The 144,179-nt window shown below is 38.6% G+C and overlaps 1 protein-coding gene and 1 pseudogene across 3 annotated transcripts; one reads left to right on the plus strand and one right to left on the minus strand.

Moving 5' to 3' along the window:
* Nucleotides 1–25,515: 25,515 nt before the first annotated feature.
* EIF2AK3 (eukaryotic translation initiation factor 2 alpha kinase 3) lies at nt 25,516–118,277 on the minus strand. Of its 3 annotated transcripts, XR_005064103.1 has the most exons (18): nt 117,803–118,277; nt 102,909–103,038; nt 78,161–78,355; nt 76,435–76,565; nt 74,607–74,838; nt 73,246–73,408; nt 72,113–72,253; nt 71,125–71,247; nt 69,440–69,669; nt 68,968–69,080; nt 64,644–64,766; nt 59,446–59,595; nt 50,388–51,165; nt 42,607–42,774; nt 36,479–36,580; nt 28,777–28,900; nt 28,337–28,399; nt 26,241–26,379 (listed from the first exon to the last, which is right to left on the minus strand). XR_005064103.1 is itself a non-coding variant. In XM_037029641.1 (17 exons), the coding sequence occupies exons 1-17, from the start codon at nt 118,105–118,107 to the stop codon at nt 26,209–26,211; spliced, it is 3,318 nt and encodes a 1,105-aa protein (XP_036885536.1). In that variant the 5' UTR covers nt 118,108–118,277; the 3' UTR covers nt 25,516–26,208. The 3 variants fall into 3 exon arrangements, 2 of the variants coding, with proteins under 2 accessions (XP_036885536.1, XP_036885537.1); XM_037029641.1 differs by lacking the exon at nt 28,777–28,900 and having other exon boundaries at nt 25,516–26,379; XM_037029642.1 differs by lacking the exons at nt 28,777–28,900; nt 36,479–36,580 and having other exon boundaries at nt 25,516–26,379.
* Nucleotides 118,278–143,079: 24,802 nt separating this feature from the next.
* The window catches only part of LOC118975614 (ethanolaminephosphotransferase 1-like), a 2,102-nt pseudogene continuing 1,002 nt past the window's right edge, over nt 143,080–144,179 (plus strand).

Raw genomic sequence — 144,179 nt, forward strand, 5'->3', positions numbered from 1 at the left:
CACAGATATACAAAGGATTGTAAGAAATTACTAAAAGAGGAGGCCTGGAGGATGGCGACAGAGTAGGATGGAGTAGATTCCAGCTCCTGTACACATGGGAGAAAATCCTGGGAGATCTACTGAGGAACAGCGCAATCAACCAATGGTTCCCCAGCATTCATGAAATTAAGAGACCAGAGATTGTAACCAATGCTGAGGGACCAGACAGTGGCAGGTCAGTGGGGTCTCGGAGACCTAAGTAAAGACAAGAGCAACTGCGAGGCTGGCACCGCAGTCAGGGTCAAGAGGCATAGGTCTGGGACTAGCACGGGAGGGCGTCTACCACGGGAGCCCCCCTCCCCACCCCAGTGGCCTCAGTAGGCGACCAGCATGCTCATCAGCTCCCTCCCTCCCCATCTAAGCAAGGCTGAGCAACGCAGGGAAGAGACCCGTCTGCTTGAGTTTACAGAGAGGGTAACAAGGACAAAGGGCTGTGTTTAACTGCAGACTTCCTTGTCCCCAGCCCAGGAGAATTGAGAGGCACATTGTCATCACCAGTCTGTCTGGGGATTGTGCTGGGCTGAGAGGCAGGCTTTCTGGAGAAGTTTTTTTGGGAAAGTGGACTGAGGTGTTGTTCTGCCACAGCGGCTTGGCTTGCTTCCCACCCAGCCTGGCAGCAATCCAGAAGAGGGGCAGAAACATTTGAGTCCTGCCACAGGAGTGGGAAGGACCATGCCAGATCCAGCGGGACCCAGGTAGCTTGGGAGGTGCGTGGGTGCTCACACCCCAGTCTGGTAGCCAGGCTGGTGCGTGCCTGCACCCCAGCCCAGAGAGAGGTCCTGCTGCAACCAAAAAAAAAAAAAAAAAACCGGTTTGGAGATTGAAACCAACAATGCAAGGGTTTTTTTTGTTGTTGTTGTTTCTTTAGTAACTGTTTTTTAGTAATCTTATATTCTTTTAATTTTATTATTGCTTTATCTTTCAATACTTTGTTCCTCTCCTTTCTTTTTTCCTGTTTTAGTCCTTCTTCCTTTCTTCCCAAACTTATTGCTTTTTCCTCCCTTCTCCTGACTTTCATTGTTTGTTTGTTTGTTGCTTTGTTTTCTTTTACCCACAAGAGATACAAACAACTAGGAACTGTGAAAAGACCAGAGTGGGACCCAAAGATGGGGCATCTCAACAGTAGAGACAGAGAGACAAATTTCACTTTGCTATAGCAAAGAAGCCACAAGTTGTTGCATATTTGTATTTTTTCATTATTCACACTTCTTTTATATTTTAATAGTATCTTTGTATTCCTCCTCTTTCTGTATAAGCTTCTTAATAGAAGCCTATACAGAAAGTGATATTGGTTATATTGTATTATTTGACAGATTCTCCCTGTTCTTTTCTCTACAGTGTATTGCTAATTTTCTATAGTTCATGCCATTTGTTTTCCTTTACCACACTACCCAAATCTTCATATTCTCTATTCAGAGAGATCACATAGAGTCTCTCATATGATTGTTGCTCTAATATTATTGTAAACAATAGTTGTTCTACACAACTGTAAATACTTCACAACATGTCTCCCGGATCTTAGCAAACTTTACAGGTTCCTGAATTGTATTACTGTAGTGATTAACTCTATTTGCTCACACACTACACCTATTTACTATTCCTTACTCTCTCACCTTACCTCAAAATTGGACCACCTGCCACCTCACTGCTTTCTAGATCCAACTCACAAGCCTTCCCTCCCCAACAAGAGACTTATCTTTTGTACATCCTTTCTTAAAAGTGGCAAGTTGGGTTGAAGATTATGGTTAACATTGTATATATCCTAGAGATCTTCTATCACTTCTCTACTGGCTGTGACTGTAAATGTCATAAAATACTCATCTGCTGTCATAAACCATTTAGCCTCCACCTCCAACTGATCATACACACACAAAGAAAGGAGTAGGTGGAAGTGGAGAACATCAAGATACCTGCAGGAGACTGCACCACTGAATCTTACAGGAATTCTACCACAGAAGTTCACACCATAAACCCAGGGAGACAGAACAGATCAATTTAAGAAGTTGAGGCTAACGAGAAGAGTCTCACAAACAATGGGAACACAAAGAAACAATCCCCAAATGAAAGGAAAGGAGGAAACTTCAAAAAGAATGTTAGATGTAATACAGGCAACTCAATTATCAGATATTGAATTCAAAGCACTGGTTATCAGGAAATTCAATGAGCTACCATAAACAACAGGGGAGCTACAATGAACTCACCACAAACTATATCAACATAAAAAATAAAATAGAAACTATCAGCAAAGGCCAAGAGGAAATGAAGAATAAAATTTCTGAAATGAAGAACACAGTAGAAGAAATTAAAAGCAGAACTGATGAAGCAGATGATCAGATCAGCGACTTGGAGGACAAAGTAGAAAAAAAACTCCCAGAAAGAGCAAGAAAAGGTAAACAGGCTTAGAAAGAATGAAGAGAGATTAAGAGAAATGCAAGACAATGTGAATGGTAATAATATCCAAATAATAGGAATACCAAAAGGAGAAGAAGAAGAACAAGGGATAGAAAACCTATTTGAAAGAGTAATGATGGAAAATTTCTTTAATTTGAAGACAGAAAAAGTCACACGAATAAAGGAATCATAGAGAGTCCCAATCAAGAGGAACCCAAAGAGGCGCACTTCAAGACACATCATCATTAAAATGGCAAAATTCAAGACAAAGAGAGAATCTAGGGAGAAAGAGGAAGTGATATACAAGGGAGCCCCAATAAGGTTAGCTACTGAATTCTCAATGGAAACACTCCAAGAAAGAAGAGAATGCCAAGAAATATTCCAAGTCATGAGAACCAGAGGCCTACAACCAAGGCTCCTTTACACAGCAAGACTCTCAATCAAGATAGAAGGCCAAATAAAGAGCTTCCAAGACAAAAGAACTCTAAAAAAATATGCCTCCACCAAACCAGCTCCATAACAAATACTAAAAGGACTGCTTTAAGGAAAGGAAAGAAAAGAGAGAAACAGAGAGGAACACAGGTGCAAAAATGGCAAAGAATAAGTGTCTATCAATAATAACCTGAATCGTAAATGGATTAAATGCTCCGATCAAAACACATAGAATAGCTGAATGGATAAGAAAGCATGACCCACACATATGCTGCCAATAAGAGACCCACCTCAGGACAAAAGACCATCACAGACTAAAAAGGAAAGGATAGAAACAAATTTTCCACGCAAACGAACAAGAAAAAAAGCGTGGGTAGCAGTACTCATATCAGACAAAAGAGACTTCAGAAAAAGAGCCATAAAGAGAGACCCAGAAGGTCACTTCATAATACTCACAAAAAAATCCACCAAGAAGACATAAACATTGTAAATATATGCAACCAACATAAGAGCACTCAAATATATAAGGAAAACCTTAGAGGACTTCAAGAAAGATATTGACAGCAACACAATTATAGTAGGGGACTTTAACACCCCACTGTCAAAAATGGACAGATCTTCCAAACAAAATATCAACAAAGATATAGTGGCATTAAACAACACCCTAGATGAAATGGACTTAACTAATATATATATATAAAAGTATAGTATATACTATATTACTATACTATATACTATATTAGTATATATATATACAGCCCTTCATCCCAAAGCTAAATACACATTCTTTTCTAATGCACATGGAACACTTTCAAAGATAGACCTCATGATAGGACATAAAACAAGCCTCAACAAATTCAAGAAAATTGAAGTCATACCAAGTATTTTCTCTGACAACAAGGGACTGAAACTGGAAACCAACTCCAAAGGAAAAAACTCAAAACACCCAAAATCATGGAGACTGAATGCTATGTTATTAAACAATGAATGGGTCAAAAATGAAATTAGGGTCCCTTTTTCTTCACAACCTCTCCAACATTTGTTGTTTGTTGCTTTGTTTATGAGAGCCATTCTTACCAATATAAAGTGGTATCTCATTGTAGTTTTAATTTATATCTCTCTGATAGTGATATTAAGAATCTTTTCATGTGTTTTTGCTTCCTCTGTATGTCCTCCTTGGAGAAGTGTCTGTTCAAGTCCTCTTCCCATTTTTTAATTGACTGAGTTGTCTTCTCAGAGTGAAGTTGTGTGACTTCTGTGTATATTTTGGAGATTAAACCTTTCTCAGAGGTATAATTGGCAAATATGTTTTCCCATACAGTTAGTTGTCTTTTTATTTTAATACTGTTTTCCTTAGCCACACAGAGGCTAGTTCACTGTCAGTGGGATTGCAGACTGGTACAACCATTATGGAAACAGTATGGAATTTTCTCAGAAAACTAAAAATGGACATGCCTTTTGATTCAGCAATTCTATTTTGGGGACTGTATCCTAAGAACCATAAAATACCAATCCAAAAGAACCTATGCATCACAATGTTCATAGAAGCACAATTTACAATAGCCAAGAGCTGGAAGCAACCTAGGTGCCCATCAGTAAGTGAATGGATCAAAAAATTATGGTACATATACACAATGTAACTTTGTGCAGCAGAAAGAAAGAAGGAGCTCCTACCTTTTGCAACTGCATGGTTGGAACTGGAAAGCATTATGCTGAGTGAAATAAGCTAGGTATTGAAAGTCAAATACCATATGATCTCACGTTTAACAGGAAGCTAAACAACAAAACAAACAAGCAAGCAAAATAAAAACAAAGACACTGAAATAGAGAACAGCAGGGACAGCAACAAGAGGGAAGAGGGGAGGGAGTTTCAAGGGGAAAAGGGGACAGATTTAAAGGAAGTAGTATAAAGGACACATGGACAACAACTAAGGGGCGTGGAAATGGAAGGAAGGTGGGGAGCATGGGAGGGTGGGGTGAGGTGGGAGTAAAAGACAAAAAACTGTACTTGACAAATAATTTTTAAAAAATGAAATTAGAGAAGAAATCAAAAAGTTTCTGGAAACAAATAAAAAGGAGCTCACAACAACCCAAAACTTATGGAACACAGTGAAGGCAGTCCTACGAGGGAAGTTCATAGCAATACAGGCTTACCTAGAGAACATAGAAACATTTCAAACAAACAACCTAACCCTACGCCAGCAAGAACTCAAGGACCAACAACAAAGCCCACAGCGAGTAAAAGGAAGGAAATAACCAAGATCAGAGCAGAATTAAATGACATAGAGACTAAAAGCACAATTTTAAGGATCAATGAATCCAGGAGTTGTTTTTTTGAAAAGATAAACAAAATAGACAAACCTTTAAGTAGGCTAATCAAGAAAAGAATAGAGAGGACCCAAATAAACACAATCAGAAATGAAAGAAGAGAGATTACAACTGATACCTCTGTAATAGAAGGAATTGTAAGGAATTACTATTCAGAACTGTATGCCAAGAACTTTGAAAACCTAGGTGAAATGGACAAATTTCTAAAAAATATAATCTTCCAAAACTCAATGAAAAAGAAGCAGAAAACCTGAACAGACCAATAACAGCAGATGAAATTGAAGCACTAACCAAAAAAAACTCCTGTCACTCAAAAGCCCTGCACCAGATGGTTTCACAGGAGAATTCTACAAAGCATTTAAGGAAGAGCTAAACCCTATTCTTCACAAACTGTTCCAAGAAAATCTAAAATGATGGAAAACTTCCAAATTCTTTTTATGAAACCAGCATCATCGTAATTCCAAAACCAGATAGAGACACAACAAAGAAAGAAAACTTCAGGCCAATATCACTGGTGAACATAGATGCTAAAATTCTCAACAAAAAATTGGCAAATCGCATCCAACAACACATCAAAAAGATCATACACCATGACTAAGTGGAATTCATCCCAGGGATGCAAGGATGGTTCAATATTCGCAAATCAGTAAATGTAATACACCACATAAACAAAAACAAAGACAAAAAGCACATGGTTATATCAATAGATGTGGAAAAAGTTTTTCATAAGGTACAACGCCCATTTATGGTAAAAACACTCAGCAAAGTGGGAATAGTGAGCATTTCTCAATATAATAAAGGCCATATATGAAAGACCTATAGCCAACATCATACTCAATAGGCAGGAACTAAAATCTTTTCCATTAAGATCAGGAACAAGAGAAGCCCACTTTCACCACTTCTATTCAATACAGTATTGAAAGTTTTAGCCACAGCAATCAGACAAAGAAAAGGAAATAAAAGGTATTCAAATTGGAAAAGAGGACACAAAATTGGCATTGTTTGCAGATGACATGATAGTGTACATGGAAAATCCTATAAACTCTACCAAAAAACTGCTCAAACTAATAAATGAATTTGGCAAAAAACTGGGTTACAAAGTCAATATCCAGAAATCCAAGGCATTTTTGTATACTAAGAATGAATCAGAGAAGAAGAGATTAAGAAAAAAATCCCACTCTATATAGCAAAAACAAAAATAAAATACCTAGTAATAAACTTACCCAAGGATGTAAAAGACCGGTATGCAGAAAACTACGCAACACCAAAGAAACAAATCAAGCAAGACACAAACAAATGGAAACATATACCGTGTTCATGGATTGGAAGAATTAACATCATCAAAATGTCCACACTACACAAAGCAATTTACAGATTCAATGCAATACCTATTAAAGTACCAATGACATATTTCACAGAAACAGAACAAACATTTCAAAAATGTATATGAAACCATAAATGACCCCAAGTAGCTGAAGCAATTTTGAGAAAGAAGAACAAAGTAGGAGGAATCAAAATACCTGATATCAAACAGTATTACAAGGCCACTGTAATCAAAACAGCCTGGTACTGGCATAAAAACAGGCACATAGAGCCAGGGAACAGAACAGAGAGCCCAGAAATAAACCCAAGTCCCAACGGTCAATTAATATTTGACAAAGGGGGGAAGGGCATAAAATGGAGTAAAAATAGCCTCTTCAATAAATGTTATTGGAACACTGGACAGCTACGTGCAAAAAAATGAAACTTGAACACCGACTTACACCATACACCAAGATAAATTCAAGGTAGATGAAAGACTTAAATATAAGCTGTGACACTATTAAAGTCCTAGAGGAGAACATTGGCAAGAAAATTTCAGATATTTCACGCAGCAACGTTTTTACTGCTATGTTCCCTAGAGCAAGGAATATAAAGGAAAGAATAAACAAATGGGATCTCATAAAAATACTATATGCTGCTAAAGAAAACAGCATTTAAATAAAAAGACAACCAACTGTATGGGAAAACATATTTGCCAATGATACCTCAGACAAAGGTTTAATCTCCAAAATATACATAGAACCCACACCACTTAACTCTAAGAAGACAATAACCCAATTCAAAAATGGGCAAAGGACTTGAACAGACACTTCTCCAAGGAGGACATACAGAGGATCCAGAGACACATGAAAAGATGCTCAATATCACTACCTATCAGAGAGATGCAAATTAAAACCACAATGAGATAGCACTTAACACCAGTCAGAATGGCTATCATAAACAAAGAAACAAACAACAAGTACTGGAGAGGTTGTGGGGAAAAGGGAACCCTAGTTCACTGTTGGTGGGATTGCAGACTGGTACAACCACAATGGAAAACAGTATGGAATTGTCTAAGAAAACTAAAAATGAACATTCCTTTTGACCCAGCAATTACACTGCGGGGACTGTATCCTAAGAACTCTGAAACGCCAATCCAAAAGAACCTATGCACAACAATGTTCATAGCAGCACAATTTACAATAGCCAAGAGATGGAAGCAACCTGGGTGCCTGCCAATAAATGAATGGATCAAAAAACTATGGTACATATACACAGTGGAATTCATGCAGCAGAAAGAAAGAAGGAGCTCCTACCCTTTGCGATTCCATGAATGGAACTGGAAAGCATTATGCTGAGTGAAACAAGCCAGGCAGTGAAGGACAAATACCATATGATCTCACCTTTAACAAGAACCGAAACAACAAAACAAACAAGCAAGCAAAATAAAAACAAAGACACTGAAATAGAGAACATGGTGGACAGCGACCAGAGGGGAGAGGGGAGGGAATTTCAGTAGAAAAAGGGGAGGGATTTAGGGGAACTTGTATAAATGACACATGGACAAAAACTAACGGGGTTGGAAATGGGAGGGAGGTGGTGAGCATGGGGGCGTGGGCTGGGATGGGAGTAAAAGACAGAAAACTGTACTTGCAAAATCATTAAATTAAAAAAAGAAATTGCTAAAAGAACTATATGCCAGGAAGTTTGACAACCTAAGTGAAATGAACAAATTTCTAAAAAAAACACAATCTTCCAAAACTGAATAAAGAAGAAGCAGAAAGCCTGAACAGACCAATAACAGCAGATGAAATTGAAGCAGTAATCAAAAAACTCGTGAAACACAAAAAGCCTGGACCAGATAGTTTCACAGAAGAATTTTATACAACATTTAAGGAGGATCGAACCCCTATCCCTCGTAGACTATTCAAAAAAATCCAAGAAGATGGAAGACTCCCAAATTTTTTATGAAGCCAGCATCATCCTAATCCCCAAACCAGATAAACACACAACAAAGAAAGAAAACTTCAGGCCAATATTACCAATGAACATAAGTGCTAAAATCCTCAACAAAATATTTGCAAACTGCATCCAGCAATACATTAAAAAAATTATACACCATAATCAAGTGGGATTCATCCCAGGAATTTGAGGAAATTATCATATCACAAATCAATAAAGGTAATACATTCATAGACAAAAGGAAATATAAAATCCCATGATCTTATCAATAGATACAGAAAAAACATTTGATAAGCTATGGCACCCATTTATGGTCAAAGCACTCAGCACAGTGGGAATAGGGGGGCATATTTCAACATAATAAGGCCATGTATGAGAAACCTACAGCCAACATCATACTCAATAAGTAAACTCCAAGGGCTTTCCCACTAAGATCAAGAACAAGACAAAGATGTCTGCTTTCACCACTTCTATTCAACACAGTATTGGAAGCTCTAGCCGTAGCAATCAGACAAGAAAAAGAAATAAAAGGCATCCAAATTGGAAAGAAGGAAGGAAAACTATCACTGTTTGCAGAAAACATGATAGTGTACATAGAAAACCCTGTAGACTCCACCAAAAAATACTCAACCTAATAACTGAATTTTGCAAAAGAACAGGATACAAAGTCAATATTCAAAAATCAAAGGCATTTTTGAACACCAAAAATGAAATATCAGAAACAGAAATCAGGAAAAAATTCCATTTACTACAGCAACAAGATGAATAAATTGAGACTTCCGTCAACATGGAGGCATAGGTGGAAACAGTGTGCCTTCTCCCACAACCAAGTTTGAATACAACAAAGATTGGAGAACAAAGACACACCCAAAGGCCAGAAAACTGAATTATACGGAAGTCTGACAACTACGAACCATTCAACGGGGACTGTAAGAGAGGTGGAGCCAGCAGCGGAGCTGGGTGGGGCAGGACAGATCCCCAGACCTAGGTGCGCAGGCAGCCCGGAACCAGTCGGGGTGTGGGGCAGACTGATCGCGGTCGCACACTCGAGCACAGTGAGATGGACCACACAGGCCCCAGGGGGCGAACCCAGTGGTGGAGGGCTGACAGCGGTGGCACACTCGTGTGCAGTGGAACGAAATGCGTGGGCCTGGTGACAGTGGTGGCTGTGGCGACGGTGGGGGCTGCAGCACAAGGCGGCAGTCGGGACACAATTGTTCCTCTCTGACCCCGCCCCCACATACAATGTCACAACCTAGCAACTTAGTTGCCCTGCTCTGGTGAACACTTTAGGGCTCTGATCCTGCTATGGAACAGGCACGAACAGCCCAAAAGATGGCGCAAGAAGAACTCAAAGTCCCAGAGCCAATAACTCTCAGCAACCAAGAAATTGCCAGCCTCTCAGAAGCACAATTCAAGACACTATTTATCAGGATGCTCACAGAACTGGTAGATTATAGTCACAAATTAGAGGAACACATGAAGGCTAAACTAATTGAAATGAAGGGAGATGTCCAGGAAACCAATAGCGATGGAAAGGAAACTGGGACTCAAATCAATGTAGTGGGCAGAAGGAAGAACGAAACATCCAACCAGAAAAGAATGAAGAAATGAGAATTCAAAAAAATGAGGAGAGGCTTAGGAACCTCCAGGACATCTTTAAACGTTCCAACATCCAGATTATAGGGGTACCAGAAGGGGGAAAGAAACAGCCACGAGTGGAAAACTTATTTGAACAAATAATAAAGGAGAACTTCCCCAGTCTGGAAAAGGAAATAGACTTCCAGGAAATCCAGGAAGCTCAGAGAGTCCCAAAGAAGTTGGACCCAAGAAGGAACACACCAAGGCACATCATAATTACATTAGCCAAGACTAAAATAAAGGAGAGAATCCTAGAAGCAGCAAGAGATAAGGGGGCAGTCACCTACAAAGGAGTACCCATCAGACTGTCAGCGGATTTCTCAAAAGAGACCTTACAGGCAAGAAGGGGCTGGAAAGAAGTATTCCAACTCATGAAATCCAAAAACCTACAGCCAAGATTGCTTTATCCAGCAAAGCTTTCATTTAGAATGGAAGGGCAGATAAAGGGCAAGATAAGGAGTTCTCAGATAAGGTCAAGTTCAAGGAGTTCATCATCACCAAGCCCTTATTATATGAAATGCTAAAGGGACTTATATAAGAAAAAGAAGATGAAAAATATGAACAGTGAAAGGACAGCAAAGTCACAGTTATTAAAAACCACACCTAAAACAAAAGCAAACCAAGAGGACAGCTAGATCAGGAGTGGAACCATAGAAATGAAGAACGCATGGAGGGTTAGAAACAGGTGGGTGGGAGGAGGAGAAGGGGGGAGAAAGCACAGAAAATAGCATAGATGGTAGGTAGAAAATAGATAGGGGGGAGGGCAAGAATAGTGGGGGAAATATAGAATCTAAAGAATTTTAGACACGTGGTTATAAACTAAGGAGGGGAGAATGGTGGGGGAGGGAGTGTGTGGGTGCAGGGCAATCAAGTGGGGGAATAGAACAACTGTAATGGTATAATCAATAAAATATATTTAAAAAAAACAAGATGAATAAAGTATCTAGGAATAAATTTATCTAAAAAGGTAAAAGACCTACACCCAGAAAACTACACAAAACTGAAGAATGAAATTAAGGAAGACACAAACAAATAGAGGCATAAACCATGTTCATGGATTGCAAGAATTAACATCATTAAAATGACCATACTACCTAAAGTAATTTATAGATTTCACAATTCCTATTAAAATACCAATGCCATATTTACAGGTATAGAATACAATTTTCAAAATTTATATGGAATCATAAGCGATGGTGAATAGCCACAGCAATTTTCGGAAAGAAGAATAAAGTAGGAGGGATCACAATAATAGATATCAAACTACATCGCAAGGCCACTGTAATCAAAATAGCCTGGTACTGGCATAAGAACAGACACATAGATCAATAGAACAGAATAGAGAGTCCAGAAATAAACCTGTAGGAGACCATTCTGCATGGCGTGGGCCCAGCTCCCACTCAGAGATGCACAGGGCTCACACCCATCAATAAGTTTTCCCATAGGGAATCAGGCCTGCAATATGCCTAGGCCACTTTGAGTCTTGCTTTTTGCTAAAAACTCCCTCACCCATATTTGTGGCAAACATTTACTGCAAAATAACTTCCTAAAATCCATGCTAAACCTTCCTAGGAGTAGTTTAACCAGTTCAACCACTTTAGCCCTTTTCATTTGCAAATATCCTTTTTCTGTGATGTGATTAGTGGCATTGGATCCTTTGTTTTCTGTAAAAGGTAACCACCTAAGCAATCTGGGCATAGTAAATGTGTAATGTGTAATGTTTCTCCTCACCATTATGTAATGTGAGGAGAAACCCAATAAAGGCCTGTCATGGCGGAGGCTGCGGCTTTTGCTCCCCTTGAGAGAATAGCCATGCTGTCCCTTTCTTTCACAGGACTCGGTAGTGCATGTGAATGTCTCATTTCATCCATAATGACACAGACACTGCGGGCCAGTATCCACATCACAAACCCATGTCTCTATGATCAATTTTATTTGACAAAGGAGGAAGAAGCATAAAATGCAGTAAAAATAGCCTCTTCAATAAATGGTGATTGGAGACTTGGGCAGCTACATGCAAAAAAATGAAATTCGATCACCATGTACAAAAGTAAACTCAAGATGGATAAAAGACTTAAATATAAGTCACAACACCATAAGAATTTTAGAAGAGAACATAAGGAAGGAAAATCTCAGATATTCCACACAGCAATATTTTCTCTGATATGTGCCCTAGAGCAACAGACATAAAGGAAAGAATAAACAAATGGGACTTCATTAAATTAAAAAGCTTCTGCATGGCTAAAGAAAACATCAGCAAAATGAAGAGGGAACCAACCATATGGGGAAATATATTAGCAAATGATACCTTGGACAGGGTTTGATCTCCAAAATATATAAAGAATTCACACAACTCCACTGCAGGAAGACAAACAATCCAATTAAAAAATGGATAAAGGTCCTGAACAGGCATTTCTCCAAGGAAGTCTTACAGAGGGCCCAGAGACATATGAAAGGATGCTCAGTATTATTAGCCATCAGAAAGATGCAAATTAAAACCTCAACATACCACTTCACTCCAGTGAGAATGGCCATCACAACGAAATCAACAAACAACAAGTGTTGGTGAGCCTGTGGAGAAAAGGCACCACTGGTACACTGTTGATGGGAATGCAGACTGGTGCAGCTACTGTGGAACCTCATTTTGACCCAGCAATTCCACTGCTGGGATTATACCCTAAGAACCTTGAAACAGCAATTCAAAAGAACCTATACACCCCAATGTTCATAGTAGCCCAATTTACAGCTGCCAAGACCTGGAAGCAACCTAAGTGCCCACCAGTAAATGAATAAATAAAAAAAAACTGTGGTACATTTACACCATGGGATACTACACAGCAGAAGGAAGGAACTCCTATCCTTCACGACAACATCAGTGGAACTGGAGAGCATTATGCTAAGTGAAATAAGCTAGGCAATGAAAGACAAATACCATATGATCTCACCTATAAGTGGAACTTAATCAACAAAACAAACAAACAAGCAAAACATAACCACAGACACTGAAATTAAGAAAGTTAAGAAATTAACTGACAGTAACCAGAGGGGAGGTGGGAGGGTTGTCAAGGAACATGTATAAAGGACCCATGGACAAAACCAAAGTGGGGTAGGATCGAGGGTGGGAGGTGGAAATGGCTGGGTGGGGAAGAGTTGGGGGGTGGAAATGGAGACATCTGTACTTGAACAGCAATAAAAAATGTGAAATAAAAAAAGAAAATGTATGAACATCTCCCAAACCATTCCCCTCCCCCTGACATTTCAAGTACCCATCTGGCACCATGCATAGTTATTGCAATATTATTGACTACATTCCCTTTGCTGTACTTTACATCCCCATTATTTTGTAAGTACCAATTAACACTTCTTAATTTCCTCACCTCTTTTACCACTTCCCTCAACTCCTGCCCCCCCCAGGCAACCATTCTGTCCTCTGTATCTATGAGTCTATTTCTGTTTTGTCTGTTTGTACTGTTTTTGAGATTATGCGTGTAAATCATACCATATGATATTTATCTTTATTTCACTTAACTTAATAGTTCCAGGTGCATTCACGCTGTTCGAAAAGGGAAGATTTCCTTCTTTCTCATGGTCAAGTAATATTTCATTGTATATATATATATATATATATATATACAACCACTTTTTTATCCACTTGTGTATGTATATTGATGGGCACTTGGGTTGCTTCTATATAGCTAACGTAACACTTCAATGTAAGTATGAATACGTCTTTTTAAATTAGTGTTTTGGGTTCCTTCAGATATATTCTCAGGGGTGGAATTGCTGGGTCATAATACAGTTTCTTTTTTAAAAAGATTTTATTTATTTATTTTTAGATGGGGGAAAGGGAGTGAGAAAGAGAAGAGAAACATAAATGTGTAGTTTTATCTCCTGCGCCCCCTACTGGGAACCTGTCTGGCAACCTAAGCATATGCCCTGTCTGGGAATCAAACCAGTGACCCTTTGGTTCACAGGCCGGTACTCAATCAATGGAGCCACACCAGCCAGAGCTATAGTTTCATTTTTAATTTCTGAAGAAATTCCATATTGTTTTTCATTTCGGCTACACCAGTCTGCATTCTCACCTACAGTGTATGAGGGTTTCCTTTATTCCACATCCTCACTCCCACTTACTGTTCGTTAATTTATTGATGATAGCCATTCTGACAGGTGTGAGGTAACATCCTATTTTGGTTTTAATTTCCATTCCTCTAATAATTAGATATGTTGAGCATCTTTTCTTATGTCTAGTGATGATTTATCTGTATGTCTTCTTTGGAGAAATGTCTACCTAGGTCCTCTGCCCACTTGTTATTTTTTTTTAGTGACATTTTTCTTATTTATTTATTTATTTGTTTATTTTAGGGAGAAGAAGGACGAGAGAGAGATCAATTTGTTTTTCCACTTAATTACGCATTCATTGGTTGATTCTTGTATGCTCTCTAGAGATCAAACCCACCACTTTGACATATCAGGACCATGCTCTAACCAATAGAGCTACCCAGCCAAGGCCAGCTCTGCCCACTTTATAACTGGATATATGGTATACATATTTTTGGTGTTGTCTGAGTTCTTCATAAATTTTGGGTATTAACCCCTTATCAAATTATTATTGGTGAATATGTTCTCTTCAGCAGGCTATCACTTCATTTTGCTGATGGTTTCTTTCGCTGTGCAGAAACTTTTTAGTTTGATGTGCTTTTGTTTTCCCTGCTTGATATATGTCAGAAAAAATACTGCTAAAAGAAATGTCCAAGATTTACTGCCTACGTTTTCTTTTAGGAGTTTTATGGTTTTGAGTCTTACACTTAAGTTTTTAATTTATTTTGAGTTTACCCTTATATATGGTGTAAGAAGGTGGTCTAGTCCCTTTTTTTGCATGTATCCAGTTTTCCCAGCACTGTTTATTGAATAGATGGTTTTTATTCCATTGTATGTTCTTGCCTCCTTTGTCATAGATTAATTGACCAGATAGGCATGGGTTTATTTCTTGGCTCTATATTCTGTTGCACTGACCTATGTTTCTGTTTTTATGCCAGTACCAGCTGGAACAGCATATAACTTCTTTAGTAAAAGATTTACTATTGCATTAAGCCAGCATTGTCCATTGTTTCTGTGCATCTATGTTAACACACTTTTGAAATAAATGGTAACCACCACCTAGAGAGCACATAATCTTGTCAGCTATTCTCCAATCTAATCCCACCTTGCTTTCTCCCACCTCCATGAAATGTCTCTTACCTTTCCCTTTTAATTTCAAATGCATAAAGGAAGTTGCAAAGCTGTCATTCTCTAGACTATCTGAAATCCTGCTTACTGGCAGTATTGTCAGTTTGGCTCATATAAACTCTTGTAAAAATTCCCTATAGGTTTGGACATTTCTTATGTCGACACTCATGAGTTTGACTTTTAAAAACCTGAGGATGACCTAGTTGCTTTCAGAGTGATACAGAGAGATCAGCTCACTGGGAAGGAGTAGAAAGGGGCTGTATAAGGAGGTTGCCCAAGGTGATGGTAAACGGTCTAGGACAGGATTGGCTGAGAAGCTGATGCCTCCAGAGCACATGGAATTATGGGCCAGAAAATTTAAAATAATAAGAAAGCAGAGACTGGCTCTTGGGCTTTCCTCCTTGAGCATGTCTGGATGATCATACTGCAGCTGCCTGTGTTTCCCAAAGGATGGTATTTCAGATGAGAAGGAACTCTACGTGCAGCCTAGTATCAGGCTGGTTACACCTGGCCAGAGAGAAGGCGACAGAATTATTCTTCTTTGGGTGTTCTAGAGGGGAGGATTGCTGAGGCAAGAGCCTGTCATTATTCCAGAATTTTGTAGCTTTTGTATCTTATGTTGTTTTAATATGTAAACTAACCCTATAGAAATAAGATAATGAAAAACTAACCGGGTGTAATGATAGGAGAACTCAGGTGTTAAAGAGTTTAGCCTTACCCTGGCTGACGTAGTTCAGTGGATTGAATGCCAACCTGCTGTCTGAAAGGTCATCGGTCTGATTCCCTGCCAGGGCACATGTCTGGGTTGTGGGCCAGGTCCCTAGCATGAAGAGGCAACCACACATTGATGTTTCTCTTCCTCCCTTCCTCTCTCTCTAAAATATAAATAAACGAATGTTAAAGAGTTTAGATTTAATTGATGTTTCAATGACTAATGCATGTGGAAAGCTATTCTTTCAAAATTGTGTAGTTTTTGATTAAAGACTCCTTTCCTTTATCATCAAATTTTGCCTCCAGAATTTTGTAAAGAGGGTTGCAGGAGGACCCCACTTTCTGTTCATCAACAAAAGGATGGTAAACAGGGAATGAATAGCATGGCCTGATTTGTGCAGTAAAACATTATCTTGTCAGCATGAGTTGTTCCAAGATTAGAGGTGGGAAGACCAGTTTTCAGGCAGAGTGTGAGGTGATGGAGACCAATGAATGCAACCTTCTTGAATTTGAAGTTTTACTAGATGCCTCACATTGCTGATTGATTTTAAGCATTTAATCCACCTAGAGTTTTGATAGTCTGTACTTGAACTGTTCTCAAGCCAGTTCTCCCACAATCCTTGCTTGTCCAGATTTTATGGATCTGGAGGAAGAGCTGTAGCTTCCTCTAGAACAACCCCTTCCCCATAGGAGTTTTTCAGGAGATAGTAGTAGACTTGACCATGGTCCAGCTGTTTTTTATCCTTGTTTCAGGCAGTAGGAGTCCCAGCCTGCTCTCTCTGCAGTCAGGCTGGGGGAGGCTACAGAAGGAGGGTTGAAATAATCAAAAAACACACCCACAGTCTAGTGCAAATATTAATGCATCTATGAATCACTTGGGGCTCCTGGTAATTTGTAAATTTAGATCCAGCGGGTGGAACGTTAGACTCCACATTTCTGCCAGTGATCCTGGTCCAGCAGCCACACTGAGTGGTAAGGCCTGTCTGTGGTTCTTAGTCTTAACTGCCCCTGGGAATCATTTGGGAGTTTTTAAAGATCTGAATGCCTGGGCTCCACACTCAGAGGTTGTGATTTATTTATAGGGCAAGAGTGTAGCCTGGATTTTGGCATTGGAGTGGTGCTTTAGAATCACGAAGGGAGCTTTATTATTTTTAAGCCTCATGGATATGTATTTAATGATTTGAGGAGTGAGAGAGAGATGAATGGGACAGAGAGAGTATCATGATGTGAGAAACATGATTGGTTGCCTCAGGTTCCCACCCGACCAGGGATGGAACTCGTAACGTTTTGGTGCCAGGAAGGACACGCCAGCAAAGGGAGCCACCAGGCCGGGCCACGAAGGGAGGTTTTTAAAATGTAGGTTCTAGGGCAAACATCCCTAAAGCTTTTCCATTGTTTAAGTCCTTGGAAAAGCCCCTCCCCCATGCATTTTAGCAAGCACCCCTGGGGATTAGACTAGTGAACCGCACTTACTCTGAAGCCGGCTCTGGTGAAGACGCCCTAGGGCAATGACCAACGAGATACAAGAGGGATTGGGGCCCCAGGCTGCTGCAGGGTAACTGAACTCATTTAAAGAAACAATCCCTTTACTTGTTTTTCCCACTAAGGGTAGTACTTGTGTAATTGTTTCTGCCGAATTGATTCCAAAGTAGGAATTGTGTCAAGAGAAATTAGCTTTCAAATTTAGACAAATAATGACCATTTCGATGACCAAAAAGTTCATTGAAATGTATCCCTGTTTGCACTCTTCACAGTATGTGGAAGAGTTTTTTTTTTGTTTGTTTGTTTGTTTTTTATCACACTTGCCCTTACATGGGTAAATCTTTTAACCATTTGCCAGGTAAGAGTGGAAAACTGGGATCCCATTGTTGCTTATGTCTGTATTTCCCGAAAAATAGCGAAGAACGAGGTTGAGGGGTTTTTTTTTTCAATTCATTTATTTATTTAAAAAAATACTTACACTTCACAGTGATTTGCCTGTTTATTTATTTATTGAGATAAATCTTTCGTCAGCCTCTGCTTCCTCTCTATTAAAAGGTAATGGATAACCCAAGGAGCCGGCCCCTCCCGCCCACCTCCGACTGGGGAGCAGCTTCCCCCGACCCCAGTACCACACCTCCATTGCCCAGGGTACTCGCTGCCCAGCCCTAGTGCCCCATTGGACTGATAGAAACACCCAGTCTCCGCAAAGCCCGGGGCGCCCTGTCTTTCCTTGGTGTCTTGCCGCCCTCACGTGGCCAGTCTGACTGTTCATCTCAGCCTGGTCTTTGCACCGATTTTTGGTTGGGCTCCCGGCTGCGTGGGCGCCAATTTCTACCCTCTAGCCTGAGCCCCATCCTAAAGAATCATTGTCGCAGCCCTATAGCTTTGATCCCTAAACCCTCGGGTCAAACTGCACCCTGGCAACCCACCCAGTCAAAAGGAGTATGAATCGCAGGCTACCTATTGATCAGCAATTTGGGGTTAAAGTACTGGAAGAAAGAAAAAATACCTAGCAACCTCCCTCCTCTACATAAGCCCCGAACCCCTTAGTACAACAAAGGACATTTCTAGATTACTTTAATAGTAACTGTATCTTCATATTAGCATAATACATTTCCACATATAATCAAATGCCAGCCTTGTAATATGCATATTCAACGTCTACATTTTTGCAGAAACATAAGGCATTAATTATATTGTGTATTTATACTGCATATAATCGCATACTTTACTATGAAATTGTTTTTTCCTCCTTCACCTCTTGTTCCTTTACATTCTTTGAGTGCCCAACAGTAACAGCCAAGGATTTTTCTATCTTTCCCCATCATGTAATCATAGATTTGCATGCATGCACATATTTGTATATCTTTAAACCACAGTGGTGTCACTTAATCCTCACAATATTTCTTGACCAACCTAAGTTAGGGAAACTGAGGTTATGATTTAATTTTAAACCTCTATTTATTGAGTATTTACAATTTACTGCCTCCTGTAGTAAACATTACATATCTTATCCCTCAATCTTCATGAGTTATTTGCAGTTGAGGAAACAGATTACAGAGCTCAGAGAAAATTGTAAACAAGCAAGCAGTAATGCAGCAGGCTGTAATTGCAAAGCCAGGTGCTCTCCTTACCTATCTGTTCCTTCTTCCTCTAAAAGGCCCTCTGGATTGAAGGGGATTCCGAGAGGTAAAAATTGTTATGTACAGGGGGTGATGGGATGCTCAGTGGATTATTACAAGTGTACTGTTATGTATGCTTCTGTAGTTATTTTAATTGTGTTGTTTCCTCATATGTAAAACAGCAATGAAAATATCTGAATTGCAGAGGTCTTAGTAGAATTGAGACCACGTTAGATCTTTCTAGACTCTAAAGCAGGATACAAAGGTGAGATCAATTAAAATATTGTAAATGTGGTTTATTGGTTTTCTTTTTCATTTTATTAATGTACTTATTAATCCCCAAAGTACTGCATCCATTGAAAGAAGTCAAACAATGACCAAGATGCGTGAGGAAGTTCATTGGCTCCCTCACACCCCTGCCCCAACTCCACTCTCCCAAGGAAACAACAGTATTGGAGTTTGTGTGGGTACTTGTTTTCCCACCCCCACTTCCTTTTGGTCTTTCAGTTTTTAATCTGCCTCCATAATATTCAGCTGTCAGTACTTTCAGCCACATATTTAAAAATATACCATGAATTTATGTTCTACTGACACTATTATTTAGTGTCCACATATAGATTTACAAATATTATGTGACACTATGTGGAATATGACTTATTTTCCAGAATAGCGACTTTGGATAAAAACTGGAGCATCTGGGCTTTAAAAATATTTTCTCAGTTCTTTTCTCAGTTCTCAGTTCTCGGTTCTCGGTTCTCAGTTCTTTTCAAGAAGTCATTGATGGAGACTGAATTTAAAGTAAAAAATGCTAACTTGTAAATTCCAATAAAAAAGAGAATGCTATATTTTGAATCCACCAACCATGAGAACAAATGTTGGAGACTTTCAGGGTACGAAAGATGTTACTTTATTGGCCAAGTTTAACCTGCGCAGGGGTGAACTCTCAAAGTGTCCAGCGACACAGTGCCCGCAAGGGCTGCAAACGAGAGTCACCCCTAGCGCTTACAGCCAAGTCCTTATATAGAGGCAAGCAAGCAAGCATTACACAGATGATGTGGCGGTTAGCTATTGGCTTACAGAGCCTGCGCGCGGGAACAGGGTGGGGTCTGTCTCAACTGAAAGGAAAATTTTGAAACTAAACAGATTGCAATCAACTTACAGGATGTTTGCTAGGGACGCAGGCTCCTTGGGGCTGATACTATTTTTCTTGTTCCCAACACTATACACAGATTTAAGTAAATACTATTCTAGGCAAATGTAATAATTAAGTCGCTTAACACTGACAAATACTGAACTTTCTTTTAAGCCAAAGGAGCATCTACAGTAGCAGCTGCACCACAGAACCTTGACAGAGAGTGAGGCTATGAGACTGCTTCACAGACAAAAGACAAAAAAGTGAATTCAGCCCACACATGTGAAAAGTCAATGAGTAAATCACATAAGGAAAGCAACTACCAGAAGAATGTTAACAGTGAACTACCACAGCTGTAGTAAATCGTTTCCTTTGTGAATGGAAGACAACAAAATAACCTTATACCAGTAGTAGAAAAAAATGAATTATTTACATTCTAAGAGGTTTCCTGGGGGGGATATACATGTATATTCATGTATGTATGTATTAAAGCTTATAAAATTGAAAATGTGAAATAAAATGGATTAATATTAAGGTTTCATAACAGGAAAAACTTACATTTTCCTTGAGGGAAAAATATTTTCCAAAACTGGTTTAAAAAGCACCTATGAAACTATGCTGTCAGGTGCCGCACCAGAGGTTTGGGGTTGCTTTTATCAAATGCAGCATAACAAAAGGCACTTCACAGCATAACTTCTGGTCTAGAATCACACAGAAAGCAATTAAGTACTCTTTTAATTGTTTATAATACACAAATTTTTGTGGGTAGCAGCAGCTCCTCCTGTACATGCTCTTAAAAAAAATAAAACAGAAGCAATAGAGAAAAAAATTGAGAATAAAGAGAAGCAGCATTAAATAGAAACACAAATACATAAATACATTAAAGAAGGCTTAAACCAAGCAAACAGTGCTGTGCAACTTTCCATTTTACTAAGTAAAGTGCGCTGCTTAAATGCTCACTGATATCATTTCCCCCATGCTGAAAACAGGAATCTACTTATTGGTATTTTTGATACTAAACAAAAAAGGACATTTAGGGTTGTAGCCCTAATGGCTCCCTCCCAGTATTTAACACATTTAGATGTATTTTGTGGAAATATTTATTCACATAATTTTGCTTAATACATTTCTTTGTACCCAAGACTGAATTTAAAAGTTCTGTAATATTTTCACTTACAGCAATAGGTGTGGATACTTCTAAATGTTCTATGCCTATGAAAATATATCATTTAAACAGATAAAGAAGCTGGCTCATTTGGTTGCAATCATACTATCCAAGCTTCTCTACAACTTACAGATTTGTCATTTAGCTGCTTCATAGACATTTAATAATTTCACTTATGCTGCAGGCTTATTTGCATAATATTCATTGTATAAATGCACCTTCGTTTACCTCTTCATTACCCTGAGTATTTCTTCAAAATATTCTTTATATCCTTCTCAGTACCAACCCCTCTCAAACCTTCTCTGGGTAGCTTTGTCACGTTTCTGGGGAGTGAAAATTCTGTCGGGACTCTTCCCAGAGGCACCAGAGCTCTGCGCCAGCACCAGCATTGTTTCCAACCCTCCTCCCACCCTCATTCTCCCTGCCACGGTTTCTGACAGTGTTCTGTGGGTGCTCTGGGAAGAGGCTCACATCATTTCAGAAGGCAGCATGTGGGAAGCCAAGCACTGCAGCAGCTCCTGAACAAATCCTTCAAAACTTCACACTGAAGAGCAATTAAGAGAGGGCACACCTCTGGACTTTGGGGGATCATCATACCTTTAGTCATTGGACAAGGATGTCTTTTGGCTCCCACTGATTATGGCTCAGGCCCTCTGACCTCCTGCAGCAGAAAGCCCTCTGTCTGGTTCTGTCTTGGCTCCTCTCTCCCCAATCCTCTTCCTCACTTGCCATGGTGATCTTAAAATCTCATGCCCTTCCACTAAGCTCAGAAACTTTCAATGGATACCCATTTTTTTCTGGAGTAAAGTCCCAACTTTATAGCACAGTTCGGTGAAACTCACCATTTTCAAGAGAATATTCGTCCTCAAGCCATACCCTCCTCCTCCTGGATTCTATCAAATTCCCAGCCGCAGAAACCCAGGAGCCATCTTCTTCTCCTTTACCTGTATTTGGTTACCTCCAGTGTCCTGGCCTTTCTGCCTCAAAAGTAACTGATTGGTCTATTTCTCTCTGCTTGCACTATTAAGAATGCTTTTTCTCATTCCTCTCTTTCCCCCAACCCTTGCAGGTGGTGTTCCTGTGCCCTCCCCAAATCTTTTCTCAGAGCGCCAGAGCATGCAGAGGATCAGAGAGGAAGCTGCTCTGCTGCTCCAAACAGGGGTGCTGGGTGAGGAATTACGGTTGCTCGGACTGCTAGAAGTACCAAGCACAATGCTCCTGTTTATTGTTTTAATTCATTGTCTACTTGAGGAATTTACAGTTTATGGCAAAAAACACTATGAGACTTGATATGGTTGAGTTTTCCATATCTGGTATGTCTAGGTCAGTCACCTTTAGACATGTTTGTAATGTTGTTTTCATGTTTGGAGAAGGGGATAGTTTTGTAGGTGGAAGAAAGTTTTTTTCATTTCAGCCCTCAACTACTTATGTGGGAAAAGTTGAAAAGGAGCCCCCTCATGGCAGCTACTGTAGTTGGCAGGGGTAGAATCTGGGAGGGGGAATCTTCTTAAGCAATGCCTTGTGAATGTAGCTGTGGACAGAGAAGGCATCCCCAGCAGCAGGGCAGAAAACAGCCAGTTTTTGTTCAGCCCTTGACTTCTCCAGAAGACAGACTGAGTGATGACTATTGCTAGTTGAACTTGTTTCTGTCTTCACTTCCTTAGAGAAATATAACAGCTTTTTATGGAAAAAGAAAAGCCCCTAAACATAGGTTTCTGTTTTTCAGTCTGCTACTAAGAGGCAAAAGACAGAGTAGGTAGCTAATTTTCAGAATTTCTCAGTCTTCCTGAACGTTAGACCAGTACTCACATCGGTATTGTTGCCTCTCTGAATGGAGGAACCTGGAACCTGGAAGATGTGCATGTGCTTTTTCTTGTCACAGTGTCCACAGGTATGCAGATTCTCCCAGAAGAATCCCTGCAATGTGGTCACAGCTGGAAGTGAGGGTGTAATGAACTCCAGGGGGAGAGGAAGGTGAGGAGGAGACAGACAGCACCAGAGTTATGTGGGTGCTGAGTGTCCCAGCCCAGTTTTCCTCTCACTTAAAGCACAACGTCCCTTTCTTTAGAAAACTTTCGGGATTTGAGATTTTTATCTGTTTTTAGTGAAATTGTTCAACTACCTTTTTTTCTTAACCTTTGCAAGATATTTAATGCAGTGACTGGTACATTCCTCATTTGGCTATTTCCTGCACTTATGTCAGTTATGTTATGCTCTCCAAATTCAATTACACAAATACGTCATCCAGAACCAGACTTTGTGCTAGGCATTGCTGGAATTATAGAAAGTTGTATCCCTACCTCTGGAAACTTAGCTATTAGAGAAGCTGACCTACATCAGAGTTATAGAGGCCTGACAACAGTAAGTGTTGTTAAGTACAATACAGAATGCTAAAAGGAGGGGCAAGTGTGGAGGGGCTCAGAAAGATGCAGAATAACAACTTGAAGGGAGAGTTGGGTTTGGAATCAGGAGAAAGGAATGTGGAAGGGAATAGAAGACTATTATTGCTACTGTAGAAGGCCCAACTGGTCCTGCTGGCCCAGGCCCTTCCATGCCTGCTCTCCTACTGTGGCCAGCAAAGGCACAGGCAGAATTACAAAGAAGGCAGAAGTGTTACACCATGAACAAATTGTGCAGTCCTCACAGAGCTTGGTATAGGGAAGAGACAAAACCCTGTCCAGTAATCAGAACAATTGGGATTTGGTCCCATTTCTGTTCTGGCTGGCTTTGTGATCTGGGACAAATCCCTGCACCTTTCTGGACCTGACTTCCCTAAAGGTAAAAGGGCTACCCTAACACCTGCCAAGGCCAGATCTCAGGGAATCTGTGAGGGTCAAAAGGACTGCAAGTGGGACTGTGAGGACAAACAAGAAAGGAACAGAGGGAACAGCAACTGAAGCAGGCTGACCAAGAAATGAAAGATGGAAAAGGGCCTAGCTCCTGTGGCTAAGTGGATTGAGCACCAGGCTGCAAACTAAAAGGTCACTGGTTTGATTTCCCAATCACAGCACATGCCTGGGTTGCAGGCCAAGTCCCCAGTTGGGGGTACATACAAGAGGCAACCAATCAAATGTTTCTCACCCTCTCCTTCTCCCTCCCTTCCCCATCTCTAGAGATGATAGATAGATAGATAGATAGATAGATAGATAGATAGATAGAAATAAGAAGGGGGGAAAGATGGAGATGGGCTGGACAGTAGCCAAGTAGAATCTGGGGAGAAAGGCAAGGTTCAAGCTGCACTGAGACATGAGAGTCTGGACAGAGGGCAGCAATTATCTGTGACATGATTTTCTAGCTTATCAACTGCTGAAAATTTTGTGGGACAGACATTATCTGTCTTGTAAGATGGAAGTAACCATGCACTTCGACCCTTAAATGGTGTATCTAGCTAGTTTGTAACTAGTCAGCCCATCGTATCAAGTGTCTTCATATGGCACATCAGACACGCTGTGATATCAACACAACTAGCAATGCCATAGCCCTTTTCTTCAAGGTCTCCCTGCAGGGCAGGGTCCTCCTTATGTTCCCAGTCCCTAGCACAGACTAGGTGCTGAGCAAATGTCTCTAGATTAGGAGACTAGTGAATTTTGCAAAGGCCTTGGCCCTGGTCAAATCTTTGGAAAATAACAGAGAAAACACTTATTTGGAATGGATTAGAAATTAGCTTCTCTGAGGGTACAGTCATATAATATATCCTATTATGTAAAATTGAAAAACTATCATTTTGGGGCTAATTCCCCTAAATAAGAGTCAACCATAAACAATTAATAAAAGTTTTATTAAATCATTTAGACTTGAAAGAAGTCACAATAGTTAACACACTTAAATGCATTCTATATACCACCAACCCAAATGGATTGAGTTCAGAATTTTTATAAATAAAAAATAATTTTTTTATTTATAAAAAATTTTACACATTCACAATGAAAAATAAAAACATACTACCAAGTTAGATGATTAAACTGTTATTTATAATCAGTTTTCAGAAAGTACCAATCTACATATAAGACAAAGGAGACACTTAAGATTTTATTAGGGTTTAAAAAGTCCATAATTAAAGAAGTTAGCTGTATGTAATATGTGATTCATTTTTTACCATAGCCTTTTTTTCATCCCCAAACCAGAACTTTTGACAACTTTACATAAAAAGCTTCATCCCCTTTTTTGGATGTAAAGTATAAAAAGCTCTTATACTTTTCCTGGAACCATTAAATTTTTAGCTATTTAATGCTAAAAATGCCACTATAAAACTAGCTATGGCCATAAACCATTGTACAATTTGTGCTACTTGTCCTCCAAAACAGTGCAGACTCCTAATTTACCCACCAGAGATAAAAACGGAGCCAGCTTTTTTTGAAAATCAATTTCAAAATCACCAGTATCCCTAAAAAGCATGTTTCCAGAACAATCTAGTTACCAAAGGCAGGGATTTTCATTATTCTATACTATAAAAATATGTCTATTAATTTTAGGGATTGCTTCCACCTCCCTAGGCAAGTTTCAAGACCGACAAAGAAAGAGACTACATGTGATTCAGTGCTAGTTCTCTTCTTGAGTACAGCAAAATCAAGAGTTGGCTCCAATTAGGTTATACTTCAAAATTCAGTTTAAATTTGGCTTAGAAAAGTAGTCAAAAAATTGAGCAGAAAGAAAACTCTCAAGTCCACAATTTTGGAAAGTCACATTCCTGAGAAGTGGACTATTCTGTGTCACCCATCAGGAGTACAGGCACAACATAAGGCTAACTGCTTGGCAAAGGGCTATGGGAATTGCTAGATGGTCTTGAATGTTTTTGTTCCTGATGAACTCATGGAGCGAGACCTCTGCCTGACCACTGTTTTTCCTGGAAACTCCAAGTCTTCAAATATAGCATTTTCAATGATGTCTGTGGCTTCAGGCCGATCCATGGGGGATGGAGACAGCATGTCTTTAACCACTGTATACTGAAACACAAAAATTGTTTTGTGACAAAAAGGCCAAGTTTAGACTACTAAACAGTCCCCTAGTCAAGAGTCAGCAAAATTTTTTTGTAAATATATTAAGTTTGCAAGCCAGTTTCTGACAAAACCTCTCTACTCACACTGAAATACAAAACAGCCACGGACAGCATGTAAACAATGGGCATGGCTGTGTCCAAAGCTTTATCACAAAACTAGGCAGCAGGCTGGAAATTGGCCTGTGGGTCAGAGCTTGCCAACAACTCCTGCTCCAAATAAATATGGACTATCTGTGGGTAATTGCTTGTTATCTAACATATAATAAAAGGTCTTAAATCATATCCTTGAGGCCTGGCTAGTATAGCTCAGTGGACTGAATGCGGGCCTGCAAACCACAGGATCGAGGTTCAATTCCCAGTCAGGGCACATGACTGGGTTGCAGGCCAGTTCCCACCGGGGACACATGAGAGGCAACTATACATTGATATTTCTTTCCCTCTCTCCTTCCCTTCCCCTTTCAAGAAAAAAATCATATACTTGAAACACAGACATAATCTGACTAAAACCAAATTCCTTTCACTAATACATGTGAAGTACAATCATCTCAATAAAAATTTCAGTTAAAATATAATCATTCCAGAGATCAATATCTAACACCATTAAAAAAACTGAACCCCTATTAATGTAACATATTCGGTTTTTAAAAATATTTTATTTATTTACCTTTAGAGAGAGGGGAAGGGAAGGAGAAAGCATGGGGGAGAAACATCATTGTGTGGTTGCCTCTCATGTGTCCCCTACTGGGGACCTGGCCAGTAACCTAGGCATGTGCCCTGGCTGGGAATCAAACCGGCAACCCTTTGCTTCACAGGCCCGTGCTCAATTCACTGAGCTCTACCAGCCAGGGGATAATGTAACATATTCTTATGAGCCACCTTGAGAACTGATTCGTTAAATTTGGAAAATACTTAACAAAATAAGTTTTAGTAAAATATATATATATTTTTAAACATTTTATTTATTTATCTTTAGAGGGGAAGGGAAGGAGAGAGGAAGGAAACATCAATGTATGGTTGCTTCTCGTGCATCCCCTGCAGGGAACTGGGCCCTGCTGGAAACTGGCCTGCAACCCAAGCATGTGCCCTGATTGGGGATCGAACTGCGATCGTCTGGTTCACAGGCCCGCGCTCAATCCACTGAGCTACACCAGCCAGGGCTTAGTTTTAGTAAAATATATTTTATTCAGGTTAGTGTATTCTGTATTATTTTAAGATTCATTTTAATGCAATCCTCTATTGTAATACTGAAAAATAAATTTAAACTTCAATTTGTGGTAACAGTCTAATTTGCTTCAACTTAATTATTTAAGAAAATTGAAAATTCATCAATGTATACATTTTAAAATGTTTGTGGATGAAACATTTTATGAAATAAACAAAAGCTGCAAAAGAAAGTTCAAAGGTTCATCACACAAAATTTTCACCATTCAAGACCAGCTAAATATGCCCTCCCCACTCTCCTGAACAATTTACTGTGGCACTCAGAGTGGTACAACTCCAACACACACAATCAATGGGAATGATTTCCCCCTGTCCCGCAAAAAAGCCAGTTTTTAAGATCTCTTCCAAATTCACTCAGATAAAGCAATTAATGGCATGATCAGAACAGCAGCTCTGTCCCTGTGAGGGCACACAGGGAGCTTGGCCTGTGGAAGGGAAGGATGGCTACAATTCGCACATAGAATGCCATGCAGCACAGGAGCACAGAAAACAAGGCCCAAAGCCCAGGGCTGAGTTCCTGTCTTTGATTTTACCAAATGTGCTCTTGGAATCAGGTCCCTTTCCTCTCTAGCCCTTTGGCTTCTTCATCAGTAAAATGGGACAACTGACGAAATGACTGCTAAGGACACTACACTAGGTTCTAAATGATTCTAAAGAAAACAAAAGATGAGAATTATACAAACCTCATGAGGATATTTCTGAGTAAACAACAGTGGAAATCTGAGATTTCTTACATCAGTTAAGATCTAAAAAAAAAGAAAAGTGTTACTTACCTTTGAATCTATTTTGACAGATCTATTTAAAGATAAAAATATTTTGATACTTTAGAAGAGTGACTAAAGAGAAAGGGTAAATATTAAACAGATGGGAAACTTATCAATAGCTTTTACTGATGATAATCTATACATAAGTACCATCACGTCATTGAAATCTAAAAAATAACTCAGACATAATTATGCTTGAATCGTGCATGATAGGGACAACTGGATTTTAACTGAAAATAGACTCATTTGTATAAAAAAAATCCAGTCATTTATGAATGCACACTTGTGTCCTTAAGTGGATAACTTTTTCTATTAGTTTCTAATCTCTCTGCATTTGATAGAAAGAGCATACTCTTTACCTCTTTGGGGGGGGGGGGGACCAAATCAATTCTGCAAAATACTGAGTATAAAACTAAGCTTTTGAAAGTTCTCTGGGAAATTTTCATACAAATTATTACTCTCTTTATGCTCCAGTTTCCTTATCTGCAAAACAAAGATAATAGGCCCCACTTGTCAGACTGTTTCGAGAATTAAATGAATTAATTTCAGTATCTCATTTAGCAAAGTACCCAATACTTCTTTTGTAATGATGACAAAAAACAATTTTTAGAAATGAAATAAAGCAAGTACGTCTTTGTATTTCTTAGGAAATAAGCTGAAAAAAGGGAGTGGGGAGAGGTAGGAAAGGGTAAAGGGAGGAGGAATGGTAATAAAAGGAGACTTGGGGTAGTGAACACAAAATACGATATACAAATGAGGTATCAGAATTGTACACCTGAAATCGATATCATTTTATTAACTAATGGCATCCCAATATATTCAATCAAAATAAAAATGTAAATTTAAAAAGAAAGAAAGAAATAAGCTGGAGTGCACTTAAAAAAAGTAAGAACTAGGTTGGCATTTATTACTTCCCATTAAAACAGGAACTTGAAGGATCTGTGCTACAGGACCTAGAAGGGAGAGTTTCATTTACTAATAGGAAGGTCACACCAAACTAAGTGCAGGTAAATGCTTGAGTCTGAACTCACTGAAGTAATTTCTAATCATATAACATTTTAAACCAAAGGTTTTTATGTTAAAACTTAAAATTGAAACAACACCATGACCATAATTCAATGGGGGAAATGGAAAGTTGTTTCCAAAAAAAGCATAGCATACTGGAGAAGGCTGATAAATTGGAAGTTCAAAAGTAATACCTGCTGAGCTTTGAAACACACAAATAAAAAAATAAAATGGCAAGCCACAGACTAAAAGAAAGTACTCACAATACAGCTAGCTATCTGGCAAAGGACTTGAAAAGCTGGTCAAGGTCATTAGTCATCAGGGAAATGCAAACACAAACCACATTATGATTTTATTATGCCTGTACCACAATGGCTAAAATTGTGTAGACTGAAACTTAAGTGTTGACAAGGACATGAACGAACCAGAACTCTCATATACTGACAGTAAGAATGCAAAATGGCACTTTCTTATAAAGTTAAACCACTTACCACATAGTTTACCAATCCTACCTAGGTAAGTACCCAAGACAAATGAAAACATTGAGTGTCTACAAAACAACTTGTTCACAAATACCCACAGTGTCTTTATCCATAAATGCTTCACAATAGGTAAATGGATCCATGAACTGTGGTAAATACACAACTGGAATGCTACTAATAAAAAGGAAGAAACTACTGATACATTGAATAAAATGAATGAGTCTTGAAAACTTTTTGGTAAATCAAAGAAGGCAGACAAAAAAGAATGTGTGTCTTGAAAGATTCCATTTACGTGGAGCTTTAGAAAAGACAAAGCCTGGGGTGGTGGTACAGGGTTGACTGGGAAGGAGAAAAGGAAATTTTCTCAGGTGATAGAAATGTTCCATAGTTTGAATGTAGTGATGATTACATGGGTATATAAACTTGGCAAAACTCATCAAACTGTACACCTAAAGTGAGTGCACTTTATGGTATGTAAAGTGTAGCTCAATAAAGTCGATTTTTAAAAGGGCCTTGCTCAAATCACTGAAAGGTCTGTTTTACATTCACTAAGAGAATTTCAGAGAGATTTTGGCTAAACATAGCAGATTTTCTGCTACATTTTCAGTAAACATTTGCACTGAAACAACTGCAAAAGAATGTGAAATACATAAATAAGTCTATAAGGATGACAGCACTAGAAGAAAAGTCAAATTTGTGGAAGACAGGATGTAGATAGAAACATAGTAACTACTTTTGCTGAAGAGAGGAAGGTAAGCAGGGCTACCTGCTGGGATAATGCAAGTGAACAGGGATAATGCAAGTGAACAGGGATAATGCAAGTGAACAAGGAGTGGACTAGCTGTGCAGAACCTGCAGATGGTGGGGGGAGGCCAAGGATGAGAGCAGGAAAACTATCTGAAAGTCTGTATACAGAGTGATACATCCCCCTATAAACATATGAGCTTTATTTTCTGGAGAAACTGAACCAAGGAAGTCCAGAATTAGAGTCACTCAATAGAAAGGAAGGGTGTATGCTGGGGTGGGCATGGAACAGTAGGATGGTCTACATACATCCCCAACCGTCCACACTCTCTCAGGAGAATTAAAGTCACTTCTCTGGAGAAAATGGTTGTTGTAGAGTAAATAAAGGTCCATAGATGCTGATATGTAGGAAATTCTCTACCACACCCCTAGATAAGAACTGAATTGTAGCCCTTATAGTGAAGTCCATTCTGGTCTCCATTTTAGAGCCCTATTCTTAAACATGAATAGCTAAGGATTGTTAACGTGAGAACAAAATTGTTAAAAACACCCGAGTTTGATTTTGGTAGGGAGGAAAGTGTGACTATAAAGGGGTAGTAGAAGGGAACTTTTTGCGCTATAGAACAGTTCTGTGTCTAGATTGCAGTGGTGGCTACACAAATCTATACATGAGACAAAATAACACGGAATTACATATACACGTACCAAGGTGAAATTCCCAGTTTTGATATTGTACACACTAATTACATTAGATGTAACCACTAAGAGAAATTGGGTGAAGGGTACACTGAATCTCTGTATTATCCCTGCAACTTCCTATGGCTCTATATTAAATTTAAAAAAATTAAAAAACAGAGGAAAGAGACAACGCAGGGAGAGGAAAACTTACATACAGATATGCAATTGAGATTCTTGGAGATTACTAAATCCATGTAAAAAGAGTGAGATGCTATTAAAAAGGAACAATGATGGACAAAAGTTGGATGGTCAAAATATAAACTTACAAAAGTTGAAAAAACAAGGAACTCTTGCAAAGGACCATATAAAAAGACAGAAAGATGAAAAATAGGTGAAAAATAACAGTTGTTTATAAGATTAAGTCAGGGGTTCAAAAAGAAAACAGAAAATTTGGAGAATTTATCAAAAATAATACAAGAAATTTACTAGAACTGATGGATTCGTATCTTTTAACTGAAGAGACCTACCAAGTATTACGCACAGTAAGTGAGAGGAAAAAGATCAACAAAAAGACTAAATTTTATAAGAGCACTGATAAAGGTAAAGTCCTAAAAGCCCTCAATGTTCTGGGGGAAATTATTCTCAAACTAAAATCAAAACCTGGCAAATTTATGGATTATGTATGAGGATGGAGAAAAAATGCATTTTCACATACTCGAGGACTCTAAAACTGTTAATCTAAAAATCTCATACATTCTTTTCTAAGGAATTTATAGTAGAATGTGCTCTAGAGAAATAAAGGGTAATACAAGAAAAAGGGGAAAACATGAATCCAAGTCAGGAAGAAAAGGAAGTACATCCTTGGTTGACAATTTACAGAAGGTCTAGGGGTGGGAATCACAACAAACTGAAGGAAAACAGCTTCAAGAAGACACCCCCCAAAATCTACCTACCTACCTACCTATCAATCAATCAATCAATCAATCATCTATCTGCCTGCCTACCTACCCATTCATCTGCCCTAGTGATAGAGAAGTAAACTACATTGAAGCACAGAGGAACTATTGTTTGATATACAACAGACTTTTAACATTAATTAAAAATTACAATAGAGAACAGGCTGACAGTGACCAGAGGGGAGAGGGGAGGGAATTTCAGGGGAAATAAGGGAGGGATTTAGAGGAACCTATATAAAGGATACATGGACAACAACTGAGAAGGGTGGAAATGGGAGGGAGGGGGGAGGATGGGGGTGGGATGGGATGGGAGTAATAGACAGAAAACTGTACTTGAAAAATAATTAAATAAAAAAATTAAAAAAAAAAATTACAACAGAAGTTCAGAAAACAGCCCTGGCTGGTGTAGCTCAGTGGATTGAGCACAGGCCTGCGAACCAGAGGATCGTGGTTCGATTCCCAGTCAGGGCACATGCCTGGGTTGCAGGCCTGTTCCCTGCAGGTCAACTCACAGCAGGGGACGCACAAAAGGCAACCATACATTGATGTTTCTCTCCCTCTTCCCTTCCCCTCTAAAGGTAAATAAATAAATAAATAAAAATCTTAAAAAAAAAAAAAGAAGTTCAGAAAACAAAGCAATTGAGAAAAGGGAATTCTTTTTTTAAAAAAAGGATTGCATCAGAAAGACAAAGAGTATTTTCGATCTAGCATAGAACAGTATTTTCCTGGTCAAGAGAAATATTGACTTCATTTAACCAAAACTTTTCCCCACAATTACATGCTTTTATTACATTTTTAAATGAAATAAAATGCACGTTAAAAAAATTCATTGTTTTCATCATTTTAAAGTATATAAGTCAGTGATTTTTATTCTATTCGTATGTTTCACAACCACCACTACTATCTAATTCCAGAACATTTTGTCACTCAAAAAGAAACCTCATATCCATTAAGCAGTCACTCCCCATCCCCACTCTATCCTCAAACCCCGGCAACTACTAATTTACCTGATCTCTAAAGATTTGCCTATTCTGGATATTTAATATAAATTAATTCATACAATATTGGTCTTTTGTGTCTGGCTTCTTTCAGTTGGCACAATATTTCCAAGGTTCACCTGTGCTGGAGGACAGATCAGTACTTCATTCCTTTTCATGGCTCAATAATATTCCATTGCATGGGTATATCACATTTGTTTTGCCATAAATCAACTGGTTGGGTTGTTTCTACTGACTATCATGAAAATGCTTGGAACATCTGTGTACAAATTTTTGGGTGCACATGCTTTCATTTCTAGGGTATATACCTAGAAGTGAAATTGCTGAGTCAAATGTAACTCTGTTTAACTTTTTGAGTAATTATTACACTGTTTCCACTGCAGCTGTACCATTTTGAAGTTCCATCAGCAATGTATGAAGGCACCAATTTCCCCAGATCCTTGCCAATACTTTGTCTCATTGTGGTTTTGTTTTACATCTCCCTAATTAATAATGTGCTTATTGGCCATTTGTAAACTTTTCTTTGGAGAAATGTCTATTTAAGTCCTTTGCTCATTTTTTAAATTGGACTGTTTGTCTTTTTGTTGTCAAATTGTAATAGTTCTTTATATATTCTGAATACTAGGAACTTATCAGATATATGATTCATAAATATTTTCACCCATTCTATAAACTATATTTTTACATTCTTAATTAGGGTCCATTGAAGCCATATAACCCCGATCCTTTAGATATGTTGGATTTTTTTAATATCCCTTTCTGGAGGCTTTTAGGATGTTCTGAAATTTATTCATTTTGGTAGGTCCTCTTGGTTAGAAGATATGAGTCCTTTCGCTATATATGAGACCTACATCCTCTTCTACCTGGCCAGCAATCAATAGATAAGATCTAAAACTGACAGAGAAATGGTGGTAACAGCATAAATTTTGGAAGTAGGGAAGTAAGTACTGGGGATAAGCTGAGGATTACTACTTACGAAGGGTGGGAAAGAATGTGGCAGAGAGGACTTCCGCCAAGATGGAGGCATAGCTGGAAACACTGTGCCTTCTCCCACAACCAAGTTTGCATACAACAAAGGTTTGGAAAACAAAGCCACAGCCAAAAAACAGAAAATTGAATTATACGGAAGTCTGACAACGACGAACCATTCAACGGGGATGGTAAGAGGGGCAGAGCCAGCAGCGAAGCAGGGTCGGGCAGGACAGATCCCCAGACCTAGGTGCGCAGGTAGACCAGACCCAGTCAGGGTGTGGGGCAGACTGACCGTGGTCGCACATTCGTGCACAGTGAGAAGGACCACACAGACCCCGGGGGACGAGGGCTGACAGCGGTGGCACACTCGCGTGCAGTGGGACAAAACGCATGGGCCCGGTGACAGTGGCACCTGTGGCTGTGGCATGGGAGGCGGCAGACAGGACGCCATTGCTCCTCTTTGACCCCGCTCCCACATACAACGTCACAACCCAGCAACTGAGTTGCCCTGCTCCGATTAAAGCCTAGGGATCCAATCCTGCTATGGAACAGGCACGAACAGCCCAAAAGATGGAGCAAGAAGAACTCAAAGTCCCAGAGCCAATAACTCTCAGCAACCAAGAAATTGCCAGCCTCTCAGAAGCACAGTTCAAGACACTGTTTTTCAGGATGCTCACAGAACTGGTTGATTATAGTCACAAATTACAGGAACATATGAAGGCTAAACTAACTGAAATGAAGGGAGATGCACAGGAAACCAATAGCGATGGAAAGGAAACTGGGACTCAAATCAATGGAATGGACCAGAAGGAAGAACGAAACATCCAACCAGAAAAGAATGAAGAAATGAGAATTCAAAAAAATGAGGAGAGGCTTAGGAACCTCCAGGACATCTTTAAACGTTCCAACATCCAGATTATAGGGGTACCAGAAGGGGGAAAGAAACAGCCATGAGTGGAAAACTTATTTGAACAAATAATAAAGGAGAACTTCCCCAGTCTGGAAAAGGAAATAGACTTCCAGGAACTAACTCCAGGAAGCTCAGAGAGTCCCAAAGAAGTTGGACCCAAGAAGGAACACACCAAGGCACATCATAATTACATTAGCCAAGATGAAAATGAAGGAGAGAATCCTAGAAGCAGCAAGAGATAAGGGGACAGTCACCTACAAAGGAGTACCCATCAGACTGTCAGCTGATTTCTCAAAAGAGACCTTACAGGCAAGAAGGGGCTGGAAAGAAGTATTCCAACTCATGAAATCCAAAGAGCTACAGCCAAGATTGCTTTATCCAGCAAAACTTTCATTTAGAATGGAAGGACAGATAAAGTGCTTCTCAGATAAGGTCAAGTTCAAGGAATTCATCATCACCAAGCCCTTATTATATGAAATGCTAAAGGGACTTATATAAGAAAAAGAAGATGAAAAATATGAACAGTGAAAGGACAGCAAACTCACAGTTATTAACAACCACGCCTAAAACAAAAGCAAACCTGGAAGACAGCTAAATCAGGAGTGGAACCATAGAAATGAAGAACACATGGAGGGTTAGCAACAGGGGGGTGGGAGGGGGAGAAGGGGGGAGAAGGCACAGAAAATAGCATAGATGGTAGGTAGAAAATAGATAGGGGGGAGGGCAAGAATAGTGGGGGAAATATAGAATCTAAAGAATTTGAGACACGTGGTTATAAACTAAGGGGGTAGAATGGTGGGGGAGGGAGTTTGTGGGTAGAGGGGAATGAAGGGGGGAATAGAACAACTGTAATGGTATAATCAATAAAATATATTAAAAAAAGAATGTGGCAGAGGCCTATTTTTAAGACATTCAGTACTATCTTTCTTAAAGAATGATCATGGTTTGAGAGGAAAAAAAATAATTACACTTCGTTTTCCAGTTTTTAAGTGTATGAGTGTGTGGCCACTTGTCCTCTGGAATATTCTCCTCTGACCAACCACTGCCTCCATCACTTCCTCTCTTCTCGTACCTCCATTACTCCGTGGGCTCCCTAGCTTTGCACTTATTACAAATTTACTGAGTACTAAATGCTGTTATGATGAATCTTAGTTAACAACAAGGAACAAAATAATCAACTAAACAATTTTTGAAGACTGAGCTTTAAGTATAGGCGAGCTGTTTACAAACCCTCCCTGTGTAGCTCACATCACTCCTTTTTCTTTTGTAAATTTAAGAACATTTTTTCCACTTTTTCTGAAATGGGGAGAACTTACCCTGACTCTCTCCATCTGAGTGCCAAATGGGTACAACAACTCAAACAGGATGAGGCCTAAAGAAAAGATGTCCACTTTATGCGAGTAGTTGTTTCCATGAATCTGAAATCCCATATAAAGAAGAAATAATTAGAAAAATATTAAGAGATAATATAATTGATAACGCAATATTGAATGTAATTGATAATATGGCACTGGTGAATCCCAAAGTTGACTTAGTCACCTCATGGTTTAAATGTATCTGTGAAAATGTTAGCAAAGAGTTAATCTTGTATAAGCCTCTTTTCTTCAACTGGATGCAGCAGGAGTAATTAAACTACTCAACATCACAGAAGGAAAGCCCAGGAATAGCTCTGAGATATGCATCAGTAAAATAGGTCTGGCAGAAACCTGGAGCCTTCCAATGCTAAAAAAGTTTGTGGGAGCCAATGAAAGCTGCTCAACTACCCCTGAGGTGAAGTTTTTCAAAGTGAACACTATCTAAGGCAGATCTCTCATTTCTAATCATTTTAGCCCTCACCCATTTTTATGAGAAAATCTTCATTACTCCAAACCAATAATCAAGTGTGGTTAGCCCTCATTATGGCACTTAATTATGGACCACTTTGCAGTCTTATTTGTAGTTTTCATGTATATATTTCCTGTTCTTCACAACTAGAGATGAAGTCCTGGAGGGAAGGGACCTGCTTCTTTTGTATTACCACAACCCAGCACTGAGCTAAGTATAGACAAGGCCCTCAGTAAGTGCTTATTTGTTAAAATAAACAGGTAAATTATAACCCAAATACTCTCACGGCAATGCCTCATTCAAATTAAAAGTGACCTCAGTAAGAACCCTTTTATTTGTGGAAATTATTTCAGGCACATAACTTGACATTTGGCAAAACTAAAAAAGAGTGTCACTCTGGAAGCACCACACCATCATTTCTTCACTGGGGAGTCACAGGTAGTAGCCAGGATGACAAACCCTCCACAACCTTCTCTCTAAACAGCACTTGATATCTGTCCCCTTGGTTACTGCCACAAGCTGCCTGCCTCTGTGCTTACAGAATATAAAACATCAGACGAAAAGTCATCTCAAAGTTGGCATCAGCTACATCATCTTCCTCTCTTCCCTTACTTCTTATCCCTGGGCTTACAGGGAACAGTGATGAAAAGGACACTCTCATACAATATTTAGAGAATATAAACTAACATACCTTCATAAAAAGCAACTAGCAATAAAGTTTACTCCCACTTGATGGCCCTAATTAATTCCATCCACACTAGGGTAGATGTAACTGGGGACAGATATCTGTGTACAGGGCTAGTTATCTAAATGATATTCCCAACAGCAAAAGTTCCAAGTAACTAAAATGTCCAAAACAAATTGCTTAACAGAAACAATATTAATAGCCAAAAAGGTTTTATAAGAATATTAATACTGTGGGAAATGCTTAATTTTAATATTATATCCAAAAATTTACACACAGAATCTCAATTTTGTTTTCCAAAATAAGGTACATATAAAAATAAGGTGTATATGTGTATGTGTATTTCATAAAAGGAAGTAAGTAACCACTACTAATGGATTAGAGTTTTAGTAAGTGGTTTTTAGCTTTCTTTATACATTCTTATATTTTCTATATTCCCTACAAAGAGAAAAGATTAACATATGAGGGGGGAAAGCATTATTAAATACTTTAAAAAACAAATGTAGTTTCATGAATACATGCAAAATAATCTTTACAAAACATCTAAAAAATAAATGAAACAGATATCAAAGGAAAGGGCAGAATATAATACACCCTTTCAGAGTTTAACTTGATTGTTTTAGAATTGTGTAATCCTAGAACTTGGGCTGTATTTCCTGGTAATCACATTAAGAACAAAGTGTGGTCTCTGCTCATTTTCTCCTAGAAAGAAAATTAAGAGCTTTGATAAAAAAAATATTTTGAAACAATGTCTTAGTACAGCTTCTGAGGCTTGAGAAAGACATTTCATATAGCCAAAGTACTTTGGCTATATGACTTTGGCTATATGACTTTGGCTATATGACTTTTAAAAGTGACATTTAATAAAGTGACAGTTTCCATATTTAAGAATACTGAAGAACAATTAGGTTTAAGAAAATTAAGACTGTCCATTTTTAACTACCTGATTTTAACTATCATACACTGCCATAACAAAACTTCTATAGCTACCCTTAATTTTTTAGTATCTTCAATAATTACAAACATGCTATCTCCTGTCGTCAATCTCTTCCTTTCTTAGATGGCTAACCTTACCTCCAACAAATACACACACGTGCATACACACACACATATACATTAGCCACAAGCCAAAATAGCACAGCAGTGTGTGTGTGTGGTGGCCATGACTGTCCACCTGGTGTTTATTCACAGATACTCACATTCACTCTTTCAACAAACATTTATGCTGAATTCTAGGCATTGTTTTTAGGTGTTGGGATAAAGTAAAAAAAAAAGAGTAGGTCCCTTTCTGATAGCTTATTATTTTAGAGGGGAAGCAAAATACTTACTTTTAGAAAATTTAAAATGCTATGAGAATAAACAATATAACATGATAGATCCTGACAGGAGTGGAAGGAGAGTCATCTATTTCACACAGAGCTTGGGGAGGTGGGGACTCCATCTAGTGAGCCCTTCACAGATACATGCATCCAGGGAGAGTTCCTTTCATTTAGTCATTCCTACTTTGTTGTCACAATACTTCACAAGCATGAAGGTATATTTCCAGTCTCTTGAATAATGGTGAGTCAAAATATAATATAAATATTAAATACAGTTTAATATCAATTCTGATACATGTCTATGTAGAAATACTGAAAAACAGAGAAAAGTCCAAAATACCATTCAAAGCCCCTTCACAGAAGCAGTGACTATTGGTATTTCATGGCTCTTACTTCCTACCTTTTTTCATATGGATGTTAAATACGTATTTACAGTACTTTGGTATTTCATACAGTTTTAATTTCTCCTGTTTCCAGGTTATGGCTACCATCACTTGACTAGGATCATTGAATTGCTTGGGCCAACAGATTTCTTTTTTCACTCAAGCCAGTTTAGATACTTTTGGTTGCAAATAATCTACTATGTACAATAAATTTCTTATAAATTAACATCTCTGCCACATGTATTATTTTTAATTCCTAAATTTATTTGTGGTTTTCCTCTTTTAAGTGGATTGCTAGGCAGGATTACCTTTTTCACTTAAAGCTTAAAATCTACCATAATGTTGTTTCACTGATTCACCAGCAAGAGTTATTATTCCTGTTTACATCCTGCAAAATGTTAACATCCTACAGAGCAGAATGCTAAATCACTCATGCACAGTAATGTGCTTATATAATGAAAGCCTTTCAAATAAATTTATCTCCAAATAGAATGCTGATAGCTTTCTGTGAATTTCACTATTTTTTCATCTTTCATTGTTTTCTTTTTTATTGTTTTTTAATTTATGTTATTATTGTTTTTAGAGAGAGTGAAAAGGGGAAAGAGAGAGAAACATCAGTTTGTTGTTCTACTTATTTATGCATTCCTTGGTTGATTCCTGTATGTGCCCTGATGGGTGACTGAACCCACAACCTTGAATACCAGGAAGATGCTCTAACCAACTGAGCTACCTGGCCAGGGCCTCCTTCATTGTTTTCTTACTATTTTGCATGAGCATTTTTATTTTATCATTCACCCAATAGTTACTTAGGAAGGTGTTTTAAATTTACACTAGCCTAAACAAATAAAAACCTAAAATCAAAACAAACCACTATCACCTTTTTTTAAATTGTGTTGTGATTATAGCAAAACAGTCACAAGTTCTATTTTCAAATACATTGATGTTTCTTTGTGGTCTAGAAGTCTGAAATGAAAGCATATCTTATTTTAATTTATTTATCAATAAATGCTCAAATACTGACTATAAATAAGGCCTAGTACATTTTTCATCTAGCTTCCCCGGATGAGTAAAAGATCCATTCAAAGTGCAGAATGGCCCATTCTGACATGATTCACTTGGTTGGAGCATCATCCTACACATCAAAAGGCCAGGGGTTTTGGTTCCCAGTCAGGGCACATACCTAGGTTGTGGCTTCAATCCCTGTCCAGGCATGTATGTGAGGCAACCAATCGATGTCTCTCTCTCACATCAATATTTCTCTCTAAAATCAACAAGCATATTAAATTTTTTATTAAAAAAGTACAAAATGAACTAAGGATATTAAACTAACAGAGTAGAAAACATTCAATGATATGGTTTTAGACTACACAGGACAAATGACTTTTAACTGTCACCTACTGAGTTTTGATGCACTATCAAAGAATACTCACAATTACCTGAAAATTCTATTAAAACATTCCTCCCTTTCCAACTACATACTTGTGTGAGGTCAGATTTCTTCATTCACTTCACACAAAATAACAGACTATAACAAACTGAATGAAAAGCACATATGAGAATCTAGGTCCTTTAAATCAAATATTAAAGAGATCTGTAAAAATGTAAATGAATGCCACTCTTCTCACCAATTTTTTCAGGGAGAGGGATATTTATCATAAAAATATCCTTAGGATGAGATAGGTTTAATATTACTATTAATTGAATCAATGAAATTTTTAAATTTTTCCATTTTAATCTTTAATATGGAAAATATTGATAAAAAAAGTCTCGTAAGAAAAACTCTTGGGTTCTCAATCATGTTTACAAGTATAAATAGGTACTGAGACCATAAAGTTTGAGAATGGCTGATTAAGCATAGATAAGCTTGTGAATATCATTAGCCTGGTGGTGGGTGGGCATGCTTTTCCGAAGCTCCCAGGACACCCTGTTCCCACCACTCTTCCAGTCTCTGTCCTGTTCCATTGGCAACTAAACATCCCACAAGGCAAGATATTCCAGTCTATCGACCTTTATTTCCTGCCCTAGTACATTCTGAAAGTTGCTATTGGAAACCCCTCTGCCTGGTTTCAAGAGTTATAACTATACGCCATGGCTAAGGCTGAGTGAGTGACCTCTGGAATGCGAGCCACTAAGGAGACAAAGCTTGTCTCTGGTAGAAAATGCTGTCTCTGCTTTCTCCCCCTGCTCCCAAAGCAGTTAGTCCATGACGGGTACAACTCCTCAGAGGAGGGGCAACCTAAGCCAGACACCATAATTTGGGAGGTCATCATGGAAGGACTCAGGTGGGGGGGGCTGCAATAAAGAGGGAGTGATGGACCCTCGCCCCCCAGCTATTCTGACATAGCCCAAGTCCCCATGTCGTCTGGGAGAAGCACTTCCTGGCTCTAATCCACTTAAGCCTAAAAACTTGTGATGGGGAGGCAGTGCAGCCTCTTGCAGGCTGGAGTGGGATCTGGGGTAATGGGGCATAAGGAAGAATTCCTAAAAGTCATGTGAAGACTGCTTTGCTAAGAGCACTTTCATTCATATGTTAAGGGTCTGAGCAGGAAATGAGTATGTCTCCCAAAGTTTCTGCAAACCCCTTTCCTGACAGACACTGACTCAGACTAAGCCCTCAAATTTCTTTGAAATGCTATCTACTGTTTGATCCTTACCGCCTGTATTCCTGTGTTTTACAACCCAATAAAAACCCCTTGAGGAAGGGGCTCCTAGCCTTTTTCCTCTGAGAAATGGGCCACCTCTCCTCCCCAAGCAGATCATGTCTTGGTAGTGCTACTTTCATTCATGGCGGACAGGGGGACTTGTGGGCAAAGTTGCCCCCAGAAGTTGCCTTTGAATTATTATAGATAGCTTGGCCCAGTACAGTACCTCTGACTCTACCTGGCTTTGAAAACAGTTCCTACAGTTTACACAGGTGAACTGGAGTTAAGTTTAGGAGAGAGCATTCAAAGTCTCTTTATAAATGTATGGTTGCTTTCAGGTTCTGGTTCAGAGGGTGAACCAGGTGAACCACTATGAATGGTGAGTGTTGTTTTAATTCAATTCAAGTTGTAGAAACTGACCCTCACTGTGTTGCCTGTGCAACAAACACTACCACCAGTTTTCATACTTTTCAAATTTTATTTTATTGGGTATTTTAAGTAGAACATAGATGGCAATTCATGGGGGATATCTGGCTTGCTGTCATGCTAAAAATCTATTTTCAATTAAGAAGGAAAACAATAAAACCTCACCTGCTCTGGGCTCATATACAGTTTGGTCCCTACTTGTCCTGTGTGTCTCGCATATGCTGGCATTGGGGTCAGAACCATCTGCTCTTCCTCGTCCTGGTCCATTGCTGTCACTAATCCAAAGTCTCCAACCTTGACCACGTCATCCACTGTAAAGAATATGTTGGAAGGCTGGAAAAAAACCAAACAGACAAAAACACAATGGATGTGTACCGACATGAGAGCAGTGAAGGGAATTTATTAATGACAACAGAAAGTAAATACAAGAAACTAGATATTTTCAAACATGTTTCTCTTTAAAATGATCTAATATGAAAATAAGAACAATCCTTCCATGCCAGATGAGTAGTGTGAGTAAAGAAAATGGAAGGGTACCAGAGGGAGTTAGAATTTACTTAGCCATTCAGATCATGAGTTAGCAAACAGCATCTGTTTCAACCCTTAGAGATTCACATTACCTAGGGCCCAGGGTACTTAATACTTAATCCTACTAGTCTATATATTCTCTCTCAGTCAAGCTTCTCTATATTTATGACTGAAGCTATGCTTATAGTAAGAGTAAAAATAATAGCAAATGCATATATACCACTTAAAATAAGCCAGAGGCCATTCTAATCTATTTACTACTGTCAACTCACAACCCTATTAGTTCTATTAGTCCTTTGTTTTACAGATGTGAAAACAGAGGCCCAGAGAAGTGCAGTAAATGGCCCAATATGAGCCAGGTAGTAGTAGGTGCTAAAGCAGGGATTCAAATTCAGGCAGTCTGTCTCTAGGAGAAATGGATGTCGGCTGCCTTACCACAGGTCCAGCAGTCAATGTAGTTCATGCCCTATGGTAGCAATCACTACTATTTGATAAATGAATGAAACAGACTGATATTCAGTTTATATCTGAGAGGGACAAGTAGGCTATCAAGAAGAGTAAGAGCTCATAACTATAACCTTGTGCTGCCTCTTCTAATATCCATATGCTTCCATGTATTCTGAGACCCCCGTCTCAAGTTATAAACTCTCATATACAACTGCTTAAAAGATATAGGTAACAAAATTTCTCATGGACCACTTAAAGTCCTTTACAAGAAATATATCTTCCCTCAGAGCCTACTCTAAGCTCCACTCACATGACCACCATTCATAGCCCTAAGGAAAAAGAAAGCCATTTAGCTCATGAAATTGAACTTCATCAATCTTCAAATTCTGCCAGACGAATAACATTTTATTCCCAAACTCTAGAATGTCATTATACAATTTTGACTAATAAACTTACTGCACACAACCAAAGTCTATAGTAATAATCTCCTACTCTCCCACAAATAACCCTACATGAGAAACAAAAATAAACTATGCTACCTTAAATTTCACCATTCCTCTGCCTGCCATAATCTAGTGTTATTTACGGAACACTGCAATAGACTTTTAAAATTTATTTATTTTTAATGTTTAGGCTCTCTAGCATCTATTCCCCTGTACTTCCACCAGAAGTATCCTGACTTGGCTTTGGGAACTCTCTTCTTCCCAACTATGCAGCAACCCCATGGCTGCCTAAAACAATAAGCATAATCCCATCCCCTGGTCAGGACACTGGTTTAGGGATAAGTATGTGTCCTTGGCTTATCAATTAGTAGGAAACTCAGAACTTCCAGTCAATGGTGGGGGAAAGAGATACTTTTCTCCCTTATTCCCTATCTCATCACGTCAAAGACTTAAAATGTGTAGCCCTGGGACTTCCAGTCAAGATGGTGGCGTAAGCAGACATGACTCACCTCTTTGTCCAACTACATCAAAATTACAACTAAAAATATAGGACAACCACCACTCAGAAACCAAGCTAAATGGAAGTCTGACAACTATAGAATTAAAGAAACCACATTCATCCAGACAAGTAGGAGGGGTGCAGAAGTGAAAAGTGCTGGTCCCACACCCACATGGAAAAAAAATTGTGAGCAATATCTCAGGAGCAAGGAGTCCCAGACCCACCCTAGGACCTCCAGGCCAGGATTCCAGTGCCCAGAAGTAAGTCCCCACAGCTTCTGGCTGTGAAAAACAGAGGGCATTGAGTTCTTGGCAGAGATTGCTAGAGCCCCAAGCAATTCCTCTTAAAGAACCCACACAAGGACTCACCTACTCAGACTTACCCTCTCTGAACTCTAGCACCAGGATAGCAGCTGGAAAGGCACCAGTGGTATACAGGGAGGAACTGAAGTGTCTGGCACCAAGGTGAGCAGAGGCCATTGTTCCTTTGTTAATCCTTCCCGTACAGAGCAGGTAAGCTGATGCCATGCCTGAGACTCCATCAACCCAGCTAACACTGTGCAACCCAGCTTGGAGATCTCCAGAGGCCCCACCCAATTTACGGTCCACCCAAGCTGCTATTCCGTAAGAATGGCTGGTCTTGGCTCCTAAATCCTATCAAACAAGCAACAGTTGGCTTCAGTGAGCCTGAGTTGCAGCCAGATTAGAATCACAGGTTGGTTTTACCTGGGAATGTCCAAACCCAGCACAAGTAACAATTATCTCAGACTGCTTTATACCTCTGGCCTGGTGCCCTGGGTAAAACACAGGTGGGAGCTGACCTTGGCCTGCACCACCCAGAAAACCCAGGGCCAACACACCCAGTGGACAACTACAGATTACCTCAGAGTACCACCACCCTCCCCTGACCCCATACAGCTGACCCTCCATGGAAGGTAGAGGTTGCTGGTCGGTGGTCACAGCTAGCTTTTGCAGCTGACTGGTTTGAGAAAATCTCTCCCACTGACCTGCCAAAAGCAACCAAGGCTCAACTACAAGAAGAGAGTATACTCAGCCCACACAAAGGGTGTACCTCGAGCACCCAGCTTGAGTGACAGGGGAGGCTTTACCACTGGACCCCACAGGATACCTACTATATCAGGCCACTCTACCAAGACACAGAGTCAAAGCTCCTCTACCTAATACATTGAAACAAACACAGGGAGGCTGACAAAATGAGGAGACAAACATGGCCCAAATGAAAGAACAGATCAAAACTCCAAAAAAGAAAATAAACAGTCTATCAGATGCAGAGTTCAAAACACTGGTTATAAGGATGTTTGAGGAACTTAGTGAGGACCTCAGCGGCTTTAAAAAATACTTGTTCAGAAATGAAGGAGGCACTAATTGAAATAAAGAACAATTTACAAGGAACCAACAGTAAAGTGGATGAAGCCAAGAATCAAATCAATGATTTGGAATATAAGGAAGAAAGAAACAACCATGCAGAACAAGAAGGAAAAAAGAATTAAAAAAAAATGAGGATAGCATAAACAACCTCTGGGACAACTTCAAGAGGTCCAACATTCATGTCACAGGGGTGCCTAAAAAAGACAAACAGCAAGAAATTGAAAATCTATTTGAAAAAATAGTGAAAGAAAACTTCCCTAATTTGGTGAAGAAAACAGACATACAAGTCCAGGAAACACAGAGAGTCCCAAAGAAGATGGATGCAAACAGGCTCACTCCAAGACATATCATGGTTAAGATGCCAAAGGTTAAAAATAAAGACAGACTATTAAAAGCAGGAAGAGAAAAGTAGTTAGTTACCAGATGGTTGCCAGATGGGACAGGGAGGGGGAGAATGTGTGAAGAGGTGAGGGGATTAAGAAATACAAATAGATAGTTACAGAATAGCCACAGGGATGTAAAGTACAGTATAGGAAGTGAAGTAGCCAAGTAATTTATTCGCATGACTCATGGACATAAACAACAGTGAGGGGATTGCCTGAGGGAGTGGGGGCGCTGGGTGAAAGGGGATAAGGGGGGGGGGGAATCAAGACAACTGTATCAGCATAATCAATAAAATATAATTTTTAAAAAATGTGTAGCCCTGAGAATAGCTGGCAGCAGTGCTGAGACTGTGAAAGGAGAGCCTACCTTAAAGTGGTAACCAGAAATAGGGCAAGGAGGAGGGTAGGGGAAGACAACATTCTGGCCATATCAACTTGATCTTAGATAAAGCTTTACTTAAATTTTGGACAGTTCAGCTACATGGGCCAACAAAAGTTTCTTTTAGATTAAATTATTATAAATGCTTCTGGTTGCAAACAATACTCAAATTGTAGAATTATATGAGCAACAAAATTTTCTTTTAGATTAAATTATTATGAATGCTTTTGGCTGCAAACAATATTCAAATAAATTTATGAGCATGTAGAATGTATCAGGCATTGTGCTAAGAATATAATAGGTGAACAAACAGACATAGCTCTTGCCCCTGTGGAAACCAGAAGACAGTAACATAACTGTGATGAGTATTATGAAGGAGAAATATCAGGTTTTATGAGGACACTATATTTAAGAAATTGAGAAAAACCCAGTGTAGCTTGAATGAAGAGAAGATTATAATTAAGCCTGAGGAATCAGGGGCCAGAGAGTGGTAATGACAAAAATGTGACAAAAATATAAAAAAGGGAAAGGGCCTAGGTTTAACTTTGAGCTTAGAGACTTAGGTCAGAAAAAACAGAATGCATTAACTTTTTGGACTAGGAATAAAAATTGTGGAGGAAGTTTTTTCTGGTTCACTAGAAATGTTTAAACAGAATTTATCTTTACAAAATATTACATTTTTAATATCTAGAAAAACTAAAGGAAAAATTAATTTCTTGAAATTATTTTGGTGCATAGACATACAAGAGAAATCTTTAGACAACACTGTAGCATTAAACAAATATTCACCAAAATCTCATTAACACTGCAATATCAGAATATTCAAAATTAGTAAGAACATAATGACATGCCTTTCAACTTGGCATTTTGGGTGTACACTATATGTTAAATATAAGAAAAAAGTATGTATCAGGTAACTGGTTCCAATCAAATGACAAATATGCACCACATTCCAACAGTCAACACTCTCAAGTTAGGGATATCTGGCCTATTGGAAGTTGTCTTCTCCCTTCCTACCAAATTCAATATCTGAACTGTTCATTCAGTGCACAGTAATTCCTGGCAATCATTTTTGACCCATATAAAATCACTGAAGTGATTAGATATACGTTAACAACAATTACTTTGGAAGATAGGAAGTATTTCTAATTAGTGTCCCTGTTACTCCAAACTCTTAAAAAATATTCATGAATTTAAAAAACTCACTGCTGACTTTAAGAAGAAAATTACTCATCCAAATAGCTAATTTGGTGCCTGAAACAAATTTGTGGTTCTGTAAAACAAAACTGAAAATATTTAAAATGAGTCTGAACTTCCGCCAAGATGGAGGCATAGGTGGAAATACTGTGCCTTCTCCCACAACCAAGTTTGAATACAACAAAGGTTTGGAGAACAAAGACACAGCCAAAAACGAGAAAACTGAATTATACAGAAGTCCGACAACAACGAACCAGTTCAACCAGTTCAACCAGGACTGGTAAGAGGGGCGGAGCCAGCAGCGGAGCAGGGTCTGGCAGGACAGATCCCCCAACCCAGGCACACAGGAAGCCCGGACCCAGTCGGGGTGTGGGGCAGACTGACAGCAGTCGCACATTCTCGCACAGTGAGACGGACCACGCAGGCCCCAGGGGGCGAACCCAGTGGTGGAGGGCTGACAGCGGTGGCACACTCGCGTGCAGTGGGACGTATCGCGCGGGCCCCAGTGACGGTGGCAGCTGCAGCCACAGCGTCAGGAGGCAGCAGACGGGATACCATTGCTCCTCTTTGACCCCGCCCCCACATACAACGTCACAACCCAGCAACTGAGTTGCCCTGCTCTGGTGAACACCTAGGGCTCCGATCCTCATACGTAACAGGCACAAACAGTCCAAAAGATGGATCAAGAAGAACTCAAAGCCCCAGAGCCAATAACTCTAAGCGACCAAGAAATTGCCAGCCTCTCAGATGCACAGTTCAAAACACTGGTCATCAGGATGCTCACAGAACTGGTTGATTATAGTCACAAATTACAGGAACATATGAAGGCTAAACTAATTGAAATGAAGGGAGATATCCAGGAAACCAATAGCGATGGAAAGGAAACTGGGACTCAAATCAATGGAATGGACCAAAAGGAAGAACGAAACATCCAACCAGAAAAGAATGAAGAAATGAGAATTCAAAAAAATGAGGAGAGGCTTAGGAACCTCCAGGACATCTTTAAACGTTCCAACATCCGGATTATAGGGGTACCAGAAGGGGGAAAGAAACAGCCACGAGTGGAAAACTTATTTGAACAAATAATAAAGGAGAACTTCCCCAGTCTGGCAAAGGAAATAGACTTCCAGGAACTAACTCCAGGAAGCTCAGAGAGTCCCAAAGAAGTTGGACCCAAGAAGGAACACACCAAGGCACATCATAATTACATTAGCCAAGATTAAAATGAAGGAGAGAATCCTAGAAGCAGCAAGAGATAAGGGGGCAGTCACCTACAAAGGAGTACCCATCAGGCTGTCAGCAGATTTCTCAAAAGAGACCTTACAGGCAAGAAGGGGCTGGAAAGAAGTATTCCAACTCACGAAATCCAAAGACCTACAGCCAAGATTGCTTTATCCAGCAAAGCTTTCATTTAGAATGGAAGGACAGATAAAGTGCTTCTCAGATAACGTCAAGTTCAAGGAGTTCATCATCACCAAGCCCTTATTATATGAAATGCTAAAGGGACTTATATAAGAAAAAGAAGATGAAAAATATGAACAGTGAAAGGACAGCAAACTCACAGTTATTAAGAACCACACCTAAAACAAAAGCAAACCAAGAGGACAGCTAGATCAGCAGAATCATAGAAATGAAGAATACATAGACGGTTAGCAACAGGGGAGTGGGAGGAGGGAAGGGGAGAGAAGGCACAGAAAACAGCATAGACAGTAGGTAGAAAATAGATAGGGGGGAGGGCAAGAATAGTAGGGGAAATATAGAATCTAAAGAACTTGAGACACCTGGTTATAAACTAAGGGGGGGAGAATGGTGGGGGAGGGGTGTGCAGGGTGGGGGGGAATGAAGGGGGGGAATAGAACAACTGTACTGGTATAATCAATAATATATATTAAAAAAATAAAAATAATGAGTCCAAGTCTATCAAGAATTTATGTAACATTCAACAGAAAAATATTTATGTATTTACCACACATCTATGTATACTATGATGATCACTATAAGTATATGGAATATGGTAAAAATTAGTTAAGTAAAAGTTTATATACTTATTTTAGAAACATACTGAATACTGAATGTTTTAGTAAGAATCTTATGTAATGTAGCATATTGCATTGCTACAATATTCAATATTTTATATATTGAAAATAGAATCAAAGATTTTAGAGTTACAATCAATCACTTGGCTAACCATTAGTCACCTTTTATCACCCAGCTTCTCACCTCCTTCCCCAAAACCTAAACAGTTCAAGAATAGGGGCAAAAAGAATGGAACTTGCACTAATTCAGAGCTGGCTAACAAAGAAAACTGTCCCCTGGGTCCCTTTCAATGTGCTAGTTCAGGACCCAATGGGAATCTGTGCCAGAGTCACTCAAAGCTATAAGAAAATAGAATGTTTGGATTTTACTAAAACTTTTTTCTTCAGGAGACTGGGAATACTTTTTACTGTGAAATGCACATAAGCACATTATAGAGAAGAATTCACAATTTGCCTGAGATTTTTAAATCATGAGATTTCTTACTTTTGCAGGAGGCCCCTTCAAGCTACTTTCCCAGATCTCTGCTCCTGATGCCTTCTCTCTCCTCCATTCTTACAAGTACTTTTATTAAAACTTGGCAAATACTGCAAGTATTGCACAGACTGTCAGTTTGAGCCCTGTGGGTGATGTTCCATAAGTACCCACCTTGAGGTCCCTGTGCATGAGCCCCTTGCTGTGCAGGAACTCCACCGCCTCTGCGATCTGCAGGAAGATGTTCAGGCAGGCGCCCCTCTCCCTTTCTGAAATGCTGCACCGGCTGTTCATCCAGTCCTTGAGGTTTTCTTTTCTGCACAGCTGCATCTGAATGTAAAGATACACTTTCGGTGAACTGGGCTGGAGTTGGTCTGCAGTGTTTTTAGTGAGATCTAGACTTAAAGTGTTTGGTCTTGGAAGAGAAACAGACAAAGTAGGTTCTGAAGATTTGCTACAGGAATGCTTGGTAGCAGTTAGTTTGTTAGCATAATTGTTGCCAATGTGCAGTTGGTTGGTTTTGGGCTCTTCTTTACTGGATGCATTATCACAGCCTGAATCTTCAAATACTATTGAAGAGGAGGTTCTCTCCCTTGATCCTACATAAGGAGAAGCTTCTGAAGGACAAAGTTCAAAGGAGTGCCCCTCATCACTGCCATCCATAGTACCATCTTCCACATCACAGTCTGTTAGGCAACTGTCCTGGAGGTTGTACAATGCACCTGCTGACTCACTGATGTCTCCATGGTCTGGTCCTGAAAATTCCAGTGGAGAGAAGCAGCTCTCAGATGAACTTGTGTGACCACAGGAAATCCCTACTGAAAAAGACCTGCTTCTTTGTGGTGAAGGAGCTATGATTTCAATATGTTCCTTTATAGAGAAAGGATCCATTCTGCATATTTTAACTGATGGTGCATCTATTGGACTAGGAGAGCTGAGCGGCCAATCTGTGCTAAAAGTGGGAGAAATACAAAAGGATGAGAGTAAATATGTGTTGATTAAATTATGTGAACTACACCCTTTATTTTAAAGCTTCAACATAAAGCCAGTTACCAAAACACAAATGACGGACAGATTAAAATAATAACATATGAGTCAAAGAAGACCACATTCCATCCATTTCTTCTAATTTAAAACATTAATTTATATTTGGAACCATTATCTGAGATTGTCACACAAGGGCAGCCAAGGCCTTTATGTGAAACACAAAGCACTGAAGGAAAACTAAGATAGGACCACTCGTGGCCATGACTCTGAAGCCCTGTACAAATTAGGGCAGAAGCTCACTGGGCCTGGAGACAAGATGCCATTTCACTTGACCCTTCCATGGTCTGCCTATCAGTTGAGTCTAACACATGTCACTGTAACAAGGGCTGTGTTTGTACTTTAACATAGGAATTCTACTCCAGCTGATTAGTAAATAGTTTATTTGCAACTTGCTTCCTCTTTGTTATCATTTAGTAATTTTTAAAAGGCCCTCCTTTCTACAACACGGAATATTTGATATAGGAATTATCTTCAGGTTTTATAAGTTCATATATTTTTTACCTCAAATAGTTGAAAACTACTTCAAAAAGAAGTTGTAAATTGTTAACTACAAGAGCTGAATAAACATTTAAAAATATGTAGACAAAAGCATATAATATCTCTTACCAAGAAAGCCACTGAAAACCCCACAGTGAATTACAATGCATAGAACCCTATCCACTAAAAATTTTAAGAATTCATTATCTGGATCAATGATGTCAGCCATATCACAGTATAAAAGGATCTCTGGTTTCTTTCCTTGAAGTTACAATATGATGGACAGCTGTAACTCAAATGATCAATTCTCTGCCCAACACAGAAACACATCTGAGATCTCCATGCATTGAGATATCTGAAGGTGGTGTGCTTACTGGGTGAACAGGGGAAACAGGCTAGAGAAGAACGGAGAGAGGAGTCAGACCCAATCAGGGACTTGCCACAGCCCTGGCTGATGAAATTCCAGGGAAGGGCAGGGGGAGAACTCCTACTGGGCAAACTGAAAAGGCAAAGACAATAATCAGGGTACACGCTGAGGCTGAGCCCAGGATTAGGGGCAGAGAAGCGGTGCAAAGGGTGGCAGCATTCCAAAACTCACAAAGGATTCCACAGATGCAGGAACATACCCACCCCATCTTCCTGACCTGCCTGGAAGTAAAATCCTTACTAGGCAGATCACAAATGGTCAGGAAAAACTTTCCAGCCTAAGTAGTCTGTACTCAATGAAGCTAAACCCAATAAAAAGAAAAAAGCTAAAGATACCCAAACCTGTTAGCCCCCACCCACCCTCTCCCACAAATCCAGGGGACCTTGGTAGCAGCTGTGTTGACTCAATCAGCTCCACCTGCAGCTTCCAGCTACAGGAAGGTGGCAGTAGGAACACATAGGTCAACAGAACCATAGAGAACTACCACATCCCATCACCATGGTAGTGCCCAGAGAATCAAGCAACTGGGTCTGAAGGGCAATGCCCACCTGTTATGGGGTATGGGGCATTTTCCATGGCTAATATGGAATACCCCACAGACATCCTGGAAGACACAGCAGTGCAGGTAAGAAAAAATAAAAACTTGTGCTTCAGCATCATCTACTGAAAAAAAAAGAAAGACTTCTACTTATCAACCAGCTAAACAGTGGAGTCAAATACTTACTAAATAAATAAACAAAGAAAGAAATAAATAAATAAATTCCCACAAATGCCCAGACAGGAAAATAATCTATCAAGCACAATAAATAGCCAAGGTAACAAGGGAGTTCAGAAAAAAAAGTCTCTAGAAAATAAACTTAAAGACATGAAAGACTGTGATTTAAATCAGAGAATTCAAGAATGCAGTTCTGAAAAACTCAATGAAATACAAGAAAACTTGGAAAAGCAACTCAAAGAGCTCAAAAACAAAACCAATAAACAAAAGGAGTATTTTACCAAAGACACCAAAACTATAAAAAAAGAACCACAAAGAAATTATGGAGCTAAGAACTTAATAAAAACATAAAACTGAGACACATACATAAAAAAAGGCGGGGGAGAGGAAGCAGAGGACAAAATCATACAATACCAACAAACTGAAATAACAGACAGAAACACAAAGGTAAAATAAACCAAGACACAGAACTACCAGGAAACAAAAGATAAAATGCCGATAAGGAAACTGTCATACATCAATAACTACTCTAGATGTAAGTGGATTGAACACACCAATTAAAAGGCACAGAGGAGGAATGAATTAAAAAACAACAACAAAAAACTATGTGCTGCTCTTAGGAGATACATCTCAGCTGCAAAGACAAATATACAGCCAAAGGGCACAAGATGATATTCCAAGCAAATGGTATCCAGAGAAAAGCAAGTGTAGCCATACTTACATCAGACAAAATAGACTTGAAGATAAAAAAGGTAACAAGCAACAATGACAATCATTTATAATGATGAAGAGGACAAATACATCAAGAAGACATAACACTTACTAATGTATCTGCACTTAAAATGGAAGCACCAAGGTATATAAAGCAACTACTAAGAGAATTAAAGGGAGAAACTAACAAAAATACAATTACAGTAGGGGACCTAAACACTCCATTAAGGGCAATGCGTAGACCATCCAAACAGAAAATCAATTTTAAAAAATCAGCCTTAAATGATACAGGAGACCAATGAACATCAATATTTATAGAGCTTTTCATCCCATAACAACAGAATATACATTCTTTTCTAGTACACATGGAATATCCTCAAGGAAGGACAATATATTGGGGCTCAAAACTAGCCTCAACAAATTTAAGAAGACTGACGTTATACCAAGCATATTTTCTAACCACGACAATCTGAAACTGGAAATCAACTGCAAAAAAGAAAAAACTGGAAAAACCATAAATATGTGGTGATTTAACATGTTATTTAATAACAACTGGGTCAAAGAAACAAAAGGAGAGATTAATAGATAATAGAGACAAATCAGCAAGACCACATAATACAAAAATTGGGGGACTGAAGCAAAAGCAGTAAAGAGAGGGCAGCACTACATGCCTACCTCAAGAAACAAGAAAAATCTCAAATAAACAGCCTAACATTTCACCTTAAAGAAACAGAAAAACAAATGAAGCTGAAAGTAGAAGGAAGGAAATAAAAATTAGAGCAGAATTAAATGAAACACAAAACAAAAAGACACTACAAAAAATGCAACAAAAAACTATTTCCTTGAAAATTAATAAAATCAATAAATCTCTGGCTTGACCCAGTAAGGAAAAAAGAAAAAACTCAAAGAAAATCAGAAACGACAGAGAAGTTATAATGAACACCACAGAAATACAAATGACTATTACAAGAATACTATGAAAGATTATAAGCCACCAAATTCAATAACCTAAAAAATATGGACAAGTTCTTAGAAATATCTAAACTTCCTAGGCTGAATGAAGAACTAGAAAATCTAAATAGACTGACTGATCAATAGTTAGGAAATTAAAACAATCATCAAAAACCTCCCAAAAGTAGGACTTCCACCAAGATAGAGGCATAGTTGGAAACACTGTGCCTTCTCCCACAACCAAGTTTGAATACAACAAAGGCTTGGAGAACAAAGACACAGCCAAAAAAAACAAAATTGAATTATACGGAAGTCCGACTACATCTAACCGTTCAATGGGGATGGTAGGAGGGGCGGAGCCAGCAGCGAAGCAGGGTCGGGCAGGACAGATCCCCAGACCTAGGCGTGCAGGTAGACCAGACCCATTCGGGGTGTGGGGCAGACTGACCATGGTCGCACATTCTCCCACAGTGAGACGGACCACGCAGGCCCCAGGGGGTGAGGGCTGACAGTGGTGGCACACTCATGTGCAGTGGGATGAAACTCGTGGGCCCGGTGACGGTGGCAGCTGCGGCACCTGTGGGGGCCACAGCAGGAGTCCGCGGACGGGACACCATTGCTCCTCTTTGACCCCGCCCCCACAACCCAGCAACTGAGTTGTCCTGCTCTGGTGAACACCTAGGGCTCCGATCCTGCTATGGAACAGCATGAACAACCCAAAAGATGGCTCAAGAAGAACTCAAAGTCCCAGAGCCAATAACTCTCAGCAACCAAGTAATTGCCAGCCTCTCAGAAGCACAATTCAAGACACTGTTTATCAGGATGCTCACAGAACTGGTTGATTATAGTCACAAATTACAGGAACATATGAAGGCTAAACTAATTGAAATGAAGGGAGATATCCAGGAAACCAATAGCGATGGAAAGGAAACTGGGACTCAAATCAATGGAATGGACCAAAAGGAAGAACGAAACATCCAACCAGAAAAGAATGAAGAAATGAGAATTCAAAAAAATGAGGAGAGGCTTAGGAACCTCCAGGACATCTTTAAACGTTCCAACATCCGGATTATAGGGGTACCAGAAGGGGGAAAGAAACAGCCACGAGTGGAAAACTTATTTGAACAAATAATAAAGGAGAACTTCCCCAGTCTGGAAAAGGAAATAGACTTCCAGGAAATCCAGGAAGCTCAGAGAGTCCCAAAGAAGTTGGACCCAAGAAGGAACACACCAAGGCACATCATAATTACATTAGCCAAGACCAAAATGAAGGAGAGAATCCTAGAAGCAGCAAGAGATAAGGGGGCAGTCACCTACAAAGGAGTACCCATCAGACTGTCAGCGGATTTCTCAAAAGAGACCTTACAGGCAAGAAGGGGCTGGAAAGAAGTATTCCAACTCACGAAATCCAAAGACCTACAGCCAAGATTGTTTTATCCAGCAAAACTTTCATTTAGAATGGAAGGACAGATATGGTCAAGTTCAAGTAGTTCATCATCACCAAGCCCTTTTTATATGAAATGCTAAAGGGACTTATATAAGAAAAAGAAGATGAAAAATATGAACAGTGAAAGGACAGCAAAGTCACAGTTATTAAAAACCACACCTAAAACAAACGCAAACCTACAGGACAGCTAGATCAGGAGTGGAACCATAGAAATGAAGAACGCATGGAGGGTTAGCAACAGGGGGGTGGGAGGAGGAGAAGGGGGGAGAAGGCACAGAAAATAGCATAGACAGTAGGTAGAAAATAGATAGGGGGGAGGGCAAGAATAGTGGGGGAAATATAGAATCTAAAGAACCTGAGACATGTGGTTATTAACTAAGGGGGGGAGAATGGTGGGGGAGGGAGTGTGTGGCTGGAGGGGAATAAAAGGGGGGGAATAGAACAACTGTAATGGTATAATCAATAAAATATATTTTTAAAAAAACCTCCCAAAAGTAAAAGTCCAGAACCAGATGGCTTCACTAGTGAATTCAACCAAACATTCAAAGAAGATTTAATAAGTATCCTTCTCTAACTTTTCAAAAAATTAAAGGAGAGGCTATAATCCCTAACTCATTACCCTAATACCAAACATTACCCTAATACCAAAACTTGGCAAGAACAAAACACACACAAAATCACACACTAGTATCTCTGATGAATACAGATACAAAAACCCTGTACAAAATATTGGCAAATCAAATACAATAATACATTAAAAGGATCATATGTCATAATCAAATGGAGTTCATTCAGGGGTGTGAGGATGGTTAAACATATGCAAACTGATCAATGTGATAAACCACAGAAAATAGGATAAAAAATCATATGAACAGATACAGAAAAAGCATTTGACAAGATATAACATCCATTTATGATTAAAACACTCAATACAGTGGGTATACAGAGATACTTCCCTATATACATAATAAAGTGCATATATGAAAAACCCTCAGCTAAAATCATACTCGATGGTGAAAAACTGAAAGCTTTTCCTCTAAAATTAGGAACAAGACAATGATGCCAACTCTCACCACTGTATTCAACATCATTCTGGAAGTCCTAGTCACAGCAATCAGGCAAGAGAAAGAAATAAAAGACATCCAAGTTGGAAATGAAGAAGTAAAACTGCCACCTTATGCAGATGACATGATTCTGTATATAGAAAATCCTAAAAATGCCACCAAAAAGTATTATAGAAACAATAAACAAATACAGTAAAGTGGCAGAATACAAAATCAATGTACAAAAATTCGCTGCATTCCTATACACTGAAAATGTTAGGAAAAGAAATGAACAAAACTTTTCCATTTGTAATCACAACAAAAATAAAATACCTAGGAATAAACTTAACAAAAGATGTGAAGGACCTATATACTGAAAAGTAAAAGGCACTGTGGAAATAAAATGAAGAAGGCAAAGAAATAAGAAGATATTCCATGTTACAGACTGGAATAACTGACACAGTTAAAAAGGCCTTATCAACTAAGGCAATATACAGATTTAATGCAATTACCGACAAAATCCCAACATTCTTCAAAAAAATTGGAACAAAAACATCACCAACTTTGTACGGAACCATAAAAAAATCCCAAATTGTAAAAGCAATCCTGAGGAAAAAGAACTAAACGGGGGGTTATCATACTCCCTGATGTTAAATTATATCACAAAGCTACAACAATCAAAACAATATGGTATTGGCAGAAAACAGTTACACATGCCAATGGAACAGAATCGAGATCCCAGAAGTAAATCGACATGTATATGGGCAACTAATTTTCAACAAAGAAACCAAAAAGATACAATGGAGAAAAGAAAGTCTCTTCAATAACTGGTGTTGGAAAATTTAAAAAGCCAAATGTAAAAGAAGAAAACTAGACTGCTACTTGACACTATACATAAATATTTACTCAAAATCACTTAATAACCTAAATATAAGAACTGAAACAATAAAGTACATAGAAGAAAATATATGTACTAAATTTACAGATCTTGGTATGAGAGAAGATTTTATGAACTTGACCCCAAAGGCAAAGAAGTAAAAAAAATAAATGAATGGAACTGCATCAAACTAAAAAGCTTCCTCACAGCAAAAGAAACCATCAACAAAACAAAAAGGCATTCAACTGAATAGAAGATATTTGCAAACAATACTTCTGATAAGGGGCTAATATTCAAAATATATAAAGATGTCATACAACTCAACCCCAAACAAACAAACAATGCAATTCAAAAAATGTGCAAAGGACCTGAACAGACATTTCTCCCCAAAAGACATACAAATGCCCAACAAATATATGAAAAGATGCTCAACTTCACTAGCTATGAGAAAAATTCAAATCAAACCACAATGAGATACCACCTCACACCTATTAGGATGGCTATTATCAATAAGACAGAAAGTGTAGGAGAGGTTGTGGAGAAAAAGAAATCTTCATACGTGGCTGATAAGAATGTGAACTGGGACAGCCGCTATGGAAAACAGTATGTAGGTTCCTCAAAAAATTAATAATAGACATGACTGTCTAACCACTATGGTGTACATATAAAACTAATCCAGAATACTGAATATAAACTGTAATTTAAAAAAATTAAGAATTGGAGCTATCATATGACCCAGTAATCCCTCTTCCAGGTAGCTACCTTAAAAAATTTGAAAATATTTATTCAAAAAGATATATGTGTCCTTATGTCATTGTAGCATTATAAATGATAGCCATGACATGAAAACAACCTAGGAGTCCTTCAAGAGATGACTGGATAAAGAAGTGGTACATATATATATAACAGACTACTACTCAGCCATAAGAAAAGATGAAATACTGCTATTTGTGACAACAATGGAGAATCTTGAAAGTATCACACTAAGCGAAATAAGTCAGATGGAAAGGACCATATGATTTCACTCATGTGGATGATAAAACAAAAAGCAATAAACAAAGAAAACAAGCAAATAAACGCAGAGACAATAGATAACAGAAGAATGATTACCAGAAGGGAAGGGGAATGGAGGGAGGACAAAGAGAATAAAGGGTGTCTGTCAAATATATGGTGACACATGGACACCTGACTGGGTAGTGAGCACACAGTGCAATACACAGATTATATATTATGGACTTATACACCTGAAAGTTATATGTTATATAATGTTATATAACATTAACTAATGTCACCCCAATAAATTTAATTAAAAATTCATGTTCTGGACAAAAAAAATCATGTTTAAATCCTAAAGAAACTTTCATTTAACAAGTGACTAGAGAATGTTCCAAAACATGGTGAGAGAATAGTAATCTGCTGTTATTTTTCTTTTAAAAAGTCATCTCTGAAATTATAAGAAATAACATTTTGTTTGCATTAGCAAAAAACTAACCTGAAAGAAAATATCGTTTTTTAAGTCTATATCTAACAATGTTACCTTTCATCTTTCAGCCAAATTTCATCCATTTTTTCTTGCCACTTCTCTGGTGGCGCTTCCAACCAAGCATTGAAATACCTAACAATTCCTGGGTGTTCAAGCTTGGCTAAGGCTTTAACTTCTCGCATTACCTTTTCCCGAGCCAATTCTCTGAAATAGAGAAAAAAAGGAGAAACTGAAGGATGCACTGATCTCAACAAGTAATCATATCCAATAGTAAGAAATAAAATAAAATTCTCCCTAGGATCTAAAATTAGAAACAGATGAATTAGCCTAGTGGTATAATTCTAAAAAGCCAATATTAAGTCCTGTACTTAAAAAAAAAATACATGTATAGTATTTTGTTTGTTTTAGTTGTAGAATTAAGTGCTACGAGCATGTATATTGCTTCATTGAAAGAAAGCTTTCTTGGCTTATGAAAAATGGATGAGTATAGACCTTTAAAGATTATTGCTTAATGTTCTTTAATGAATAAAAGGATGAATGGGTACAAAGTGAATTATTCAGAAAACAAAGCTCAGTATCACAGCTCAGGAACATGGAGAATGACCACCAAACAGGGTACATATTACAATCCAGAGTTTGTCCTAGCATGTTTGTTTAAAGCAAGCCTCAACTACTGAATATCATAGGCAATGAAGTTTAATGACAAAGCATCTAGATTTGACCTTCTGCTGTGATCACTTTTCTGATTCATCTAATCTCATATTTCTAGGGATCCTGCTATCACCTGAAACAACGTAAGTACAAGTTAAATCTGCTTCCTTCTCCAGGAGGTCATCAGCTACTCCCAATTTCCCAGCTGTGTTTTCTTGTTACCGTCCCCACTCTGGGATTCCTGGTATGTTTCTGAATCTGTCAGCTTCTAGGTCCAAACTTACCAAAACCTACCAGCTCCTCCTTTCATTTCCTTACACTCATTCCTTCCTTGTCTGTCCCCACTACTGCTGGGCTAGTATTCTGTATCTTAAGACTAAACTTCTGCAGAAATAAATCTCCTAAGATACATTCTTTTCTCTGACCCTCTTCCTCATCAGCCATCTATGTGCACACCACCTCCAGTTGTACAAGGGTGCAGTCAGGGGATCCCCAAAAGAAGGATTTGTAACGGGGCCTAGAATTCAGGGTGTCCAGGAAATATTAAAAATATGGAATGTCCTCACCCCCACAAGTCTGAACTGGGGGATGGGATACATGGAGCAGGAACATTGAGTTTTGCATAGCAACAGTTTTACAGATAACCTCTAGAATGGTCATTTAACATATCTATAACCTTTAACTAGTTTCACTGATAGGTTAAATAGCTGTGGCCATGCTTTCAGCCAGGGAGAAGGGAGTGACTTCCACCCAAGATATAACTGGGAGGCAACTCCTCCCAGTTACAGAGCCCGAGAACTTGGAGATGATTGTCTCCACACCATGGGGTGTGCCTGCCCAGATTTACTGTGGCAGCCCAGAAAAGCTGGAAAATGCAGGAGTGCTGGCAAGTATAGCTGATTATGAAAAGAGTTGGAAATGGGGCTGAAGAGGAAGACTAGCACTGGGATTTAAACCCAGGCACAGCAGCCGTGACAAGAACCACCACTCTGCTTTGGCAAAGAATCACCATGGGCAGAGAGAGAACCGCCATGCAGCTTTGGCAGGTGAGAATCACGTGGCTTTGGGTCTCCCTTTGTCACACAGCTTAGGTAGCTGGAAAATAAGATGTAGCAGCGATTGCAGAGCTCTCTCTTAGCAGTTCTGAGGAATGTAGGAAAGATGCTGTGGAAAAGAAAGGGGTGAAAGGACTCTTGCTGGTAGGCCAAGAGAAGGTGCCACATGGGTTTGGAATAAGAACTGGAGGTCCCAGCAACACAGCTGATGGTGCCGGGAACCGAGGGAGGCCTGCCAGGAGAGCACAGATTACTGGGAAGAACCGGGGGCTGCCTGAGCCATGGACTTCTATTTTTGTTCCTGAGCTATGGTACCCCAGACCAGGCAAAGGGGAGAAGGAAGGACTGTGTGTGTTTGTGGGTGTTTTAAGGGACTTTGGGATTTTGATGAAGATATTAAGTCATTACTCTTAAGTCTGTATAGCTTGAATAAATAATTCCTTTCCTTTTCACCAATCTCTAACATGGAGAGCTATAATTCTCTGGCAATGGGCAAGGTGAACCTAGTACAGGGAGACCCCAGAAGAAGGGGGGGTCAATTCAGTAACACTGTGGGACCCCTTTCCCTAAGAGCTAATCAGGGAAAATCATAGGAGACCACATTTGAAGTAGCTTTAAAGTAATGCAACTACTTGCACATGGGCAGTAAAAGCCCGCCAAAACTAGCCAGGAAGGATCCGCCCTGTAAGAATACAGTCTCTCTAGCGTGTGAGGTCAATCTCCGCTTGAAGTTGGCCTGCTCCCATGTTCTCTGCTATAAACTCTGGGTGTTTGGTTCAATTCTTTGTCCCAATCACTGAGAACCTGGTTACCTATGCCCACCTGTGACACAGTCACCTCCACTTTGATCACATGGCTCTGTTCAAAGAGCCATAAGAGTCTACAAAAAGAAATATAAACTCCTTTGCTTGACACTGAAGATGCTATGACCCATCTTTTCCATCTTCTCTTCCACATCCCCTCCCAATTATTACCCCTGTGCTCTACCCTTACCAGAACTCTCACCATTCTCTTCACCATCCTTGAATGCTTGCCTAGCACATTCACCCAGGACATGTCAGGTACTTGGCCATCCCTCCCCTACACACCTGTCTATTGAGGGATAGACTACTCTTGAACACTCAGCACAGAAGTCACTACCTCCATAAACTTGCCTTCCTTGACTGCCCTTTGGCTACATCTGTGCTTTTTTCATGACAAGCTATTTACTTAAGTAAATCATGGATCACAATCCTCTTTGCAGTGGATCTGAGTATATACACAAAAACCTCAAATAGTTACAGGTTTTTTAGCACAGAAGTCTTTCCTATGTGTTGCCTTGCACATGTAAATATTCAAACTATTCAAAAATTACATACTAAAGAAATGAATTAGTCCCATAGTACTCAAACCATCCCATCCTTGTGTCCCTGCATGGCATGGGCCCAGCTCCCTGTGGAAAGTGAGGTCCAATGCACAGGACCAATGCCCACAGATAGGATCTTCTATGGGGAATCAGACCTGCATTCTTCCTGGGCCACTTTGAGACTTGCTTTTGCTAAAACTCCCTCACCATGAATTGAGGCAGAAAGTGCTTACTATAACTTCCTAATGTCTGTGTTAAACCTCCCCAGTATGGAGCGTAACCAGTTCAAACACTTTTGCCCTTGGTCTGCAACATCCTTCTCTTTTGTTTTCTGGAAATCCTCTCCTGGCATCCTTTCCTTTGTTTTCTGGAAAAGGTAACCACATAAGTGAACCTGTATATAGTAAATGAGGACCATCATGTAATGTGCTCAGAAAAGCAATAAAAGTCTGTCAAGGCAAGGGTCAGTGCACTCTCCTCTTGAGAGAGTGGCTGAGGCTCTCCAAGGCACTCTCCCCTTGAGAGAGTGGTCTTGCTGTCCCTTTTCCTCCACAGGACTCGGTAGTCTGGGGAATGTCTCGTCTCATCCATAACGCTGCGGACCCAATGAGCCAGGGTCCATGTCACCTATCTGTTGTACAGAACATCTTACTACTAGTTAGAACAGTCTGGCAGTTAGTGCACATTTACCAAGAATCCATGCTAAGTAAAATAAACTAGGCAGAGAAAGACAAATAAATATGATAGTATTTCACTTATATGTAGAATCTAAAGAAAAAATAAGCCAATAAATAAAATAGAAAGAGATTCATAGATACAGAGAACAAACGGATATCTGTCAGAGGGGAGGGGAGTTGGGGAGTTGGGGGAAAAAGGTGAAGGGATTAAACAAAACAAAGACAAAACTCACTGATACAGACAACAACCAGTAAGGAGATTACCAGAAAGAAAGTGGGGTGAAGGGAGGAAGAATAGAGTACAGGGGGTGAGGTGGAAATGGTGATAGAAGGAGAATTGACTTTGGGTGGTAAACACACAATATACAGGTGATATATTATAAACTGTACACCTGAAACATATATAACTTTATTAACCAATGTCACTCCAATAAACTCAATACATTTTTTTTGAAAAGAAAAAGAAATCCATAGGTGCCTTCTACAATAAGTGAAAAGGAAGGTACTACTAAAAGCTCATCATCTTAAGCATCACACTGTTCTGAGCCAGAAATTCTACTTCTAGGAATCTACCCCAAGGAAACAGATGTGATCAAATATTTTTATAAAAGGTGCTGTATAAAGGGCACATAGACAAAGCCAAAGACAGATAGGATCAAGGGTGGGAGGTGGGGATGGCTGGGGTGGGAGGGAGTAGTGAGAAGAAAATGGAGATAACTGTACTTGAAAAACAAAAAGAATTAGCAAAGAAATAAAAGAAGGTGAACATTGCAAAGTTATTTCTAATTGTAACAAATTGGAAACAAATATGTAAAAATACAAAATAGTTAAATATAATACAGAACATGTATTAACTGGATTATCCAGCTATAAAAACACTTTTAATGTATTTTAACATTTTAATAAAATACTCAATAATATGGAAAACACTGAGGATACAATGAAGGAAGCAAGAGATGAACCTATACTGAATTGATACCTAGGTAAAGTTATGGCTAGAAAAAAATCAAAAGGAAACACTTTAAAATGCTAAAATGCTTATCAGGCAGAAAAGATACAGATAATTTTTATTTTAATAAAAATAACCTATACTGAATTGATACCTAGGTAAAGTTATGGCTAGAAAAAAATCAAAAGGAAACACTTTAAAATGCTAAAATGCTTATCAGGCAGAAAAGATACAGATAATTTTTATTTTAATACTTTTCCTTATTTACCATAATATTGATTGTTTTTAAATGGTGCTAGGTATTATAATCTATAGTTACTAAAATTCACTATGGGAAAGTTCTGAGTTATTAAAAATATAAAACAAGGGCACATTTTTTAAAAGTAGATTCAAAGCAATTAAAATAGATCATGCCTTTTAAACACCTAGTTACCTGGTAGCACTTAGATGTAAGATTCAGAAAGTCATAAAACGTTCTCTATAGTCTCTTTGGAGTATAGTGAGAAAGACACATTGCCTATGAGATTAAACTACACAGTGCTAACTCCAAGTTTACTAAAAGTACCATCCATTACCTGTTGGGGAGACGGATTCTCTTGATAGCATAATTGCAGTCATCTACTTTGTTTCTAGCTTCAAAGACAACTCCAAACCCACCACGACCCATGCACTGAATTGGCTCAAAATCTGTTAGATATCTAAAAAATTTTTAATCAATTAGTTTTAAATTTTGTAGTATGTAATAATCAGTTCAATCGTATTTCATGACATATAAAACATATAAATTCAACAAGTCTCATAGAACTTATTTTAATAAAGTATGTAAATTCTACTAATAGCATTCTTAGCATTCTACTATTAGCATTCTACTAATAGCATGCTTGGTTTTTATAAGCTGAGCAAACACATTTTAATTTTTTCACTAGGAAATTTATTAAAAATATAAAAACTTCTGCTTCATTGGGAATCACATTTTCTATTGTATTTTTTTCCATTGCCATTTAACCCCCTTATACCTCCCACCCCAGGAATCACTTGGGAATCACTTGTTCTTAAAGCAACTGTACTACTGTTCTGTCCTATCTAATACTTTCCATCACCTATCAAATATTTATATCCTTAATTCTCTAACCTAAAGGTTCTGTACTCAATTCAAAAATGTATTTTAATATTGTGTCAGTACCTGAAATCTTTATGGAACAAATTTAAGCAATCCTACCATAATTAGGTACTTTTCAAATCAGAAACTGCTCTAGCAACCAAAGCTATCTGAATTTGGCTGACCTGCCTCATGAGTTAGTATGCTCATGCCCAAAAGTGTTCAGACAGAAGCTAACTCAGCATCTGTCATTTACAAATGGACCTCCATATTGTAGCCATTTCTCCCTGTGGCTACAGGTTGTGCCTGACCTCACAACCAACTTGTACCAGGCTCTCTCATATTTAGGGCTTTGCTTCTACTATTTGCTCTAGGGGATGGCCTACCTCTTTGTACTTAATGAAACTATTCTTCCTTCATTCTGCTCATCTCAGTACCTCTGTAAGCCCTTCCTAGACCCCCATCTTAATGTTCTCATAGCAGTATGCACACAGTTGTTTGAACTATATTAAAACTTAATCTCAATATTTTGCAGTTATTGCATGCAACTCATTCTCCCCACTGCCATTGAATTGTGGGGGCCTTGAATACAGCAATACATTCTTATTTATCTTTGTATTTTCAGAGACTGGGCTTACCTGGCAAATAAAAGCTATAACAAATATCTACTGAAGAATGCATAAATTAATAAGTGAATGTATGAATGCATGCATGCATGCATGCTGTGGAAGTTTTCTTTCAGCCATATGGGGGAAGAGTTGAATTAGATTATCTTTCATATCTCTTATAAGACTAAATTTTTTAATTTATGATTTGCACACCCAAGCTAATTTAGTAGTTGGCTCAACTGGTTAGAACATAGAGAAGGAGGAGAAGCAAGAGATCCCAACCCTCCATGACTAATTATCTTCACAGAGAATGAAGAATAATAATCTGTACCCCTAAAAATAGCTAGTCAAGGTACTTCAGTACGAACCCATTTTCCCAGCTGCAAAATCCCATGAAGTTCATGTACTACTCCTAAAGTAGTACATGAATTACCTTCCTATGTTAAAGAAAACATCTATATGAAAATGGGTATATCTTCTGAAAAGAGAAACATCTCTTATATGCTTATAGGCTCTATAAATATCTATCACCTTGCCTAAGGTCCCAGCTGATAAACAAAAGTTGGGACTGGGACTCGTGACTGAATCCAGAGCTCATACTCTTAATAATGCCTAGAATATAGTAGGCACTCAACATATATTAGGTATTATTATAGAGCTCCTATATTTTAAAAGCTATTAACTGTACTTTTGAAATGGATAAAGTTAAAGGAAAATTAAGTCATTTAATTGTAGAGTACATTACTCTAAATTTCTTCACAACAGCTTTACAAATATATATACCTATTCATCACACCTCATTCCTCCTCCTCCTCCTCCCATCCAGCTTACTTATGATTTAAGGTTCAATTAAAATGTGACTGACTTACGATGTCCTCTTGAATCATCGCAACCAGAGTGAGTCACTTCGTTCATTGCTTTGTCTAATATGTTTATGTATTTACCCAGTACTACCCTCCCCATAGGCTTTAAGCTCCTCCAGAATAAGCCCAGTCTTTCTGTTTCTCCCAAAGCCTGAAATACTGACGTGCACACAGTTGTTCAGAGAAAAAGTTGAAGAAACAATGAATGCCTTCTATAGCAGTTTACCCACAGGAAGCTGTCAGGTTCTTTGTTCTCTCCCTCTCTTTCTTACTACCTGCTGGTATTGCTGGTCACTGACACATTAGCATCTCTATCAGTAGGGGTCTTAAAGCCCTTACCACTTTTTAGTCCCCTAGCAAATTTTGCTCTGAGAAACTAGTAGTTAAAACAAATTGATTACAATAAGTTCTCAATTTTTGATAATACAGTATGAATGCAGCTTAGATAAATTAAGTCCATAGATAATGAAAATATCACACATTTTAGCTGTCATTTTCCATCTTTTTTGTCATAAAACTATTATCCTAATTACAGTAAGGTTCTATATCTTTTCCTCATCCCCATTTAACTACAGTGCTAAGTATAATAGCAATACAAAGGGAAAAAGTAGTGATACTATATGAAAAATGAACTACAGCACCATTTCCTGTACCACAAGCATCAAATCTGCATGTGTGACAGATTGCTCAGAGGCTCTAATTTAAAAAAGATTTTACTTATTTATTTTTAGAGACAGGGGAAGGGAAGGAGAAGGAGAACGAGAGGGAGAGAAACATCTATTGGCTGCCTCTCAAATGTGCCCTAGCCGGGGACTGAAACCGTGCATGATCCAGGCATGTGCCCTGACAGGCAATCGAACTGGTTACCTTTTTCACTTTTCGGAATGTGGCCCAAGAACTGAGCAACACCAGTCAGGGCCACAGGCTCTAATTCTATTTTCTTTTCTTTTTTTTTTTAAATGTATTTTATTGATTATACCATTACAGTTGTTCTATTCCCCCCTCTTGATTCCCCTCCACGCGTACACTCCCTCCCCCACCATTCTCCTCCCCTTAGTTTATAACCACGTGTCTCAAGTTCTTTAGATTCTATACTTTCCCTCACTATTCTCGCCCTCCCCCTATCTATTTTCTACCTACTGTCTATGCTATTTTCTGTGCCTTCTCCCCCCTTCTCCTCCTCCCACTCCCCTGTTGCTAACCCTCCATGTGTTCTTCATTTCTATAGTTCTACTCGTGATCTAGCTGTCCTCTAGGTTTGCTTTTGTTTCGGTGTGGTTGTTAAAAACTGTGTTTGCTGTCCTTTCACTGTTCATATTTTTCATCTCCTTTTTCTTATATAAGTCCCTTTAGCATTTCATATAATAAGGGCTTGGTGATGATGAACTCCTTGAACTTGACCTTATCTGAGAAGCACTTTATCTGTCCTCCCATTCTAAATGAAAGTTTTGCTGGATAAAGCAATCTTGGATGTAGGTCTTTGGATTTCATGACTTGGAATACTTCTTTCCAGCCCCTTCTTGCAAAATTATTCAAATTGACTACTTCTTAGGCAACCTACTCACCACTTCTGCCTTTAAAAACAATCTATTCTATTGGCTTATTTCCCCATCCTCCTACTTCTAATCTAAACAGAATAAAGATGAAATAAATGAGGTTTAAGTCACATATGGAGATTTATATCATAGTCTAATAAAACAATTATTTAATATTATTAATGCTGAGCCCTGTTAGGGTGGGCGGGGATAGGAGGAAGCTCCGGCTGCACTTTGTCAAGATGGACATCTTCACAGTAACCTGAGTCCGAGGAAGAGACCACCAATGCTGTACTGCTTCTTGTTCAGAGGGCACCAATCCCCAGCTCCCACGGGGAGCCAACGAAAATAAAACCCCACTACATTCCCTGCTCCTGGTGTGACTGCTCCCGGCCTCATCCTGCAGACTGGGAGAATCTCACCAGGGTGCGCAAACACCAATAAAGCTCTTTATTGTCTATTTTATGGCTGATTGGCATTTCTTTCTCGGCAGAGCCTAAGAAAACCTCTCAAGCCCAGTAGACCCCCAACAACTAAATTATCTGATAAAAACTTCAAATTTGGTGGCTGAAATTCTAAACTTCTGTAACGCTCTATTTCTACCCATTTTAGGATTCATACACTTTGAATAAGTTTAAGTTACTTGAGGGTTAAGTGTATGTTTTATTTATATAGATAGTCACACATTAAAAAAATAGTTAAACAAGGTCTTATTCTAGAGGCCATTTCTACTTTAATCTAACAGTTGCCACCAGAAACTACCACACATAAATATTTTATGACAAGACTCTTACCGTGATATATATCCAGAATTTTTTATGTCATTCCAGCTACTGTCATTAGCGTCTCCACTTACAGAATCATATTTATTTTCAGTTTGACATTGAGTTTCAGATTCTTTCCTTTGCTGGTAAGGTGGGGGGAAAACCACACTATCAGTACAAAGATGAATGAAAGTTAGCTAACAATCTCAGGCTATGAAATAATATTGAAGAAGAAATAATATTGAGAAAAATAAAAGCATTATAAAAACACATAATACTGCATCACCCTTGTGAAATGGAAGGGGAATGACACAGATAGAAGCCAGACTGCTATTCACTGAGGAGAAATGAAAGGTAAGGAAGTGGAAATGGCATATGGGTAACAATGAGTTTACCGTAAAACTTAAGTAAATGTACCCCTCACACCCACCCCCAACACTCACAATTAGTTTTATAAACTCCAAACACTTTGAAATACATTAGATTCTAAAATATGTCTTACTCTGTGAGATTGAGGATGGAAAAGTCGGCAAACAATAAAAGTTGTTGCTATGATACAAAACAGAATAGTTAAAGCTATTTCCTTCCACCAATGTAAAAGGAGAACAGGGTCCTTTTTGCGGACATTCTTGTTGTAATTTGGGTTGTCGAGAAATCTGACTGTCATCTGTGTGTTCCTTGTGCTCCGTTTGCTCCTTTCCTTCCAGTAGTATGGTAGATAATAACCATTATCTTGAAATACAAACATTAAAAGGTTATTTAAATTTTTAAAAGATGATCCAAATCAGATATACCTTTACTTACTGGAAATTAATTTTTCTATGACTTATGACATTAATTCCTTTTATAGAAGTTTCATCTCTTCTCTAACCCACTAAATAGCCTCATTTACCCAACTTTTTCTTTTTCACTATGCAGTATTTTCCTTTATCCCATAAGCATTATAAATATTCTTTATACTGAGTGGTGATTGCTGCAGGGGCAGAGAGTGAGTGGAGGTGGAAGAGGGTATGGGGGGGATAAGATAATAGAAAAAATACAAAAAATGAACTATTAAAAAATAAATTTTCTTTATACCGAATAATAAGACTAGAAAAAATGTAAGGGCCAACCCACTCATTACTTCATTAATAATTAAATCCTTTAATTAATTATTAAAGAATTAGACAGTACTCAACTTCCTTGAAAGACTTTAAACTTTACTTTTACTTAGCATCACTCAAAAGCCAAATTTTAGCATGAATCATTCTTCACAGGCTGAAAGGAAAATATTTCCATCACACTGCCTGGTTAATTCTAGGTTGTCTAAATGAGTTTGTCTAGAAAGCAGACTGTCTTTTTTGTCTTCTATATTGTATTATGTGGGCAGATTACAAAGTGCTCTCATACCTGTAGTTTGATCAAATCAGATAAAGACTGCTGTTTCTAGTTCATAGCTCTCTCTGGGTTTGTTGTTGTTTTTTAATCAATTTAAGTTCTACAATTATTTCCCAGTTCTAATAGCTAATGTAACTGATGAGGAATCTATGGTTTTGTCTAATGCAAATTTGAGGACTTTATTTTTTTAATATCTAACTGCGCAAGACACAAAGACCTATGTATCTTATTATATGTCAATTTTAAATACATGGGAATGTATTTCCTACCAAAGTTCACCTATTTTTGACCTTTGCAATAATTTCCATTGTCTGCAAACAAAATTAAAATACCTTATTTTACAGTATTTTCACATAGCTTTATGGAAACACATATTTTCTTCATTAAACAGAGTGACTTTATATTGACTACATTATATCAGCTGATAATTCAATAAAGACTAATAAGAACAACTAGTGGTTATTGAACACTTATTTGCCAGGCATGGTATTAATTAAGTTTGCACACACATTATCTCAGACCTCACAACAACCCAATAAATAGACATGAAGACTACAATCCTTGTTTTACAGATGACACAAAGTAAAGTTAGATGCCCAACCCAGCACGTAACAAAATGAATTTGAACCTTGGCAACCTGACTTTGCAACTTGCACCTTGGCCACCATTCACAATACTGCCTTCTACAGTATTTTATTTTTCCACCCTCCAATTAACTACATTTCATTTAAATTCTATTAATTAATTCCAAGTTAATATATAAAATAAATAAATAAAACAGCATTTTAACCCAAGAGTAATCACACTTACCATATGGATACTGCAAGATTGAAAGTGCACCATTACTGTACTCTTCATGGGAAAACTTATCATTACTAAGACACTTATCAAATTCATCAGACCCCACCAAGATAGGAGTCCTGGAAGGAGAATCTAAAAGAAAATGTAAAAACTTAACCAATATGACTTTCATGAAAACATATGTACCTCATTCTTTCAAAAAACAGATATGCAACCACAGTTCAATACAAGCATATAAGATAAACAAATGGTTCAAGGTTCTTTCCCTTGAAAAGCAGTCTAATAAATTCTTTAAACAAGTACTTAAAAACTGTGTGATAAAAAATATACACAAGGGCCCTGGCTGATGTAGCTCAGTGGACTGAGCATGGGCTTGTGAAGCAAAGGGTCACCAGTTCAATTCCCAGCCAGGGCACATGCCTGGGTTGCAAGCCAGGTCCCCAGTAGGGGACATGTGAGAGGCAACCACACATTGATGTTTCTCTCCCACTCTTTCTCCTTCCCTTCCCCTCTCTCTAAAAATATATAAATAAAATATTTTTTTAAAAAGGTAATTACCATATTAAAAAATATATATACACAAGGTACAAAAAGATAACTGATGAAAGTAGGTAGGCTAGTATGTAATTTCAATTCATTAAGTGTTTCAAAGATTATGATGTAACAACTTGATAATTTTTCATAAATATTCTTGATATAAGTAGGTTAAGCACTGATACTTAGGCATGATTAATGAATGGTTAAGAGTTTTCCTAAGTTGTACAGGGAAATATTTTATTAACCTTGAGTTCTGGTGAAGGAACTGCTGTTTCATGGAATCATGTTCTAAATGATAATTAGAATTCATTAACATTTGAAATACCTCCCTAGTTTTTCAGAAAATACAGAGAATATAATCATTGTAATCTCTGTGGTAGTCAAAACTAGGGCAAAGACACAAAATAATTAGGCTTCTGAACATGTTAATAAACTTTATGAAAGTTTCCAATTCACTTACGGATTAAAGGTTTCCATTTGATTGTTGGCAAAGGAATAACTGCATTTTCATTATTAATAGATTCCAAGGCCTTGGGGCTCGTAGGAAACTTGTTTGAAATTCTGACTGATGATTGAAGATACAGCTGGCCTCTGTACATTCCTGAATCAACCAGAACATTATCAGTTATGTTTATAATAAAACACCAATAATCTTTTTCAAAGAGATTCATTTTGATTTAATAATATTAGATTAATTCCAGTATTTTTCATGTGTTATACAGCTCTTTTCAAAGAACCATGCCTGAAGCAAATGACCCAAAGGCTAATCAACAAAAATATGGGAGGAAAGTTACACACAAGGTCCACACAATTATTTCTCATTGAATAAAAATTTTCAGTAACTACTGGAAAACACATCCAGTAGCAAAATTCAAAGAAAAGTCATTAGTGTACTCTTAGGAGACTAATAACTTAGATGAAGTAACATTCTCCTTAAGGAAACCTAAACATCTACAATTCCAGAGATACTGCTAACAATTCAGTTAAATATTATCATTACACATGTATAACATGTTAATCTTTCAAATTCTTGCATTTCATTGAGGATGAATGGTGGATAGCACACTGATAAAACTTAAAGAAGTCTGTGAGTATCTGACCACCTATATTAGTTCAAATTATTGGATTCAAGGCTTTTCAAAAAGTTTTTAAAGAACTTCAATTGCCTAGAAGCATTCCAAATTTTTTTTACTTTTTAAAAAAGTTGTATAGATGCATAGTAAAAGTTAACATAATTTTTAAGGGAGGAGCAAACTGCAAGTACAAATACAAATGTAGAAAGTTTTAGACTTTGAGGATATATCAATAACTTGAAATGAGCTATGTACATGTATAATAGCAACATTTCTAAGCCTTTATGATATAGGTCTCAGAAGGGAAAAGAGTTATAGTAATTAAAAACTTCAGAATTGGATAAATGAAACAAAATAGCAGGAATGGAAATCAAAGTATAAATCTCAGGGCAACCTAAGGCATAGAATGTATTTACAGTAGTTATTAAAACTACAATAGGCACATCTGAAGTAAGAAGGAACAATGTAGGAATCAAATCTAGATGTCAATTTGTACTATCACTATATAAGGTTCACTCACCCAGGTAAACACTGTTTTCTGTGGCTCCTCGGGCAGCTTCTACAATATCTTCTTCATCTTCTAAAACTTCATCATTAGATGCATAACTAGTATCATCAAAAAGACTGATGGGAATAACTTTTCCACCCTTAACCAACCAGGCAGATGCAATGGGAGTACAAAACTAAACAAAAGTGGGGAAAAAGTCTAAATATTATTTCAAGCAGTATTTATGTATTCTAACTTCTAAAATACCATTTAAAAATCACAAATTTTTAAAACTTTTATTTTTCCAAATTTATGGAGATATAATTGACAAAAAGATGTATACTTATTATGAAAATGTGATATTTTGATTTACATATACACTGAAATGATGAGCACAATCAAGCTAATTAACACACACATCGCCTCGCATGTTTTGTGATTTTTGTGTGCACGTGGTAAGAACCTTTAAGATCTACTCTCTTCATTCATAATGTACACGTATATCAAATCATTACAATGTACCAACCAAATATATATATAGTTTTTCCTTGTAAGTTATACCTCAATAAAGCAGGAAAAGGTTTTTTTTAAAACATCTATTCTCTTGGCAAACTTCAAGTATACAATATAGAATTATTAACTACACTAATCACCATGCTGTACATTATATCCCCAGAATTTGTTCATCCCGCATAACCGAAACTTCGCACCCTTGACCAACATCCCCCACTCCCCTTTCCCCCATCCTCTAGCAATCATTATTCCCCTGTCTGCTTCTATGGATTCAACTTTCTTAGATTCCACATGTAGGTGAGATGATGTAGTATTTAACTTTCTGTGTCTGGCTTATATCAATGTCCTCCAAGTTCATCAATATTGTTGCAACTGACAGGATTTCCTTTTTTAAGGCTGAATAATCCCATTATATGTATATATACACACACCACATTTTCTTTATCCATTCATCCACTGATGGACACTTAGACTGATTCCATACCTTGGCTACTATGAATAATGTTATACTGGACATGGTAGTACAAATATCTCTTTGTACTACCTGAGTATGTACCCAGAAGTGGAATTGCTACATCACACAGCAGGTCTATTTTTAATTTTTTGAGGAACCTCCAAACTGTTTTCCATATGGGTTGGGCCAATTTACATCCCCATTAGCAGTGTACAAAGATACCCTATTGTACACTGTTCACCAACATCCTCACGAACACGTGTCTTTTGTCTTTTTCAAAATAGCCATTCTAACAGGTATGAAACCACAAATTTCTTAATCACAGAGAATAAGTTAAAAATTCAAAATGCAGTCATTTCCCACTACCTAATGCTTGGTCAAACAGAAAGGAAGAAACAGTTCATAAATTCTCAATGGTTTTAGGTACCTGATATTCCCATTCCAGATGTCCTCCCTTCTTACTAAAAGCCATAACCTTCCAATCAGCAACTGAGACTTTTATCACTGTATCCACAAGGGCAGCTTCCTGTTCTTCCACATCTGAAATAATTCCAGACTCTTTGCTCCAACTGGGTTTTAAGGTGCTTTCAATAAATCCAGCTCTAGTTTCCATGTCTGGAATATATCGAAGTTCAAAGTGCCCAACACTGAAATTCCACCTTAAATTCACAAAGGCATGTTTCAGAAATTTATACTTGATACAAGGGGGCCAAATAAAGAATTTTTCTAGAGTAAAAAAAATAATAATAATTAAAATCTTTTTTTAAATTTTATTTATTTATCTTTAGAGGGGAAGGGGAGAAGAGAGGGGAAAAACATCAATGTATGGTTCCCTCTCATGGGTCCCCTACTGGAAACTGGCCTGCAACCCAGGCATGTGCCATGACTGGGAATTGAACCGCGATACTCTGGTTTGCAGGCCTGCGCTCAATCCACTGAGCCACACTAGCCAGGGCAGAATTAAGATCTTTTGATGAGAAAAACTCCACAAAATCTTCTGTAAAGAAGCACTGATAATTCACGCCACAAGAGGGTGTAACTTTGCCCCGACTCTTCAGAAACAATGATTCTGAAAATTGTGATCTGACAGCTATGGCACAGATTTTCTCTCAAAAATTAATGTTTTACATTTCCAAATCAGAAAGTCTTTTTTCAAAACACATCAAAGTCATCTTAAAATGAGGCAGCATTCAGGTGCCCTTACTTCTTAATTAAAGTCTGGGCACATTTCACTCAAGTGCAGAGAAATTCATGTCTGCCAGTAAACTAATGTAAACGGCAAGATGAACACATGAATTTTAAATTTATATGAAAGCATATCTTGAAGGGCAATGTGACACAGTATGCCAAGCCTCACATACCACCTTACCTACAATCTCTACTCACTGAGATCTGGAAAGTCCCTTAATCTTTTCTCAGTTTCAGTGTTCTTATTCATAAAGTGACAATAATAACATTTCCTCTATAATTAATATATGGAAAAAATCACTTACCTATTAATAGTATAATATCTTGTCACTTAGATATAAAATGAGCTTAAAATTACATCTATTGAAACAAAGGAGCCAAATAAAAGAACTTTTCTAGAGTAAACAAAATACATACACACACATATACAAACACATATATACACACTCTTAGGAACATGGATCTTAGACACCAGATTCTTCTTGTACCGGTAACTCAAAATTCTAATTAATTTGAACATCTGTTCCTAAGGTAGCTGAGCACTCAGCAAGCACTCAAACATTAAAAAAATAAAACACAAAATCCTATCAAAATAAAAAAAAGTTAGGCTGTCAGCAGATACTTTCTCTACTCACAGTCCAATAAACATAAAAAAAATGCATTCTTAACTGAATTGGGGAAAATTAATTATACTGCATCATACTAAACTAAATTTGAAAGTCTGGTTCACTTTCCAAACATAAAGATGAGATCTAATATAATTTTTACTACAAAGACAATTTAAAAATTAAATATTAGGATTTTAGAAAATCACACATATATGTAGTTTAAGAACAGCATCTTATCCCATCATCTTATTTTTATCATGTTTAAATATAAAATTACATTAAAAATTCATTATTTGAAAAAAATAAATTTTACCAAATAAATTACATTTTCATACTTTAAGAAGAAAATACTTATAGGGAACCAAAATAGTTCAGAAAATCTGCAAAGAAAAATCTGATGAATTTTGATCTTGGTGTAGTTCTACATAATATGAGCAGCAACACTGTCTGAATACACACGTCTCATTGCCACTGCGAGGTCCCACAGCTCTAACAGTTTTCTGGGTATGTTGCAGAAGCAGGATGTCTTCTTGTTCCATTTCATCATTATCCCATTGGCGACAACCCAAAGCTGAACAGATGTACCTCACCTGAAAGACATGTAAAATTAGTTTAAAAAAGGTTACTAGAGACGAGCCATTAAAAGAATCTCTAACTTACTTTTTTTAAATATATAAAATGTGTAAGAAATACCCAACTATTAAGAAACAAATTAATTACCAACTCCTAAAATGAACTATTTAGAATCATAAAAGTAGCAATGAATATTTCAGGGAGTGATTTTAAAGATTTAGATCATTTTAGTCTTACCTTGAAAATTTTCATGGAATACACAAAAAGAAATGGATAACCAACTTTTATATATTAACAATATCATTTAATAAAATTTCAGATAAATTTATAACATCAACCTCAGAGTTTCCACATAATAGATATAGTTGGTTTTTGAAAATTTGAACTTTTTCTGGTAGCTACAGTATTACAAAGTACCTCCTTCAAATCTTTATTAAAATAAAAAGGAAGACTCTTAATATGACCCCAAACTAAAATTCTCAAAGAAAGAAGTGTAGCTGCTAGAATACCAGACTTTTGCAGAAAGTACATCCAGTTAGAGAACCAGAGGAGTTGGTTTGATCTCAGCGTTTAACAGATGAGATCACTGAAGTAAACAGAGAACACAAGGTCTCCCCAATGCAATGCAGAAGAAGGTGGGGGAGAAGCAGAAAAGCTTCTGCAACAAGGGGTATGGGTCCAGCACTTAGATAAGGAATCATTAAAGTTTGAAAAACTCAAGGTTCAAAGGGTAATTTTTCTATGCTTTCTTGATTCAGTCTTAAGTCTACTTATAAAATATTCTCACATCAATATGTTAAGGATTTTAAAAAGATTTTTACCTTTCTTAAAAAGATGTTTTTAATTAATTATTCCTAATGGATTTTTATTACAATACCCAATCTTAGATGCTGATTACGATCACATCCTAAGAGCTAATAGGAACAAAGTTTAGGTTTTAACAGCAGGACTTTATCAGACAGATCAAGTCAAATCTGACCTTGGAAGTTTCTGAACCTTTTAAAGTCTTACCAGTTCTCTTGTTTTTAATGTGAGCACAAACTTTTTTCCTGGATCCTCTTATTATAGGATCAAACTAGATAAAGAAATGAGTGGTACAATTATTCTTATTAGAATTGTTAATGATCTTTAAAGGGTTCCTCATCTACCCAAATGGAAACAAAAATATGTAACCCTTAGGAATACTGTGAGGATTTCAAAATGATGTATAATAAATGCATCTGACACCCAGTAGAACATGCTGTCTCCCTCCTATTATCCTGGCTCTGCTGTCTATTCTGTTATCTTGGATAAATCTAAGAGTTACTCTCTCAGTAATATTTTCCCCTTTCTACTTCATAGATTTTTATTAAAACAAATGATATTCTTGGGGGAAAAACTTTAATAAACCTCAGCCTGTAATAGTACACTTTAAGAAAACTACTTCTTCTATCCATATCGATTCTGATTTCTCATCAGAATATCCCATCCTTTCTTGTATTTACTTTCTCAAGTCCGCTATGTGCTAGAATCCTAGTAACCAAGCTTACTGATTGTATGCTCAGTAACAAGTCCTTCCTCCTTAAAAATGTTTACTGATTTCTCCCCAAATAAATTCAACATTTTCACTTACCTTTCCACTATATGCACTGAGTCCATATGTAGTGAGAGACTTTCCTCCAACCAAAACAACATCATCTCCAAATTTATAAGAAGATTCAAGAAGTGATTCAACTGTAAAAGGAACTGTTTCCATGTTCTCATGGTCTCGGTCCCACTGGAAAAGGTCTCCATCCAGGGAAGGGATGATTATCTTATTCCCCAAAACCTAAAATAAAAGGTACTTTTTAAAAGGCTCTTCACTGTAAGAAGAATAACTAAAAGCTGGAGTCTTGAGCCTGATATACTACAGCCTCTTCTCAGCAGCACAGCTCACCAACAGATAACAACCTAAAGGAACTGCCAATCTCTCAGGTGGGGGACCTACACAAAGTTTTCCATGATGGTTTTTCTCAAACTGTGTTTGCCAGGAGTGTCCCACAGTGATAAGTGAGTTACCAGAAGAGAGTTTTGTGACCAAGTGAGTTCAAGAAGAGGTTATTAGAAGGGTTCATACAGCTACCAATATGCTAACATACAAAATGATTTTCCAACAAAGGGACAGCAAATGCAGTATTTTCCAGGCCTATTTTATCCAGGTTAATTATTGTCATAGGCTCAGATCCAAGGAACACAGGGTGATTCACACAATATCCCATCCTTTCTTGTACTTACTTTCTCAAGTCCGCTATGTGCTAGAATCCTAGTAACCAAGCTTACTGATTGTATGCTCAGTAACAAGTCCTTCCTCCTTAAAAATGTTTACTGAGGGCCTACTATGTGCCAGGTATCATTCTGTTGCTTAGGATAGACCAATGAGCAAAATGAATAATAATAATGCTGTTCTGGAGCTCAAACTCTGGTGTCAGCAAACAACATTACGAATAATTATAGGGTATGTTAGGTGATAAAATGCAAGAGGGGAAAAAACAGAACAAGATAAAGGGAACTGGAAAATGTGCATGTGGGAGGGGAGAACACTGTCACTGAGGAGTTTAGGGTAGACCCTGCTAAGAATGTAATATTTGAGCAAAAGATAAACATGAAAGTTAACTATGCTTATTTTGGGGCCGCACTCTTTACCAAGGCCATAAGCATACACATCCCAGGGAAAGGGAATGGGCTACTGAGGCAAGGGCAGAAAAAGGGAAAGAAAGTAGAAGGACAGAGAGGATGATGATGGTTGGTAGCACTGAAGGTGTTGAAGGTGGTCAGATTTAGAGAGAACATAACTGAAAGGTAAGGCCAACAGGATTTCATGGTGGATTCCTGTATAGAATGAGCAAAAGAAAAGACTTCAGCCTGACTTTAAAGGTTTTGGCCAAGAATATCTTGTTTCTTGAGAAAGAGTTATTAGCACATGGTCTTGTGACATTAATCCTTTGGCATTTAAAACACATATACAATTTGACTTACTTTATCTAATGACAAAATTATTTTCCTGATATAGACTCACAACTTTGGAAAAAGAGAATAGGAAAGAAGAATAAGTTTAAGAAACAAAAAAATAAGATGCAAACAAATGCTGGTTTTAACTCTTTTTAAAACAACATTTCACTATGGACTTCATTCCTTAGCCAGGAAAATTTTTCTTTAAAGGGATACTTAAAAACTCCCACAGAACCAACAGGACTTCTAAGTTGGTGCCCAGCTCACAAACCCTCCCGTTCTCCTAGCTTTGACCCACACCCCTGGGGTTCTGGAGGACAGGTTGAAAACCACTATTCTAATCCACTCCTTTCTTTTTCTTTCCTTTCCTTCCTGTCCTTCCTTCCCTTTCCCACTTTCCTTCTGTAACAGCCTCTTTATACCTCTTACCTGGAAATTCCTTCACTCTAATTTCTCATTGTCTTATAGACTAATCTCTGGAGTAAGAGCTAAGCTTGTTATGACGTTATTCAAAAACCTCCAAAGCTCTCTGTTACCTTCTTAGTAAAGAACCCAATTCTAAGTCTGATATTCAAAAGTCCTCTAACCATGACTTCAAACAACCTTTTCCACCTAACCTTCACTTTTTCCCACACTGGCAGAAATCAGGCATCTATTAAACATACTATTTAATGTTACTTTTAATGTTCAGTTATTAACAAATTGTTAACATACAAGCAATTTCTTATCCCTGAAACAACCCCCTTTTTACCAACACCGCCCACTGAAATTCTATTTGGACATGAAGCTAACACCAGTTATGTTTTCTATGAAATCCAAGAAAAGGTTGGCAACACAAATTTGATGACAAAAATCTTCCAATTTCTGACGACTTCTGGCCAAGATGGAGGCATAGATAGACACACTGAGCCTCCTCACACAACCAAAATAAGGACAATAACAATTTAAAAACAAAAAACAACCAGAAATGACAGAAAACTGATGTATAGAAGTCCAACAACCAAGGAGTTAGAGAGGACACATTCATCCACACTGGTACAAGGAGCAGAGATGGGCAGGTGGGTGGAGAGAACTCGAGGCAAGGTGGCAGCTGGCAGACCCCTGGTGCACAAGGTGGTAGATGGCAGAACCAGTGAGGCTGCGGATTGTGGAGTGGGCTGGGCTCAGCAGGCAGTCACACATTCACACACAGATAAACCAGGCAAAACTGGGGGAAGCAAGACAGAGTGTGCAACCCAGGGTCCCAGTACTGAGATATAAAGCCTCAAACCTCTGACAAAAAACCCCTGGGGGGGTTGAGGTGGCAGTGGGAGAAATTCCCAGAGTCATGGGAGAGTTCCTTGGAGAAACCCATGGGGTCCTAGAACATACACAAATCCACCCACCTGGGAATCAGAACCAGAAGGCCCCAATTTGCTTGTGAGAAGCAGGGGAAGTAACTGAAATCCGGCAGAGAGTGGAGCAAGTGCCACTGTTCCCTCTCAGACCCCTGCTCCACATACAGCACCACAACACAGCAACGTGGGCTGCCCCACTGGGGTGAACACCTAAGGCTCTACCCCTCACTAGATAACAGGCATGTCAAGATAAAAAAAAAAATGGCCCAAACAACAGTACAAATCAAAGCTCCAGAAAAAATACAAGTAAGTCACGAAGAGGTAGCCAACCTATCAGATGCACAGTTCAAAGGTAATCAGGATGCTCACAGTGGTTGGTTGAATCTGGTCGCAAATTAGACAAAAAATGAAGTCTATACTAAGTGAAATAAAGGAAAATGTACAGGGAACCAATACTAATGGGAAGGAACACAGAACTCAAATCAATGGTGTGGACCAGAAGGAAGAAAGAAACATTCAATCAGAAAAGAATGAAGAAATAAGAATTCAAAAAAATGAGGAGAGGCTTAGGAACCTCCAGGACATCTTTAAATGTTCCAACATCTGAATTACAGGGGTACCAGAAGGAGAATAGGAAGAGCAACAAGTGGAAAAGTTATCTGAAAAATAAAAAACTTCCCCATTCTGACAAAGAAAATAGACTTCTAGGAAGTCCAGGAAGCTCAGAGTCCCAAAGAAGTTGGACCCAAGGAAGCACACACCTAGGCACATCATAATTACATTAACCAAGATTAAAGATAATGAAAGAATCTTAAAAGCAACAAAAGGAGACAGTTACCTCTAAAGGAGTGCCCATAAGACTATCGGCTAATTTCTTGAAAGAAACTTTGCAGGCAAGAAGGGGCTGGAAAAAAGTATTTCAAGTAATGAAAGGCAAAAACCTACATCCAAGATTACTCTATCCATCAAAGCTGTCATTTAGAATGGAAGGGCAGATAAAGTGCTTCTCAGATAAGGTCAAGTTAAAGGAGTTCATCATCACCAAACCCTTATTATACAAAATGTTAAAGGGATTTATCTAAGAAAAAGAAGATCAAAAACATGTACAGTAAAATGATAGCAAACTCACAATTAACAACCACACCTAAAACAAAAACAAACCAAGCGAACAGCTAGAACAGGAACAGAACCACAGAAATGGAGATCACATGGAGAGTTATCAAAGGGGGAGTGGAGGCATGGGAAGGTACAGACAATAAGTAGCATAGATGATAGGTAGAAAATAGACAGGGGGCGATAAGAATAGTTTGGGAAATGTAGAAGCCAAAGAACTTAAGTATGACACATGGACATGAACTAAAGGGGGAGAATGTGGGTGGGAGGGGCTGTGCAGGGTGGAGGGAAGGGGGGAAATGGGACAACTGTAATAGCATAATCAATAAAACATTTTAAAAAATCTTCTGATTCCTTAATACTGTACTTATTGCTGTAACTATAAATTGGGACACCATTACATTCTCAAAAATTGTATGTTGTATCTCTAAGACATATGTACCAAGTATGCTAATGATTTTACATGTGTTTATACAATGGCTGTAAAACTAATGCACTCAAATCTAATGTCCAGATTTTGTTATCTAGTTTCATTCCCCACCTAAGGAACTAAGTCTTCTCAGAGAAATGGCCGATCCCAGGGCTGGGGCATGGTAGATACAAGATTGGCCTTTAAATATCTTATTCTAGATAAGGATGTAATTAAAAAAACAAAAAGATCAGATCATGCCACTGACCACATATAGAAGAGTTTAAGCATCAAAATAATTAAGTCCTAAATTATATAGCATTAAAAAAAAAGGGAATCAGACTTCCAGCCAAGATGACGGTGTAGGTAAATACACTTTGCCTCCTCACACAACCAAAAGGACAACAAATTTAAAAACAAAAAATAACCAGAACTGCCAGAAAATCAAACTTTATGGAAGTTCAACAACCAAGGCATTAAAGAAGAAATATTCATTCAGACCAGTAGGAGGGGTAGGGATGGGCAGCAAGGGTGGAGAGGACTCCTGGCAAAACAGCTGCTAGAAGACCAGGTGGGCGGTCTGGAGATGGCAGACCGAGATGGCAGATGGAGGACCAGAATGGGCAATGTGGAGGCTGGTAGTCCAGGTGATTCCACATTTGCATGTGGATAACTGGGAAGAACAACTGGGGAGCAAAACAGACCATGCAACCAGCACTGGGAAATAAAGCCTCAAAACCTCTGGCTGTAAAAACCTGAGGGAGTTGCGACAGCAGGAGAAACTCTTCATAGGCCTCATAGGACAGTTCACTGGAGAGACCCATGGGGCCCTAGAATGTACACAAGCCCACCCACCCAGGAATCAGCACCAGAAGGGCCCAATTTGTTTGTGGGTAGCAGGGGAAGTAAGTAAAAGTCAGCTAAGAGCCAAGCAAGGGGCACTGTTCCCTCTCAACCCATCCCCCACACACAGTGCCACAACACAGTGACGCAAGTTGCCCATTCCTAGTGAATACCTAAGGCTCTGACCTTTACATCATAACAGCTGTACCAAGACAAAAAAAAAATGGCCCTAATAAAAAAACAGATCAAAACTCCAAAAATAAAAGTAAGCGATGAAGAGACAGACAATCTATCAGATGCAGAATTCAAAACACTGGCAATCATGATGCTCACAGAAATGGTTGAGTATGGTTGCAAAATGGAGAGAAAAGTGAAGGCTACAAAAAGTTAAATGAAGAGAAATGTACAGGGAACTAACAGTAAAAGGAAGGAAACTGGGACTCAAATCAACAACCTGGAGCAGAAGGAAGAAATAAACATTCAACCAGAACACAATGAAAAAACAAGAATTCAAAACATGAGGAGAGGCTTAGGAATCTCTGGGGCAACTTTAAACCTTCCAACATCCAAATCATAGGGATGTCAGAAGGAGAGAAGGAACAGCAAGAAATTGAAACTTATTCAAAAAGATAATAAAGGAGAAATTCCCCAGTCTGGCAAAGAAAATAGACTTCCAGGAAGTCCATGAAGCTCAGAGTCCCAAAGAAGTTGGACCCAAGGAAGCACACACCAAGGCACATCATAATTACATTAACCAAGATTAAAGATAATGAAAGAATCTTAAAAGCAACAAGAGAAAAGGAGACAGTTACCTCTAGAGGAGTGCCCATAAGACTATCAGCTAATTTCTCAAAAGAAACCTTGCAGGCAAGAAGGGGCTGGAAAGAAGTATTCGAAGCCATGAAAGGCAAGGACCTACATTCAAGATTGCTCTATCCAGCAAAACTTTCATTTAGAATGAAAGGGCAGATAAAGTGCTTCTCAGATAAGGACAAGTTAAACAAGTTCATCATCAACCAAGCCCTCTTATACGGAATATTAAAAGGACTCATCTAAGAAAAGATAAAAAATGTGAACAGTAAATTAACAACAAATTGACAACTATCAACAGCTGAACCTAAAAAAAAACTAAGCAAACAACTAGAACAGGAACAGAGTTACAGAAATGGAGATTACATGGAGGGTTATCATGGGAGAATGGAAGGAGGACAGAGGGGGGAAAAGGTACAGAGAATAAGTAGTATAGATGGTAGGTAGAAAATAGACAAGGGGAGGTTAAGAATAGTATAAGAAATGTAGAAGCCAAAGAACTTACACGTACAACCCATGGACATGAATTAAGGGTGAAGAATGCAGGTGGGAGGTGGGGTGCAGGGCAGAAAGAATAAAGGGGGGAAGGAAAACTGTAATAGCATAATTAATAAAATACATTTTTAAAGAAAGGGAATCGTGAGTTCATATTGATAACAAATAGACCAAATAAATAACATTTTATTTATTACCTAATAAATGGGGGGTCTTTCTACAATAAAATGTCAAGTTTCTACTGGTATATATAAAGGGAAGGCTGTAGTTGAAAAATTAGCATTTTGCGACCATCACAGTAGAGACTAAATCAGGCAAAATCACCAATGGTGTTAAGTCTAGGTAGAAATTTTGATAAGAAGCAGGATATCTGAATGGTCTTAAAGTATTCCCCATAGACTGCTCATTAGATACAAGAATTTTTTTCTAAAACAGTAAGTATATAAGGAAGAACTCATATAATACCTTGACTAGATGACCAAAATTAATAACATCCCTGAATAACAAATGTGATGCCCTGAGGGAGGATACAAAACCTATGCAGGACCCTCACCATGAATGCACAACCTGCATCTAATCACAAGGAAACAACAAACACAAAATGCGGAAATCTCAATTCTTATCTAACATGTCAGAGAGACTGTATCCTTCAAAACTGTCGATGTCACAAATGACAAAGTCTGTGGATAAATCCAGATTAAAAGAGGCTAATGTAGCATGACAAATAAATGAGATGTGACACTACACTGGGATAGAGTATGCTATAGAACACATTATTAGGTCAACTGATTAAACTGAAATATTAGTAGTAGATTAAAGTATTAATATAAATTTATAGATTGAAAACTATACTGTGATTATATAAGAGAATATCTCTATTAGGAAATATTTACTAGCAAAGGGCCATGGTGGACATTTATTTTCAAATAGTTTCAAGGAGAAAAGTATAGGCCTTGGTGCATGGGACAATGCTCTAACCAACTGAGCCAGCTGGCTAGGGCTGCAATGGCTGTATTTTACAGCATGTAAATCAACTCCTAGAAAAGAAGCGAACGTCAAAAGTGGCCTGGGGCTTCCAGTCAAGATGGTGACACAGGCAGACATAGCTCACTTCTTCACAAAACTACATCAAAATTACAACTAAAATATAGAACAACCGTCACTCAGGAACATCAGAAATCAAGCTGAATGGAAGTCTGACAACTACAGAATTAATGAAACCACACCCATCCAACTAGCAGGTGGGGTGCAGACATGAAAAGGGCTGATCTCACACTTTCGTGCAGAAAAATTCAGGGATATCTCAGGAGCGAGGAGTCCCACCCGACACCAGAGCCTCCAGCCCAGGATTCCAGGATTCCACTACAGGGGAGATAAGTCCCCACAACTCCTGGCTACAAAAATCAGAGGAGACTGAGTCAGTGGAGAAGGTTGCTGGAGCCTTAAGCAGTTCCTCTTGAGGAACCCACACACAGACTCACCTACGTAGACTCACACCCTCTGAGCTCCAGCACTGAAGTGGCAGCTTGAAGGGCACCATTGGTATAAGGAAGAGGCTGAACTACCTGGCATCAGAACAAACAGAGGCCATTTGTTCCTTTGCTGAGCCCTCTGCCCACAGAGCCAGTAAGCTGGTGCCATATCTGAAACTCCATCAACCTGGCTAACACTGTGTGACCCACCTTAGAAATCCACAGAGGCTCTGCCCCACTCAACTTACGGGTCTACCCAAGCTGCTATTCCCTAAGAATGGCTGGTCTTGGCTCCTAAATCTTATCAAACAAGCAACAACTGGCCTTAGTGAGCCCTAGCTGCTGCCAGATTAGAGTCACAGTTTGGCTTCACCCGGGAATCTCTAAACCCAGCACAAGTTAACAACTATTTCAGGTTGCTTTACAGCTCAGGCCTGGTGCCCTGGGCAAAACACAGGTGGGGGACTGACGTTGGCCTGTACCACCCAGGAAAGCCCAGGGCTAACACACCCAGTAGACAGCTACAGACCATGTCGGAGCACCATCACCCTGCCCCTGCACAGGTGATCCTCCAGAAAGGGCAGAGGCTAGTGGTCAGTGGTCAGAGCTAGTCCTCACAGCTGACTGGCCTGCGTATCTCTCCCATTCATCTGCCAACAGCAACCAAGGCTCAACTACAAGAGGAGGGTGTACTCAGCCCACACGAAGACCACATCTTCAATACCCAGTTTGGGTAATAGGGAAGGCTGTGCCACTGGATCCTACAGGATACCTACTACATTAGACCACACTACCAAGATACAGAGTCAAAGCAGCCCTACCTAATACAAAGAAATAAACAGGGAGGCTGCCAAAATGAGGAGACAAAGAAACAGGGCCGAAATGAAAGAACAGATCAAAACTACATTAAAAAGAGCTAAATGAAATAGAAATAAGCAATCTATCAGATGTACAATTCAAAACACTGTTTATAAAGATGATCAAGGAACTTAGTGAGGAACTGAGCGGCATAAAAAACACCCAGTCAGAACAAAGGAGACACTAAGTAAAATAAAGGGAAACAACAGTACAGTGGATGAAGCCAAGAACCAGATCAATAATCTGGAACATAGGAAGCAAAAAACAACCAATCAGAACAATAAGAAGAACAAAGAATCCAAAAAAAAAAATGAGGACAGTATAAAAAGCCTTCGGAATAACTTGAAGAGGTCCAATATTCACCTCATAAGGGTGCTAGAAGGAGAAGAGAATTAGCAAGAAATTGGTAATCTGTCTGAAATAATAGTGAAAGAAAACTTCCCTAATTTGGTGAAGGAAATAGACATGGAAGACCAGGAAGTGCAGAGTCCCAATTATGATGGATGCAAAAAGGCCCACTCCAAGGCATGTCATAATTAAAAGGCCAAAGGTTAAAGCAGCAAAAGTAGTTACCAGAAGGATGTCAGATGGGAGAGGGTAAGGGGAGAATGTGTGAAGAGGTGAGGGCATTAAGAAATAAAAATGGGTAGTCATAAAATAACCATGGGATGTAAAGTACTATATAGGAAATGGAGTAGCCCAAGAACTTACATGTATAACCCATGGACATCAACTATGGTGGGAGGATAGACTGAAGAAGGGGGGGTTGCTGGCTGGAGGGGTGCAAAGGGGTAAAAATCAGGATAACTGTAATAGCACAATCCATAAAATATAATTTTTTAAAAGCGTACATGAGTGGTTAGGGGAGGGAAGAGAGGGGCACTCAAATGGTAAAGTGAACAGAAGGTTTGCATAGGTAAAGCTAGGTATACAAGGGTTGGAGTGGTTAAGCACCTTTACTTGGCAATTTTTTTGTAGTTTGAAATTATTTCCAAATAAGAGGTTAAAAAGAAAAGAAAGACACTCAAGAGCCTTGCTGGAGCTCTGTAATTAAAGCCAGGAGGATATGCCATTAAATCAAAGGTTCATCATAATGCTGGATATTTAAAGATCTCCAATTGTTACTCTTTATTTAAAGATTTTATTTATTTACTTTTAGAGTGGGAGAAGGGAGAAAGACAGGAAGAGAAATATTAATGTGTAACAGAAATATCAATGGGCTACCTCTTGCATACACCCAACTGGGAACTTGGCCCGCAACCCAGGCATGTGCCCTAATGGGGAATTGAACCAGCAATCTTTTGCTTTGGGGGATGACACTCAACCAACTGAGCCACACTGGTCAGGGCTGTTCACAAAAAAAAAAATCTATTTTTAATAAACTTTCAAATGGCATCAGTATGTATCCCATTACCTTAGAATTCCTGCATTATTATTTTATTCTTTGCTCTTATATTTCTTGGTAACAAGATAACAGGCTTTATTTTCAAAATATTTAAACTATTTATTCTTTTGTAGAAAATCCAATTTGAAGTGTCCACTAAGAATAGACATAGGTCAAAGTATACATATAGTATGATAACAATGTATAGTATGTAGCCAATATGATCTTCCACTTTGAGTTACATATGTTAGACAATCAAGTATTTATTGCTCTCTATCTTCCATATTATGTTAAATATTCTATATTTTATTTACCAGAATAGTAAATTCAAATAATGATAAAGTTAAAAATAGGTATTTCAGGTTGTCAAGTCCTATTAAGTATAAACAGGTAAAGCAGATATATATCACTAGAAAGAAGAGTGAATGGGTCTGTAGTGAAAAGGTAACATTTATTTTGACTTGTTTATTCTTCCATAAGCAACCTGTTTTCATCAAAAGCAGCAACAGATCCTTAAGGAACATAATGATTCCTAAGTCTACCTCCCACCCCTGCAAAAAATCCCCAAAACTATCAAGCTAATAATACAGACTAAAATTCATCATTACTTTAGGGATGAACTATATTCCTCCTAGTGTAACAGAAAACAAACTTTTCTATAATTAAAAATGGTTTAAACAACCAAGATTTTATATGATTGACAATACCATGAAAAATTAGATTATTTGAAAAGTTAAATCTCCCACAGCATTAACTCAATGAGAAAAGTAGAGAACCCAAACCAACAACAGAAAAGCATTATGATTCAATATTGAATCATGTCCTATTTCTGGGTTATGATTTTAAAAGTTCACCCTTAAATTGCTGCTCTTCACTCATTGGCCACTCATGAGTCATAGGCAAGGTTGCTAACCTTTGCACCAATCTTTGTGAAGTCTTTCAGGCTGCATATTTGTAAAACCAGATGGTGCTTTTCCTTGAGAGCCCATGCGAAACACTATCTGCATTCAGTTCAGGTACAGAGATGAATGACATCACCCCTCATAAGAGCATTACCTCACCCTCCCAGCATAGGAATGAGTCACCCAGATAGTTATAGCTGCAAATCTCTTGGTAGAACAAAATGTAGGTTATTGTGATGCATCTTCACATTCCACTGATTTGCCCCTGTAAGCAGCTATTTGTTCTGATTCGCTGTTCTGCATCTCAAACTAATTGTACAATTTGCTTCCCCCTTCAGTTATTTTTTTTTAAATATAAATTCTTGGTTTTGTTTTTTTTTCCTTCTGTTTTTTATGCTCATAATTTTATTTATTATTTATTTGTAGAGAGAGGGGAAGGGAGAGAAACACAAACTGATTGCCTCTTATACTCCCCCAACCCAGGCATGTGTGCCCTGAACAGAAGCTGAACCAGCAACCTTTCTGTTTGCAGGACAATGCCCAATCCACTGAACCACACCAGGGCTTTGAGAAGATAAAGCACAGTAAGAATTATAATTACTGCCCTGGCCGGTGTGGCTCTTTTTGTGGAAAGACTTTCTTCCACAAAACCAGTCCCTATGCTAAAGGATTGTAAAGTACTTTACTTATCATGAAGACAGGCAACATTAATAGGCAAGTTAACAGGCATGTTTTTGAATATTCTAATTCTTCCAAAATGATGCACTATGTATAGAAGATAAAAATAGTAACTCTTAATAAATCAAAATGAGCAACTGACCAGACTACTAGATGCCAGAATTGGCTATTTGTGAGTTTTAACAAAAGTTCCATTGTTATGTTCAGAAAATACTTTTTATACTTCCCTGAAAACTTCTAAATCACCATGATGGGGAGAGTAAAAGAAGCTTATCTGATAAAAGAAAAATGTTCCTGGGAAATTATACCTCAAAGACTAAGGAAGATGATCTAACATAAAGGATTATGAGATCTCTCAGGGGATCTGAATACTAATCTGGGAAGTCATCCTGCATGACATCCTTAAAACGAAATGTAGATTTAAAATAAGAGTAAATGGCCCTGACCAGTGTGGCTCAGTTGGTTGAATGTCATCCCACCAAGCAAAAGGTGGCTGGTTCAATTCAGGTCCCTGACTGAGGTGTGTAAGAAGCAATTGATAGACGTTTCTCTCACACATCAATATTTCTCTCCCTTTCTCCCTTCCCCTCTTCCTCCCTCCCTTCCTTCCTCTCCCTCTAAAACTAAATAAAATTTTAAATATAACAGTAAGAGTAAAAAATAAGAGTAAAGAAATAAGAGTAAATACGGAAGAAAAAACAAGTGATTTAGTATTTATTATAATCTTCAAAAACTATTAAATAATAATGCTCAAGAGTAGTGAGATAGCAACTATATAATAATTTTTTTCGTTATTTCTTTACCTAACCTATAGTCAACCTACAAAACAAAATACCTAAAGGAAAATTACTAGGATTTTTAAGCATACTTTTCATATTCATGATGAAAAGCACAGATTTTTAGAAACTATCTCTGTGGTTACTTAGACTAATGTACATTAAGTACGTATGTGCACATAAAGTCAATTGCTTAAAAAACAGGGTCTCAAAAACAATTTCTCACTTGGCAACACACTTGCTGGAATAAATTAGTTTGGTTCACAGCATTGCTTTCAGCCATGCTAAGGGATTAATAAAACAAAATTGAATCAAAGCACTACCTTCATTCCTATCAAAAGAAAAGCAATTTACCTAAGCAATTATTTAAATATTGACCTGCTACATGATTGACAATGACTTTTCACTATAAATTACAATCTTGTATGACATAGCCAGGCCGACTATGTGCTAGTTTATGCTCGTACAAATGAAAAACTGCAAAATGACAGGCATCATTCAATATAAGTTTGAGAATTTTTGTCAGTGATGACAAAGATTTTAATAAAGCAATATTCAAAAAATTCTACTAATGAAACCTTTGTGAACCATGAATCAGCAACCACAAAAGTGCCCTCTTTCCAAAGGCTCCCCGCACCTCTGAAGGCCCTTCTTAATGAATGCAGTCTGATGTGGCTGGGGAGGAAGGAGGATGGAGAGCCAACTTCAGGGCTGTCTGTTTCTGCACCTATATGAAACAGAAAGGCAGTGTCCCTTGGGGAGAAACATGCCCAAAATAAAACAAAACCCCAAATTCTAACTATAGACTTATAATAGAGTTGTTTGTTCTTTTTAAGAAGGGGAAAATGGACTTTATAACAGAAAACCAAAACAGAAAAACAAATATATCTCTAAATAAAGGAAAGATAAAGATATTCTTCTAAAGACAAACTTATATCCACTTAGATTTGGTAAAGTGGGTCTAATGCCACCCAGAACCTCCTCCCCTCCCAAAAAACTATACTGATATGTTACAAAACAAAAAACTTAAGACAATGAGGAACCACAGCCAAATCCCGTTAATGCTTTTTCAGTTGATTCTGCATGTAAATTACCAGAGGAGAGCAAATCAAGTTTCATTTCAGTTGGTCCTTCTGAGAATTAAAAACAAAATTCTTAGCTACTACTAAAAGTAGTAGGCTTAGAAACTAGGGCACATCTGTAAAAGCTAACAGAGTGTCCCTTAAGTCAGTGATTTTCAACCTTTTTCAACTCATGGCACACATAAACCAATCACTAAATTTTGCAACACACCAAAAAAATTTACATTTTTTCCAATCAAACAAAAAAATAGGTATAATTTTCATTCATTCACACCAGACAGCTATTGTGTTGGTTGGCCTTTTTTTTAAATTTGAAAATCTAGGAAAAAAAACAGTCAGTGCCCCTGACTAAAGAGTCAGATATTACATGTTTTAAAAACTCGTATGGCAAATCAGTTGAAAATTGCCTAAAGTTCATCATTTATTCTAATACACACATACACACAGTTTTGGCTTGGTTTCTATCAGTATTCTTTTGAGGAAGTTTGCAAATACCTAGTTATAAGGAAAGAATGGCAAATCAGACCTGTGTCCCAAGGTACCTCTACTTTCCTGCAGTACACAATTCATTCTAAATATAACATAAAATACTTGTTTTTTTCCTTCTTTTGTTTTATTGTTGTTCAAGTACAGTTGTCTCCATTTTACCCTCACTACTCCCCCCAACCCCGGCCATCCCCACTTTCCACTCTTGATCCTACCTCCTTTTGGTTTTCTCCATGTGTTCGTTATAGATGTTCCTGAAAACCTCTCCCCCTTTCCCCTCCATTATCCCCTCCTACTAGTTTTTAATAGAACCATCAATCTCTGTCATACTGTATGAACTTATGTTTTTAATGGACATAATCAAAACACCACTAAAGCAACATAATACACTATTTTATATGCCTTTTGAATCAGAAGAGTTTAAAGACAACATCAGAGCAGGCTGGAAGGCAATGAAATATGCACTTAATGGTAATTTCTAATGTATTTGTACTTTTAAAAAATATTTTATTTATTTTTAGAGAGAGGGGAAGGGAGGGAGGAAGAGAGGGAGAGAAACATCAGTGTGTGGTTGCCTCTCAAGCGCTCCCTACTGGGGACCTGCCCCACAACCCAGGCATGTGCCCTGACTGAATTGAACTGGCCACCTTTTGGTTCTCAGGCCCGCACTCAATCCACTGAGCCACACCAGCCAAAACTGTACTTTATTTTTTAAAGAATCCTTAAATGTAGGAAAAGGGGAAGTTCCAAAATCCCTCTGGATAATTTATTTGGGTGTTTCACATATTCACTGGTACCTGATTCCTGAAGTTTAGCCCAGTCTTTACAAATTTAGTCCCATCCCATAATTTTACGAAGAAAATTAAAGAGTAATTTAGCTAGGTCATAAGCCAGTTATTAGAAGAATCACACTAGAACTCAAGCTCCTGAGTCCTAGGCCCCCCTCCACAACATCACACAGCCTAAAAAGTATATGCAATCTATAACTAATTCCTCTATCACTGATAACAAAATTGTTATACAGTCTATAAAATCCTTAATCCTTCATCTTCTCGTTAGGTTAGTAATTGTTGCACAGAAAATACATCTTCTCTGACCTCTGGGTTTGATTTGTTTCATCTTCATACCACTCTAGATAAAAGCTTGGAGGAACTGACAGTCTAATACAAGAGTCCCCAAATGGATCTATTGTCACGTGGGTGGCACTTGCTATATCTCCACATCAATTCTGTTTGCCTGCCGCATGTAGCCCTCCTTTCTACATTATACTTTCCTACCAAATGCTGGGCTTCAGACAAAGTTAACCTTTTAACCATTTCCCACAAAAAGTTAGAGACCTTCTTAATGTATTGTATCAAATGCATTTAGAAAGTTATTACTCGATGCATACAATTCAGAACATTATCTCTTAGTGGTATTTTGTCCGATTTCTGAACACAAATTCTAGATGCTGAGTAACACACATCTCGCCGAATAACAGATGACTCAAGCTTGTAATACATTCCTCTGTAATACATTCCTTGTTAACATGTTTATAATTTTACAAATCTTTTTTACAATTTCTGTGATTGTAAAAAAGTATCAATTTCTGTGATACTAACCAGAAATTTTCAAAGTGTGGTCTGTGCACACTTTTAGAGATGCAGAAGATCAAAGAGTTTTCACTAATGTGTTATTTGCCTTTTCACTGTGGTGACATTTACACAGAATGTAAAAGCAATGGTAACTGTTGGTGCCTCAGCACAAATCAAGCACCAAACTAGCAGTCATATTCCTCACTGTCACACACTCACAGCGAAAAAAGAAAAGGCAGTTTCATTCAACAATGTTCTGATGATGCAATAAAAACTAGTAATTTCATTAGACTGTGACCTGAATACATACATGTTACTACTCTGCATCACTAATTAGAAGTTTCCATCAAGGTCTGTGCCCCATACTCAAGCATGTCTTGGGAAAAGCACTTGTGTGACTGAGTTTTGAGCTGAACTAGAAGCTTTGTTCATAAAGATGCATTTTTTACTTGAAAAATTGAGAGAAAAACTATTGTTATAAGATTTTGGGGTACTTCACAGACATTTTGTCATAACATTTGTGATAAAATTCTAAACTTGAATATTAGAAAACCTATAATTACCAATGTGAGCCTGATAGCTTCCCAGTACTTTAAGATTTTCCTGATGAGATCACTGGTGACAGTAACAAAGTTACCAGATTTCAAAAATTATTCTGTGAGGCAATATGTCATCATCAGAAAGATCTTTGTAACTCAATAAATCAATATTTTTCAAATGAGGATAGAAAACCATACAATAGTTAAAGGGAAGACACACCAATGGATGTTAATGTAACAGTGTACAAAACAAAACGTTCACTAATATAGTTTGAGATTCTACAGTTCAACTAACTTTTAAGAAACTTTCACTTATTTTAATAGAGTATCAAAAAAGTGACCAAAATCACCTGAAAAGGATACTAAAATACTCCTCCCTTTTCCAACTACTATATATGTATGTGTCTGGATTTTCTTTTTCATATAGTACAACCAAAACAACAATGTAGCATATTAAATGCAGAAGCAGATACCAAAATCCAATTGTCTTCTACTAAGCCAGAAATTAAACCAACTTGCAAAAAATGTAAAACAATGCCACTTTTTAAATTAAATGCTTTTTGCATTGGAAAATATAGTTATTCTTCATAAAAATATGGTGTTGATTCTATCATGCAATATGTCCACTGGTCTTTTTAAAATGAATTACTAAATAAGTCTTTTTAAAAATTAAGTTTTAACTTTAAACATGGTTTAAGTACTGACAGGTATAACCCTGGGGTGGGGGGGGAAGCACTTTGGGAACTCCATAATTTTTAAGAATATAACAGGAGACCATAAAGTTTGAGACCCACTATATGAGGCAAACAGCTTGAGCTTGTACAAGAAGGTACAGACAAGATGAGAAAGGGCTCCAGTGTAGGCAATAAGGGTGTACAGTCAGGCAAGCCTGAGTTCAATCCCAGCTTTATCACCTAGTGAGTTTGCAACTTCAAGTAATTAATTTCTCTGGGCTTCCATCTCCTCTTCTACAAAATGACACCAACATATCAACTTCAGGAAAATCCCTGTGAGGATTACATACTCATAAAGCATATCATATGTGTATTATAATGCTGGGAACAAGGTTGCTACTAACGTATCTACATAAACTTAGGGCAGCAGTAAAATGTAGTAAACTTATCATGCTATCCCAAATGGTTCAATAACTTTAGATTTTTTTTCTATAAAGTAGAAAATTTAAATCTAGATAATGCAAAGAGGTCTCAGTATTCTTCCCCTGCATGGAAGGTAGCCAGTGAGTTTTCATTTATTAAACAAAGGTGATACAGTGAAACTTTTTGTACATCATCATTTCAAACCATTCTATCCAAAGGATCTAGGGTTAGGGATGGGTAGGAAGAAGGATATTTAAAACAAGAGAACCCTAATAAACCACAGAAAATGTTAAGGACCAGTGATGATGAGAAAGTTGGATTACAATTTAAAAACCAGCCAATAGGGAGGCAGGTCCAAGATGCTGACATAGAAAGATCCTCCTTCCAAGGACACATCAAATGGACACCTATGTTTAGAGCAGTTCTTCCTGAAATATAACTAAGAGCCAACAGAACAGCTTCTGCACAAAAAAATACAAAAGTCTGCATAGAGAAGGTTGGGAAAGCATAAGAGCTTTCCAGAAGCTGAGAACACTCTCCAGGACAGAATAAACTGGTGAGCACCATTGTTCATGTTTCCCCTGCACAAAGATAGCAGGTGGAAGCTCTATCCAGGGTCTCTGGCCAACCTGCAGGGTAGCCCTAGCACATCCCCAGCCACCCCTGATGGAGACAGATCTAGCAGGAACAGGAAGGCATCATAGAACACATACACGGCACTCCTCCACCTTGAGACTGATCCAGTGATTACAGCAGGTCACTGCAATGCATACCCACTGGGTTACATGCATGCAGGGCTCCTCAGCCTAAACAGGGTGCAGAACTAGCAAAATGTAGTAGTGTGTACACACAGGGTTGCCCCTTGGAGAGAATAAGAAGCTGGTAAGGTAGTGTGATGTACACACTCAGAGCAGTTCAGCCCTGACTCATCTCAGGCAATAGACAATGAAAGCAACAGTGCATGCTGAGCACACTGGGCAGATCCACCTTGGCAATCAAGCAGACACACACACCCATGGATGCCCCACCCAGAACCTGTACCTTCAGATCTGGTTATATACCAGGCACCACACATGCCCACCCAACTACATGTAACCTAACAAAACACACAGAGGCCATTTTTTCAAGATTGGGAGAGACAGCTATCTCATCTAACTTGTAGTAACAAACACAGACAGTCAATCAAAATTGGGAGACATAAGAATATGCCCCAATTAAAGGAACAAGAGGAAAAAAAGAAAAATAATAAAAAATAAAGGTAAGTAATTTGCCTGATAATTTTTTGCCTCAAAAAACAGTCATAAGAACACTCAGCAAATGTGAGAGTATAGTAGAGGAACTCAGAGAGTACTTCAACAGAGAAGTAGAAAATGTAAGAAAGAACCAATCAGAGGTGAGGAATATAATCACTTAAATAAATAATACATTAGAACAAACTGACAGCAGATTAGTTAATGCAGAAGGCATTAGCTACCTGGAAGACTGAACAGTGGAAATCAGCAAATCAGAAGATCAAATTTTTTTTTAAATTATGAAATGAGGATAATATAAGGGACCTCTAAGACAACATCTAGCACTCTAACATTCACATTATACAATTCCAGAAGGGAGACAGAAATGGAAAAAAAGTATATTGGAAGAAATAATGGATGATAACTCTCTTATTCTAGGAAAGGAAACAGACATCCAGACCCAGGAAGCACAGAGTTCCAAACAATATGAACCCACAGAGGCCCACACCAAGACATACCGTAATTAGAATGGCAAAAGTTAGGGGCGTAGAGACAATTCTGAAAGCAACAAGAAAAAAACAAGTCAAATATCAGGGAAATCCCACAAAGCTTTGGACTGATTGCTCAGAAGAAACTTTACAGGTCAGAAGGGAGAGGCAGAAAATAATTAAAGACCTGAAAGAAAAGACAACCTAGAATACAATATCCCACAAGGTTGCCATTCAAAATTAAAGGAAAGATAGCTTCCCAGACAACCAAAAACTAAAGTGTTCACCACCATTAACTAGCTTTACAAGAAATAGTAAAGGGTCTTATTTGTGCAGAAAAGACCAGAAATAAGGAAATAGAGGGAAGAAAAAATAGCACCGGTGAAGGCAAATATGTAGCACAGTAAAGCAACCACTTAAAAAATTAAAAGGAAGGCTCAAAAACAAAAGTAGCAAAATTAACTATAACTATAAAAAATAGGTACACAAAACAAAAATACATAAAACACATCAAAAAAAGTAGAGGGGAAAGCAAAAATGTAGTGCTATTAGAATGTGTTTCAATTTAAATGCCTATCAGCTAACAACAGACTGCTATAGATATAGATGGATTTACTACTGTATGTGAACCTCATGGTAACCATAAACCAAACACATTAAAAGAAAGGAACCCAATCAAAACAAAGCAGGATATAAATCAAAAGGAAAGAGATCAAGTGAAAAAGAAAGTAACAGAGAAGAACAACAAAAACCACAATAAACACACACCTATTAATAATCACTTCAAATATAAACGGACTAAATACTCCAATCAAAAACAGAGGGTAGCTGAATAAAATTTTTAAAAAAACTACATGTTGCCTACAAGAGACTCACTTTATTTTTTTTCAATTATAGTTGACTGTAATTGAAAATTTCAGTTCAGTACTATTTCAGATTAGTTTCAGACATATATGCATAGTGGTTAGACATTTATATAATTTCAGAAGCGATACCCCCAATAAGTTTAGTACCCACTTGGCACCATACATAGTTACTACAGTATCATTGACTATACTCAGATTCCCTATGCTGTACTTTTATACCCCTGTGATTATTTTGTAATTATCAATTGTATGTATTACACCCTTCACATTTTTCAACCAGCCCCTGATCTCCCTCCCATCTGGCAACCAGTGGTTTGTTCTATGTATCTATGAGTCTGTTTCTATTTTGTTTGTTCATTTATATTCTTCTTTACATTTTCCCTATATCTGTTAAATAATATGGTATTTATCTTTGTCTGACGTATTTCACTTAGCATAATAGTCTATAGATCCTTCCATGTTGTTGCAAGTGGTAAGATTTAGTTTTTTTTATAACTGAGTAATATTCCATGTATATATGTGCCATTCCTTCTTTATCCAATTGTCTATTGATGGGCACTTAAGATTGCTTCCATATCTTAGCCTTTTTTAAATAATACTGCAATGAACAAAGAAAGGCATATATTTTTTCAAATTAGTGGTTTGAATTTCTTCAAATAAATACCGAGAAGTAAAACTACAGGATCATAAAGTAGTTCTATTTTTAATTTATTGAGGAACCTCCACACTGTTTTGTATAGTGGCTACGTGAATTTGCAATCCCACCTGTATCCCAAATACATGTTGCCATGTATTCCAAGGCAACAACACATGAGGATTCCCTTTTCTCTATATCTTTGCCAACACTTGTTGTTTGCTGATTTATTGATGACAGCCATTCAGAGAGATGTGAGGTTTTAATTTGAATTTCTCTGATGATGAGTAACCTTGAGCATCTTTTCATTTCTGTTTACTGGACATCTGTATGACCTCTTTTGAGAAATGTCTATTCAGGTCCTCTGCCCATTTTTACTTGGATTGTTTGGGAGGGTTTTTTTGTTTTGTTTTTTGTTTTCAGCGTTAAGTTCTATGAGATTTTTATAAATATTGTATATTGATGCCTTATTGAAAATGTCATTGTGCATATCTTCTCCCAACCATTAGGTTAGGATTTTTATGTATTGATTGTTTCCTTCACTGTGCAAAACTTTTTAATTTGATGTAGGCTCATTGTTTGTTTTTTCTTCCCACTTGCCTGAGGAGATATATCGGCAAAAATATAACAAAGAGCAATGTCAAAAGAGTTAACTGCCTATGTTTTCTTCTAGGAATTTTATGGTTTGGGATGTTACATTTAAGTTTTTAATTCATTTTGAGTTATTCTTGAATGTGGTGTAAGAAGGTGATATAGTTTCATTTTCTTTTTGCCTGTATCTGTCCAGTTTTCTCAACACTATGTATGGAAGAGATTGTCTTTACTGCATTGTATATTCTCGCCTCCTTTGCCAGAGATTAACCAATCACAGAATCATGGGTTTTATTTCTGGACTCTATATTCTGTTCCATTGGCCTGTGTGTCTGTTTTTATGCCATTACCACACCATTTTGATTACTGTAGCCTTACAGTATGATTTGATATCAGGTAGCATGATACCTCCAACTTTATTCTTCTTTCTTAAGGTTGCTGAAGCTATTATAGGTCTTTGTGGTTCCATATAAATTTTACAATTATTTCCTCTAGTCCTATACGTTAATAACAATTGACCAGAAGAAGAAACAAATGGGATTATATTAATATAATCCCATTTACAACTGTATCAAAAAGTAAAATACCTAGAAATAAACTTAATCTAGGAGGTGAAAGACTTGTACTAGGAAAACTATAAGATACTGAAAAAAAGACACGGAAGAGGACATAAAAAATAGAAGCATATAAATGGAAGGATATACTATTCTCATGAATTAAAAGGACTTACTTTTTAAAATAACCATACTACTCGAGCAATCTACAAATACAGTGAAGTTCCATCAAAATACCAATGGCATTCTTCTCAGAACTGTACCACTCTCTTACAGCATATACAAAAATAAATTCAAAATGGATTAAGAACTTAAATGTAAGCCCTAATATCATGAAACTCCATGAATAAAACATAGGTAGTAAACTACTTGACATCAGGAAAACAGAGGCAAAAATAAACAAATGGGACTTCATCAAACTAAAAAGCTTCTGCATAGCAAAGAAAATGATCAACAAAACAAAAAGATAACCTACTGAATAATATATTTGCAAATAATATATCTAATAAAAGGTTGATATCCAAAATATATAAGAAACTCATACAACTCAATAAAAAAAACATTCTAATCAAAAACTGAGCCAAAGACATGAGGAGACATTTCTACAAAAAATATATACATAGGGCCAACAGATATATGAACACATGCTCAACGTCACTAATCATCAGGAAACATATATCAAAGACACAGTGAGATATCACGTCACACCTGTCAGAATGGTCAAAAGGTCAACAGATTACACATGTTGATAAGCATGTGAAGAAAAGGGAACCCTTATGCACTGTTGGGGGAACACAACCTGATGCAGCCACTATAGAATACAGTATGGAAATTACTCAAAATACTAAAACGGATCTACCAGATGACCCAGCAATTCTGTATCTGGGTGTATATCTGAAGAAAACACAAACACTAATTTAAAAAGGTGTATGCACCTCACAGCATTATTTACAATAGCCAAGCTACAGAAGCAACCTACATGTCCATAGCTAGATAAATGGGTAAAGAAGATACAGTGCAAATATATAATGGAATATTACACAGCAATAAGACAGGATGAAATCCTGTCATTTGCCACAATGTACATGGACCTAGTGGGTATCAGGCTAAGTGAAATAAGTCAGTCAGAGAATGACAAATACAGTGTGATTTTGCTTATATGTGAAATCTAACAAAAATCCCAAATGAGCAAGTACAAGAAAATAAAACAAACCTCACAGAAACAAAGTTCAAAGGTGGGGGGAGTGTGTACTGGAGGGGGAAGGAATGAATGAGAAAGGTAAAGCAGAATATAGTCAGTAATACTGTGATAAATTGGCATAACAACAGATAATTACTAGAATTAGAGGGTTGATCACATTATAAGGTATGAAGATGTTGAATCACTATATTATACATCTGAAACCAATATAATCTTGTGTACCAACTTACAGTTAAACTTTTTAAAATTTAACCCACCTAACATAATTGGTATTTGTGAGAAAACCTTCAAGTTCAACTAGCTGCTTATAATTTAAACATACCAAAGCATTCAAGTTATTACAACTATTTGTATTCTAATCTGTCATACCATGCAATTTATCTTTCATGCATGCATGTATACATTTTACTTTGCAAACACACACATGCTTTATACCATTACAGCACACCTCAGATGTAAACAGCTTATAATCTTCTGATTTTGCTGATCCTCTATTACGTATAGTTTAAAAATAGGGCAAAACATACATACACAAGCATAATCCCAGCAGAGCACAAATAAATGAATGCTTAGCATTTGACTATTATACTTGATTCAAATTTTTAAATATACTTTGTAATCAAATTGCTATTTGTATTAATAATTCGAATAATTAATAATGAACAGAAGTTCATTATTTTGAACAGGTATTTTCAGTATACTGTCTGATAAATAGTAGGCACTCTGAAAGTCTAGTCAGGGCTTAGCAAACAACAAATGTGGAGGCTGAACAGTGCCATCTCCCTAAGTACTTGCCTGAGCACTTCAGGAAAAAAATTGAGGCTAGGTTTACTGGAGTTGAAAGTGGATCACTTAGTAGCAGTTTTCTCATCAAAACATTTTCACCACTAATCAGTTCATTCTCAAGACCCTCATTTTAAGTTTTGCCTTTTTCAAACTTGATACCAGCTAAGAAAGATTGAGGATAATAGAAAAATAGAGTACCCTGAGGAGTAACCCAAAGGTACTACTTGATAAGATACAAGGCTGAGGGTATTCTGGAAAACACATGTTGGTCGTCTCACTAAAAAGAGGAAATTATTTTAAACAATTTAAACAAGAGAATAAGTCTCCACAAAAGGAGAGAGACAACCTATCAGAACCAAAACTAAAAAGGAGAAAAAAAAAACTTACTGCACTTACTCACTTCCCTAACCTCATCAGGGCAGGCAGTGTCCTCACCTTCTAGATGAGGACACTAACGAAAGAGGGGCTAAGCAACCTGCCCAAGTCTTAGACTCATGAGACCGAATAGTTTTGGAAGTAAGGTCTCTTTTTTGCAAATAATCAAATTTGTCTAAAATTGCATTCAAAAAAATTTTCTGATGAATTATACTTACAATAAGAATGTACACCTGAGGGAAAATGTACAGAATCACTTATGAGATTTCGCAGTATATACAGAGTGGGCAAAAGTAGGTTTACAGTTGTTCATATGGAAAATAATACAGTAAATAATAAATAATACAAGAATAAACTCTGTGTTTCACTTATTTACAACTATAAACCTACTTTTACCAACCCCTGTATTTCTATTAAAGCACAGTTAAACTACATATATTTATTTTATTATTTAGGGTCTATTATTTAGGTAATAATAACAAATGATCATGTTATAGCTCAGATAATAAGCTATACTGATACAGCAGATAGTTTCCTTAGTTAGTCATTTATATGACTAACTCATTTAATGCCCAAACAACCCTAAGAAGTAGGTGATTATGTAATATCACCACCTCATTACAACAGGGGAACTGAGGAACAGGAAAGTAATTGCCTCAAGGGGACATAGTTGGTAACAGGGAGGGCAGCCTCACACCTAGGCAATGGGGCCCTGAGCTCTCCAGCTCTAAATACATAATATCAATATTAGCAATTGCTCATTATAACTGAGTTTTTTGTTAAATATAAACATTTAACAGAAAATTCTTACCTCCGGTTTGCTAAGGCTAGATGAAACCAAGGAGCCAGATCCCACATCCAAATCCCACTGCTTTTCACCATGATTCTCTGGATCCAAGGCAGCAATTCGTCCATCTAAAGTGCTGATAATCACCAACGATCTGTGAATTTAAAAATTCATAGGAAAAAATGTAAAAGGTATCTAAGCTATTAATATTAAGCACTTACTCCACACCCTCAAAAGGAAACTCCTCCCTGGCATCTACCTACATAGAAGTGAGACCCACCTTCTCACAACACCTAATTTTCTTGGCACCACGATTTCTCTTTAGCACTCCAAGGCAACTGCACTATGACCTTTATCTGTTTACGTCACTTACAAAAAGTGCCCGACTCCTAGGTCACCCCTCATTCCCACACTCTAATCCCCATATGGAACTCAACATTCCCTGCTCTGTCCTCTTCTGTCATTCTCCAAATCCTGAAGTACTCCCCGAATGTGCACTTTCCTTCTCATTCTAATGAAATCTGGCTTTCCCTGAGGCACTGCTTCAAAAGCAAAAATTGTTTTCTCCATACTCTTGGCCACTGACTGGGCCTAGTAATGGAGTAGGTGTATTCCTTGTACCTCGTCACCATTCCCAGACTACTTTCTTTCCTCTCTAAAAATCCTCAAGAGCCCTGGCTGGTGTAGCTCAGTGGATTGAGCGTGGACCTGCGAACCACACGATCGCGGTTCGATTCCCAGTCAGGGCACATGCCTGGGTTGCAGGCCAGGACCTCAGTAGGGGACACACGAGAGGCAACCATACATTGATATTTCTCTCTCTTTCTCCTTCCCTTCCCCTCTAAGATAAATAAATAAAATTTTAAAATAAAAATAAATAATCCTCAATAGATTGTTCCATTTATCACCCCTTCTAGCAATTGTTTACCAACCCTTGGATTACTAGCCCAATTCCATGAGGACTTTAGCTCCTGGTTTACTGTCACTATTAACAAATTCTTTGGGTTTTTGTGATCTACCTTGCCTCAGCCACTCCCGTGGTCAGACTCTAGTCTTTGTCACTACCAATCACAACTTCCCTCTCCCAGTGAAATTTCAAGCATTGGGCCCGTAGCCAACTACCCTTCTCTCCAGCTCATTTCCTCTACTTTCCTGACTCCAACAAACTGCTGACTCCACCAGAACCTACAAACCATTGATCCTATCACCTACCTTTACTACAATTACACATTCATTTCTTTAACCATTTGAAATTCTGTAGTGCTTTATTTTAAGCACTCCCTTTCTTACACCCTCAACCCCTATTGCTCTCTTGCATGTCACACTTGACTGGCAAAACCCCAATCCTAGTTAAATTTAACTTTCTCCCTTTTAAAAAAAATATTTTATTTATTTATTTTCGGAGAGAGGGGAAGGGAAGGAGAGAGGGAGAGAAACATCAATGTGTGGTTGCCTCTCATGTGTCCCCCACTTGGAACTGGCCTGCAACCCAGGCATGTGCCCTGACTGGGAATCTAACCACAATTGTGTGGTTCGCAGGCCCGCACTCAATCCACTGAGCTACACCAGCCAGGGCTAACTTTCTCCCTTTTTTAAGTCTTACATCTGTGCAGTTGAATGTGGCTGAAGAATAACATAACCATGCTGACTGGTCTCACTTTAATTCTGACCACCAACCTCAAAAGGACTATTAATGATGCTCAACAATCATATGACACTTCCCTAGTCCATCCACTTGCCCACTAACCTAGGTTAACTATTACATTTCTCATTTCTCCTCAAATTCCTGATACCAGCTCTTCCAAGCTCATGCATCTCAGGTATTGTACTACCCATTTCTTGAAGGAAAACAGAAATAATCCAACAGATTATTTCACACCATCACCTCTATCCATTTATCTGTACCTGGATCCATGTATTCTCCCTTCGTTCCTGTTACTGTGGGTGAACAGTCCATACTATCATCCACCACCAGCAGTTCCGCCTAGGCAAGAGATCTCTCCATCGTGTACATAGAAGGACTCACTCCTGCAAATCTCCTCTTGTCATCACACCAATTATTCCCCTCTCTACCAGACCATTCCCCTCAGTATTCCAACTGGCTATGCTTTCTCCTAATATAAAAACCAACACAGATGAAACAGAAACAACCACTCCCTCTTTCTAGCTTCCAGTTCATTCCTTGCCCACTTTGGAACAAAATGCCTTAAAAGAGCTATTATATATATACTCTATGTCTCCAAATCCTCTCCTCCCCTTGCCCTGAACTATTTCTAATCAAGTTTTTGCCTGTACCATTCCACTGAACAGGTTCTTGCTGGAGTCACTCACCTTCACATTGGAAAACCCCACGGTGAGGTCTCAGTTCACCTGACATTCTAGCAGCGCCTGATCAGCTACTTCTCCTGCCCTTCATGAAACATACTCTTCATGTGGTATCCAGGACACCATCTCTCCTGCTATTTTTTTCTTCTAACCTACTCTTTCACAGCTTTATTTTCTAGTTCTTCCTCATTTCTCCTATATCTTAAAATACTCTGTACCTATGTGTATTCTTTTTTGGTGGTCTCATCCAGTACCACAGTTTCAATACCATCTATATGCTGGTAACTCCCAAATTTTTCTGGTTCCAAACCATTCCCTAAGCTCTGAACTTACATATCTAACTGCCTACCAGATTTAGATTGTCTAAGAGACTGCTCAAAGTTCACATATCCAAAATCAATACCCTCAGACTGACTCCCCCAATTCCTCAAACATATCATGTGTGGTTTTCCTCTGGAGCCTTTGCAGCTACTATTCCTTTTGCCTGTGTTGTACAGTTGTTCTAGGAAATTTATTAGGTATGTTTGTCTGCATCAAAGACCATGCAAATTTCACACACATACAGTTATGTTCCTGGTTAGGATAAATACAACTTTTGTCTTTTCTATCTCACTTGATGTATGATGCACCAAATTATAAGTAAAGCTACAAGTTGACCAAGACAAAACAGTTTAAGTAAACTCATTTGAAACCTTCCAAATAATTTGTTTATCAAATGAATAAATAAAATTTTTCAGTTTCCAAGCTATACACCAATTCTAACTTTGAATATTTCAAGTGGTAACTTAGTCTAATTTATGAAGATAAAAATTTTTGCCACACTACAAACTCTAGTAATTTTAGATAACAGACTGAAAGAAAGGGAGCAGCTCGACTTCCCTCCCTACACATTATCCTGCTTTCTAAAGAAATCACTTGGGAGTTGGGGGAGAAGGATACCTCAAGTAAGAAAATTATTTTATAATGAAGGTTATAAAAACTCATACCTTAAATGTGCCACTTTACAAGTAAAAGCAATAAAATATAACTAACTTGGAGATCCAGGGTTCAGAACCAAGTTAACCCCCCTATCCTTGCCCCACTGAACAAATGCCTAATTATTATGTTTAATAATTAACCACAAATAAATGGTTGAAAAAATAATTTTAATTTAAATAAAACTCAGTGTAAGCAACAAATGTTAACCCATGAAAAAATTAATGAGACAACTGGAACAGTTCAGTAACTATTTTTTGTAATTCAGAACACTGTTCATTTATTATCCTAGGTGTTTTAGTTATTAAAATAACAATAACAACAAGCTATACTTTTTCTAAATATGTAGCTATTTATTCTAGAGGTAAACAGAGAAGAATGATAAGATTCTAGCTTTCACCTTCAAAATAAAGAAAAATCCAACAACAAAATATGCATGTGTGTCCTATGTATATACAAAAAACACATTTGAATAAGTAATTTGGAGTTTAACACCTAACCATTCCTTCCCTGAAAACTTACTTTTAACTGAGCCAAAAATTCTGCTTTTTAAAATAAACAAGATATTTTCAGATTATGAACTGTATTTAGACAGTATCTGTAAATCTGAGCAATAATTAAATACAAACATGTGGGAGGAACAATTAAACACATCACTCTCTTACCTACTATTGCTACTTAGTCATCTGGTCCTTAGATTTGAATGGGGTACCATTGATTATTTTAGCCTCTCTTAATGGGAATAACCAGAAAATCCCCTAATAAACTCTGTCAGGTGTCCAATAAATAAATAAATAAATATCTGCCCCAACAGGGTAGCTCAGTTGGTTAGAGCATCATCTTGTTGCATCAGGGTTCCAGGTTCAATCCCAGGTCAAAGCACACACAAGAGGCCATCAATGAATGCATGAATGGATGAAACATCAGTTCGATGTTTTTTTCCTCCTTCTCTCTGTCTCTCTCTCTAAATCAATTTCAAAAAATTCTAAGAAATAAAAATGTATCCTTCATCCTTTTGTCTGCTACCAACTAGCCATAATATTAACTATGGGCTCTTTCCCAAGCATGTTTCTGGAAGGGAGGTAGGTACCTCTTCTGCTGTGGCTGAAACTGAACAGTCCCACACACATATACAAAAATGCACTATATAAGCTACAATTTAGACTACTGTATCTAATCACAGTCTATGAGAGAGGTGCACATTGACATGCTAGCAACTAAAAAAGGCATCAGGGAGACAGATACTGCTGAAAAACAAAGTCCTCAGGCTGAATGCAGCAACAAATCAGAGGACAGAAGAGATGGCATTTAGAATAAACATCAAGTAAAATGAAAAATGAGCTCCCTCAATTAGGAAAATATAGTCATTTATCTTCCTATGACTCACTCACCCTATTTTGAGGTTTCCATGAACAAGATGAAAGACTTTAACTTATTCAAGAACAAAGGAACTGCAGAGGCAGCATTTCCAGTGGAAAGAATCAGATCTTTGAAGTCCTGAGTACACATCCACACGGTTCTGTTTACTCTCTGCATGGATTCTTTATTCAATGGCTTTTTCATAAGTAAAATATAGACACACCTTGTTTAATTATGCTTCATTTTATTGCACTTCACAGATGTTGCACTCTTCACAAACTGGAGGCAAAACCCTCCACCAGCAGAAAGATTACGAGTTGCTTGCTGCATTACTCATTTTATTGCGATCTGGAACCAAACCCACAAAATCCCCCAGGTCAACCTGTACGGCTGTCTCACCTAGCTCACATTAAGTCAGATATGCCTGATCATAAAAGTCATCTGGAGCCCGTTAAAAACAAGGGAAGGTCCACAACTCCCTCCCCACAGGAGTCTTGGGAGAATGGAGCTTAACAAGTAGGACAGGTGAATCTCATAAGGTCAATTTGGCAAATGGGACTTAATTCAAAGGGCTACTTCCTTGCAGTAAAATATAACAATAATCATTATTATAAAAATAAATATAATTATTTTTGTAAAAACAAAGATATAATAATAATGTATTAACTGACTGAAGAAGGCCTGTTGATCAACTCTGCCAGTAAACTCTCTCTTAACTTACGTTAGTTTCCAAAGGCATTTGTTTGGATGACTGGACAGCAAGCAGTTTGCTCCTCTGAAGAAAGGTTGTCAGTGATCTCCTCCTAATGGCCAGATCCATCCTCCTAGTCAGGCATGTCCCTGCAGCAGCAGCTGAAACAGTGTGGCTCCCCAATCTGGGCATTCTTCTTTCCCCGGCTTCCACAGCACGAGCCCCTGTCAGCCATCCTCACTACCACTCCTGCTCTCAATCACGAACAAGCGGGCCATGGAGTTCTAGCTTTCTCCATATCCACAACTTTACCTCTGTCTGATACATGACACCTCCCAAACCTATACAGTATTTACAGCTCCTCCCTCTACCAACCTCCCCTTCCGTACTTTCAGCAGGATACATTTGCCACAAAGTGCACAGGAAACTCAACTGTTCTCTACACATTTCTCTATCCACCCTGTGACTTAACATTTAAACCAGACATCTACCTGTTCCCTCACACTCTACATTAGATAATAGTCATCTACTCTTGACTTTATTACTTTAGCTTCTTTTAAGTCTTTCCTTTCTTGTTCATTACCACTGACCTTATCCTGGAACAGATTCTCATCTCTCACCAAAACACCTTTAAAAGTCTTTCCGACATATTTTCCTGCCTCTGACCTCTTTCCCTCTGTCCTTCCAACAGTGTTGATTGTATAAAAGAAACCTAATAAACTTCTGATGCCGCATGTGTCCACTAAATAGAGTCCACAATGCCTTGTATGACACATAAAACCTTTATAACTTGGCATAGTCACCTACATCACTGCTTCACACACACACACACACACACACACACACACACACACACACACAACTAACCTTTTCAACTAAGTTCCCTTGTTAAATTACTTTTGGTCTCGTGTCCTCCCATCTAAGTACTAACCAGGCCCGACCCTGCTTAGCTTCCGAGATCAGACGAGATCGGGCGCATTCAGGGTGGTATGGCCATAGACTGGTCTCATGTCCTAAATGATTTCATTTGCCCAATAAACACCACTTCCAATGAATTCCCACACCTTTAAATGAAATATTTAAGTACCAAACAAATTAAAGATTTCTGAAAAGAAGTCACTAAAATTACTGCATTAAGTTTGATATAATTCTAGTTCAAAGCAAAGACATTTGACTTTTTACTCTTTCCTGATGATATATATTTTTAAAATTGTATTTTTCAATTATAGTTCACATTCAATATTAATGTACTAGTTTCAGGTGTACAGCATAGTGATTAGACAATCATGTACTTTACAAAGTATCCCCCCAGTACTCTAGTACCCACCTAGCACCATACACAGTTATTAAAATATTATTGACTATATTCCCTATGTTGCACTTTACATCCCCAGGACTATTTTCCAACTACCAATGTGTAGAAACTTGGCTTTTCGATTATCCTTCTCATGAATGAATATCCAATTTCCATCCAATTATTTAAAAAATACTGACCTCTTACCAATCCCCATTTTTACCTGGGTAGATCCATAAGAGTCCAGAAGCCCTAGCTTGTGAACCACTACTCTGGGCCCTTGGCACACCATCTCTGCTACCTAGACTGTCCTTGACAGTTAACATTCACAGACTTGCTGATTTGACACTTCCATTTTTTTCACTCTCATACTACTCTTATGTCACTTATTATCCACTCTAGTATACTTTATTCTTTAACACAAGAAGCTATATCTCCCTGTCAGGCTGAGAGTTCAAGGACAAGACTAGTGGTCCATTTCTCTAGCCTCAGCACCTAACAACGCCTAGCCCCTAATAAAATGCAATTAAAGTTTATTGAATCAGTAAGTCTTGCGAGGGGAGACACTCTTATTCATGTAAAACAAAAACAAAAACAAAAACAAAAAAAGTTGGGAAAGATGTGAAAAGTTGTAACTTGCCTGAGGTCATGCACCAATTAAGAGGTTCTGAACAAAATTTTGAAGCATGAATTTAGGTTTACTAAAACTTAATTCCATTATTCTAATAACCGTAAGTTTATATAAGTGGCAACTACTACAGGATTATAATGTGTAGCTTCTATTCCCTCCATAAATCTCATCAAGATGCCATTTATCTTGTTATTGGTCTGATTATGCCCTCAACTAAGCAAAAATAACCTTATTCCAAATGAACACCCAATATAAGAAAATTGCTGGACTTAAAATACCCAGAATACCTGCCTATTTGAAAAATCCAAAGTTAAAAATGTGATTTGGGCCCTGGCGGGGTAGCTTAGCCAGTTGGAGTATCGTCCTGTGCACCAAAAGGTCATATGTTCAATCCCAGTCAGGACACACACCTTGGTTGTGGGTTTGATCCAGTCAGAGCACATACAGAAGCAGCTGATTTTGTGTATTTCTCTCTCTCAAAAATCAATAAACATATCCTCAGGTGAGGAAAAAAGTGTGATTTGGGCAAATCTGCTTTTTCTGATGTAGGCAAGAATCTCCTCCCTAAACATGTGCTTTCAGCTGGAGGCGTGGGGGAGGCAGGCAGCTTTCTGCCAGACAAAAGTACTGACAGGGGACACTGTTCCTTTTCTGAGATACCCCCTTCCCACAGAGCCAGCAGTGGAATGCCATATCTGAGTCTTCATCAACCTGGCTCATACTCTTGACCTCGAGCCCTGGCAATTTCCTGATTCCCTGCCCCAACTAATTTGTGGGGCCATCCATGCAGTTTCCAGTGGCTTTTCCACACAAACGGCCTGTCTTGCTCATACTTCAGACTTTCCTAAAATCTCTAAAACAAGCAGCATCTGGCCTCAGTGAGCCCCTATTTCTCTTGCTAAGTGGCCACAGGCCTGGCACTCGCAGCAGCCTACCCTGGGCACCTACAAGCCCAGCACAAGTAGCAGCCATCTGCATATCACTTTGTAGCTAATGCCAGGTGTCCCTGGGCAGAACACAGGCAGTAGCTGACTTTGGTCTGCACCTCCTGGGAAGTTCCAGAACCAGTATACCTGGTAGACAGCTTCAGACCATGTCGCAGCACCATCCAACCACTTCCACAAGCGACACACTCAAGGGGTGGATTCAGCTGGCAACAGAGCCCTGCTGAAGTTAAGTTTTGTTCTGTTCTCTGGGGTTGGCCCCCTGCATACCTGATCCTCCATGGTGGTTGGAGCTAGTTCTTGCAACTGATTAGCTTGGGAGTAAATCCCTCTCACTGATGTGCCAACGATAATCAAGGCTTAACTGTAACAGAAGGGTGTACACAGCCCACAAGGGGGTGGCACACCTGGAGTACCCAGTGTGGGTGACAGGGGAGGTTGTGCCACTGATTCCTATAGGACACCTACTACATAAGGCCACTATACCAAGACTAGTATATGTAGCGGTTCCATCTAATACATAGAAACCAACACAGGGAGGCTGCGAAAATAAGGAGACAAAGAAGCATGTACCAAATGAAAAAACAGAACTTCAGAGAAAGAACTAAACAAAATGGAGACAAGCAATATATCAGATGCAGAATTCAAAACACTGGTTATTTATCAATGATCTCAGTGAGAATGTCAGGGAAAAAAAGACAAGACACAAAACAGAACTAGAAAACATAAAAAAGAACCAGTCAGACATGAAGATTACATTATAGGGAATCGATAGCAGAGTAGATGAAGCAGAGGATCAAATTAGTGATTTGGAATATAAAGAAGCAAAAAACACCCAATCAAAAAAGCAAAAAGGATTTTAAAAAATGAAGATAGTGTATGAAGCCTCTGGAACAACTTCAAGCATACCAACATTTGCTTCAAAGGGGTACTGGAAGGAGGAGAGAAGAGCAAAAAGTGAAAACCTATTTGAAAAAATAATCAGAAAACTTACCTAACCTGGTGAAGGAAATATAAACAGAGGTCCAGGAAGCACAGAGTTCCAAACAACATGAATCTAAAGAGGCCCACACCAAGACACATCATATTAAAATGCAAAAGATTAAAGAATCTTAAATGGAACAAGAAAAAAGCAGTTATTGATATCTACAAGGGAGCCTCCATAAGACTGTCAGCTGACTTCTCAACAGAAACTTTGTAGCCCAGAAGGAACTGGCATGAAATATTCAAAGTAATGGAAAGCAAATACCTACAACCAAGATGGTCCCACCCAGCAAAGCTAACATTTAGAATAGAAAGACAAAGAGCCTCCCAGACAAGAAAAAGCTGAAGGAGCTTATCACCACCAAACTAATATTATATGAAATGTTCAAGTGTCTTCTTATAAAAGAAGAAGAAAAAAAGATAATAAAATATGAATAAAATGGCAATAAATGCATATCTACCAACAACTGAATCTAAAAAACAAAATAAACAAACAAGCAGAACAGAAACAGGTTCATGGATACAGAGAACATTTTGACAGTTGCCAGATGGAAGGTGTGTTGAAGGGATGGGTAAAAAAGGTTAAGGGATTAAGTAGAATTTGGTAGTTACAGAATAGTCATGGGGATGTAAAGTACAACATATAGAATATAGTCAATGATATTCTAATAACTATGCATAGTGTCAGATGTGTACAGATTTACCAAGATGGTTACTTAGTAAATTATATGTCTAATCACTGGTGTATACACCTGAAACTAATATAATATTGTATGTCAACTATACTTGAAAAGTAAAAAATTATAAAAAAATATGCTCTCACTCAGGGAAGCACATGTTCTCATGTAAAAACAAACTAATACTTACTGGACTTTACTTCTTAGTCCCCACCTACTGAGTAAATCTTCAAATCAAACCTCCTTTATTTAAACATATCACAAGACTATTTGTGGCCCAAACCAAAACAAATAGAATGTCAAAAAACTATACTTTATTGCTTCAAAATGTTTGGTAGACCTTAAAGAAATACAGTCTAATTTCTCACTGTTATAAGCAGCATGAGAATGGCAGTTATTCTTCTCCTAACAGACTAAAACATTTTCAAAAGCACTTTTTCTAGTTTATTCCATAAAACATTTTTAATCAATAAAGTTATTTATAAATAAAACAAGATTAAAAAAATAGAAAATAAAAGTAATCTTACCCTCTCATATTTAGTTCTCTTCTTTGTATTTTAAAACATTCTATAATAAAAATATAACGCAGCTCCTCTCTTATAAAAAAAGGGAAAAAAAGATGGAGTTCCCAGGCAGTGTTTAAAGAATGAAGATCCATGCCCAAATAACAGCTCACAGAAATTAATAAAGACAGGATCCCTTGTGCAAAATGTTGCACATTGTAAAGGCTGCTGAGTTCAAATTAAGTATAGTCCCCTCAGTCCTGGCATATATCACATCTAGACTCCAGGTGTCAATTAAACTAAAAAAACAATTGTAGACAGGAGGGCTAGTCCATTCTTTGCTAAAGTATGTTTATTTTGGCTTACAACTTGCCTTGAAAGTTATGCATAAATTCTTCCTTAAATGTGCGTTTTATTAAACTTTGAAAGTCTGCAGTCAGTAAAGTCTATTTTCAACAATGCTTTCTGAGATTTTATTATTCCATGGTCATATTTTATTGTTTTAACAAAAGCATGCTTATGAATCTGAAAATCTTAGGACCAGAGTTCTGTACTACAAATTCACATCACATCAGTTTGTGAAAGGACAGAAAGAAATAAAGAAAAATGAAGGCCCTGGCTGGTGTAGCTCAGTGGATTGAGCACAGGCCTGCGATTCCCAGTCAGGGTACATGCCTGGGTTGCAGGCCCGTTCCCTGCAGGCCAACTCCCAGCAGTGGACGCAGGAAAGGCAACCATACACTGATGTTTCTCTCCCTCTCTCCTTCCCCTCTAAAGATAAATAAATAAATAAATAAAATCTTTAAAAAAAAGAAAAATGAAATCATCTTACATTTACAGTGTTTTCATGTTATCTATTAAATTTTTAAAAAATCAGTTTAAAGATGCACCAACTCAAGAAGCACCATAGATTATCAAATTTTGTAGTACTTTTGTTACAGAGGAATTAGAAGAAAAAGAAACAATATTTTACAAATTAGCATGACTATTAGCATAAAACTAGTTCTTGACAACTTCTGAGTCTGTCAGAGGTTCTCAATATGAAGATGCCCATGCCACCATGACAACTGCCAGTAAAACTTTGTAAATTGCTACTGCCATTGGAGTCAGAAAACTAGTAACTTAAATTATGCCAACTTGCACAAAACTTAATAACGAGGTGAGATTGTGGCTTTCTTCCCAACTTGGTACAGTGGCCATTCCATTTGAATGCCAACTCTTTGTAATGTTTAACGGAAGTAGCAGTGACAACAACACTGCTATCATAAAAATACATTTATCTTTGCTACTTTTTAAAGAAAAAAAGTTTATTCACTCATTCACATGCTTGAGATTGCGAAGTAAGCACCATGAAGCCAATGAAAATGTCATCAAGAGAAAAAATTGCCCCAGGGAGGTCAGTTGGCTAGAGGGTCCTTGGATAGGCCAAAGTTAAGGGTTTGATACCTGGTGAGCTTAGCTCACATACAAGAATCAACCAAACAATCAATAAATAAATGGAACAACATATCAAAGTTTTTCTCTCACTCTCCCTCTCTCAGAGGGGAGGGGAGGGGAGGGGGTAGAATCAGCAAGCTTTATACAGCTTCTTGGGCTTCAAAAGACAATATGCAAAAGTGACAATCTATTCCCCACCTCCTTCTTTTTAAAAGTTTTGCAAGTAACATAATTCTTCACAGCTATTTGTAATTAATGCTTGGTTAATTCAAATCTCTCCCCTAATCCTCCTTCTTGAAACAAACAGGATATTGGTCTATTATTATGAACTGATAATCTCTTTTTTTAAAGAGCATTTAGAGAACAGTTTTATAAACACTGCATACTTACCTCCTGTTGGCTTTATCAATTTACTTACCCAAGGTTTCTCAAACTTTCCACACTATCTTAAGCTACCAGGCAGACCCCTACACCTGGGCCTATATCTTCCTAGAAAATCGTTTGCTAAGGAATAAGGAACACTTACTCTCTGCCAGGCAGAACTCCTCTATTTTCACCTTGTTTCTGAGGAAAGAAGTGATTCTCCTGTTGCCAAGTAGTCTGTCTCCAACTACTTCCACCTCCTCCATTTCTCTTTTTCAACCTGTGTATGTAGGGTCTCTCCTCTGAGTGTATAAATAAGATCAGACATCTCTGGTCCTAAAAGTTGCCTCCTATCACTTTAGCGGTAAGGGAAGCAGGGGCTGAAGCTGAAAAGGATGAATACTTAACTTCTCTCTCTTGCTATCTGAGTACTCTCTATTGCTTTTCTTAAACTCTTTACTTATGCTCATCACCAAATCCCACCTTCTTAGTCCTCACTCTATACTACCAACCTATCCAGCTGTATTGTCTCCTTTGCTGGCCCATCTTCTCTAAAATATAAGGTATTTCCTATGGATTTACAATGAGTTTCCTCTTTCTCACACCTTCAACTATGTATCCTAACTGCTCTCCAACATCAGCCACTCATTTCCGCCATCCTGGACCTCCAAGTTACCATGTTCAACACCAAACCCCTTATCTTTTCTTCCCTGCTCCCCTACATCCCTCAATTGTGCCATGTGCCCTCCTACTTTCTGGCCACCCAGTCTCAATCTTTGTATGGAAGTGCCAAGAGAGGAGGAACAGATTACTTTGCTAGGAACCAAGATTCTACCTCAAATATATTCCCTCTGTTCTATGTCCAGTGAATACTAAACCTCTCATCTAAACTGCTACAACACTCTCCTTGTGGTATCTTTACCTCAAGTTTTCAGTACATAATATTACTAGAGAAATATTTCTTAAGCAAAAACTTTAATCAGGCATGGCATCTGAGATACTCTACACTTCTCAAACTGTAATGGGCATGTAAAGCACATGGTGATCTTGTTAAAGCAGATACTTATTCAGTGGGTCTGGGTGGTGCCTGATTCTGGATTTCTAACACGCTCTCAAGTGATAACCATGCTACTCATGTAAAGCCATACAGTATGGCCATCTACTTTTCTAGTCTCATCTTCTACTCCTCCTTGCCCCGCACCACCCCATGTACCTCTCACACACAGGTCTCACACACACAAAGGTACACAAACAAATTGTTCCCTAAACATACTTCCCAGCTTCTGTGCCTCTTGCTGTCTCAAGTCCTGTGTCTGCTCACCACAATTCTAACCACTTTATAGGAATCAATTCATTCTGCTATTGCCTTTACTTATCTCATCTACTGCACCTATTCTACTCCACCCACTGAAAACCACAAAAACCTCAAGATACCGATGGCACTTAATTTGTGCTGCCTATGCTCTGCAATGTCATTATCGGTCTCATGTAACACTCAGGGCTAAACTCCACACTCTTCCAGGAGGGCAAGGACCATCTTGTCCACCCTCTGTAACCCCAGGGCACCCAGAGGGCCTTTGTAAGTGCCCGTAAGTACCTACTGCAGTAGATTTGTATTCTAAGAAAAATGAAACATCTCACTTTATGTAACTTACTTTGAGTAGGACTTCAGAAGTTTCAAAACACCCTTCCAATAAAGTTAATTCATTAGCAAAAACTATGAAAATTTTGTCAAATATTTGCTACTTTGAAAAATATATCTATATATAAACATTCAAGTGGTGCTCACAGAATTTGATTACTTGTTCTATTTTTAGTAGTGTGCAGGTACATAGATCAAGATTCTGATCTATGATTAAATATGCTGATCATTAAATCTACTTATTATGATCTAATAATTACAGCATTATAAACTTACAATACTTTGTAACCCACATTGCAACCCTCCCTGGTTTAATTTACCTAATCTCCTTTTATTACTCCATTTGTTAAATGGGACCTCACTTTCTCCTCAGGTGTGCTAAGACAGCTGTCTACAAAACATTTCAGCATTAAAATGCCTTACATTTGTGTTCAGACTTTGAAATATCCTTTAAAACATGGATCTTGAAGTACCATTTTCAAGGAGGTTAACCAACTCAATCCTATATTCAATACTTATATGGTAAATCGTCTACCTATCAAAACTGCCAGAATTCAAGAACCTACCCATAACTCTTAAACTTTAGTGTGTTTTATAATTGTTTGGCGTGCTTGTTACATTTGCAGATTCTAGGTTCTTACCCAGAGAAAGTCTGATTCAGATCTGGGGTGAGGCCTAGAAAACTCTAGTTAACCAGCATCCCCAGGTGATTCTGCTGCGGGTGTTCTGCAGATCTCAATTAGACAAATACTGACATTAACCCTCTCCAAGGCACTACAGGATTGTGTTAAGAGAAAATGCAGAAATTAGTTTGTGAAATCTTTTCCCAAAACAGCTGTCATACCACCACAACTCACTGACGATTCACGAAAGAAAAAAGCGGTTATGGAGGAGCAGCAGGACTGAAAAATTCCTTGGAGTCTGAACAAAGCCCCAAACAGTCGGAAAGTGGAATATCTTTCTCATCTCTGCGCTCCATTCTGCGAGCATCCCCCAAGACACCCTCCAGAACTGGCTCTCGGGCCGGAGCCGAAGGACGCTGGTGGCTGGCCCGAAGGGTGGGAAAGGCGGCCCCGGCCCTCACACCCCTCACCTGCCGCGCGGCCGCAGCTCGGTATCTGTGTCCGGTTCGGAATCCCGCGGCTCCTGCTCCTCTGAGGCCGCCGGCAGTGCCTCGGCGTCCTCCACCGTCACCTCAGCCACAACCACCGCCCCGGCAGCCCGCACTCGCGCGGCCGAGGTAGGAGCGGCCGCGGCCCCTAAGCCAAACGCGGCCTCTGACACCGGCGCGGGTCGGTCGGGGGCGCGCCCCGAAGCTTCTGTCCGCACCAGGAGCGCCAGCAGCAGCGGCAGTAACAGCGACCGCGCGAGAGGCCCGGGGCGGGCTGCGCGCGCCATCAGCGGCCGGCACCGGGCGCAGGCATGGAAGTGAAGCCGCCGGTGCCCGCCTCTCTCGTGGGTTCGAGCACCCGATAACAAAGGACGCGCTAGGGACCCCGCGGCCCGGACGGCCTGGACTCCGAGCCCCGAACCTCCCGCCACGTCTTAGTAAAGTGCCTGCCACCACCTGAGTGACAGCCTCCCTCGGACAGCATCCATTGGACAAACTTTCCGCGTGTCTGCTCTCCGATTGGCTGAGGCCACTGCCATTCCATGGACCTGGCCGGTCCCGTTGGAGACGGTGGGCTTTCCCCGGTTGTCAATATCACGCCTGCCAATCAAATTGAATGTCTCCGCCCAAGGCCCGGCCCTATTCCGGAAGCAGTTACCCCGGAGAAGCGCCCCGCCCTCCCCGCAGCCTTCTTACCTGATTGGTGAACTCGCTAACCCAAGGCCGCGGAGAAAGTTTGAAGTTCATTGGTGGAAGTGGATGCCCCTCAAAGCTCTGAGATAATTTCTTCCGTATTGATTGGAAGCGGTACCTAATACGTGGCAAATTATGAGTGCGGAGAGTACAGTCCCTAGAGGCGAGTCTCGGTTGGTCGGGAGGCGACCGACCTTACAGCATCTGCCGCTGTGGCTCTTATAAAGCCTCGTCTGTTTGGAAAGGCGGAAACATAAGTGAGTTCTCACGGCGTGTGGTTAGAAGTTGAAGGGATGAGGCAGATTCAGGAAGCAATACTACTTGTGGCCCCTAAATTGCTGAGCGGTTAGGAGATGCCAGTGCTCTAACGAGGTGATCTAGTCTCTACTTGATACGCCCCTTCCTCTTTATAAACTGGAACGAGCCCCTGCGCGGTGCATTCTGGCAAGTCGTCCAATGACTCAACAGCTATTTATTTGCAGAACTTTAAGCCTTCTGACCCTAATGTGGCATGCTTTGTACCTCAATACAGAGCTTTAGAGAAGAAAGAGCTAAAACTGCAAAAGGCAAAACTGGAGAAGATCTGAATGTTCAGCTAAGGAATTGAAACTTCATTCAGCAGTTAACAGATACCCTGAAGATTTTTAAGCAAAGCAGTGAAAGGATGAAAATTGTGGTTTATGAAGGTGCATCCGTCAGCTGTGTATTCAAAAGAATAGCATCAAAGATGAGGAGAGTGATTGGGAGGGTATTGCCCATCAAATTTCTGTAGAGATTTTTTTTAAAGGTATTGACATAAACGTGCAATTATTAACGTCAGAAAGCAAAAACGTAAAAAGTCCCACTTCCCCCTCTATCTTGCAGTGTATTTTCTTGCTCCTACAAGCACAGCAAAACTTAGTGTTCCAAAACACGTGTCTTCAATTCTTCTCAAACACAGTAGTCAGGCGTTCATGCCCATAACGCCACCAAACGGCTCTTGCTGAGGTCACCACTGACAATTCAAAGGACAATTGTCAGTCTTCATCTTATTTAACCCAGTAACTCAATCTTACCTGTGTAAAACATTTTTCACTGGTTATCTTCTATCAATAGGAGGGGCATAACACTTACTAGGTTTCATTTTAACTTCATCACTTTTATAAAGGCCTTATCACCAGTATAGTTACAATCTGAAGCGGTGGTGGGGAGGAAGGACTTCATATGAATTTGGAAGTAAGGGAAGCACAATTCAGCCCATAACACTTAGACAGATCCTCACAAGGCTGTTCCCTCAGTTCCTTTAAGGTTCTGTTACTTTCCCAGTGAAGCCTCTCCTGACCACCCTTTAAAAAAAATTAAAACATTTTTTCAATTACAGTTTACATTCAATATTATTTTGTATTAGTTTTAGGTGTACAGCATAATGGTTAGATATATACTTTACAAAGTGTTCCCCCAATATTTTCAGCACTCACCTGGCACCATACATAGTTATTACAATATTATTGATTACATTCCCTATGCTGTACTTTACATACCTGGACTATTTTATAACAACCAATCTGTACTTCTCAATTCCTTCACCTTTTCCATCCAGTCCCCTAATACCCCTCCCAGCTGTTTGTTCTCTGTATCTATGAATCCGTTTCTGTTTTGTTTTTTCATTTATATTGTTCTTTGGATTTCACATATAAGTGAAATCATATGGTATTTGCCATTCTCTGACTGACTTATTTCACTTAGCATAATACCCTCTATACAGATGACCACTTTTGTCTTTTAAAATTGACTATTATTTACTCAAGAAAATAGGAAATAAGCTCTCCTGACTAGGTGAGGAATTTAATAGTAATTTGAGAAAGGTGTCAGAAAATTTACACAAGATGAAAAATAATTGTTGACTTCTATGTAATTTGAAATTACATAGCTAGTGTAGGTATTTTAGTGAACCTAGTCTTCATGGCTTTGTAACTTTTTCAGAAAAAATGTCATGGCATGAACAATAATCTGCATTAATACATTAGAAGTCTGCTTTCCAGCACTAAATGATGTGCAAGTTTTTTGTTCATTTATTCATTACCATTCAGGGAGTATCACATGGCTACCTGCATGTAATAGGAATAAACATGTGAGTGAACAAAAGACCTAGCTCGTGTAGCTCAGTGGATTGAGTGTGGGCCTGCGAACCAGAGGATCGCGGTTTGATGCCCAGTTAGGGCATATGCCTGGGTTGCAGGCCAGTTCCCAGCAGGGGACCCACGAGAGGCACCCATACATTGATATTTCTCTCCTCTCCTTCTCTCCTAACCTTCCCCTCTAAAGATAACTAAATAAAATCTTTGAAAAAAACAATTATTAAAACAAAAGAGGCATGGATCCTATCCTCCTGAAGCTTAACATCTATCTAGTTAGGGAGACACACTACTTAAATACTGACATACATATTTATATTATGTACACAATGTGCTATGATGAAAAAAGTCACAGGCATGAGAGCACAGTTGTACAAAATGCCAGTAAGAAGTCAAGCTTTACTAGTACTCAGGGGAAAAATGCAAATATTTCCATTTTGGAAAAAGAAAAAAGTCCTAAGTAGTAGTTAGTTGAATGAAAAAATAACTTGAAGGAAGGAAAAGAGGGTCTGGATGTTTTAGCACAGCATAGAGAGTCAATGGTGACTGCATGGTAATTCCGGAATCAGTCTGAGTACTTCAGAGAAGTGCAAGAAAAGTTTAGGACTGGTCTGATAGCTTGATCAGTAAGTCTGATCTAATCTACAAAAAGAAGTTGGCACTTAGGTGCCTGAGCCAGAGCTGACCAGAACAATTAAGATTCTAAAACAGCATGGTCCAGGAGGTCAGGAAAACAGGGCGGAGGTTTAGTATCATGAATCAGTTCATTAACAGAGAAAGTCCGAATCTGTTGAGATTATACTTGGTTGTAAGTAACAAGTGTCCAAGAAGCTGAAGAGTGTTCCAAAGTGGTTCTACTTTACACCTCACTCATGGTATATGACAGTTCCAGTTGTTCCATATCCTCATTAACATTTGATATCATTAGTCTTAATTTTTACTATAAGTAGGTATGCAGTTGTGGGTATTTAATTATGGTTTTGGTTTGCATTTTTGATGACTAATGATTGGAGTATCTTTTAATGTGCTTATGAAATACTTTTATTATCTTGCTTTGTGAAATCTCTATTCAAAGCAATTATAAAGGAAAGAATTTACATGGGTAAACACCCATCAAAGTTTGCCACACAGTGAAATAAGCTGTATCAGTTGACTATTGCCATAATGATGCTGTGTAAGGAATCAGCCCAAAATGCAGTGGCTTAAAGCAAAAAAATATATATGCTCATACCCTTTACCTGGGGGTTGACTGCTCTAGCCAGAACTCATTTTCTTTATGACAATGGAAGAAACACAAGAAAGGTGAGTGGAAACTTACAGGGCCTCTTGAGGCTAGAACAAGAATGGGGTACTATTTCTTCCAATCACATTCCTTTGGCTAAGGCAAGGCATACACATCCAGGCCCAATATCAGTGAGGCAGGAAAATATGCCCCACCTCTAGTGGGAGAAACTATAAAGTCCCGTGACAAAGGATATGAATACAGGATTTGAGAGAAAAATGTAATCTATCACAAATGCTTTGAGAGTAATTAGTTATATCTATGCCTGCATCTAGCATGAGTGATTGCTTCAAAGCAATACACACAATGAGATACCACTTCATCATATCTATCAGAAAAGCTATTTTTTAAAAATAGGAAAAGATAGCCCTGACCAGCATGTCTCAGCTGGTTGAGTGTAGTCTTGCAAAGCAAAGGTTCACCAGTTCGATTCCCAGTCAGGGCACTGCCTTGATTGCAGGCCAGATCCCGGGGCATACGAAAGGCAAACCGACTGATGTTTCTCCCTCACATCAATGTTTCTCTTTCTTTCTCCCTCCCTGTCTCTCTCTTTAAAAAAAAGAAAAGAAAAGACAATATCAAATGCTGGAGAACAACTGGAAGTTTCATTAATTGCTGGGGTCTGAACACAAAATGGTAAAAGTATTTTGTAAAGTTTAGCAGCTTTTTATACAATTAGATATACATTTGCCATACAACCTCCCAATCCCACTCCTAGGTTTTTACCCAGGAGAACTGAAAACATATGCCCACACAAAGACCTATATGCAAATCTTTTAGCAGCTTTATTCATAATTGCCCAAACTAGAAACACTGAAAATGTCAACAACTAGTGAATGGATAAACTGCCGTCCATCCACATGATTGAATACTACTCAGGAATAAAAAGGGATAAGCTGTAATAGATGAATGGCATGGATAGATTTCAGATGCACTGCACTAAGTGAAAAAAGTGAGAAACAAAGAACTATATACTGTATGATTCCAAACATGATAGTCAGGAAAAGGCAAAACTCAAATGACAAAGTGGATGAGATTGACTACAGAAAAGCACAATGAACTTTTTTAGGGTGATGAAAATATTCCAAATCTTTTTTGTAGTGGTAGTTGTGTAAGTATATAAGTTTGTCAAAACACATAGAGCTATACATCTACAAGTTGTACATCTAGGGTGAATTTTACTTCTTATAAACTTCACCTTAAAACAAAACGAACAGCAACAACAAAATAAACCTTTTCTCTTTCACCTTGCCCTGAAAAAGGCAAGAGGATATATTTTATTTGTTTGAAAACTGAAATTTCACAGATTTTTAGCTGGTTTAGTGACAAGACAAAATTAAGTGTGACTTGGTTTGATGTTAACACATGACATAAATAAGTTTGGGGATGCACCTTTCTTAAGCATTAGAATTTGCTTGGTGTAGGTTAGATGACAAGGGCAGGAAGAGAAATTCAGCAGGCTCTGCATTAGGAATGCAGAGTATATTGAAAGCCTGGTCTTCTGGTGTCAACCTTTAAAAGGATGATTACACTTAGGGCCTCTGTAAAAGGGGCTTGGGAGCTGCGAGACCTAGCCTAAAGAATAGGGGTTGTTCCAGGTGTACTGAGGAAGCAGTTTATCAGTGTTTCTCTAAGTATGGATTTGGAAGGAACTAACCAGACAAGAATGGGGCCCAAGGATCTCCATTTTAAACAAACTCCCTAGGATATTCTTATGCACTACAATTTGAAGAGTGTAGCAGTTTAGAGTTGATATGTTTCCATGAAATTAATGATTCTTCAACTGACCTACAATTTTTTACATGTGCCTAGTTTATACCAGAGACCCTTCCCCTTGAAGTGTTTCTTAAGTGTCCACTACCAGTGCTACATATCCCTTAGTTCAAAGACCTTAAATTTTTTCATTACAGTGTACTAGAAAATTTGTCATGGACATTACAACATCATCTCAGCTGCTTGCAGCTTGACTGTGAGTCATGGCAACTTCACTGTAGTCACTGCCTGGAACTCCTGGACACATCCCCTGCTAGGAGAGTGCCCTACGATTCCCACAGGTTCCAGCTCAGATTGAACTCTCTATACACACCACACAAGACTACATGTGCAGATCAAACTTTACCAAAAGGTTGGGATAATTAAAGAGGAAAGAACCCACAAAGATAAACCCACCATGGGAGTCCCCATGCATAACTTTGTCCATAACCCTGCTCTCCTGCCTTCATTTTCCTCTATCTTGGATATCCCTACTCTCTCTTTCCCCCCCCTTCCTATCCACAGGAATTGGTCCTAGCCCAGGACTCACTGCCCCTGCATTTTGTTGATCAGCTATTGTCCCAATAATCTGCGTTACAACAACCCTAAAACACAGTACCTCAAAAATAGGCACTTATTCTTCCTCATGCATTTGCATGTTAGCTGGGGCTTAGCTCCAAACTGAGGTGGGTCCAGGTCCCTTCTGCTGATCTCTCATCTCCCGTGGAAGAATGGGTTACTTGGCCTCGCTGGTGTAGCTCAGTGGATTGAGTGCTGGCCTGCGAATCAGAGGATCACGGTTCGGTTTCCAGTCAGGGTACATGCCTGGGTTACAGGCCAGATCCCAGCAGGGGACACGTGAGAGGCAACCATACATTGATATTTTTCTTCCTCTCTCCTTCCCTTCCCCTCTAAAGATAAATAAATTTTTTAAATCTTAAAAAAAAGAATGGGCTACTTGGAGTAGTTCTCATGGCAATAATGAAAATGCAAGAGGGCAAGCCCCACCACACATGCATATTCTGAACCTCTGTTATTACATGTCTGCTAACATTCTTGTATCCAAAGTGTGCCACACAACCAAGTTCAAAGTGAAAGGGCAAAGAAACACACTCCACACACCAGGAGGCATGGCTAGAGTATAGGTGTGTATTACTACCACAAGGGAGAGAAGACGTTGGATCAATCATTCAATCTATACATTGATTCCTTTATCTGAAGACTGAGTCTAGAGAAATGCCCGAGGCTTTACCAGGACAGTAACTGATAATAACCAACTTTTGAATTTATACTGTCCAGTTCAGTTCTGGACAGAAATGGATGATCCATTTTGATTTTCTCCAAAATTGGAATTTGTAGGAATGCACACACAAATGCAGGAACAAATCCCTGGACACACACACGTGCAAATTTATATGTGCTTGTATGCGTATGTACAGGTCCAGTTATACAGGACCTTTCTCCAAAAAAAAGTTCTTCTCAGAGATTTTCAGAGGCTAAACTCTTTAGTAGAGGAAGGATTTTTCTGCTTTATAACTTGCAAGAATACTATTTCATAATGATATCAGGACTTTGCATTGTGCAGAGAAATGACAGTGCCTTTTCTTCAACCTTGTTTCCTCATAATCAACCCCCATGGATTGGCCAAGAATAAGACAGCAGGCAGGTGCTAGAGCTCAGTACCTCTGAAGGACAAAGGTACTAACTGCACAAAGACTTCTGCTCTGGAAAATTCTTACTCAAGGGCTTCATTGCTTACATTTTCTATCAAGGTAGTTTCAGCTTTCCAGCAATTCTTCCAATGTAGGAGGAAATGAAGGCCCTAATTAGTACTAATTTTGGAACTCCTGATTGCTGTGTGCTCTGGGACAGTATGCATCTCTATGCATTTCATAGTGTCTTCCCTGGTCACTTGCATCAGTCACTCTTTTGTCACTTGTGCCAGGAGCTCTCTGAAGTCATTTTCTCTAGGAGCTTTTAGTGGTCACTTGCACCAGGGACTCCGTTTGGTCACTTCAGTTCCATTTTTCTATAATATTATGCATCTATTCTCTGTAGAGAATATTTACACAATTTTACAATTGAAAAATCTATACTGCCGCCCTGGCTGGTGTAGCTCAGTGGATTGAGCGCGGGCCTGCGAACCAGAGGATCATGGTTCGATTCCCCATCAGGGCACATGCCTGGGTTGCAGGCCGGTTCCCTGCAGGCCAACTCCCAGCAGGGGATGCAGGAAAGGCAACCATACATTGATGTTTCTCTCCCTCTCTCCTTCCCCTCTAAAGATACATAAATAAATAAAATCTTTAAAAAAAATCTATACTGCCAAGAAGAAATAAGTAAACACACATGAAAAGTATCACTTTATAGCACTAACCATAGACAAAATTATTTCTCACATGGGTACTGCCAACATGCTCTTCAATCAGCAAATATAGAATAAGATATTTTTTAATTTTGTGTTTTAATTTGGATGATAATTTTTAATTAAATATAGTTGTAGGATTATTTTTTGGCATTCCAGGCCCAAGCTTGTATTTTTGTCTATCAACTTAGCAACAAGTTATTCTATTTTAATTATCATAGGCAACAGAAGAAAAATAAGCTGCATATTTATATATAAAAGATTCTTCTGCCAAATAGAAAGCAGAAGACACATTCTCCGAGAGCAGGTGTTCCATGTGGCTCAAATAAAGAAAGGTGGTGGGAGAATCAGATCCTCACACAACACATAACTTAATAAGGAGGCCAGGCTGAAGAGTGTATCTTAACTGTCAATATTTGGACAACTGCTTTCAGCTCTAGCATAAGAGCTGACTTATATCAAATCTCTCACTGAGAATGACTGAAAAGTCAAATTAAAAACAAACAAATATTTGATGGTATCAGAAAGCAACCAAGTCATCTAGGACTTGAGGGGCTAAAAATGGGACAGAAAGAAAATGCAGTCAGATCAGGGTAACACTCTCCATCCTTTCCCCCCTTGAGACATTTGCTGAATTATAAGCAGAAATTACAGGACCTAGAGGCCAAGTAGAAGGTAGCAGCTTACAGATTCACAGGAGTATTAAAACAAAATGTGGAGTTCATGGCTAGCAAAGAAAGCCAGGATTGGGCCCTTACCAGTATGACTCAGATGGAGCATCAGTCCTATAGCCAAAAGGTGGTGGGTTCACTTCTCAATCAGGGCACATGCCTGGGTTGCGGATTCAATCCCCAGTCTGGGAACATATGATTCCTGGTCTGGGTATATAGAGAGACAACCAGTTGATGCATTCATTGCATTGATGTTTCACTCTCTCACTTCTGCTCCCCCTTCCAATCTCTCTAGAAGCAATGAAAAAAAATGTCCTCCTGTAAGGATTAAGAAAAAAGGAAAATAAATGCCAGCACTAGATGGGCTCAGATCTCAGAGAAAAGAGAATTGTTGAAAAGTGAATTGATATTCCACCTCACCTTTCCATCAACGCATTTGCTGATTCCCAAGCCATGAAGGTAAGAGATCAATAGCCCAAACAGAAAGAGGCAGCTCAAAGGCTAAAAAGTCTCACTGTGTTAAGGAGTCCAAAATTGGAAGTGAGGGCCCAGCAAGCAGTCAGATCTCTGAAAAATACTACCAGGTCTTCAGTAGAGAATCCAGGCAGATTTCAGATAGGAGTAAGGACAAAGTGGAAATAAATTAGGTTTGTAAAACCTGAAACCTCAAAATACCACATTCCTTAATTGGACCAGCACTATTTGATCCTACTCTTTCTGCTAGAAGAAAATTAAATTATTTCTAGAGAAGGAAAACATCATTAGAGCTTTTACAATTATTTATACACGTTGTCTAATACTTGAAGAAAAATCTACAAATCATGTCAAAAAATAGAACCAAGTGACAGAAATTCACTTGAGAAATTGATATATTGAATAATTACGAGGCTGTGATTAATTATGATTGATATTTTAATCATAATTAGGCAATAATGAGAGGCTATAATAATTATGATTAATATATTAAATATATTTGTTCCCTTCATTTCATTTAATGCTTTGATAAACAGCTCCTGTCTTTTTAGGATGGAATAGTATTCCATTGTCTGGATGAACCACATTCTTTTTATTTACCTACTGCAGGACATCTTGGTTGTTTCCAAGTTTTGACAATTAGAAATAAAGCTGGCTAAGAGATAGAAAGTGGCAGCGGAGTAGGACGAAGCGACTCCAGTTCTCGTACCCCTGGGAGAAAATCCTGGCAGATCTACAGAGGAACAGCACAATCAATTCTTCAACCAACAATTCCCCAGCATTTATGAAAATAAGAGACCAGAGATAGTGACAGACCAAACAGCTACAGGTCGGTGGGGTCTCAGGGACATGAGTAAGGATGGAGGCGGCCAGGCCGGCGGAAGCCCAGGGGGGGCGCGAAACGGCCCTGAGCCATGGCTGCTGTAGCGTTCGGGGCCCAGAAGCTTCCGTCTGCACCCAGCGACAGGGGCGTCTGCCACAGAGTACTCATCAGGAGCCCAGCACGCAGTGGAGCCTTGGGCCTGCAGCGGGGTCCTAGGAAGAGAGCTGGCTCCCTCCTTCCCCATTTAGGCAGAGCTGGGTGGCAGAGACCTGTCTGCCTAGGTTTGCAGGGGAGGTGACAAGAACAGGGGGCCGAGTTCAGCTGCGATTTCTGTGGTCGCCTGCCCACCAGCCTGCCAGCCCAGGAAATTTGAGAGGAGCATTGTCGTAACTGGTCGGGTTGGGGATTGGGATGGGCTGAGAGGCAGGCTTTCTGGAGAAGTTTTTATTGAAAAGTGGACTGAGGTGTTCTCCGCAGAGGGGTCCAACCAAAACCAGAAAAACCAGATTGGAAAGTTTGAAACCAACAAGAGAGGGTTTTCATTTTTTTTACCTTTTTAAAATTTTTTTCCAGTAATTGTATATATTTTTTAATGTTATTGTTCCTGTATCTTTCAGTACTTTGTTCCTCTCTTTTCTTTTTTCCTGTTTTAGTCCTTCTTCCTCTCATCCCAAACTTATTGTTTTTTTCCTCACTTCTCCTGCCCTTTTTTGTTTGTTTGTTTGTTTGTTTATTGCTTTCTATACCACTGTAAATACCTGACAACACATCTCTAAGGTCTTAGCCCACTTTACAGGTTTCTGAGTTGTATTACTGTAGTGATTAACTCTACTTGCTCACATGCTACGCCTATTTACTATTCTTTACTCTCACCTTACCTCAAAATCTGACCACCCACAACCTCACTGCTTTCTAGATACAACTCACAAGCCTTCCCTCCCCAACAAGAGACTTCTCTTTGGTCTATCCTTTCTTAAAAGAGGCAAATTGGCTTGAAGATTACAGTTAACACTATATAGAGCCTAAAGATCTCCTATCTCTTCTCTACCAGCTGTGACTGTAAATAACATAAAGTACTCTCCTGCTGTCATAAACCATTTTGCCTCCCCCTCCAACTGATCACACACACACAAAGAAAGGAGTAGGTGGAAGCAGAGAATATCAAGATACCTGCAGGAGCCTGCACCACTGAATTTCACAGGTATTCTACCACAGAAGTTCACACCATAAACCTAGGGGGTCAGAACAGATCAATTTAAGGAGCTGAGGCTAACAAGAAGAGTCTCATAAACAATGGGAAGACAAAGAAACAATGCCCAAATGAAAGAAAAGGTGGAAGTCTCAAAAATAAAGTTAGATGAAAGAGAGGCAAGTCAGCTATCAGATATTGAATTCAAAGCACTCGTTATCAGGAACTTCAAAGAGCTCACAATGAGCTACCAGAAACTAGAGGGGAGCTACCAGAAACTAGAGGGGAGCTACAATGAGCTCTCCACAAACTATATCAACATGAAAAAGGAAATAGAAACCATCAGCAAAGGCCAAGAGGAAATGAAGAATACAATTTCGGAACTGAAGAACACAGTAGAAGGAATGAAAAGCAGGATCGATGAGGCAGAAGATCAGATACGCGCGTTGGAGGACACAGTAGAAAGAATCTCCCAGAAAGAGCAAGAAAGGGAAATGAGGCTAAAAAAGAATGAAGAGGGATTAAGAGAAATGCAAGACAATATGAAACATAATATTATCCAAATAATAAGAACACCAGAAGGAGAAGAAGAACAGGGATTAGAAAACCTATTTGAAAGAGTAATGATGGAAAATTTCACTAATTTGATGAGAGAAAAAGTTACACAAATCCAGGAATCACAGAAACTCCCATTAAAGAAGAACCCAAAGAGGCCCACTTTAAGTCACATAATCAATAAAATGGCAAAATTCCAAGACAAAGAGAGAATCCTAAAGGCAGCAAGGGAGAAAAAGGAAGTAACATACCAGGGAGCACCAATAAAGTTAGCTACTGACTTCTCAATGTAAACACTCCTAGCAAGAAGAGAATAGCAAGAAATATTTCAAGTATGAGAACCAGAGGCCTACAATCAAGGCTACTTTACCCAGCAAGGCTCTCAATCAAGATAGAAGGCCAAATAAAGAACTTCCACGACAAAAGAAGTCTAAAAGAATATGCCTCCACCAAACCAGCTCTACAAGAAATACTAAAAGGACTGCTTTAAGGAAAGGGAAAAAAGAGAGAGATAGAGAGGAACTGTGGTACAAAAATGGCAATGAATAAGTACCTATCAATAATAACCTTAAATGTAAATGGATTAAATGCACCAATTAAAAGACATAGAATAGCTGAATGGATAAGAAAGCATGACCCACACATATGCTGCCTACAGGAGACCCACCTCAGGAGAAAAGACCATCACAGACTAAAAGTGAAAGGCTGGAAACAAATTTTCCAACCAAACAGACAAGAAAAAAAAGCCAGGGTAGTAATTCTAATATTAGACAAAATAGATTTCAAAAAAGGGCCATAAAGACAGACCCAGAAGGTCACTTCATAATACTCAAGGGAAGAATCCACCAGGAAGACATTAACATTGCAAATATATATGCACCCAACATAGGAGCACCCAAATATATAAAGAAAATACTAGAGGACCTCAAGAAAGATATTGACAGCAACACAATTATAGTAGGGGACATTAACACCCCACTGTCAAAAATGGACAGATCTTCCAAACAAAATATCAACAAAGATATAGCTGCACTAAACAACACCTAGATGAAATGGACTTGACTCATACATAGAGCCCATCATCCCAAAGAAGCTAAATACACATTCTTTTCAAATGCACATGGAATGTTTTCAAAGATAGACCACATGATAGGACACAAAATGAGCCTCAACAAATTCAAGAAAATTGAAATCATACCAAGCATTTTCTCTGATCACAAGGGACTGAAATTGGAAACCAATCCCAAAGGAAAAAACACTCAAAATCATGGAGACCTAATGCTCTGCTATTAAACAAGGAATGGATGAAGAATGAAATGAGGGAAGAAATCAAAAAGTATCTGGAAACAAATGAAAATGAATTCACAACAACCCAAAACTTATGGGACACAGTGAAGGCAGTCCTGAGAGGGAAGTTCATAGCAATACAGGCTTACCTAAAGAAGATAGAAACATTTCAAAGAAACAACATAACCCGACGCCTGCAAGAACTCAAAGAACAACAACAAAGACAGCCCAGAGCAAGTAGAAGGAAGGAAATAACCAAGATCAGAGCAGAATTAAATGGCATAGAGACTAAAAACACAATTCTAAGGACCAATGAATCCAAGACTTGGTTTTTTGAAAGGATAAACAAAATAGACAAGCCTTTAAGTAGGCTCATTAAGAAAAGAAGAGAGAGGACACAAATAAACACAGTAAGAATTGAAAGAGGAGAGATTACAACTGATACCACAGTAATAGAAGGGATTGTAAAAAATTACTATGCAGAATTGTATGCCAAGAAATTTGAAAACCTAGGTGAAATGGACAAATTTCTAGAAAAATATAATTTTCCAAAACTCAATGGAGAAGAAGTAGAAAGCCTGAATAGACAGACCAATAACAGCAGGTGATATTGAAGCAGTAATCAGAAAACTCCAATCACACAAAAGCCCTGGACCAGATGGTTTCACAGGAGGATTCTACAAAGATTTTAATGAAGAGCTAACCCCTATTCTTCACAGACTATTCCAAAAAAATCCAAAATGATGGGAAACTCCCAAACTCTTTTTATGAAGCCAGCATCATCCTAATTCCAAAACCCGATAGAGACACAACAAAGAAAGAAAACTTCAGGCCAGTATTGCTGATGAACATAGATGCTAAAATGCTCAACAAAATATTGGCAAATTGCATCCAACAATACATGAAAAAGATCATACACCACGACCAAGTGGGATTCATCCCAGAGATGCAAGGATGGTTCAATATTTGCAAATCAGTAAATGTAATATGCCACATAAACAAAAGCAAAGACAAAAACCACATGATCATATCAATAGATGGGGAAAAAGCTTTTGATAAGGTACAACACCCATTTATGATAAAGGTACTCAGCAAAGTGGGAATAGAGGGAGCATTCCTCAATATAATAAAGGCCATATATGAAAGACCTACAGCCAACATCATACTCAATGGGCAAAAACTAAAAGCTTTTGCACTAAGATCAGAAACAAGACAAGGTTGTCCACTTTCACCACTTCTATTTAATATAGTATTGGAAGTTTTAGTTTCAGCGATCAGGCAAGAAAAGGAAATAAATACTTTCAAATAGGAAATACTTTCAAATACTTTCAAATAGGCATTCAAATAGGAAAGGAGGAAACAAAACTGGCATTGTTCGCAGATGACATGATAGTGTACATGGAAAATCCTATAGACTCTACAAAAAAAACTGCTCGAACTAATAAATTAACTTGGCATAACAGCGGGATACAAAGTCAATATCCAGAAATCAAAGGCATTTTTGTATACTAACAATGACTCAGCAGGAGCAGAAATCAAGAAAAAAATCCCATTCGATATAGCAAAAACAAAAATAAAATAACTAGGAATAAACCTAACCAAGGAGGTTAAAGACCTGTATGCAGAAAACTACACAACACTGAAGAAAGAAGTCAAGGAAGACACAAACTAATGGAAACATATACCGTGTTCATGGATTGGAAGAATAAACATCATCAAAATGGCCATACTACCCAAAGCAATTTACAGATTCAATGCAATACCTATTAAAGTACCAATGGCATATTTCACAGACATAGAACAAACACTTCAAAAATTTATATGGAGCCATTAACGACCCCAAATAGCAGCTGCAATTTTGAGAAAGAGGAACAAAGTAGGAGGGATCACAATACCTGATATCAAACTGTATTACAAGGCCACTGTAATCAAAACATCTGGTACTGGCATAAAAACAGGCACATAGACCAATGGAATAGAACAGAGAATCCAGAAATATACCCAACTCTCTACAGTCAGTTAATATTCGACAAAGGGGGCAGTAAAATAAAATGGGATAAAGATAGCCTCTTCAACAAATGTTGTTGGGAGAACTGGACAGCTACCTGCAAAAAAGTGAAACTCAAGCACCAACTTACACCGTACACCAAAATAAATTCAAGGTGGATAAAAGACTTAAATATAAGCCATGACACCATTAAAGTCCTAGAGGAGAACACTGGCAGGAAAATCTCAGATATTTCACGCAGCAACATTTTTACTGATATCTCCCCTAGAGCAAGAAATATAAAGGAAAGAATAAACAAATGGAATCTCACCAAAATAAAAAGCTTCTGCACAGCTAAAGAAAACAGCACTAAAATAAAAAGACAAACAACTGTATGGGAAAACATATTTGCCAATGATACCTCAGACAAAGGTTTAATCTCCAAAATATACAAAGAACTCACACGACTTCACTCTAACAAGACAACTATCCCAATTAAAAAATGGGCAAAGGACTTGAACAGACACTTCTCCAAGGAGGACAGAGGATCCAGAGACACATGAAGAATTGCTCAATATTTCTTGCTATCAGAAATGCAAATTAAAACCACAATGAGATACCACTTTACACCAGTCAGAATGGCTATCATAAACATAGCAATAAACAACAAATGTTGGACAGGGTGTGGGGGAAAGGGGACTCTAATTCACTGTTGGTGGGATTTCAGACTGGTATAACCATTATGGAAAACAGTATGGAGTTTTCTCAGAAAACTAAAATTGGACTTGCCTTTTGACCCAGCAATTCCACTGCTAGAATCGTATTCTACGAACTCTAAAACACCAATCCAAAAGAACATATGCACCCCAATGTTCATAGCAGCACAATTTACAATAGCCAAGAGTTGGAAGCAACCTAGGTGCCCGTCAGTAAATGAATGGATCAAAAAACTATGGTACATATACACAATCGAAGAAGGAGCTCCTACCTTTTGCAACATGGATGGAACTGGAAAGCATTATGCTGGGTGAAATAAGCCAGGTGTTGAAGGACAAATACCATATGGTCTCACCTTTAACAGGAAGCTAAACAACAAAAAAAAACAAACAAGGAAAATATAACCAAAGACACTGAAATAGAGAATAGGCTGACAGTGACCAAAGGGGAGAGGGGAGGGAATTTCAGGGGAAATAGGGGAGGAATTTAGAGGAACATATATAAAGGATATATGGACAACAACTGAGAAGGGTGGAAATGGGAGGGAGGGGGAGCATGGGGGTGGGGTGGGATGAGAGAAATAGACAAAAAACTGTACTTGAAAAATAATTAAATAAATTTTAAAAAGTAAGAAAGCTATTATAAGCATCCATGAACAGGTTTTTGCATAGATATAAATTTTCAACTGCTTTAGATAAATATCAAGGAGCATAATTGCTGAACCTTATGTTTAGTTTTATAAGAAACCAGCAAACTGTCTTCCAAAATGGCTGTACCATTGCACATTGCCACCAGCAATGAGTGAGTGTTTCTGTTGCTCCACATCCTTGTCAGCATTTGGTGTTGTCAGTGTGTTTGGATTTTAGCTGATCTAGTAGGTATGAAGTGGTATCTATCTCATTGTTGGTTTAATTTGCATTTCCCTATTGATGTATGATGTGGAACCTCGCTAGGTAACATTGTAACAGGGTGCAGCCAAGGGGCGCCCCAAATAGGGATTTGTAATGGGGCCCAGAATTCAGGTTGTACAGGAAATATTAGAAAAAGTATATAGAGGATGTCCTCACCCCCACGAGTCTGAGCTGGGGATGAGATGCATGGAGCAGGGCTATTGAGTGCTGTTCTGCATAGCAACAGTTTCGCAGCTAACCTCTGGAATGGTTGTTTAACATATTTATAACCTTTAACTAGTTTCATGGATATGTTGAACAGCTGTGGCCATGCTCTGAGCCAGGGGGATGGAAAGGGACTTTGGAAAGGGACTTCCCCCCACCCCAAAAGATGTTTCACCCCCCAGGTGATAGCACCTGTGTGAAAGCTTGGACAAGATTGGCTCCATGACATGGGGCCACACCTGCTCAGACTCATGTTGGCAACCCAGTAAAACTGGAAGGATATGGGAGTGCTGGCAAGTGTAGCTAATTGTGGGAGGAGTTAGAAATGAGGCTGCAGAGGAGGATTGGTGCAGGGATTTAAACCAAGTCATGGCAGCCATTGAAAGGAGAGCCACGTGCTTTTGGCCAGAGTGGGGACCCCCGCAGCTTGGATGGAGAGAATCACCATGCGGCTTTAGCAGAGTACCACCACTTGGCTTTGGCAGAGTGGTGACCACCCCCCTCCCTGCAGCTTTAGTGGAGAGAAGAACCATGCAGTTTTGGCCAGCATGGGGACCCTCACAGCTTTGGTAGAAGAGGACTACGTGGCTTTGGGGTGCTCCCTTTGGCCACGTGGCCTGGGAAGCAGGAGAGACTGAGAGACTTTGCCCGGAAGAAGGGTGAAAGAACTCTTGCCAGTGGGCCATGAGAAGGTGCCACATGGCTTTGAATCAATTAGAGATCCTGCCTGGATGGTGACACAGCTGTTGGAGCCAGCGGCCTGAAACAGGGATGTTTGCTTCTTTTCCTGAGATACAGTACCCTGAATTAGGGCAAGGGGAGGAGGAAGCACTGTGGGTGTCTATGGGTGTCCAAAAGGACATCAATATTTTAATGAAGAAATTAGGTTAGTACTTTAAGTCTGTATAGCTTTAAATAAACATTTCCTTTCCTTTTCACAAATCTCTGGCATTGAGAGACGACTTTCCTAAGGTGGTGGACAAACAAACCTCGTTGGGGGTCCTTTCAGTAATAGTATATCGCCCCCCACTTTGGCCTCAACGTGTGTGCTCTGTAACAGTTTTTGGCATCCCTGGGTAGGCCAGTAATTGTCCTCCCTTGGTCCCTGTGTTCTGTAACACATGGACACTCTGGGTCTACGGTCCTTGTTCCCTGAACAGATGGGAGCACTGGTGGGACCACGAAGTTGCTGGGCCCATCAGAGGCTTAGGCCCTGCATGGTTGGAAGCCCACTCCTGGAGGCAGGATCCCACATTGGGATTTGTGCCTCCCTGGGCTCCAGCCTCATAGACAGTATGATCCAGTGCAATACAGCACATGGGGTCCTGGACTGCTACATGGAGACTGGGAGCAGTGTACCACAGATCCTGAAAGAGAGAGCTGCTGCAAGACGATGGCAACTCTGAAACCCAAGAGTACACATTCCAGAGACAAAGGAGAGCTGTTTGTGTGGCTGGCTTAAGGACAAATAAGGCAATGGGGAACTTCTGGGAGTGGTTTTGGCTTGCAATATTTTTGAGAGTAAGAGAAGTTCTGGTTTCGATGGGAGAGAAGGACTCAGAGCAGGAATTCATTCAGTGCTCCAAAAACTGGAAACTGGTTAATAAAAACCTGTTTTCTTCAACACAAATCTTTGGGTCATGCACGAAGGTAACAAGTGGCTGAACTCCATGCTGCACAGTTACACAACCAGGAAAGAGACTTTTTTTGTAAAGATTTTATTTATTTATCTTTTAGAGGGGAAGGGAAGGAGAGAGGGAGAGAAATATCAATGTATGGTTGCCTCTGGTGTGTCCCCTACTGGGAACTGGCCTGCAACCCAGGCATGTGCCCCGACTGGGAATTGAACTGCGATCGTCTTGTTCGCAGACCTGTGCTCAATTCACTGAGCTACACCAGCAGGGCAAAAGAGACTTTTAAATGTCATATTTTGTGTCTTTTGAATTAGCAACCATGGTAGTAAAACAATAGAGAATAAATTTTTTAAAAAGTAGCCATGGTAGTATATCAACTACTAAAATATAAATAAATAAAATTAACAACAAAAGAAAGGTGCTATTGTCCTTGTGGTCCATGATATAATTGGGTAGGATCCATGTAAACTGATTCCACTTGCATCATACATTTATTCAATTCATTAACAAATATTTTAAATGCCTAGGCGGTGGCTGAACTGCTAGGCGCTGAGTTTTCATAGTCAGCAATTATTATTGTTTTGGGGAACATATAGTATTTATTTTATATGTTACTAACAAAATTGCTAGCTCCTTGAAGAAAAACCTGATCTGTATTCCTTTTTGCATTTTGTACCTGTCAGGAAGTTGGGGACACACATTTAGTGCTTATGTGATATATGCAATAAAAAAATAAAATAAGACCCAAGGCACAGAATCCCTGAAGGATTTTACTGGCTGGGTAGCTTTTGTTACCAATAATCAGAAGATGGAGCGGTAGAGGGGGGCTCCTTTAAAACCACGTCTTAGGTCTGGGAAACCATGATCTGGGATCCAGGCCCACCCCCTCTTACCTTCCAGGGGTCCTGCTTCTGTGCAGAGCATTGATTTCAGCATAGACCCAAGTCAGCATTTTCAGGCTCTTGTCATCAGGTATGACATCCCAGGATAGCACCGTGTACAAGAAAGTGATTATACAATTGGTCTCATAATTCCCTTCAACTTGGCACATTAGGAGATTTTTTAAAGGTGTTTATGTTTATTCAGTGTCCTTAAATCACTCTAACTTTCTACAATGAGTCTGTTACCTATGCACTTTTTAAATTAAAAATATAACTCTTTCCTGATGGTGCCTCCTACAAGAAGCCTTCTTTGACTCCTCCCCAACCTCTTCTAGGTAGTTTTGGTTCCCTTCTTTTAGTTTCCATAAATTCCATGCTCGCCTCTACCACAACACTTACCACAAGGTTACTTTAATCAACTGTTCAATAATCTGCCTCCCCCTTAGGCTGTGATTTCCTTAGGGCAGGTGCCCTTCCTTTCATAACTGGGTTCCTAGGGCCTCATGTGGGGCCTGAAGCACAGAAGGAGCTTTCATCTTTTCACCTCCCTAGGTGCCCTGCCTTTAACACCCAAATAAGTAAACAACTGACTCCACAGCTATTCTTGGAGAAAGTTTCTCTTCAGTCAACCAATATGTCTTACTAAGACTTGAGTACCCAACACTAGTCAATGAATATGAGAAAATGAGGATTCCAGAGGGACTTGATCTGGACATCCACCTCAGGAATGCTGGAAGTCAAGGCAGGTTCTCAGGCATGTTACTTAGAGCACAGCTATATTCCTCCAGAATGAAAGGCAAAGGAGTGGTGGTGGGGAGTTAGGGACTGGAACTACATCTTGAGTCACAATATAAATTGGGAAGTAGAAAGCCACCAGTCTTTTCTTTGGAAGAGGAATTGATGGAGGGATGGAGTACAAACACAGAACTTACACAGATTCATTAGACATGCTTGGCAGAAAGGAAGGAGAAAGAGAGAAAGAAACAAAATGGGAAGGTGGGGAGAAAGAAGCTACCAGAGAAATAACCATTTAAATAATACAGGTTGCCATATTTCATTAATGTGCAAGTAATGCTACTCGACATTCCACTCAGTGTTCTTCCTGAAGAGCTTGAGAAGGGACAAGTGGCAAATCCTCACCTTCAGTGTGCTGGGATTCCATGCTCACTGCACTTGGATTACCAGAGGAGCTGAAAAAAATACAGTTGCCTGGACTCACAGTCCAGGAGTCAGAGGAGCAGCCTGGGCATCAGACTGGTTAAAAGCTCTCAAAAGATTTTTTTTCAATTTTTTCCATTGTGGTAAAATATACATAATATAAAATTTACTATCTTAACTATTTTCAAGTCTACAGCTCAATGATATTACATAAGTTCATAATATTGCACAACCATCACCACCATCTTTCTCCAGAACTCTTTTTATCTTGTAAAACTAAAACTCTATACCCATTCAATACTAACTTCTATCCTGCTTACCCCTAGCCTCTGGAAATCATTATTCTACTTTCTATCTATATGATTTTGACCACTCTAACTATCTCATATAATTGAAATAAGACAGTACTTGTATTTTTGTTGTCTGGCTTAATTCAATTAGCATACTGTATTCAAGGTTTATGCATGTTGTAGCATGTGTCAGAATGACCTTCCTTTTTAAGACTAAATGATACTCTGTTGTGTGTATATAACAATTTTGTTACCCACTCATCTGTCCATGGATACTTGGGTTGCTTCCACATTTTAGCTACTGTGAGTAATGCTACATGGGTACACAACTATCTTCCTGAGATCCTGCTTTCAGTTCTTTTGTGTATGCGCCCAGAAGTGAAATTGCTGGATCATATGGTAATTCTATTTTTTATTTTTGAGAAAGCTCCACAGTTTTTTACAGTGCTTTATACTCCCATCAACACTGAGCAAGGGTTTTAATTTCTCCCCGCCCTCTTCAACACATTTTTGTTTTTTGATAGTAGGTATCGTAATTGGTGTGAGGTGCTACTTTGTCTTTATTCTCCTTTCAATTTCCCTAATGTTTGGTGACATTGAGCATTCTTTTCATGTGCTTATTGGCCATTCATTTATCTTCTTTGGAGAAATGTCTATTTAAGTTTTTTTAATCATTTTTGAATTGCATTGTTTGATTTTTGGTTGGTGAGTTTTAGAAGATCCTTGGATATTAGTTATTAGTCTCTTATCAGATATATAATTTACATGTATTTTCTTCCATTCTGTGGCTTGCCTTTTTTATTCTATTGATAAAAGAATCTCCCTGGCTGGTGTAGCTCTGTGGATTGAGAGTGGGCCTGCGAACCACACGATGGCAGTTCCGATTCCCTGTCAGGGCACATGCCTGGGTTGCAGGCCAGTTCCCAGCAGGGGACTCACGAGAGGCAACCATACATTGATATTTCTCTCCTTCTCTCCTTCCATTCCCCTCTAAAGATAAATAAATAAAATAAAATAAATATTTAAAAACAGAATCTATCAATCTATTCTATTGATAGTGTTTTCTGATATATTAATTTAAAAAACCATCATGGCCCAGGCTGGTGTAGCTCAGTGGATTGAGCACGGGCCTCTGAAGCAAAGGGTCGCTGGTTCGATTCCCAGTCAGGGCATATGCTAGCCAGGTCCCCAGTAGGGGACACATGAGAGGCAACCACATATTGATGTTTCTCTCCCACTCTTTCTCCTTCCCTTCCCCTCTCTCTAAAAATAAATAAATAAAATATGTTTTTTAAAAAAGTGAAAAACCATCATGAACTCCAACTGGAATATTCTTCCTTTTGTTGCTTATATCTTTGGCGTCCTATCCAATAAATCACTGCCAAATGTAATGTAATGTCATGAAGCTTTTGCTTTGTGTTTTTTCTTTGAAGAATTTCTTAGTTTGAGATCTTACATCTTGGTCTTTGATTCATTTTGAGTTAATCTTTGTATACAGTGTCAGGTAAGGATTCAACTGTATTCTTTTGCATGTGCATATTTAGTTTTCCCAGGCACCATTTGTTAAAAAGACTATATTTCCCACATTAAACAGTCTTGGCACCCTTGCCAGAAATCATTTGACCGTGCGTGTGAAAGTTTATCTCTGGGCTATCTATTCTATTTCATCATTCTGTATGTCTGTCTTTATTCTGGTACCACATTGTTTTGATTCCTGTAGCTTTATAGTAAGTATTGAGATAAAAATCTCTGAGTCTTCTAGCTTTGAACCTTTTATCCAAGGTTGTTTTGGCTATTTGGGGTTAATGAGATTCCATAAAAATTTTGGGATGGGTTTTTCTGTTTCTGCAAAAAAAAAAATGTCACTGGGATTTTGATAGGGACTCCATTGAATCTGTAGATCACTTTGGATAGCATTGCTATCTTAAAATATTGTCTTCCAACTTATGAACATAGATGTGCTCCCATGTGTTTATGTCCTCTTTACTCTCAGGAAGTTTTGTAGTTTTTATTGTATAAGTCTCCTACATACTTAGTTAATTCCTAAATGTTTTGGTAGGACTTCCGCCAAGATGGAGGCATAGGTGGAAACACTGTGCCTTCTCCCACAACCAAGTTTGAATACAACTAAGGTTTGGAGAACAAAGACACAGCCAAAGGACAGAAAATTGAATTATACGGAAGAAGTCCGACTACATCTAACCATTCGACGGGATGGTAAGAGGGGCGGAGCCAGCAGCGGAGCAGGGTCGGGCAGGACAGATCCCCCGACCTAGGCGCGCAAGTGGCCCAGACCCAATCAGGGTGTGGGGCAGACTGACCGCGGTGGCACATTCGCGCACAGTGAGATGGACCACGCAGGCCCCAGGGGGCGAGGGCTGATGGTGGTGGCACACTTGCATGCAGTGGGACAAAACGAGTAGGCCCGGTGACGTTGGCAGCTGCGGCACCAGTGGGGACCACAGCGGAAGGCGGCAGATGGGACACAATTGTTCCTCTTTGACCCCACCCCCACATACAATGTCACAACCCAGCGACTGAGTTGCTCTGCTCTAGTGAACACCTTAGGGCTCCGATCCTGCTATGGAACAGCATGAACAGCCCAAAAGATGGCGCAAGAAGAACTCAAAGTCCCAGAGCTGATAACTCTCAGCGACCGAGAAATTGCCAGCCTCTCAGAAGCACAATTCAAGACACTGTTTATCAGGATGCTAACAGAACTGGTTGATTATAGTCACAAATTAGAGGAACATATGAAGGCTAAACTAATTGAAATGAAGGGAAATGCACAGGAAACCAATAGTGATGGAAAAGAAACTGGGACTCAAATCAAGGGAGTGGACCAGAAGGAAGAAAAAAATGACCAAACAGAAAAGAATAAAGAAACAGAATTCAAAAAAAAATGATGAGGGGCTTAGGAACCTCCAGGACATCTTTAAACATTCCAACATCCGGATTAAAGGAGTACCAGAAGGGGGAAAGAAACAGCCATGAGTGGAACACTTATTTGAACAAATAATAAAGGAGAACTTCCCCAGTCTGGAAAAGGAAATAGACTTCCAGGAAATCCAGGAAGCTCAGAGAGTCCCAAAGAAGTTGGACCCAAGAAGAAACACACCAAGGCACATCATAATTACATTTGCCAAGACTAAAATAAAGGAGAGAATCCTAGAAGCAGCAAGAGATAAGGGGACAGTCACCTACAAAGGAGTACCCATCAGACTGTCAGTGGATTTCTCAAAAGAGACCTTACAGGCAAGAAGAGGCTGGAAAGAAGTATTCCAACTCATGAAATCCAAAGACCCACATCCAAGATTGCTCTATCCAGCAAAGCTTTCATTTAGAATGGAAGGACAGATAAAGTGCTTCTCAGATAAGGTCAAATTCAAGGAGTTCATCATCACCAAGCCCTTATTATATGAAATGTTAAAGAAACTTATCTAAGAAAAAGAAGATAAAAATTATGAACAGTGCAAGGACAGCAAACTCAGTTATTAACAACCACACCTAAAACAAAAGCAAACCAAGAGGACAGCTAGATCAGGAGCAGAACCATAGAAATGAAGAAGACATGGAAGGTTAGCAACAGGGGAGTGGGAGTAGGAGAAGGGGGAGAAGTCACAGAAAATAGCATAGAGGGTAGGTAGAAAATAGATAGGGGGAGGGCAAGAATAGTGGGGGAAATATAGAATCTAAAGAACTTGAGACACATGGTTACAAACTAAGAGGGGGAGAATGGTGGGGGAGGGAGTGTGTGGGTGGAGGGGAATGAAGGGGGGAATAGAACAACTGTAATGGTATAATCAATAAAATATATTTTTAAAAATATTTTGGTAGTATGGTAAATGAAATTATTTTCTTAATTTTCTTTTCAGATTGTTCGTTGTCAGTATATAGAAATGCAACTGATTATTGTGTGTTGACCTTATATCTTGCTATTTCAATGAATTCATTTATTCTTACAGTCTTTTTTAATCATTAGGGTTTTCTACATATAAGATCATATCATCAGCAAACAGAGATAATTTTACTCCTTCCTTAAGTGATTTTATTATGCAGTTGTACAGCCAGGGTTGAGAGTCTCTGCAGATGATCTTAATTCCTAATCAATATTCCTCGTATTATTTTATGCTGTGCGGAGTGTGATTGTAGTGTGTAAAAATAAATGTCTGTTACTTTGCCAGGTCTTCCCATTCTTGCCCACCTAGTGTGGTGCCAACTCTTCCATCTGGAAGAGTTGCTGCTGAGTGAACCTTCAGTGTTCAGGTCCTCATGACTGGTTACAAATACCTGAGCTGGGAGCAACTGGCTGGCTTTGATAAGCACAAGTACAATTCTGTGGATACCAATCCACTCTCTCTGTAGATCATGCATCCATTTGGGAGCACTATAGTGAAAGTATTTTCTACCTGACTGACTCTAAATATTTCTGCTTGTTATATCCAATTTCTTACTTATGGCATATTTTCATCTTGACTTTTATGGTTCAGCACCAGGTAACAAGCAGGGGTTTAGATTGTAATAGGTAGTCTCAACTTCATAACTTATTTTCTACCAGGAGTGTCCAGCATTTTGGCATCTCTGGGCCACACTGGAATAAGAGTTATCTTGGGCCACACATTAAATACATTGTGACATGTAATCATAAAAAGATCTCATAATGTTTCAAGTAAATTTTATGATTTTGCGTTGGACACTCCTGCTAGATGGTGTGACTCAAAAGCAATCCAGTTGATTGAATCCAGTAGAACCAATTTCAGCACTCCCTTTGGGGAGCTTTTTGACTGTGGCCTAGAGAGTTAGTTGTGTGCTTACTTGTTTTAACTACAGTATGTATTCCATCTTTGGACAAGTATCATCTGGTGTCAGTGTTTTTGTGCTCTATCTCCTACTATAAGTAGTTTTGTTTTCTTTCTATCTATCCCACTGGAAAAAGTATAACACAGGGATTCATTTCCTGCCATGGGAATATGACATCAGACAGGTGGCTATTTCTTTTATCTGTATAGTGATTGAAAGTGTGGGAGTTGAGGCCTGTTATAAACCCTTCTTTACTGTTTAGTTTCTTTTATAGACATCTGTGGGGGTGACTTTCCTCACAAGTCCCCCCAACCCCCATGCCACAGATGAGAGTAAACATGACTAAGACATGATCTGCTTGGGGAGGAAAAGTGGCCAGTTTCCCAGAGGAGAAAGGCCTTGAATAGTGGCCAGTTTCTCAGAGGAAAAAGGCCCCAATCCCCTTCCTCCAGGGGCTTTTATTGGGTTGTAATACACAGGAATACAGGGAGGCAAGGATCAAATAATAGATAATCTGAGTCAGGGTCTGTCAGGAACAGAGTTTTAGGGTTTCCTGCTCAAACCTTTAACAT

Source organism: Sturnira hondurensis, unplaced genomic scaffold, assembly GCF_014824575.4.
Source record: "Sturnira hondurensis isolate 20B ecotype Veracruz unplaced genomic scaffold, ASM1482457v3 Scaffold0020392, whole genome shotgun sequence".
In the NCBI taxonomy this organism is placed as follows: domain Eukaryota; kingdom Metazoa; phylum Chordata; class Mammalia; order Chiroptera; family Phyllostomidae; genus Sturnira; species Sturnira hondurensis.

What these genes read in the sequence shown, in the direction of transcription:
- EIF2AK3 (XM_037029641.1), bottom strand. Translation starts at nt 118,107, where the DNA reads ATGGCGCGCGCAGCCCGCCCCGGGCCTCTCGCGCGGTCGCTGTTACTG. An exon ending in CAAATGGAAACCTTTAATCC is followed by an intron (nt 71,248 to 72,112) that starts GTAAGTGAATTG and finishes ATTTTCTTTTAG; the next exon opens with ATTCTCCTTCCAGGACTCCT. An exon ending in ATTTGGCTGAAAGATGAAAG is followed by an intron (nt 51,166 to 59,445) that starts GTAACATTGTTA and finishes TCCCACTTTTAG; the next exon opens with CACAGATTGGCCGCTCAGCT.